The sequence below is a fragment of the Uloborus diversus genome, chromosome 4, assembly GCF_026930045.1.
Source record: "Uloborus diversus isolate 005 chromosome 4, Udiv.v.3.1, whole genome shotgun sequence".
Classification (NCBI taxonomy): domain Eukaryota; kingdom Metazoa; phylum Arthropoda; class Arachnida; order Araneae; family Uloboridae; genus Uloborus; species Uloborus diversus.
In genome coordinates, this window is record NC_072734.1 from 95158583 (window position 1) to 95302761 (window position 144179).

The 144179-nt window shown below is 33.5% G+C and overlaps 1 protein-coding gene and 1 non-coding gene across 2 annotated transcripts; both read right to left on the reverse strand.

Annotated features, from left to right (window-relative positions):
• Positions 1-58442: 58442 nt before the first annotated feature.
• Positions 58443-116195, reverse strand: LOC129220716 (jerky protein homolog-like). The gene is made up of 2 exons (XM_054855146.1): positions 115474-116195; positions 58443-58488 (listed from the first exon to the last, which is right to left on the reverse strand). The coding sequence occupies exons 1-2, from the start codon at positions 116193-116195 to the stop codon at positions 58443-58445; spliced, it is 768 nt and encodes a 255-aa protein (XP_054711121.1).
• Positions 116196-119565: 3370 nt separating this feature from the next.
• Trnar-ucg (transfer RNA arginine (anticodon UCG)) lies at positions 119566-119638 on the reverse strand. Its single transcript has one exon. It is a non-coding gene; the product is annotated as a tRNA-Arg (tRNA).
• Between the last annotated feature and the right edge of the window lie 24541 nt (positions 119639-144179).

The following is a 144179-nucleotide window of genomic DNA, read 5'->3' on the forward strand; positions in this document are numbered from 1 at the left end:
TAGCAAATGTTCTCTATAAGAGACACTGGGTACAAGGGTCTCTAATATTAAATACCTAGTTCACATTTTTACTGCAAACTTATACATTAATAGAGTTCTTCTTGTGAAAAATATCATTTTTTTTAATCAAAAAAATAAATAAATAAATAAAATAAATAAATAAATAAATAAGTAAATAAATAAATAAATAAATTTAAAAAAAAGTAACCTTATTAAGCCGTTCTCTTGCTGTACGAGTACATTACAATGTACTTGCTCGTACATTAATATTTTTACTAATCTAAATGAAGCACTTCGATAAAAACTTGAAGATGAATGCATTATTTCGAAAAATGAATCGCTTTTAATTGAGCAATAGCAAAATGTATCAATCAAAAATAAATGCAAACAAAAAAAAATAAACATGTAACTCACGGGCAACTTATTAAGCAATTTTTCTTAAATCTAGAACACTCATGTTGTCAAGAAGTAAATAAGCGACTCCGTGAAAAATGCGAACGATTCTAACATATTATTATATCAAAAAATGAGAGTAATTGCGGTGTTGCCTAAGAGATGGCAGCACCAGTACATTACGAAATCTGGCAAAAGTGAAGGGAAACCAGCGTCACACTAACATACTTTTTTAATACTTCCCCCCTCCTTTTTTAATTCATCGCTTTTGGGAACTTCGGGGTCGTTGAACGTGTGACCTGATCGTGATTTCACTTTCTCTCTCCCTTTCTCCCCTCCAAATTTCACTTTCACTTGCTGCTGCATAAAACCGGTTTCAAACGATCGGGGAGTGCATAACCAGATTATTCGAAAATGTTACTTTTTGTCAAGTCTAATAACAGGATGCTGCAGATTTGAGAAGATGACTTCGAAAAGCTGGTGAAATAAAAAATGATTATAGAAGGAAATACAGTGAATCGCCCGTTGCAGTACGTATTTGGGGGGGGGGGGGGGGTCTCTTTATTTATCACAGAACTACCTAACACATTTATTATGTAAGATTTTAAATCTCTTTCTGTGCCTCTATGGCCTTGGGGGCGGGCCCCTCGCAATTGCGACATTTGAGCTATTGTAACTCTGTTACTGATCTCTGTAAAGGTTAAATATTTTCATACATTATTTTCATTTTTTTAAAACATAAGGAATTTAAAAGGCACATTCATTAAATTTGCACGTTTATTCAGTCTTTAATAATTAGTTTGTTTTTCGTATGCTATATTTTTATGTTCAGAGGCCGACAAAAATTTTAAAATTTTGAACGCCAGGAAAAATTTTTAGGCGCCAGACAAATTGTTTTCTCAGAGAATCCAGGATAACATGACTTCTGAAAAGGTCTTGTTTTGAAGGAACTAGTCACCAATAAAAATGCTTACATATCGAACCCTGTTTATATTTTTGTTCAGAAATAATTTCATTACTTTGATAAATTTATGAAAAAATAAAAACTTGACCTGAAGATAAAGGTAATGATCTATACTACAGTTTTGTACAGCATATTTTTTCATATCCTTTGCTTCTCATACCTAACTTTTGCAAGCTATTAAGTACGAGAAAGCATGTATCGAGTAGAAAGACGATTAGACTTTCACACAGATTAATAGATTACACGGGTCCTCGTCGATTTTATCCTTACCTGGAGAAGAACTGGAATTTTGTATTCAAAAGTTTTATAATGTTTAACATGTATGGCTTTATTATGTCACTTGCGGTTCTGGTTCAGTTCTGTTTACCCCGCATTAGCTGGCATGCCGGAAAAAGCGAGGTTGACCAGCATGCTGGGAAATCCGAATTTTCCGGCATGCCGGACAATTTGAGGTTTATTTTGCAACAAAACAAAAGTAAATTTCCCCATTCAGTTCCAATCAGAAAGCAAACCATTGTAAGGAAAAAAATTAATAAAGCCCGAAAGTAACCTTCTTTCAAAAAAGTTGGGTATTTCATAAATATGTGCTTGTTATATTTTTATGGATTTAATTATACGCAAATAAAGTAATCGATTCAGAAGCAATCTTTGTTACTGCGATTTCTTCATCATTTTTTTTAAATACATTACTTTCAGTTCCTTTTTGAGAGGTAAGTTTAATTCTTATTTATTGAATAGCTATGATAAATTCCTTAGCACTAGTTTAGGGACAGTAACTTACTGATTAAATGTTTGCTTAGTTTTAATTTAATTTTTATAAAATTATTCGTTACTAAACAATATTTTACTTGCTAAAATAACAAATGACATTGTTAGTAAATATTTTTACAAAGTTAAACTGTTTATTGGTATTAATAAGATATGTATAGAACTTATATTCTTTTTAGTGGGACATATATTTTTTATAATATTTTTTTTTCCTAAACACAATTTTTCCGACATACCGGAAAGGACCAGGCAAGTGTTATTGAAAATCTGGTGAACCCCGAAATTTGAGGCACGCCAGTTAATATGGGGTTATACGGTATGTAATTAAATAGCATAAAAATCTCTGGAAATTTTCCTACTTTGATGTGATAAATTTTGTGGAATGCACGAGAAATATAATATGTGTGTGTGTGTGTGTGTGTGTGTGTGTGTGTAGTGGGGTTTACCTAACCTCTCCTCACCACTTATTTTACGAAAAAATTCCTTTCACAGTTTACAGTTAATCTAATTACCTTTAAAATATTCATCACCTTTCTTCAGTGCGAGTTTTATAAAATTTTAAAATTTAAACATGATATATAGCCCTACTTTTATAGTATTATTAGTGGTACCCGCACGGCTTCGCCCTAAGTTGAAAATTAAAAGGTCATTTGGTTTGCCTGTATATTTACAAATAATGGATGACGAATTTCTCGCCAATTGGCTATGTTCATTTGCTCGCCCATGTTACCGTTCCACGTTATGATAATTTCGTAATTTACTCTTCCACGATGTTATAATTTGCTTGGTAAAATGTTCTTAAAATTGGAATAGAAAAAGAACAAAATCGAATTTTCGAAAAATTGCTTTACACACCCTCATGCTATAAACTAACTTTGTACCAAATTTCATGAAAATCGTTCGAACGGTTCAATCGCTGTGCACGTCACAGACATCCAGACAGAGAAACTTTGAGCTTTATTATTAGTAAAGATTAAGATAATAGTTAAGTTACTCTCTCAGAAGCTAATACAAGGAACTCTTTTTCGATGCAAAATAAGTGATCTCATGGATGATGTCTTTTCGTGTTGCAACTGAGCATTTGAAAATTTTTTATAAAACATTATTTCTTTTGAAAACATTGAAATTGGCACCAAAAAGTACACACAAAGTAATGTTTAGTGAACGAACTAACGGAGAATAAAGTGGTAAAATTGAGTGGTAAAATTGTTGAACAGGTGAATTATAATTGTATGATTTGAAGTCACGCTACACGGTTTGAGAATACTGCAAAGGTGACAGAAACTTTAAATAGCAATTTAAAAAAAATGAATATGAAACTTCTAAAAACCTTAAACCTGTCTACTTTAAATTAATGTCTTGTCACATAACATCTATGTATATACTAAGCTCATCAATTGTCATGTGTTTGTTTAAATTATCAAAATTTTTATTTGCTTATCTGCTTCAGTTAGATCCAACAATAAAAATATAAAGTATAGCAATATAAATTTTAGATATTAAACCAAGAAAATTATAACTCATTGTTTTGCACCAAATTATTCATGCCGTAAATATTGGAAAATCATAAAATTGAAGGGAAAATTGAATTTCTGCATGAATAACTTATTTCTTTTAGATTGCAAATCAAAAATTAAAACTTAAATTCATAAATAAATGGTGTGCTGGATTTGATTCTTTTTTTTTTTCAAAATTGATTTTCCGGTGAAATAATGTTGGTTGGTTCTTTAAAAAACTACTTTGGATTTATGTTCGTATCATTAGGGGGAAAATGTTTATTACAGAGGATCAACTTTGTATGTGACATTTTCGTGGCAGCTTTTTCAAATTTAATTGTACTCTCAGAAAAAAACCCTCTCTGTAAAATATGTAACCTGTAACATCCAACGTAGCTCACGCCGACCATTCAAATCCGCAACTTCTTTGACATGTATTAATGTAATGTATTTATAGAGACTAGTTTTAAAAATGTGTGGAGAAACTGCAGAGCGTGTTTTAGGAAACATAACGATTGTTAAAAAGTACAGCGTAAGAATTTTGACAGTTAGAACGTGAAGGGAATGATTATAAACTCTCCAAAGTGATTTCTTCAGATTATCCAGAAAAACATTGTGCATATATTTAAGCGAAAATCGTATGCAATCTCAAAGTAGGTAGGTATCTACGTACTAAATGGAAATGTCGACATAATTTAAAGACGAAGTTTATTAATTCCGCAGTAGTCGTTGGTGTAGAAATTCTTAACCGAAGCTAAGGTAGAAAAAAAAATTGAAACTGTAGATGTTGTATCAAGCAGTTTGGTATTTGCATGCAACTCTGCCTTAACCCTGGCTCAAAAGAGCTAACTCATTTTTCTTACACTAGTCTTAGCTTCTATTGCCTGATTAACTCGTGGAAACATATAGATAAGTACAGGGAATGGTTGCAGTTTTTGTTAGAAAAATTGAGTGCTTTATTGACGAAATCTTTCAGATCATATAGTAAAGAAATGAAACAGAGAGGCCTCGCAATATACTAGGAAACTGAAGCCCGAAGTTGCATCGATGTATCCCAAGTTCCTTAGCTTCTCGCTAAATATCTTGAGACACATCTTGATTCGAAACATACATCTTAATTGGTAGTTAATGTACTGTTTGACCATCGATTACATGGAAAGGCTAATATCCGGTTTATAGGCGGAAATGGACGTATCTATTAGTTTATAGGGCTGTTAGTTGGTTTGTTTCAGATGTGCACTTTTGTTTCTCTTTTATTTAGCCTTATTTTTGTAAAAATGAAAATTTGCTCACAGCAGCAGATTTAAAATCTAAAGTATATTCGATCCATATTCTTACGGCAAAAATTAATTGATTTATTTATTCACAACGAAGTTTTGAGCTTACATTTTGCTTTTACTTTCTTGAACGAAATGAAAATATTTTATTTTATTTCTGTTGTTTCCATGGTAACTATTTTTGTTTCCCCTATTTTATTTTTGAGAATGCAATAAATGAATGAGGCACTAGTGACAATATAAAACGAGTGCATAAAAATCCCATCGTTATTTTCCCTTCTCGCCTGCTAGATTCATTCAGATGGAATCGTCTTTACTTGGCAGATTGCCGAATTACATACAATCCGTGGTCAATCAACTCAGATATTATTGTAAGTTTATAAAAGCACGTTTTTGAAATTCACATTAAAACGGGAATTAAAATGCAAACCAATAATCAATCCGTCAGCTACTTTGTTCGGTTCCTTCGCGAGATAGGTGAAAACCATTCTCGCGAAGCTACTATGTTATCATAAACCCGCGCATTATTGCACAGATGTATCCCATAATTCCGGCACCAACTTCATCCCCTTTTGACCAAAGACAAGACGGGGCCTCTCCATTTAAATTTCTTTACTCTATGCTTCAGATCTCAGTCGAAGTTTCATAAATTTTGAAGTATAGTTTAGATCTCTTGTTTATTAAGTCTACTTTTTGCCTATTTTTAATCTTATCCCAGAGTGCAATGCTATTTTATCTTATGTTAAAAGTTGACGAGATAAGAATCGTCGCTAAAAGTTATCCAAATTTCATCAATATGGCTACCAAATTTGGAATTTCAAACAACCCATTCTTTTTATCATCCAGAAATTCACTAATCTTTCTTTGCATCTCCCATTTACATGACCTGTAAACACTGCGGGGGAAGATAGAAAACGGTATCGACAAAACAGATATCTCTCTCTATATATAGCTAATATATCATGGATGAAAAAATCCGAGCTCCCCCCTTCTCGGGAGATAGCGCTCGTTCCCATGGCAACGCTGGTGACTAGGTCAACGAACTCGGAGTGTGTTTCCCTTCCTAACCCAGATCGACCGATATAGCCTCGAGGCCCTGCGTGCGCTTGAGCGTTTCAAACTGGATGTGATGAAGCAAGAATGGTGCGGACGATCCTTCTTGTGAAAATGAAAGGGGAACACAGGGAATAATTCCCTTCATTTCCCTCCGCTATGGGGAACGGATTTCGTAATTTTAAGAGAAGGATTTTTAAAAAAAAAATTTTGTACGAAGACGGTTCCTTAACATTTCACTTTTTGAAAAAAATCGTTCACAAATGTGACATTCTGGAAATTTTACTATTGAAAATAATTGTTAATAAATACAGTACAGGAATTTGTTATTTTATAAAAATACAACGGTACTACTGATCAATAGAGAAAAACGGAGTGAGCTATGGGAAGTAGAACCGCATCCAGGGCCTGATTAAGACATCCTGCCTGAGGCCCTAGGCGAAGCACTTTTTTGGTACCCTGCAGTCAAACCTTATGGACTAGTTGGTCTATTCAATAATCAAGCCCTGATCGCATCACAATCTTTTCAGTCATCAAGGCCAAAAAAAAAAAAAAAATTTTTTTTGAATTTTGACATCCATCTTGAATTTAAATTAGGTTTCTCGCAATCACGACTGTGTGTGTTTGTATGTGTGTGTGTGTATGTTTGCGTATGTGTGTGTATGTGTGTGTGTATGTTTGTGTATGTGTGTGTGTATGTTTGTGTATGTGTGTGTAGGCATGTGTGTGTAGGCATGTGTGTGTATAGCATGTGTGTGTGTCTGTATGTATGCGTGTGTGTGTAGGATATGGACGCAACCTGGAGACTGTTTTCGCTGGAGGAGCAGGATCGGGAGGGACCGATCGACAGTGGTGCTGCAGAGGAAGGCGGAGGGAAAATAAAATCATAGGACTTCAAAAGAGTCAAATGATAACAATAAGCAATGTGATTGCACAAAAACCCTCAAAAAAACTCGAACTTACAATTGTACAATTGCATGTAATGGTAAAAAAGACGAACTTCGAATTTTTAGATCAATAATTTTTTACCGCAAAATTTACAGAATTTTTTTACAGCTTTAAGTTAAGGAATTCCTAGGTGGCTTTTTAGCCATCAATGCAAATATGTTAATGCGATCAATTCGCAAGTTTCCTTATTAGAACATGGCAGCCCCTCGCTCCAGGTTTTCCTACAGCTCAGTGTTTAACAGCAATTACTTATTCAGGAAAACACAAAGTTATTTTGTTTTCATAACGAGCCTCTTCGAGAATAATCGATGGTTGTGATCACCAAGTCTGACGTCATATGTCGATATTTTTGTCAGATGATATTCAAACACATTTCAAAACATTATATTTTCTCGTTTTCATACCAAACATGGGATTGATTGAGGGAACCAGAAAAAACCAGCAATGCTAAGTAACTCGTAATATAGAGGGGAAAAATACCTCTTTTTTTAAACATATACCTTAGGAATAAATCTAGCATATCTAAGACATTCTTTTGTTTTAATACCTATTAGTACTTTAAAAGGTAAAGAGTGTAGTCCTTTTTTTTTCTTCTCCTTTTTTGCATTCCATATCCTTAACTTGAGAGGGATAATAGCAATAATAACACAATGAAACATGCAATAAATCGTCTACTGACGATTAACAGGGTAATATGGTTAAGCTCTTTATGTCAAATTTTATAACATTCTTCGAATAAAAAAGAAAAAATGCAAATTCTATATTTTGTTAAAATTCTGTTGCCAATATTTGTCACAGAAACGGAATTTGAGCATTAACTTCAGTAATTTTTTAGACTACCATTTACGGTACGAACTTGAGATTTTTGAACCCATTTTTCATCTTTTTTGATTTTGATCAAAATACATTTTCTCATATCTTTTTCTGCTCAAATTATTTTTGACTCAGTAAAGTACATTTATCTTGCTTAGCTCCTTGATGACTTTTTTTCATTTAAAAAGTTCACTTCGTAACAAAATTTAAATTTTTCACTTATATATTACTCTAATCCTAGCAACTCGTACTACAGAACATTGTGGTTACAGATGATAAATACTCCATAAAATGTACCAGAAAACTAAAAATCTAAGAAACTTTATGATGAAAACATTTTTTTTATATGATTTATTTAGTAAGGCATGGTTATGACTAACCTTTTATTTAGTATTTGGTTTTACTAACGTTTCATTTAGCTTTACTAACTTTTTATTTCCTACTTTCTTAATGTTTATTCACAAACAAAAACAATATGCTGGAAAAATTTGCTGTTCATTGTTTTAGAAGAATACATTATCAAGTTATTAATTGATCTGGAATCTAGAAGTAAAACACAAGTGAAAAAATTCCCTTATTTCTCCTTCGAAAACCTTACGGTGAGGGATAAAAGTAGGGAAGTAGGGAGGGAAAAAGGGAAGGGTTGGGAGAGAAAAGTGAAAGTGGAGGTTAGGCGGCCACGCGATTGCAGGGATGGCGTAAAGTGGAGCCCCATTTCTAGGTCGAGAGTGCAACGAACTATCGACAGAGCCCCCCTTCCGAATGATGACGTAGCTGGAAGGTTCCAAGTCGTGAAAAGGGGTGTCAGGAGAACACCAGCACATAACTCTATCAATGATAGATATTAAACAATTTTACATGCATATTTTCCTCACTGAAGACGAGGCTAAAGTTAATTTGGTAGTGTTTCGTTTTCTAAAGCGTGATGATTCAAACACGGTTAACTATTAAGCACTCTATTTGTAAATTTCTATTCCATTTTGAGTCAGGGTTACAGTTAATCAGAATGAATCTGGTATTCGTTTTTACACTTTAATGGTTCGATGAAAAAGTTTGAACATCAGTTGGAATTAAATTTGATTGAATCACAATTTGAACAAAGCAGAATTATACAATTTTCAATCATATATGCAAATTTTCTTCAACGAAGAAGACAGCGTTTTCGTTTTTTAAATCGTGATTATTAAAACACAATTAACTATTTAGCCCTCTATTTGTAAGCTTCTCTTCCTATATACGTATTTCCTAGCTAATTAGGTAAGGTAGAAGCCTGCTTTTGTTTTCTAAAACGTAATGATTCAAACACAGTTAACAATCAAGCACTTTATTTGTAAGTTTCTTTTTCTATGCAAGTCATGGTTATAGTTAATCAGGATGAATTTCTGATATTCGTTTTTATATTTGGCTTGATGAAAAAGTTGGATCTAAGTTCGATTGAATCACAACTTGAACATAGCATAATTATATAATTTATATGCATATTTCAGTCACCAAAGAAGGCAGGGTTATAGTTAATTAGGTTACGTAGAAACATGCTCTTGTTTTCTAAGTCGGGCGATTCAAATGAGGTTAACTATTAAGCATTCTATTTGAATGCCTCTTTATATAAGTCAGGGTTACAGTTAACTGTTACTCGTTTTTTCACTTTAATGGTTTGATGAAAAAGTGTGAACATCAATTGGAATTAAGTTTGATTGATAAACAATGTGAACATTGTAGAAGTATGCACTTCACACGCATATTTCCATCATCGAAGACGATAGGGTTATAGTTAATTAGGTTACTTAGAAACATGCCTTTGTTTTCTTTAGTCAGACAATTCAAACGAAGTTTTAACTACATTAAGCATTCTATTTGTATGTCTCTTTGCCTATATAAGTCAGGGTTGCAGTTCATCACGATGAACTCTGCATTCATTTATAATGGTTTGAAAGGCAAAAATTAAGCTTGTTATGTTAGGTTGTATCACCAATTATTATAGATTAATGATACAAAAACATTTACTAACATTCATATAACATTTGTTTTTAAATGAAAATCAGACGAAATAATTTGAGTCCAGCAATCGTTTTTAAATTTTAATTTAATAATCTAGGTGTAAATAGTTTTCATACGCATTTTCTTTCTTTGATTTTTAAGAAATATCAAATTCGTCTTATGAAATTCGGCACTCTATTTGAAGATTAAACGTAAAGCAATACTATAATTTTTATGAATAAAAACATGAGAAAATATGAAACACACACTTAAGTCAATTTTTCATTTTTCAAACACGAGTATCAATCGTTAATTTTGAGCTCAGAAAAGTGTGTGTGCGTGGGGGGGGGGGTACAGCAACTTTACTTTTGAAAGCAAGGGGCTAAATAATAATGCAAGTCATTTTCAAAATTCGAAGTATATATTATGCATAATATTTTGTGGTTTATCAAATAAGTATTAGTTGAGATTAGGGATTGCAATACCAGTATACCGGTACACCGGATACCGATATTTCGAGCAATTTTGCAATTTAGCAATACCGTATTTGCTGAGGAAAATACCGGTTTTTTCGGTATTAGCTAAAAACAATAAATAGTTTTAATTCAAGAATTTTCAATTTAACTTATTCGGAACTCCAGCGCTCGAATACGCTACCTTGCCAGGGGCGTAGCTAAGGGGGGGGTTTTGGGGACAAAAACCCCCCCGAAAAGTTAGTCTCAAAAAAAAAAAAGAGAAAAAGAAGAGAGAAGAGAAAGAAAAAAAAAGAAAAGGAAAAAATTCCAAGCGATTATATATATATATATATATATATATATATATATATATATATATATATATATATATATATATATATATATATATATATATATATATATATATATATATAAAAGAAGTAACCCCCCCCCGAAAGTCGGGTCTAGCTACGCCACTGTACCTTGCGGTGATTTATAAAACTGCGAAAGCAACTAAAACTTTGCCACGTTGCGTTCCATGTGTGTCTGTTGACGTAAACACAGGCAGTTTGTTCTGAGTATTTATTAACGCAATCGATGTGTCTTAGTTTGCTTTCAGCTACAGAAATTAATTCGTCCCTTAGTAGTATTCTCGAGCTCCTCAAAATAATGTTAGTTTTCATTATTTCCTTAATAATAGGTGAAAGCGAAAATTCTGGATTAACAAACTTGGATAACGTTATACAAGGTAAAAAATTTTATTGTTTTGTATGAATTTGTAAGAATATGGGAGTTTTTTTAATCTTAAATTAATTAAACTTACCATATTTTACAGCAGCATTTAGTTGGAATGGACAGTATGCAAAATATTTTCTTGAATATATTATCGTAGAACAAAATGAATAACCGAGAAAGAATTTACTTTATTCCTTTTATTCTCAGCTGAAAGGTATCGCCAAATTTGTTTAGGGTTATAATTTTGGCATTGTGCGAGCAAAGTAGCCTTGGCGAGATTTCGCGTTTTTAGTTAAACCATTTTCAAATTTTATCATGAGTGGAATAAAATGGTAGTAAGATTACAGAATTCGATAAGTAAAAAGAAATAATTGTCAATCAACTGAAAAGAAAACTACCACCATATATCCGTGAGAATTTTGTTGATGATTTGCATAACATGACACAATTAAATCGTAACTCAGAAATTAGAAAAATCGAAACAGAAAATTTTTAAATTAACCGATTTGGGAATTCAAGAGAAATAACTCAGCTACAAATGGAAAACAAGCGCTAGCCAAAGCAAAGCAAAGAATTATCATCTTCTTTCGATAATAATTTGTAATGTCATATTGAATTTTCTAGCATTAATTGTTGTTCTTGTCCGGCCACAATTATTATTTAGTTTTATCAAGAATTGATAAATATCGAATTCAACATCGTGGAAATGGCTGCTTAGAACTACGAACTACGTAGTTTGCATTAATCTTTGACGTTTAGTAATGCTTCTTGAATTCTCATTTCTTTCTACGTGGGCCAGAATATCCACAAGACTTTGAAAATTAATTTAAAAAGAATAAAGCGAAAAAATCATACGTACGAACAAAAATCACAACACTTTTAGCATTTTCTTCGTTACCATGTGCGTTTGTTTTAGTTTTCAATTCCGCCATTAGACAGTGACTTCAGTGCCCCCTATAGTTCGTTGGAGTTGCGAATTAAATATCTGCTTATATTTTAAATGTAAATTTATTTTCCCATGATATAGAACCGAAATCAATCTATTGGTGTAAAAATTAGCTTCAAAAGCATGAACTAATAGAATATCATTAAACAAAAGTATTTTGTGCACCATGTATTTATTTTTCCCATTTCCCTGATCGCTCATTTTCTCTTTTGGGAAAGTTAATTTCGAGTGCAATTATGAATGCCGCCCCCCCCCCCCTTGACCGATGAACAATTTATTCAAAACATCAATAGCAGGAATGCTTTATGATTTTTTTTCTTAAATATTTGTCTTAACTGCACTAAATTTCGAAAAAAACTGTTTCTTGTTAGCATTACAAAAGGCAATTTGTTGGCACCAGTATTGGTTTCTTGTGGCGTCTCGCTATTTGGCTTCATACTTGGCAAGATAATGTTTAGAAATTATATATTGCCTTGAAAATTTGGATAGAAAAAATTGGGAAAAGCATAAATATGTTTCACGAATTCAAAGATATTTTAATATATTTACATAATTATAATTGCAGAGAATTTTGAAAAGAAAGATAAAACGAATGAGAGAAACCAACAAGATCAAATTTAGTCAAGTTTCTCGTAAATTTCTAACCAAAGGGCTAATAAAAAGTAAACACAAACCCCTCCTGCTCAAGAGAAAATGATGTTAATATTGGAAAAGTATCGTCTCTCAGGAAAGAAATTTCAACACACACACACAAAAGGGTTTATCCAAAAATGACATGCAACAGACTGAATTTTTTAGAAGATAAAGTACTTTTAGGCAATTAAATTAGAGGAGGTATATCACGCATTGTTAACAGTACCACCGACCTACGTTAATTCAGAAAGAGTAGCTTCAACTGTAGGAAAGTTGAGCACTAAAATGAGTTCCAGGCTTAGAGACAATTCAATAGATGCATTTTGTTTTTTATTAGTATTGATTTTTTATTATAACATTTGCTCCTTCGTTTTATATTTGTTCACAATACGTTTTCATAATAATACAATTTTTGTACAAAATTATGAAATGTGGCAACGAAACAATATGTTTTCAAGCAATGTTTGAGAAATTTCAAATACCGGTATCAATAACGGTATTCCGGTATCACGTTTTAAAAATACCGAATACCGGTATTGAATTTTTGGTCCGGTATTGCAATCCCTAGTTGAGATCAACTGATGTCTAGTGAAGTACTTATTTAGTTAGTATTAGGCACGTTTGGCTTCAAATGTTCAATACAATTTGTCAAGTGCACGCGGGGCAGAGTGAAATAGCTCATTTTGTTTTCTTATGTCATTCATTTGTTGAAATCACTTATTCGTTCATTAATTCATTTACATACATTAATTCACGTAGTTGTTCATTCATTCACTTGTTTTCTTATTCATTCATTACTTTATGAAACCGTTTGCTATTCCTCATAGATTAATCAATTTATTTATCTACTTATTGTTTCATAATTTACCTTTTATTTGTTCAATCATTTGATGAAAATTATTTTTAATAACCAAATAGAAAGTATTTCATCAGAAAAATATTTAATTTTTTACTTTGCCCCAAACAAAAAAAAAAAAGTGAAAACTGAGCACTTAATTATTTATTTATTTATTTATTTGAAGATACAAATTCACTGCAAAAATGAAAAATAGCAATCGATGCAAGTATTTTTTATAAAACACCTTGTTCTTTCTCTATGTACTCTAACTTTCAAAACAACTTTCCAATTCATTCATTTTTAAAAAGGTAAGTTATATTTTTAACTTAAAAGTTAAAAATCTGGCGAACGTTTTTTACATAATGTACTTTAATGACAAAGTAAATTGTAAGCAAAGAAGTGATAAACAATGGGGGAGGTGCATCCTCAGAAATAAAAGTATACATTAATGATATATTACAAACATACTTAATTTCATTTTAAATCCTTATTATATCTGTAAATGTAACTTGAATAAATATAAATAATTTCTGAACGTTCTTTACTGATGATCTGCGATGCGATTTGTGTATGCAACGAGCGATGTTTCAAAAATTTTTACATATTTTTTTGACTACGTGAAAGAGGCTCATATTAACGAGGCCGATACTCTAATTTCACACCGAAAAATAAATAAATAATAATAATAATAATAACAATAAAACTGTAAAAAATTCCGAATACAAAAAAAAAAAAAAAAAAAAGAGATCGTTTATGATGATTTTTTAAGTATCTTAAATGGGAATACAAACGGGGAAGTCTCCCAATGTCCTACAAATGTTCGATGTTTTGAAGTTTTTACACTTCTAGCCCCTCAGAAGAATGTTCACAGTAAATAAAATGCTCTTTTCCCTTCCATTGGTGGGTGGTGGAAAACACGATGGGCATATTTGGATACAGGGGGTCATTTTTACATAAGAATCAGAAAGAATAGCGTCAGAAACCTTTTGAAAGTTTTTTTTTTTTCGTGCAGTGCATTTAGTTTAAATTAAAACTCTTAAAAAGGGAAACTAAAATAGAAGCAAAAATATAACTTTTAGAAATGCGAAGTAATCACCTGGCTGCATTCGTAGATTGCGAAATCTTTAATCTATCAGAAAAAAATCAATTATTTTTATTTTTTTTTAAACTCATTTATTAATATTTTCAATAAAACGGTGTAACCGGAGAATTGGTGCAACCGGTAATAGCTCATCAGTTTCCCTGGCGCTCTTCAACTTGCCACGGTTGAATTACTCTCTCTCTCGTTCTTCTTTTTCCGTTCAACTAATCACTCCAACTGCTTTTAATTTGTGTTTGCGATTTCCCTTTCTTCCAAAAATCGACCCTAATCGACGTCCCCGAAATAAGAGAAAGTGTGTCAGAGAATCAGTTTCCGTAACCACACTTTCTCCAGCCGGAAAGTTGGTCAGTAGAGAAATGCATTTTTGGAGGCCGCGCAGCGAGGGGCCACTGACAGGTAATGAGGACAAGAGACAGCCCATCCAGCAGTGCCGTTCCAGAACTTTCTTTGTGTTCGATTCGAACTCCTTGCCGATTAAACTTCTATCGCGCTGATTAATTGCATGTAATTTCATTTTAGCTCGCATGAAAAGAATTTTGGAAAAGCATGTAAAGTGCTTTTATGTAAATTTTGGAGCATCTCGCTCAAACACGTTCTAGTTCGATTATGCAATGTTGTGTGAATTAGGGAAATTCTTCGCATCAGCGCAGTATTCCGTTTTGCGTGTCATAACGTAGGGCCCTATTCCAGAAAAAATCTGCTGCATTCTCATCCGAAATGGCGTTATAACTCCTCCCTCAAACTGTCTCCGTTTGTAGAGTTTTCATGCGGAGTCAGTTTGAAGGAGGTGTTCCGTCTTCTTCAGGATTGAGAACCGTCCATCTTCAATCCGAAGCGGAGTGATTCCGTGCCAGAACAAACCTCATAGACTTCATAGCAGCAATTTTCATATCAATATCCGTGCTACATGGGTGAAAAAAAGGAGGGGGGAAGGGCGTCGCAGCCCAGAGTCAATGGTTTTATGCCAAATCGCCAATCCTAGCATTGTATTTTATATCTATGCAAGCATTGTTAGGACGATTCTTTTTCTTGAAGGAAAATTGTGTGTTGCTTGGTACCATGCTAGCAACGACTTTCGGATAAAAGTGGCGATATTTTGCATTTGAGTTGGAATTCTAATACCAGAGTATCATTAAATTTAAAGTATTGTTAGTGTTAAGCTACCTGATGTGCGTTTGTCGATCGGATTTGAACATGGATGAGTATGACACAAAAAATAACCAGTGCTGACACTCACATGAGTAGCTGATACTTATAGAAAAAAGGAAATTAACAAGAGAAATGCTAGATATTATAAAATGATGTTTAAAATTTTAATCGCTTGCCTTTCACGCATTTTTAGCTGATCTTTTTTGGCTCCTGTGTTTTTCTTGCTGATGTATTATTTCATTTCTTTATAAGTATCATCGATTATTGCGGGTGTCAACTACTGGTGGTTTTACCTTATATGCCACTAGTTTATAAGAGGAAACGTATCTTTACACATTTTTATAAGTCACTTAATGTTATTCATCTTATAAAGCATAAAACATGTAATAAAAATTTTTCTTGTACTAACTAACATGGAATATTCTTGAAGTAAAATTCTTTTGAGTTTTTACCGGAACGTAAAAATAATGAACAGCAAATTGAGAATGGAGATAATAAACTGTACGAATCATAAAAAAAGATATGTGCACTAAAGAGCCTGTAACACTAGGGCGATTGTGTCACAGATTAAACGTATGTGGCGTAATCATCTTTACTAACAATAAAGCTGGAAGTCTCTGTTCGGATCTCTGTCTGACAGGATGTCTGTGACGCGCATAGCGCCTAGACCGTTCAGCCAATTTTCATGAAATTTGGCACAAAGTTAGTTTGCAGCATGGGAGTGTGCACCTCAAAGCGATTTTTCGAAACTTCGATGTAGCTCTTTTTCTATTCCAATTTTAAGAACATTTTCCCGAGCAAAATTATTATAAGATGGACGGGTAAATTACGAAATTATCATAACGTGGAACCGTAATATGGGCACAAGCCAATTGGCGAGAAAATTCACCATGCATTATTTGGAAATATACTGGCGAACCAAAAGACCTTTTAATTTTCTATTACGGGCAAAGCCGTGCGGGTGCCACTAATAAAATATAAGCCTTCACTAAACATGAATAATTGATTGATGTATTTATTTGAAAAGAAAAAAAACAAAACGTAACAAAAATTTACAAGTGATAGGGTAGACCGGGGCACGTTTACGCAGTGCAACACTAAGAGAAACACTTTAGGTGTCAAAATAGATATGAGTAAACGTGCCCCGTGTCCGGAGTACGTTTACGCAACCGACTTGGCCTCAAAAATAATTTTTTTAACGGTTAAAAACCCAAACTGAGCAACAACCGAATATACCAATTTTGACTCCATTAACTGCTTCATAAAACCGCAATGTTTAAAATTTCCTAAGTTAAAACATAAAATTTAGAAAATTCATCCATAAAAATTCCCCGTAAACATGCCCCGGTTTATTCTAATGATAAAAAGATTCCAACTCGCAAATTGCCGTTTCGAGGTTTACAAAGCGAGCCTCTTATAATATTATTAAGGTCTTTGTATTGTGATGAAAAGAAAAAAAAAAGTGCTCCAATAATTTTGTAAACTTGAGCAGGACAAAGTTTTGATATCTCATTTTTTCTGCATTTGGATCAACAGGATAAATCAAGAAAACAGTCATTTTCAAACTTTCACCAAGGCATAAAAAGTTGAATGCTCCTAATCTAAAATATCGATTATGTTTCAAAGGAACGCCCGAAATATGTCGGAAAGAAAACTTTCACCACGAGAGAGGAATCTCTTCCCACATTTAAATATTCGTTCTTTCGCAAAATGAGTTCAAACCGCGTCCACTCTGGTGCCTCCAGGGTCCTCCCGAACTGCCCCCGACCCCAATCGCCCGAACGCAAACGTGATGGAGACGTCAGCGTTCGAATCTAGGTGGCGAGTGCGTTGCTCCCACTTTCACTAGCTCTCCACTGACACAAGACCACGTGACTCGTGATTGCCCAAAGAGTAAAACGATAGCCTCTGCTTGCTTTGCTTCGAACGGAAAAGCGTTTCTTTAAGCAAATAACAAATTATGTACTTTACTTGTGGCAATCACCGTCAAACATTGTGTAGAAGCAGCTGTTACGACTCTTGTACTCATTGTTTATCTTTTTTTTTTCCAAACGTATTTTTTTATTTACTCGAACTGATGCTACATGTTTCAACTGTGACCGTTTGAGGAAGAATAAAAGGATTGTCAGAATGAAAATCACTTCCTGTGTAAAAAAGTAGCATTTCAATTATTGGCCTGGGTAGTTTATATCCATCTATACCAATAACTTTTATTCCAGTAAATGTTGACGTTTGGATTATATCAATCGGGGCATTTTTTTTTAAATAAATTTTTTGCACATATGGACCATTCCACGGGAAAGCCGCCATTTTGTACCGCACGTGACAGCACATATATTTCATTAAAAATTATAATTTTAAACGGCACTGTACAAAGTTCTGTTGCTTAAGAAATTACAAACGCATGTGGGAATTCATGAGCAAACAAAATTTTGTCCACTACCGTTTTAAATTATTATTTTTAATAAAATATATGAAATGTCACGTGCGGGACAAAATGGCGGCCTTTTCGTGGAATGGTTCTTATACGAAATACAATGGGGTAGTTTCCAAAAATTTAAAAGTATTTTTTTCTGAAAGAGCATGTTTAAAAACGTAGGATCGACTATTTTTTAAATAATTTGCTTAAGTTTAATATTTTTAAAAATATACTTAAGTCGGTGCGCTTTTATTGTTTATATTTCTGCCGATGACATCTCAAATGATGAAAGCCATTCAGTGTTGCCATTCACAGTGCAAAATATTTAATTCGCATCTTTACTCTCGTGTATTGGCAACGATATGATTGATAGCAAGCGTAGAGCGCAATGTTTAATTCGCTTCTTGATTATCATGACGTGGAAACGCTGTAGAAAGATGCGCCAAAATGCATCATTTGTGACGTCATCAAGACCACGCCTTGTTTGAAAAATCGGACTTAAAAAAAAAAAAAAATTAAAAAATAACTGTTGGGAAAATGAAAGTATTTTCTGGGTCCTTGTCATTATTTTTGCTTATTCTATTAATTTCAGTGACTAAAAGTAGTACTTTTGACTGAAGGAACCAACCCCATTCCCAATTACTAACGCGTAATGATCAGGAGAAACCAGTTTAATCTATCATACTTTGTAGTTCCTGGAGTAATACTTCGAACAATATAACATCACACAAAAAACTAATTTGGTAGCGTTTTTATTTACTCATTTTTTCAATTTTTGTTACAGAAATTTCTTCTATTCAATATGGGAGCTAAACTTTGAGAGTTTAGTAACCTTGCTTCTTGCTCCAGAGAAATCGTGACTTTTAACTATTTTTTCGGAAGGGTAAAAAATTAAATTAGGCAATTGCCAGACAAAACCGAAGTCAACACATACGCACTGGTCAAAAATGCAACTAATACTTTTGCATAAGGAATCAGCGAGAGAAGTTTTGTGTTTCAATTTTCTTTTGATATACACAGGTAAATGTATCACGTTTTAAAACCAACTTCGATTAAAAACATCGTATGTATCCATTTGCATAAGCAAATTATTTCCTTGATTAGGTAAGTTTAATGTAAACTATGAAGTTTTAACTAAGGAAAAGTGAATGAATGCATGGCTTTTTTAAATATTAAGTAATGATTTTTTTTTTGCAGTTTTTTTTTCTTTCCAAACTAAAAATTTCTTAGCGACACGTTTTTAAAAACTATTACGACACTATATATTTACTTTTTTTGAGAGATCACATTTCTTATTGTTCTCATTTGACGGTTTTGATGTTCCTATGATTTTATTTCCCCCACCTCCCTCTGCAGCACCACCGTCGACCGGCCTCACGATGCTGCTCCTCTAGGGAAAACCGTCTTCAGATTGCGTCCATATCCTACACACACACACACACTCATACATACACACACCTACACACACTCATGCCTGCAAGCATATAGACACAAACACACACGCATACTTACACACACCTACACACACATATTCATGCCTGCATACATACAGACACAAACACACACGCATACATACACATACCTATACACATATACCTGTACACATACACAAACATACCCATACACTCCTGCCTGGAAACAAACACACACGCCTAAATGTACACACACACTCGTGATTGGGAAAAACATAATTTGAATTCAAAATGTCAAAATTCAAATTAATTTTTTAATTTTTTTTTGCAATCTATTAGGTGATAAGGTGAGTGGAACTTTGTTTTAAGAAATAATTTTATCGAAGTGAGAATGCATTTTGTGATTTTTTTAACATCGGGCTAAATGGGGAATTTTTTGAACATCGGGAAATGCATTCTCAAACATAAAATAAAAACATTAATAATAATAAACAATTTTTTAACAGATATAGAAAAAATAAACAAAATGCATTTTCAAACGATAAAGAAATTCCATAAAGTAGGTACACAGTAATGGACGTAACGAACACGAGGGTTTGGTGGCTACCTTTCCCACTCACCTACAACACAGATTCTATGCTTCCAATTCTAGTACGTATGTTTATATTATTTGTATGTACTTATAAAGATTGAACTGCACTGCTATACAACTAGAAAAACAATTTTATTGCCCCCTTCTCCTCCTTTTCTCTTCCACTTCAATTTAATTCTATTTTTAAAATGAACAAAACCGTTAAATGATGATAAAGTACATTGACAGGAAAAACTATTTGCCTTGACCGTCACGTAAAAGCAAAAATTTTTGATTTCTGAGTTCCAATTCACTCGCATTACCAATTTAAGTAAATGGAAACAGCCACGTGCAATACCAGGAAAAGCTCTAAAAAAAAAGTAAATCCTATCGCTAAACGAGAACACGAAGTATGGGTAGTTGCAACATCTCTTTATTTTTCAGCTTTGCTGTGTGGTTAATATATGTAGCTCTTTCTCTTTTTTTTTCTTTCTCTCTCTCTCGTGCACTTTCTTGTTTGTTTTTTTCTTTCTGACTTTCTCCTGGATAAAATCTCATTAGGGTCATCGGTGAACGACCGGAGAAGTGGCATACTTTCGCTCCTTCGAAATCGTTTTAACTTTCTCCGCCGTTATTAGTCCATCGAGAATGGCAACAAGCTCTTTTTTCTTTCTCCTTTCCTCGCCATTTTCATTACTGAGGGTAATTGTGGAGAAAAACTTGAAAAAGAGAAGGGCTGCGTGATATTTATTAAATTCGGTTGAACTGGGAGGCACAATAATCGATGTTACAAAAACTTACATTGTCAGAGAAATGGATGCATGAAAAATGATCTGTTTTGTTCGTTTGAATAGAGATGTTTGGGGCAGTAATTGGAAGTAGGTTCGAAAAAAGAAAAAAAGATTTTGTTGATTTTATTATTGTACATTTTAGATTATTATACATTTGAACTGATTTCAGGTTTTGACTTTTCATGTTAAAGCTGGTAATTTTTAATACCAGAATTTTGCTTGAGCTTCCACTGCTAAGTTGTTAAACTTTTGTAAGAATTAAAAAAAATACAGGGGTGTGATTGTGATCCGAAATTTCCGTAAATTCCAAAAATTTTTGGGCTGCTGTTTCCGAAAATTTTGGGATGACAACGCATTTTACAAATGAAATATTATTTAAAAAAAAAAGAAACTTTTTTTCAATGTTTTTTTTTTTCAATGATTTTTGTATGGATATTTGAAGAAATTTTACGGCGGGGGGGGGGGGGATGTTGAGCTTCCTCACAGTTTCCGAAAATTTCCCACTGTCTCCAGAAATTTTAATTGAGTCCACTGTCACCCCTCAAGAAATATAAAACATTCATACAAAGAAGTTCAAACTAATACTGAATTTAAAAAATTAAGAGAAAAAAACAAAAATGCTTTTTTGTGAATGTTTTAAAAGATACTGTAATGAGTTTAATATTTGAACTCTAAAAATTTAATTTCTTGTGAGGTCCGTCATTTTGAATTTTTTCAGGGTGAGGGGAAGACAAAGAGTGTACATTGAATGCAAATTTTTTCGGGAACAACAAAAACCACGCCAACTTCTGTGAAAAAACATGAACTTTTCAAAGTCGTGGGGGTGGAAGAAATTGATCCCCCTAAATGACGGGCCTGTTCTCCTTGTTCTTACTATTCAGCTTTAACCGTAGCGTCAATTATCCTAAAATGTAATAAAAATAGTATATACTTGAATTATAGCTCGCTTCTTTGATTTAATAAATTTTATCAATTTCAGTGCTGAAAGTATTCTCAAGCATATTTTGTATCTTTACATTTTAAAGCATATTACAAATGTATTACATAAATCAACTATTTTTTTTTAAAGTAAGAACTATCGTACAAATGATATTGTATAGACAATCCATTTTTGAAGAAGCGATTTCAGAAAAATATTTTTTAAGAAAGAACTTTACAAAGATTACGTTTGAAAAAAAAAAAAAAAAGAAAAAAAAATGATTAGGAAAAATTCACTTTATTGTTAACCTGTAAGGTTTATTTAGACGGGACTGCTTTACAAAAGGTTTTTATTTTCTGGTAAAAAAAAGCAATAATTATACTTATAAGGCTCAAATTATAGAATATTTTTGTTTCGTTAAGAGACGGAATTTTACTAGGAATTCAATCTAAAAGAATCAAATTTTGGGAAGGAGATGTTTTTAACCTGAACGAGCCCCCGATGAGAGATTCTCTCTCAATTTCTCTACAATACCCTGGTACGAAGCACAGCCTCTGTTCTCACGAGTTATGTTATTGAAATTTGCATACATCTTGTTTAAAGAAATGAAATTTTGTATGAAATCTTAATATTGAAATATTTTGATAGTTGCTAACTTTTGAGGTTCAGAATTTCTGTCTAATTTTAGGATTCGTATCTTCTTAGAAAGTAAAATTATAAATATTGTGGTGATCCTTATCAAAATTTCGTGAGTGTTTCAATCGGTTCAAGATGGATCAATAGAGAGGTGTTTATTTTTAGCGAGATATTTTTTTAAAGCAGTCATCTCCGTACAGTTTGATGATAGATGGACCTGTGTTTTAGAAGCAAATATTTCTGAATAGTCTATTTCCAATATATGGAGTTTTGTGAACGGTCCAATCTAAAGTTGGAATTAGTTCAATATTTTTGAAACACATATCTTTCAGAAATATAATTTGATAACAAGCCCATGTCACATGTTTGGGGTAAACAACGCGAAGGATTCATCTTCAAGAGATACAGTTTTGTGAAAAATCTATCTCTTCAGGTGTATTTTTGCACAGCTGTTAACTCTACGAAAGAGACAGACCTGTATTGAAATAAAGAAGGTGAAAAGTTTTGAAAAAGCAGCATTAAACGTTAAGCATTAAGTTTAAAAGTCATTTCTAAAGCGATGGAGTTTTGCGAAAGGTTCTTTTTCAAAATTCCAATTGTTGTAAAAATTTCCAAGAGTCGGAATTTCGTAAATGTCCATCTAACGAGCCCCGCTTATAAACTTAACATTTCTAATGAGAATAACCATTAAGAAATTTTGTTTTGAGGGAGACAGTTGAATAAACATTGAAATGTGTGCTAAAAATAAAAACGAATGTGCGATATCTTTGAAGGACGTTTGATTTAAAAATTTTCGATACAAATCTTTTAGAATTTTTGAGTTTTATGAAACGTTGAGAGAACGAGTACAAAAACTTTACCAAGCACAGGGCGGATACGAGGGGAGCGTCATGGGAACCATGACCCCTATAAACCGTCAAAAAATGGCATCTGTCCACATTGTGTTCAAACGCTTCATGAATAAAATGTAAAACGATTTCAGAAATTTTTTTATTCATTAATTACTTTTAAAAGTAATTATTTGAAACACTACTTTTTTGGAAATTAATTAGTTAAACTTATGTCCAATTACGCACCTTATTCCTGATTTGGTGCTTTTTATTGACACTCAAGCAGTTTCAAAAATTTTTCGCCCCATAACCGTAGATTCGATCATGAGGGGAGGGGGCATTCTTCAGTAAGAGCCCTCCCTAAAATGGTAGTTGATATCCACCCCTGATCACACCATGTGTTTGAATTTTTTAGCTCATCCAATTATCATTTTCCTTTTATAAACATTAGCTTTATCTTCCACTAATTTAAAGCACGCGATGTTCGACGATTTAACGCTGCAGCTCTTACCTTGAAAACAAAAGAAAGGAGGAAACGGACATTTTAGGTTCTGGAACTAGTTTTCACTTTTGGAAATTTGAACTGGGTTATGTACTCTTTTGAGATCAAGGATTCGATTAGTTCAGTCTCCGTTTTATTAGGTTTATTTTATCCTTTACGAGAATCTGTTCGACAGTTGTGCAAAAGAGTTCATTGCAACAGAGTTTTTCTCAAGAATTCCAACGACCCCAACGAGATATTTAGGTTACATCTTGGGCAGTGGCGTAACATACCCCTTGGGGTTCCAAGACAAAGTATATTAGGTTAAATTTTTTTCGGTGGCTATATTGGAACACATCAGTCCGTTGACCAGGTACATTCCTTCGCGGGGGTTCTTTTGGGTTGTTTTTGAGGAATCGGTTGCAACATGATAAAAAATAAGGATGGGAATAATGAGAAGAGGAAAAATAAAATTAAATTCTGCCTGTGGGAGGATATTGTTGAAAGGAAGATTTAAAGTCCAAATGAGGGGCTTAGTTCAAAGCTTTTAATCTTGTTTCCATTTCCTTTTATTTATCCTTCGATTATACAGTGAATATTTTTTAAGATGACAATTTCCATTTAATGACCATCTCCCAAAACGATAGTACTTGATGGAAAAAACAAAACAGATTTACAGATAAATTCTCCATATTGCAGGGATTAATTTCTAATAAAAGAAGAGTTGGGGCTTTATAGTCTTGAGAAGTTATTTTCATTCTTAAACAGTGTGAGATCAAACAATATGCACAAATTTACACAAAATTGAAAATAAGTGTAAGAGATAAACTCACATACACAATATGCCTTCCAATTGTTAACTTAACATCTTTACGTGTCTCCCTCTTACAAACAAATACATTTGAAGAAACAAATACATTTTCTTCAAGATTAAAATTTATTCTTCTTTCTTAGTTTGCAAACTATCATTATTTTTTATACCATCGGTTTAGTTATGAAAACCTGTTCTTCATTATAAATATTTTTAAATGCTCGTTAAAAAAATATAAACTTTTAGGGTTTTCATAGATTTTCTTATATTTTAATTCATAGTTTATTGCTCAGATGACGATCATTGAGTTTAATGTTCTCAATAATTGTTGCGATATGAAATTTGATAGACTCGTCGATTTATTTTCACTTTAATGAAAGTTCAATTTTTATCAGAGCTCAGCTTATGTACTAGTACTTCTCTTGTTGTTTTACATTGAGGACTGAATGAGACGGAATTAAATATACTTACGTATAAAAATCTGCAACTATAGAGCCCCCGGAGTTTTGCTAAAATTAAGCTCTGACATTAACTAATATATACTTTATCAAACGAAAGTATGCACCGTTACATATGAATCCTATGGAGCAGTTTTCCTCAACACAATTGATGCAGCGGACCAATGAAAAATATAAGGTTATACTGCAGACCAATAAAAATTTCAAGCTTATATTGCAGACCAATTAAATTTGAAACTCGTATTGCGGACAAACAAAATTTTAAATTCGTGTTGCATTTGTTTCATCAAATTATTCAACATTGAAAGATTTAACGCAGCTTTTTTGCTAATAATTAAAACATGTTATTTTTTGCTTTTCCCGCTAACGTGCAAAGCGATGGAAATCTTCCACTTCCGAACAAGTTTGATAATATAGACGAAATAAAAATCAGATAATTTATTCCATTTTCAGAACAGTTTCCTCTTTTCTCGCCAGAATGCTGGTATCACTCTTATATGTCAAGGCTCCCTCAACCCTTTACTTCTAAATCTCAGCGAAGCGTCACAAGATTTAATTTAACGCTACAGTACACTTACAAGGCTATTTTCTTTTTGTTAAAACTATCAATACATCATACTTGCAATTCTTAAATCTTACACAGCATGAAGAGCTAACAACAAGAAGTTTTTTGCTTTGTGTCTTCAAACGCGGATTAGGTAAGGACATAACATTTAACTAAGATATTTTTCTTGCGGTGAAGGAGTCCGAACAATAAGTTAAGGAGTATTTTTAAAAATAGGATTAAGAATTACGCTCTATTTTCCATTTTCGATCGATAAGTACAGAGATGTTGGATTATAAAAGCGAAAACATTATGAAAAATCTTTTTGTTTTGTACTGAAAAGAAATGCTGCTATGCAAACTTCATAAATGATACAAATTAGGATAATTTTTTCCCTCCTACTAGTTAGTTAGGATAGTTATCTGCTCAGACTATTTACGTAGGATAATTTATTTCATATTAGAAAAAATTTAGAGTAATATTTTAAGGAAATTCAATCACTTTTGTGATTACTCAATAACGGTTATAATATTAAACAAAGATAGAAATAGCGTTAGATAGCATTAGAAAGATAGAAGAAGCATTAGCTAAAACCATGTTTCAAAAGAATTGATATTAAATTGTTTTGAAAAGTATCTGTTGTGAAAGAACTGAGAACAAATGTTAGAAACATCATTTTACTGTTTTTCTCCACTTTTATTTTTTGTTTGCAAATATTTCGTTAGTTTTGATTTGCATGCTAAGACTCAATAACGATTATAATATACAACAATAAAAATAGAAGCATTAAATAAAACCATGCTTCATAAGGATTGATTTTAAATTGTTTTCAAAAGTCTTTGTTATTAAAAAGCTATCAATTGAGAGAAAAAAGTTAGGAACATTATTTTACTGTTTTTCTCCACTATTTTTTGTTTGCAAATATTTCGTTAGTTTTCATTTGTATGCTAAGACTCAATAACAATTATAATATTAAACAATGATAAAAATAGAAGCATTAAATAAAACCATGGCTTCAAAATAATTGATTCAAATTGTTTTGAAAAGTATTTGTTAGATTACAGCCAGTTAGATTACTGTAAAGAACTGTCAATTGAGAGCAAAAGTTAAAAACATCATTTTACTGTTTTTCTTCACTTTTATTTTTTGTTTGCAAACATTTCATTAGTTTTGATTTGCATGCTAAAACTCAATAACGATTATAATATTAAACAACGATAGAAATAGAAGCATTAGATAAAACCATGTTTCAAAAGAATCGATTTTAAATTGTTTTCAAAAGTCTTTGTTATTGAAAAACTATCAATTGAGAGAAAAATTAAAAACATCATTTTCCTGTTTTTCTCCACTATTTTTTGTTTGCAAACATTTCGTTAGTTTTGATTTGCATGCAAAGAATTTTGAAAAAAAAAAAAAAGTTGCTTTTGGCCAAATAAATACAGAAAAAGGATGAATTTTTCTTCCGACGACTACCACGCCACCTCGCGTCTACACCAGCGAAAGGGGAGCGCGACCTAAAAACGACACAGGAGTTCGTTCAACCCTCGGCAAAGTGAGGTCAAAATCGGAGCCTTGCGTCACTCGCTCCAGCGGAAAGAAGAACTTCGCAAAATTATGAGAAAGTGTGTGAGAGGATATGCGGCAAGAACCGCGAAACTAATTAATTTTGGCACGAGATCTGAGAGAAATTTCTCCGAATAAACTTTTTTGAGGAAGAACGATGCATAGCGTTCAGTACATGTAGAGTTCGGAATGGGAAAAAAAATGAAAATGGACTGCGAATGAGTTTTATTACAAATGCAAATAGTAGTACAAAATGCATAGGGGAGCAAAGGCGTAACCATTATTTTTTATCTGGGACGATCTGGGCCTGTTTTCCCAAAAGGCTCAGGAAGCTTGAGCTCCCCCTCAAAATTTTTAGGGGGCCCAAATGTCACTGTAAAACTGTGCTTAACAATTCTAGTTTATGCTTTTAACTGCGTTTTTAAAGAGGTTGCAAACATTTGAAACTTGCTAAACAAAAATGTTTGAAAGAATAAGATTTTTGAAAGTGAGGACCCATTTGATAAAGTGTAGCTACAAGCTAGATTTTCAAATGTAGGATTTGATTCAACTCTGTTACAATGTACTTTTATGACATTTAAATACCTTTGTGAAGTGTCAAAAAGAATTCAAACTGTTACCCTAATCTGCTGAGAATTCAAGTGCATCATATGTAATAAAACATTTTTTCGTCAGTCGGTAAAGTGGAATAAACTTAACTCTGAATTCTGCTGGGCTACTTTAGCATTAGTCAGTGTTGCATCAGTATACACAGCATGCTAAGAAAATTTTCCCCAAACAATGAGTGGGGGGGCCCCAAAATGAGGCCGAGCTTCCCTTAATTTAGAAGATTAATCGGGCCCTGGGGACCATACTTACTTGTAGAGATCTAGTTCGAGTTTTTCAAAGACGTGAAAATACTCCTTGACATTTTGAGAGGAGTAAAATATACTTCGGAAAAGTGAAATATACAAAAACAGCAGTGGCGTACCTAGCATTAGCATAGGTGACTCCCGGGGCGGCAATTTGTGGTATCACCCCCCCCCCCAAACGCAAAAAGAAAAAAAAAGTTGGAAAAATTCTACGTAAGCAAGAAATTTATAAAAATTTCAATCTAAGTTCTGACAATATGAACCTAATCTGGAGTATATTATTCGTCCCATGATGTGGAGTGGAAGAGAAAGGGGTTCCGGGTATGTTTTCCCCTGAAAAATTTTCAATTTTGTATTCTTAAAAATGCATTTTAGCTTCATATTTTTCAGAAGCCAGCAATTCCACTCTGGGTGTCACCCCCCGCAGACGAGTGATACGGACTGCCCCCGTCCCCCGTAGTGACGCCACTGACTAACAGTGAATTCTATATTCCAGGGCTGTAACCTGACTTTTCTTTTGGGGAGGACTTGTACCAAACACTTTTATCATATATGATCGATAAAATTTCATTTCATTCGTATATTCTATTGATTTTTGTTACAACAGATTGTTTAAGTGAGGGGGTGTTACATGAGCATATCTAAAAGACGTCGTACTCCCAGTTAAATATAAGATGTACTTTTAATCGCTGAAAGAAATAGATGAGTGTACAGGCGCATTCGAAGTAATAGTTTTTAATTCATATTTTTTGACACTTATAAAACATATTAAACATAGAGTTTGGCACTTCCAAATTCAAAGGAATTTGATAATTTTTTTAGCTTTAGGTGTCCAAAATATGAAGGAAACGCTGTATTGTTTTGTAAGAAATAATGCTTACAATAAGTACAACAAAAAGTTGACTCTGCAGATACCGTAGATTTTTTAGAATTTTTGAAAAAAAAAAAAACACACACACACACACACACACATATATATATATATATATATATATATATATATATATAGATAGATAGACAGATAGATAGATATTTCAAATGAATCGAAACCTAAAAAAATAAATAATAAAATTGTAATAATAGTTTTTCTGCAAAAAAACATATATATATATATATATATATATATATATATATATATATATATATATATATATATATATATATATATATATATATATATATATATATATAATGAAAAGCATTTATTTTTTTGTCATAGTTGTAGAAAAGTTCGGAGTGGGTTTGAATCTTACAAGTCCACTCCTTAAATACAGTCCTGTGCTATTCGCAATTCCAGAGCTCGAATCCGTTACCTAGCGGTGATTTAAGAAACTACCGAAAGAGATAAAACACTCCGTTCCACGTTTTTCCTTTGTGGTTAACGTAAGTTTCAGACAGTTTGCAGTGTAATAACATTTCAAAAGAAAAGAAAAGTGAAATACCCATAAACACAACGAAAAATCACTATCATTCGATAAGCTTAAAAGCAAGTTAAAAGTTACGGCATTCGTTTTTTTATTTCTTTCATTCGCCATTTGCCAGAGAGTGCTGCACCTCCTACAGTTTATTTGAATTGCGAATAATAGTGATTCAGTCCAACAAAGAAACAAAAAAAAAATAATAATAACAATAATAATAATAATAACTTTCTAAAAACGAAATAGAAGGTGGCTGGGAGAAAAGAAAACTTTTGATTTTTAAGATATAAATTAGTATGATTCTCACGTTGCACTTGAAAAATTACGAAAGGTTCACATGTAAATACTTAACTTTATAAAAATTCCAATTGACTTTCCTCTTCCATTACCTACAAGACCAAATTTTTCTTTAATGCTATAGAGAACTTGAAAATATGCTTGACTAGATTTTTAAAGTGTGTTTCAGATTTTCAATGTGAAAAATAAGCATGTAGACGTTAAAAATATTTCTGCTTACATGCTTATAAAAACGTGGTACATTTTGTATTAAAACACGAGAGTTAAAGGACAAAAACGCTTGGGTTCATGGCTTGTTTTGTTTTTGCTAGGGGGGGGGGGGGAGGCAAGATGGTGTGCTGTGGGCATGATGAAGAGAATCGCTTTGTTGACGTTGAAAATATTTGGTAATGTTAATTCTCTCTTTTTTTCTAAACCATTTTTTGTCTTTACTTTTAACTATGTTGTGTTATTTCACTCATCATTGCTTTTTGTACGTATATACTTCTAGAAAATGGGAAGTAAGTTACGAGACCAAAAGTTGGGGGATGTTTTTTTACTTATTTGCATTATATAAATTATTTCTTTAATTTTACTTATTTGCATATATTTCTAACCCAGGGACAAATATTTCCCATGGTATTTAAAGAGCTTAAACACGAAAAGCAAATAAAAATACATAAATAAATAAAGAAAGAAAGAAATTCTTTAAAATGAATAAATAAATAAATAAAAATATAAATAAGCAATAATTAAAAAACTTTAAAACTTCAGCACATTTGATTACTTTTTATACATGTACAAACAACAAAGGCGTGAAAACTTATGTTAATAAGTTTTCACGGAAACCGTTCTCTACGGAAAAAAAAATAGAGAAGATTTTTAAACAAATAGTACAAGATTTAAAAGCAAAAGGACGAAGAAAACTTTTAGAGCATTTAGATTGGCAACAACGTGTGACACAGAATTTCAAGAGGACACATTCACCGTTGATGTATGTGAGAAATAAAAAGTCTTAACATTTTAAATTCCTGCAAATTATGCAACTAAAAATATGCAAAGCAGAATAATTAATAAACAAAAAAATAACTGCACAAATCCCCCCCCCCCTGTTGCGCTTTAACTTATCAGTTGTTGGTGCTGAAAAATATTATTTTGACTTTGAGAAAGGATTCAATTCAGCACTTTCTGTTTTTTTAAATACAAATGAAAATCGAGTGGCATCCATGAATGGGCGGGACCCTTTCTGCTTGCGTCATGCCTCGTTTCCGCCAATCGCATAAGTTTCAAGCAGGGCAACGACCAGGCTCAGAGGTGACACGTTTTCCGCTCAGCGCGTGACCCCAAAAAGAATTCACGTGATATGCAAGAGCATAGGAGAGAGAGAGATACAGAGAGAGAGAGCAGAGGCTGTGTGATCGCAACGCCGCCCGCGGCGACGGCCAGAAGTGTGTTACAAGGTCGCGATGGTGAAAGTGAAGTGAAATGATCTCGTTTGCATAATGGCTTTCTCTATACTTGTTTGAGGTCTTTTCTTTATCCGTTTTCTTCCTCTTCCAGTTTCGCCCGAAGAAAATTTAAATATGAAAAGAGAAAGTAGTTATGAAACATAAATTAAATAAGTCTACTAATTTTATATTAGATAAGTCGGTGTCAATGAAAAGTTGAAAATAACGTAGGCACAAAATTACGATCAGGTGCAAATATTGATCACACATGTTACGTAATATAGTTTGACATATAACAAAGGGAGAGAATGAAGAGAAGTGTGACAATGAACTAAATTTAAATGCTTAAAAAATGTGTAAAATATTTTCATCATTTTTCTTTGGAAAAAAAAGCGCAATTAAGAAAAATATCATGATTAAGTAAATGAAGTATTAGTTTAATAGAAATCTTATTTTAATGAAGATGATTCTATCTGTTATGCCTAATTTAAAACTGACTGATATATGTTTTAAGCGTGTCGATAAAAAAATTGTAGTCATAGAGAAACAACTATGTTTTGAAAATATAATGCTAAATAATGTATTTCAGTTTGAATTATTTTTTTAAATTAAATTGGACTTTTTTTCAATAGTGATGGAAATAGTTCGTTGAACAAATTACATCAAATGTATTTTGTACAATTATTAAGAGGAAAGAAAAATAATTTTAGAGCTTTGGAGTTTGAAAATCCAGGACAATCGTCATGATTATAAAATTATTAGTCATTAATCCGTCGTTCAAACTTAAAATTATCATTTTACGTTTGAACTTAAAGCTTAAACTTAAGTTTTCATTCGAAAGAAACTTAAAATTTACTATACTTGGTTAGAGTGAAACATTTGAACCGAAGTCATGCTTAAATATTTCGCAACTCATTTTCCCCGGTTTACCCAACTACGATTCACCGCCATTTTGATCACTTTAAAACGCTTTTCACCATCACGGAAGTGTATTTGCAAAAAAGGAAACTTACAGGGGGTTTTCCTTGAAAGCGTTTTAATTTACAAATCTCTATCATTCGAGAATCCATAACATTTTTGAGTTCAATAAAATTGTCATTCATCAATTAATATACTAAACGAACGTATGTAAACATTGTCTTTTGGCCATTTAAAAACTTTTAAATAAAATCGGAACATTCACTAATTTTCATCGAGGCTCCTTATCTACGGGGATTTCGTAGTCTCTTCCTCACTTTAAAACGCTTTTCACCATCACGGAAGTGCTTGTGCGCAAAAGCAAACTTACAGGGGTACCTGACTATTTTCCCCCTCTGTTTGCGAAGCGCAAGCGCGCGATGAATTGATCTTACAATTTTTCGACTTCGAAACACAAATGCATTATTTTTGAAATTAAATATCATCAGCGTTCAAATAGATATCATTCACTGTCCAAAATTAGTTTTGAGATACAGCAAAAATAATAGTTGGATTTGTATAAAACATTGAAAAAAATATTTTGCGGACCTTTACCTTGCAGTGGATTTATTTTTAGTAATTTTATTTTCAATAACTAAAAATAAAAAAAAAAAGATAAAGAATCAAGAAAAATAAAGTAAGTACAAATAATAATTGAAACTAAATAAAAAAAATACATAAAAAATAGCGAAAATGAAATAAATAATTATAATTAATAATTGAGCTAAAAATAAAATTAATCATTAGGGTAATAAAATAAATTAATAAATAATCCGCGTGGCAAATAATCGGGAGCTCTAATACTTGGCAGTGGTCTTTGAAAAAGTTTATTTATGGATTTAATGAGCTACAACTTATGTGTGTTCGGCGGTGTTCGTCAAGTGTCAAAACTAGTTTAGAAACGTAGTCAACAATTTCATTAGTTACGAAAATAGTAAAAATTATTTCGTGGATTGTTTACTGTTATTGCAAGTTTAATTTTCTTAGATGACTAAATTGTGCCATGAAAATATTAACTAAATCTAATTAGACGTAGTAATTGGTTAAAAAGTTTATTTGCGGATTTTATTTCACCTGCCACAATTTATTTTGAATAGATAAAGTGACTTAATTGAACTCACATTGATTTTTAACGTAAACTTGATTAGCTTAATTAACAACAAAATAGCCATACGTAATATATTTAAAAAGAAAGCATTTATTTCAAAAATACCTTTGTGATGTTCAAGCAAAACCGATTTTATTTATTGAATACAGCGAGAAGCTAATGATGGTGAGATACGTCGGTGCAATTTCCGGCATCAATTTCCTAATACTATAGCTTGTCCTCTCTATCTTACTCTATGCGAAACCCACGTGACAACATGATAATGCATGAACACAACTTAATTACAAATCTAACTGCATATAGTTCACTGCCTAAATAAAATAAAACTTTTAATCAGCTTAAAAGATAACAAGAGAAATCCTTGTATAATCCTACCCATCTGAAGTGAATCTGATGAAAATCACTAAGCTGATTTGTGACTTTTACCTTGACGATGCGTATTCTAACAGGACAGTCTTGACATCTGTGTTTTGTGGAAGTGGAAAGTTAGTGAACTTAATGAGTTTTACCAGACCGTGAATCATCAATGCAAGATGACATTACAATACTTATCACCAATTCAGAAATGTTTGAACTTTGTGACATTTGCTTGAAAGCTGGCGATATTATAATTTGTCAAAAAGGACGTATTTGTTCTCTACTGTTTCCTAGTCATGAAACAAGATGTTTGACAACTTCATTTCTAGTGTTATTTTATGCAATAATTAATTTCTTGATGTTTGGTGGTGGGAAAAAGTTTTATATAAAGGGAAAGAAATAATAACAGCATTTATATAAGAGATATATTGCAATTTTAAAATTTCTTCCATATTGTGCATAAATTAGATCATGAAGCAGCCACGAAAACTTTTACAAAGTAGTTGAATTGTTTTCTTTACTGATGAAGTTTTATTAAAACACACAATTATTATACATTTTAGAATTTCTAAGAAATGTTTAACGAAGGGTTGGATAATTTTTGCCCAGGGAATCAGCTACCAATTAAGCATTTCTAAAGGTGGTTTACCTAGTAAATACTTAACATCTTTGTGATTGGGAAATGTTGCCTGGATCCCTAAGGCCTGGATTTAACCAGTATATACAAATTAAGGCATCGGAGATTTTTGTCTTTCTAACGTACATTACACATATCCAATTTATACTTCAGGAAATTGAAAAAAAAAAAAATAAATAAATAAATAAAAATCAGTTATTCAAACAGCTGTTTTTTGCAACACAATGTAGAAATAACTAAGCATAAAACCAGAAAAATACTCATTACAAATGGGGCTTGAAGTATTCATTAAAACTGCGGCGTAATTAAAATCTTCCGTTTGAAAAACGAATTTCAATGCAATTATACTCTGATTCGGGCCTCACTGTTCCATCCTTTCCCCCCTCAGAACTTCCCTTTGAGCACGCGGAAGGTGGCCCCATGCCCGGTAAAATCGGGGTGAAGGCCATACTTTCCATTATTCTGCAACAGCCGATTGGGGCGCGTTTTAAGGGTTCGGAACTGCGTCATTCCATGGGTTCAAGGTTGGTCAAACACTGAAGGACAATTTCCCTTGGAAGGGAAAAAGAGGTATTTTTAGGGAAAAATGATAATTTTCACATTTATGGTTTTGCTTATGAGGAAAAACGTACTTTGTACCGATATATTGTTGAAAGATGTTGAAGAAAGCAACGAAAAAATTCTGTTGGGGTAAAAATTCTGTTCAAAACTTAAAATTATATTGTTTTTTTTTTTTTTAAATTACTTATTACAACGGTTATCTAAAAAAAATTGTTTGAATTAATTGCAATTTATTTTACGTTTACAAATTTTACTTTTACGTCCAACAAGCAAAAGTAAGCGAATGAATAAATAAACGAATACACAAATCAATAAAACTTTTCATTACGAAATAAAAGTGCCAGAAAAAAATTATTATTTTTTTACAGTTTTACACATGATTAATAGTTTTCAATTGAAAACTTTCGCCTACGACTCAAAGATTTGCAGCACTTTTTTTTTTTCTGTTTCACATTTCTGCTAAACCCACTTAAGAGAATAACGAAGCTAAAATTCAAAGATGAACTAAAACTTACAACTAATTCAAGCCGTTTTTCCATAATATATTTTACTATTCGTCGCTTCTTAATTTTAGACGTACTAATTTCACAGGAAATCTTTTGAATTTTGTGTACTAGAATAGATAAATTTTTAATTGAAAAGTCTTTACCTCTAATTTGACTACTAAATTTATTTTACATTTGTAAGAAAATATTTATTTAGTACAAGATATAAAAATTGTAGATTATTTTATAAATGTAACTTTTATATTTTGAGTAATTATTTGCCTGGACGGAGCACTAATACATCCAGTATGATCTTTGGAGCTCAGATAACATCCGCTATACATATGCGTGTGTTGTATGCATAAACTTCTGACGAATATATTTTGACTTTGCTGTTTTAGTTCTAGTGCCGGTGGAGAAAATACATATATGTATTTTTTTTACAGATACATTTTCAAACATTAGTTATGAAAATTATTTAAATATAACTATCTCATACCAACTTAAATTTAATTTCTAATTTAAATATAAATTGGTGCATCAGACTGATTTTTCGCAAAGTTGAGTGTATGTGCTAACTCATGTACTTTTTTAAACCAGCATTATACATAGTTTTTTCATATGAGACAGAGAGAAGCAAAGGGATGTAAGTGGATGTTTTAAAGTTTCGAGCAAAACGCGTTAAAATTTCAGATCCAAGGTAGGTTTTCATTAACATTTTGTTTTTCTAAATTATACTGTACAGCAGCACCCACCACAAATAATAGTACCATCTCTTGCCAAAAAACAGAGGGGAGGTTATCCTACCCTATGTACTGATTATCTCCAAATTTTTAATTTCGGTACTTACATTCCTTTTCCTCTCACTGCCTCACATGAGCTCTATTTTTTTTTCTCCAAAATTTCTAACATTTTTAATAAAGCCTCACCGTTTCAAAAAAAAAAAAAAAAAAGCCTAAAAATTATTTTAGTATACTAAACTGTTAGTTAACAGTTAAAATGATTCTATAAACTCAACTTATTTCAATTTCAAACCCACAAGAGCTCGGATAGGGATAAATAGGGAAGATAACTGGGAAGCAACGGCAGAAAAGAGGGAATTTCATTCAGTATGATCACGGAAGGGATAAAAAAACAGCTGCAGCAGGTACCCATATGCAGGCCCGTGGGGGTAGGGCCGCTGCGCGTTGCGTCACGAGGTTCAAGGTAGGTCAAAAATGCCCGCAGAACATAGGGACAGAGGGGTTAAACCCTTGGGAACAAATGAAAAAACAACTCCTCTTTCCCCACGGGGTGTATTTTCACCGCATTCGCATCCTGTTCCACGAAGCATGATTTTCCCCCCTCAGATTCTACAGAAAAGGAATTGAACAACTTTATGCATTGCACATTGAACAGATATACATATATTGTATCTGTAGATTATCCCTCTTTCTCTCTCTCTCTCTCTATATATATATATATATATGTGTGTGTGTGTGTGTGTGTGTGTGTGTGTGTGTGTGTGTGTGTATATACACATACATGCACACATAAAAATCGACTATGCCACCACCAAATCCTTTTTTTAAAAGAATGGATGATTTTATAGTTAACGATGAAGTTAATGGGCTGAATTAAGTATTTTTAATAGTTACAGTGAAACCTGTGAAAGTTGACCACTTGCGGTGCACTATTTGAGCGGTCAACTTAAACAGGTGGTCAACTTATAGAGGTTGAATTACATGATATGGATTTAATTCTGTGCCTGAAAATGACGGTCAACTTAGACAGGTGGTTAACTTAGAATGGTGGTCAACTTTACAGGTTTTACTGTATTACAATTTCTAGTGTTTAAAATTTGAGATATATGAATAACAAATACATAAATAAATTAATCAATTTGGAAGTTAAAGCAACAGGCAAGTTATTTCTTATTTTTCAAGAGATTTTTTTTCGCCTGCATGGGTTTAAAACCTTAAAACATAATTGTTTTAACTATATTTAAAAAAAGAGAAAAAAGAAAGAAAAATGGTTAAAACGTCAAGCCAAGAAAATTTTAGATTGTACGTCAAAACAGTCAAAACTAATTCTTCATCATTTATTGGATGACGTAAGCAAATATTGTCAAGAAAACACTATTTTCATTTACTTCAAGAACACGAAAAGAATTATTTTAGTGTGCATGGCTCTTTCTTGAGCTTACATTTGTAAGAGAAAATGTAAACAACTTATAAGTGAAACAGAGAACTCGAGTTATAGCAAAACTTGAGATAGCCAATTTAATAACATTAAGAGGAAAATTTGCAAAATATATTTGAAAACTGATGGGAACAACCATTGTTTGTTAAAATAAATATACACAAGAGCGAAGATAAATTATTCTCTTTTGTAAAAACTCTTTAACAAAGCATTTAATCAAACAAAATAATGATCACGTGTGAAGAAAAAAAAAGCATGCGTGCGTACATTTTTCTTAATACAGTGAAACCTGTGTAAGTTGACCACTTGTGGTGCACTACTTTTGTGGTCAACTTACTAAGGTTGATTTATATGATAAGGGCTAATTCCGTACCTGAAAAAAGCGGTTAACTTACAAGGGTGGTCAACTTCACAAATTTTGCTGTTTATTACAAATCATTTTAAAAAAAAAATCAATTTTAAGAAGTGAAGGTATTAACTCTCCCTTCAAATTTTAAGCTTTTTCGGGAGGCTGTTCTATCTTTAGTAGAAACTAAGTAAGGTAATACGTTGTTATCTACTTAAAAAAAAAAAAGAATCCGCAAAGATTTTTTAGAATTTTTTCAGACTTAATAAGTCAAAATCTGTTGAAGAAATACTCACTCCCTCCGAAAAAAAAATAAATACTATAAATACATATGAAATATCGTCCAAAGTTTGAGTAATTATTAATCCTCATATATATATAATAGCGAATTCACAGATCGAGTAATGCTCTGACGTCATCAACGATGAAACTCGCGCCATAGCGTTATAATTCAATAACATTTTTCGATAATGTTTGACATGCAAGGAAATGTTTTTACTATGACAAGGCTGAAGTGGATCTGGTAGCTTAACTGACTGAAATTTTAGGAGAATGAAGAAACGAAAAGATGGTCAACAATGAACGCTATCTACTGGAGTTTAGGTTTAATCCACTGGAGTTAGGGTCAAAATTTCAACTATCAAAATATCATCAAACAGGCCATTGCTTCATTTTTCACTCACAATTTTCCCCCCGTCATACATTGACGGGTGGTTTTCTAGTTTATCTATAATATCGACAGATATAAGACTTAATTTCTCTAAAAGAGGCATTAAAATAAACATAATTGTCTAATTTTGATATCTTTAATTATTTCAAAACGTTAAATTGTTTGTAAAAAATACAAAAACATCTTTGCTATTCGAACATTTGTGGACAGTAGTGGTCGTTAAATAGAATGAAGATTTATAAAATGTTTCAATAGTCAAATTAGTTCAATCCCAGGCATCCGTAACAAATTTTAAAGCCTTATGCTTTATTAGGTATGGGCAACTAGTTGTTTCAGGAATAAAGTAACGATTACATCTTGTTTAAGTCTTAAAATTTGTTAGGTTGAAATTTTCTCGCAAGAGCTGTGGGATTAAATTTCAAGCACGAATTTGAAGAATTCAGTCAGCATTTTCAGCCTCATGCTTTATTCGGACGGCTGTTAATTGTTTCAGAAATAAAACAGCAGTTGGATCGATTATGGGTCAAATTTGACAAAGCGTTAATTTTTTGCAATAGGGAAAGCTTCTCGCACAAATTGTGGAGTAAAGTTTCAAACACGAATTGGATTTATTCAATCAGCATTTTCAACCAATTAGTTTCAGAAATTAAGGTTACATCTATCACAAGTCAACTCATTGAATTTTTCAGGAGTGAAATCTTATCGTACGAATTGTGGCGTTAAATTTCAAGCACGAATTAGGATGAATTCAATCAGCATTTACAACCACTTTGTTTCTAAAAAAAAGATAACATCTATTATACGTCAACTCATTAAATTTTTTAGGAGTGAAAACTTCTCGTACAAATTGTGGCGCTCAATACAAGTACGAATTAAAAGAATTCGATCAGCATTTCCAACCAACTAGTTTCAGAAATAAAAGGTTGGTTGTAGTGAAAGATTCTCAGACGAATTGCGGAACTAAATATCGCACACAAATTGGATGAATTTAATTAGCATTTACAAACAATTTGTTTCTTAAGTAGAGTTTACATCTATTATCAGTCAATTCAATAAAATTTATTGCATTGAAAGTTTCTAGTACGAATATTGGCGCTAAATTTCAAGCACGAATTGGATGAATTCAATCAGCAGTTCCAACCAACTAGTTTCAAAAATAATGGTTTGTCGTAGTGAAAGCTTCTTGTACGAATTGTGGAACTAAATTTCGAGTACAAATTAGATAAATTTAATAAGCATTTCCCGCCAATTTGTTTCAGAAATAAAGGTTATATCTTTTGCAAGTTAACTCCTTAAAATTTGTTGCACTGAAAGTTTCTCGTATGAATATTGAGGCTTAATTTCAAGCACTAAATTTCAAGTACGAATTGGAAGAATTCAATCAGCATTTCCAACCAATTTGTTTCAGAAATAAAGGTTTGTTGTAGTGAAAGATTCTCGTACGAATTGTGAAAATAAATTTCGAGCACAAATTGGATGAATTTAATTATCATTTCTAGACATTTTGTTTCAGAAATAAAGGGGACATCTTTTATAAGTCAGCTCATTAAAATTTGTTGTAGCGAAAGTCTCTCGTACGAATATTGCCGCTAAATTTCAAGCACTTATAATGCGCTAAATTTCAAGCACAAAAGTGAGCTTGATTTCAAGCACGGATTGGAAGAATTCGATCAGCATTTCCAACCAACGATTTTCGGTCGTAGGGGGTCTGAAGCAAGAAGCAGCTAGGACAGATGGACCGACGGTCCGGTCTCTCTCCAAATTAAGGCCACCGAAGGTAGGCCAACAAACTCTATGTAGGTCACGCGTCGGCACCCATAACCTAAATACGAGGCGCATTCTACAGTGAAACTCGCTTTTTTACCCCTTGAATCCGGAAAGAGATGCAGTTTTCACTTGCGCCTCTGGCCGTCGCTCGCTCTCGCATTGTGTCTGCCTGCCGCATTTGCATTTGCGAAAGTGGCGGAAGATGCGGTGCTAATTGGTTTTTCGATTTCGGGACTAGGCACGGAACACGACACTAAGATTTGGAGCGTTTTAAAATTCGATTTTTTAGCAACGTGAAAAAATAAAAAGAAAGAAAGAAAGAAAACTAAAAGTCATGCAGAAAAAATTTTGAAGATTGTTTTTTGAAGAAATATTTCGGTTTGTGATGACTTATTAGAAACCATTTTTTAAGTTTAAATATTCGTTGTTGAAAATATACGTAAAATTTATGCGACAAATTAAAAAAAAAAATGTATAAAATTTTCTTTCTTGGAAATAACTACAACTGTGCAGATGAAATACATTTTTTGTGTGCAAAAAACGGGGAAAGGGGGGAAAAAACAGAAAAGTAAACAAAAGCTGAATTTTCATAAAACAATCATTATGGATTTTTTAAATCAAAGTTTAGGGAGGTACGAACCAATCTGGATATACATAATGAGTATACCAACTTTCAACGACGTATGTTACTTACAACGAGCTCTACGAGGGTTTTTCATGGGTGAGGGGGGGAGAGGTCATATGAATGTTTCGAAATGAAAGGTCGAAAAGCGCAATTTTAGGCTTTGCATGTGTATTCATACAGAAAATTTTGAGCCATTAAGGGGGGGGGGCTTATGACCCATATCCCTCTTCTTGGATACGGCACTGCGCTGCGCCACTGGTTTGTGACGTACCATCAAAACAGAACTAATTTCTGAAAAGACTTTTAAATGCTGAAAAAAATACTATTATCATGTAAAATTTTACCCCTTCGTATTCGTAAATTACTAGCAGCTGCGTTTTGTTTGTTTTTTTCTTTTGAATAGATTCGATAAAATATTAAAAATATTTTTCCTTCCATAGTTTTCGAGTCCATTTCTCTATAGACAATATAACTTTATAGACATCGGGAGAATCATGCACACATGAGATATAAGCAAAAATTACTGAAATCAAGGAAGCGCACCCCCACCCTTTAAAGGAAAAGCACACACATACACACAGGGGTGCATACAAGGGGAGGGTCATGACTCCTTCCTAAATCATTCATAATATTATCACCCCACAATGTGTCCACATACTTAATAAACAAAATGTAAAAATGTAAATGATTAGAGCAATATTTTCAATTAATTAATTAATTATTAGGAGTAAATGTTTGAAATACTGCTTCTTTTCATTGCTTACGAAATGAATTAGTACCGTTTATGCCATACCTGGTGTCTTATTCCTGGCCGATTTGGTGCTTTTATTAACACCTAAGCAATTTTAGAATTTTCTCGAACATAAAGCCCTATATTATTCAGTGTGACCCCCTTTTCCCTCATAAAACGGCAGGCTGTCTCCGCCCCTGCACACACACACACACATATAATTTTATAGACACTAATCTCATTTCAATTAGTTCAAAGATTTGTTTCTGGTCTTGTAGGTAAACTAGCGATACAGATATTGAAATCACTCTTTTTTTCCCCTACATAGACTAAATAATTATAAGTTGCCAGAATGTAAACTTATGACATAATGATCGATATTTTTCGATTGAGCCAGATATCCATTCATAGTTTGTATTTACATAAGAGCCAATGGCAAAAAAGTAATTTGACTTTTTCATGAAGTTTTTACAGAAGTTTTTACTAAATTTTTCATTTAAAAAAATGATTGCGTAAGAATTTTCAAAGAATTTCCAACAGTTGGCACACTCACATACTTTTTGTAGATAAATCTATACTTAAAAGTTATTTTATGCTAAAAATGAAACATTTTTTGAGTTGCAGATTGTTATAATAAATTGAAACAATTTCAGAAACCTTATTTGCGTTACATAACTCTTCTTTAAAAAAAAAAAAGCCTAAGGGACTGTCCACAAATGCTGTCACGCTTTGAAGATGGAGGGGCGGGGGGCGTGAAATTATGACATCTTTTGACAAGGGGAAAGAACAATAACAAGAGGTGTGTCATCAAGTATTTCTTTTTAAAGAATAAGTTCATGAAAAATAGCGTGATAGGTAGCAACGGAGGTGAGGAGGTATAGTGAAGTGTGGTATTTTGTGACAGGGGGGGGGGGGCGGTGTAAATAGTGAAAAATGTGTGACATCATTTATGGACAGCCTCTAACAATTATGTTGCAATGCTTTTTTTTTTTTTTTTGTCGACTATTTTTAACGTGAAAAGTTATGACAGTACCCTCAAGCCTACTTGTGTAATTTTTAATGACAGTCTCTGTCTGTCGCATTGATGCAAATAATGTAATTTATGACTATAATTTATTCTTATGCAGTTTCAGAAAAAGAAAAGCAGGTGTATATGCAATTACTATAAGGTCATTTTATATTAATTGAAGCATTTTCTTTTTCTCGGCTGTTAGGAAGTTTTGTTTAATTGTTGTACCCATAAAGAAGACATGACCTCCAAAAGCATAATTTCTGGAAGCTCGGTTACTATTTACCGATAAAGCAAAAATTGCTGAAATTTAATTATACTTAAATACCTGTTTAAGCAACTATAAATCAACAACTTTTCAGCAAGATTTGGCACACAGAGACCACCTGCTGTCATTCGCAAAAACGAAAGACTTGGCATATTTATAGTTCTGTTCTTGCAAATGCAATTTAAAGTTATTATTTAAGTAAATATATTTTTTTTACTCTACAATTTTCAACCGGATAAACCGGAGATCCGGATGAACGTGGGCCGGAAAAACGAGGTTCTAATGCATAGACAAACCAAAGGGGGAAAATAATCTTCGTTTATGTGCGCAGAAGAAAAGAAACTGATTCGAAAATCAGGAAATATACTGTGCCATCAAAATAAATATGTATTAAAAACTCCTCCCAAACTTAAACTAATATGGCATTAAAAATAAATTCGCTAGAAGTAATTTTCAACATGTTAATGATATAATAGTTAAAAAATGATCTTGTTTAATTTGTTTCCCACTTTATTTGAAGTTAAAAAAGATTGTTAAGGAAACCGTTGGCCTTCCTTTCCCTTATTTGTTGTCTTTCAATTTTTTTAAAAATTATTTGCTCTTGATAATTGTTTTCATATGGATGAAAAATTTCGAGAAAAAATCAGATTTCTTTTCGATAAAACTCCCTTATCGATTTCACTTAAAGTAAAATTTTAAGTCATTTTTTAAAACCATATATTTTTAGTCGAAAAAACAGTTCATCATTATAAAGGGTCTAAATAACAAAATTACAGCGGAGTATAGCGATACAAAGTTAATTTCAGAAACGATGTCCTCTAATGGTAAATATTCGCTCATGGTAATTTGTCACTGATTAATTTTAACAAAACTATGCATTTTCAAATTTTGAGAAAGGTTGAAGACATTTTTGATCAAAATGAAAAATGCAGTTATATGATAATGAATATAAATGAAGTACTTTAAGCCGATTAAAATGTCATTTACAAATCAAAATAAAATGCTTTTTATTTTTAAAATTTTTAAAAAATACTTTCATATACAGGGTTCCAATGGTACATGTATATCATATTATCAGTTGACTGATGATTTCTAGACTGATAATATAACATACATATCAGCTAAATTATTTCGAATACAAAAAAAAAAAAAGTTTTATTCCAAAAAATCTCTAGATTCCGGAAATTAATTACTGCATTTAAAAAGGGCGGTGTTAAGTGTCATGTAGTTCTTCAATTTCAATGCCTGTTTACTTTTTATAGAAATAACTAATTATCTAAAGTAAGCCATAAACGTAATTTTCTGAGTTACTTGTAGGTTATTGCAAATTATACCTGAAAAAGAAAATGAGTACTGCCTAGAATAACAATGTGTATGCTTGGAGCATTATTTCTTCAGGCAAGGATGAATATGAAACGGTTTCAGAAAATAAAAATCGGAAATAGTGTAGCGAAAAAAAGTCTACTAAATATAATGTTGTTTGTATTTAAAAAAATTCATACGAACTTATCATTTGGATCGATGGTCAGTTCCATTAGGTTAAAAATTATTCGGTCTTCTTTAAGTAAATTTCACTCACCATGCATTTAATTTCATTTTTGTATTTATTTCTTAAGATGTTCATAATAAAATCTGTAGTTTAAAAAAACAGGTTTTTACGAGAATAATAATTATTATTGTTATGAAAAACGTAAACAAATAAATAAATGGGAGAAACTAAAAGCGAAAATAAAATATAAATAAATGTAGACATGCGTAAATTTAAAGAAGCACTAGTTTAAAAATGAAATGCAAAAATAACTCTTACGCTGTTGAAGAAGAATCCAGAAAAATACAGCACGCTTTAAAAGTATATAATAAAATTTGTGCAATGAATTTCCGTAAGTTAGAAAAACAAATTAGTGCCCTTATAATTTAACAAAAGTTTAATCCATTTTTTAGTATTGCTATGAACTCAAAAATAAACGAGATGGAAATTTTATTTGTTTATTTTGTCTTTTTCCACAGGAGAGAAAAAAAGATGACAACCACAGAAGATGCTCAAGTGTCCTATCATTGCGCATGCGCGTGATGTTCCTTTGTTTTAGAGTCCACGCTGACTTCTTCCTTATCACTTTTAAAAATAGCCGAATTGCGATGCAGTTTTTTAGGTCTTAAGCTCACATTAAACTTACTTTTCTGGAAGGTACAGCAAAGGTTTGTTGCAAAGCACAATCTTTCTTGAAAATGAATTCCCTTAATTATTTATATTCTTTAGCGTACTGATGTTCAATGAATGATTTTACAATTTTTTAGTAAGTTTATTATAGTCAATTAAAGTGCATGCATACTACATATATGTAGTAAAACCTTAGAAAAGAATGTAATGACAAATATAACATCTAAACTTAGCATTAAAACTCAAAATCTATGCAAAATTTCAATTCCAAAACATTGTAAAAGAAGGTTTTTCCTGAAATTCTACCATTCAAACTACACACTAGTTAAGTTCATACTATTTATTTATTCATAATATTTTTTTTCTTATTTATTGTTCTTGATCGTATCACAACATTAAACTTATTTAAAACACTGGAATAGAGTTGAAAGTTTTTGTGAACTATCTAAAAAGTAAATTTACAGACACTTCAAATTGATAAAGGTTTTTTTTCCTCAGTTTTTTTTATCTTTTTTGTTTTAATGATGACTCTTTTATGATAGTGTAAATATTGACTGATAAATAATGTTTTTTACTCCAGAAACTATAGAAGCAGCAATATATATCTCTCTCTCTATATATATAGACCACACATATACCCCACAGTATATTTAAAATATATTTATTATAAAGAATACAATGTTCGTGAATCATTGTTAATGTCTCTCGTCCCAAACAGATACTTATACAATATATATATAAAATAGTGTGACAGGTTTCTTTAATAATTATAAATCAATGTTCTGAAATATTTTAAATATTTTCTTCGTATTATTCATCATTTTCCCCGTGTTTGTTCAATCACTATCTTAGATGCATATTTAAGCTAAAAGCTATAAAATAATTGACAGAGAATATAAATCATCTCTCTACTGTATAGGAAGGGTTAATTAATGTATCATTTTTCTTGTGTTGGTGAACATAATGTTAGCTTTAGAATTCAGAGTGTAGTTTTAAGGGTAATTAGTCTTTCTAATTGTTTTTGAACACATTGAAAGAAAGTGAAAAAAAATTATTTTTGCGTACTATTAAAAAATACATAACAGTATGCAAAAAAAAAAAAAAAAAAAAAAAAACCCTCACGAAATAAAATCTGTAAAATAAACTTTCTGCTTATTATTATTATTTTTTTAGTACCGTAACTGACCGTCAATGGTGTGTGTGGGGAGAGGGGTAGGGGTATTACAACAACAATAAATTGTTTAATCTACTTCTGGATATCTTTTCTCATACTCTTTTTGCCTCTCTCGAAAATCAAGTATTGCACATTTATTTAGTGTTCTAAGACTAATCTCAAAAAAGAAATAGCATTCATATTTTCCACACGATCTTAAAGAAAGTACACTTAAAACATTTTGTACATTTCATGCACAAAATGTTTGAAATGTCAAATTGATCATTACAATATGGTACGACCTCATAAAAAAGTATGAAAAAACACTGTACAATGAGAGATCATGACATCAAAAGGGCTTTTAGGGATATAAAAGGAGAAAGGAGACTAGTACAAAGGTCAACACATGTTTGTGTGCGTGAGTGTGTGTGTGGGGGGGGGGGGGGCATAAAAATTTATTCATTATTTCCCCCAGTAATTTTTCAAACAGGACACGTTCATCATGGGTAGAAAAACGCGTTTATGTTTTGTAGATAAGATAAATTGTACTTTATTTCAATGAAGTATTTACAAACCTTTCCACCATCATGTCTAAATTTAAAAATAATTTAAAGATTTGTTTCATATTAACTAGTCAAGAAAATTACTGGTATTCTTTTCCTCAAAGAGTGTGGGGATGGGTTTATTGATCAAAACTTTATCTGTATAGAAGAAAGGGGGAGGGGTATAGTAAGAAATTGCAGGGCTTAATTTGAAGTGGAAGAAGCGGAGGAGCCCTATTAGCCCTTGAAACTCACAAACTCACTTGCATGGATAAACAGTCTGAATTTCGTTTAATATGAAATAACTAACATAAAATTGAACAGAAGTGCATGAGCTGAGATCCTTTGGAAATCAGACCCTGGATTTATTGTCGTAATAATCAGTGCTTAGGGTTGTACATTTGTTTTGGATATTTTTCTACATTACGATAATTCCTGTTTGTCTTTTCATTAAAGTTCCCTTTAATTTTATATCGAAAACATTTACGTTCTTGTAATTCTCTTCAGTTGGATTATGCAAAAAAGAATGATGCTTAGTGAGAAAAATTACTCAATAAATAAATAATGCATGTTCTTACCGATTTGTTCTGTTGGCACTGGAATATTGCAATCTGTACTGGGTTGGTCTTCGGAAGTACATTCAGGATGCTCCTCTTCTTCGACCATGCTGTCTATTAGTTCAAATCACAGATGTAAACACAAATAAAATCCGTACACATACACACTGTAAACAAACAACAACACAGACACAAAATTCCTTAGTTCTTCCACTTGTTCCGCAAGAAGACGGCGAAAATCCTTTTTAAGAATCCTCCCGGTGCCATGGTGGTCCCCTAACACGCACTGTTAACAAGGCACATGGCATGAGCAATATTAAAATGCACACAAACACGCCGCCTTCCGTAGGCAAGGTGCAGAATCTAACTGTAACTGTAACCTACTGCCGCCACTTTCGCTCCAAACGGGAGTTTCGGCTCCCCCCGCACCGCGATTATTGGTGGAAGGAACTTCAACCCTGGCCGGGTGCGTTGAACTCCAAGAGCGGAGGGGAGGAGGTGGCGTTACGTCATGACCCATTGACATAATTCTGTGTCGGCTGCTAGCGCGGCTCTCATTGGCTAGCGATGGGAGAGAAAGGATTTTTCCATTATTGTGTGTTTTTTTAAAGGGTTTTTAATCCACTTTTCTCTTAACTGGATGCTGCTTTTGTGTACCACGAGGAAGAGCATCAATGCGAAGGGGTTTGGTTTGGGCTGATTCGCTTTTGTCTCAGTCGCTCTCATTTTTCGCTTTTCAATTATTTTATTTCTTTTCGAAAAAAAAGGAAAAAAAAAAGAAGCTGCCCTTGAAAAGTTATTCTTAGTGTGTGAAAAGGTATTTTAGTAGTAGAAAATGAAACATTTGCTTTCGCTTCTCATTTGCTGGTGTATTCAGCAACTAGGAGAAGTAGGAAAATCATAGAATGATGATAGTCAGGAAGAGAATGGATGTGGGATGCGATGAGAAAAAAGAGGAGGGGGACGCAAAGCCTCTTTAGTTACATATTTTATATCTATCTACTATTTGAAGACCTGCCTGTCATTTTAGACTTTTCTAGGGAGGAGAGGAAAGGTATATACCTTAATAATTATATTTAAACAATATCTACAGTTATAGATAAACACCCGAGGCAGTGAGAAGCGAAGGGATGTAAGTAGACATTTTCAAGTTTTGAGTAAACCGCTCTTAAAGATAACTTCCTAGGTAGGTTTTCATTGATATATATATATATATTTTAAATCATGCTGTAACATAGCACTTACCGGGGCAACTAGTACTATCTTTTACCCCAAGACAAAGGATAGGTTCACCTACCATTTGTACTCGGTATCTCCAAATTTTTAATTTTGTCACTTGCATCCCTTTGCTTCTCACTGCCTCATATGAACTGGCTAAAATGACAGTGACATAAATAAATAAAAAATAAATTCACGAATCGAATTAAGCATGGATTTGGATTACTATTTAGTAAAGGGTGCCTACAAGAGGGGTGGGAAGAAGGTGATAGCACAGACTGTACCATTGAAATTTTTAGGGGGGGGGGGTAATTTTATAAGGTTTTTGATCACATTTGAGAGGGGACTCTCGTTTGGGGGGAGGATACTTTGTAGCATTTGAGAGGGGTGCGCCGTTGCTCTTAGGGGGGATGGGAACCTCTGCTTTGGTTCCTCTATTAAGTGTACCAATTTCGAAAAAAAACCCCCTAACATTTTGTCTTTCCTAGGGGCACACGAAAATTGTCCTCCAGCCATAAGTGATGTTCACATGAGAATGAGGGGAACGTAAGTTTTCTGTTTCCGTGCAGCTGATTGGACCAGCAGCCAGACTTTTCTGTTAGGTGAAGCATCACTCACTCCATAACGATCCTTTCATTGACTTTCTTTGAGCTTCAATTACTTGAAACTATTTTCGGATGACTTAAGCCCCTCTAATTCTAACCACGACATCAACATGTATACTATTTCTCAAAGCTAGTGGGAGGGAGGGGGTGGTGATGATCCCCCCCTTCCAGGGCTTCTATAAATGATTATACTGTTCGGAAGATATAGGTCCATTTTCTGCCCTTCTCTTTTAACTCTCGAACATTTCCCCAATCACCTTTTGTTAGAGAAGAGAGAAAAAGTGACAGTTAATTTTTCATTTAGTCATACATTTTTTTGTCTTTGCCGTGCCGTATATTATTGGAATTTAACGAATAGCACAGATGGTTATTATTGTTATTCATTAACTTCAAAAGTTCTTTAACTTTCACAAGTATTTTCTCAGCATTTAGCAGTTTCATTTTACTTTTATTTTGTTTTTCATATATCAGTATCGTTTTTTTCTTGTTACACGCTTCCTCTGATTTTAAATGTCCCACCCTTCCCATTAGAAAATATTTCACAAGTAGGGGAATGTATGTGTTAAATAGCAGGGCAAAGTGAAATGGTGAAATATTTACTCTGTTTTTAGCATCACCTATCAGGTAATATTTTAACTGTCCTCATATATATAATGGGCAATTCACTGATCGAGCAACGCTGAAGTCACCAACATGAAACTCGCGCCACTGCATGATAATTTGATAAGATTTTTTTTCAAATGTTTGACATGCAGGGAAACGCTTTATTGTAACAAGGCTAAACTGGATTCGGTAACTTAACTGTTTTACTATTAATACTGTCATTTTAGGAGAATGAAGAAACGAAAAAGTAGTCAACAATGGACGCTGTCTACTAGAGTTTAGGGTTAATAACCTGGAGCTAGGGTTAAAATTTCAGCTATCAAAATATCCCAAAAGAGGCAATTGCTTCGTTCAAATGTAGAAACAACTTTCACCCGTCATACCTAGACGAGCGATTTTCTAGTGTAGTAATAATACATGTAGCCTATTGGAGTCAGAAATAAGTTACCCGCGTGAATTGTTAAGGCATTTGATAATACATACAAGCAAATTTCAAAAGATGACACAAATATTGAAAAATTTGTAGTAAGTCAAAAATTATTTTGGACACAAATATTATAATATTTGTAGCAAGTCAAAAATCATTTTTGTTATTATTTTGTGATAAAATCCTTGTTATTAACATTTTAATTATTAATTGAGACCTCGTAATAGTCGATGAAGTATTTATTTATTTAACATCAAGCTTATTTTTGTTTCAAATGTTTTGTAAAATTAGTCAAGAGCATGTGGGGCAAAGTGGATGGAGCAAAATGAAATTGTTAATTTCATCTACTTATTCAGTCATCTGAATCACCTACATATTCATTTATTAATCAATTAAGTTACATTCCTTACATTCCTTCGTTTTATAATTCATTTATTTATTTATTCATTCACTTATTTTCCTATTCATTATCTCATTAATTTTTTCTCATATATTAATTAGTTCATCAATATATGCATTTGTTTATTGTTTTATTATCTATTCATTTATTCATTCTTACTTTTATTGACTCATTCAACTTATCAAAAATGTTTTTAATAATAACATAGAAAATTTTTATTGAAGACATTTTTTTTTTCACTTTGCCCCATGAAAAAAAAGTGAAAAATTTCCACTATTTTTTAAGGTGCTTTGATGCCAAAATTAAAAAATAATGTTTCAATGTAAGTATAATTTTAAGATACATTGTTCTTTCTTTGTGTGCTGAAACTTTCAAAACAAATTTCCCATTTGTTCATTTCGACAAAGGAAAGTTTTCTTAACTATTTCACTTTGCCTCAAATTCCTCTGCTTTTTTTGTTTTCAGTCCATTTTGATCGTATGGTGTGCATCTGAGAACGCGTAACCATCTGCGTAAATTTGTATGTGAGAAACGTGTTATGAAAATGATGAATATGACAGAAAAATCAATATTTTCAAAGCCAAAAAAGACCGATTCACATCTGAAAATGTGTTTTGACAAAATTGTGCTTAATCATCAGAGAAAGGGAGCAGCAATTAAGAAGTTATTAAATCTTATAGGTATTCTAAGATGCGATACCGGTATGCAAGGGACATTATTACATGCGACTAAATATTAGATAGAGAATAATTTTTAAAAAACTGTAAAGTAACTTTCAAAACCATATTTCAAATTATAAGTTTCAAAATCAACAAAACTAGTGTGGGTTGAAATTAAAATGTGTACATATAAAGAAAATTTAGGTCTAGTTCACAAATGAGGTAACGCATTGAGGGGGAGGAGGGTTCTTGAAAATTGAGTACTAGGGGGAGGGAAGGGGCACAAGAACTGTGTTCATTTTTTAAATAAAAATATGTGAATGAAAAACATTGTGGCATGTGACATGGGAAGCGGACAAGGTGAAGTGTGACACTTTGAGACAAAAGTGGGGAGGGGAGGCGGGTCAGATTTTTCATTAAAAATGCTACATCATTTATAGACAGCCCCTTATCATCATCTTCAAAAGCCACAGGATGCATAAAAGTCAAATCCGTAACTAAACATTTGTTTCGGGTAGGGTTTTGCAAAACAAATTTCTCGTCAAATCATATGATCAATAAAATTGAATTTTATTCTTATAGTCTATTGATTTCTGTTACAATTGATTATTTTAATGATAGCATTCAAATTGAAAGATTTTTATGTTTTTATTACCGTCAGGTATTTGAAATTCGAAGAAAAACGCTGTACTATTTTGTAAGAAATGATGTTTGCAATAACTGAAATAAAAATAAATACAGTACATAATGCACTGAGTTTGTACAATTCTTCAATAATAATAGTTTCATTTAGCAAATAAAATTGAAAATAAATAAATAAAAAATAAAATAGTAATGATTTTTTCAGCAAAAAAAAAAAAAACACACATATATATATCATATATAAAGCATTTTTTGGAATAGTTTTGAAAAATTTCGGAGAGGGTTTTCACCCTAAAAAACCTATGTCTCAAATATGGCCGTGAAAAAGTCTTTAACTTTTTTCTTTTCACACCATGTTTCAGATTTTAACCCCGATGTTTGAAAAATTCCTCAATTCTTCAAATCACCTTGACTGCTGACGTTTCATGGGCTCTCTATTGCGACGAGGACACAATTCAAAGATTACAGAGGTCCACTTGCTGTCGTTTCCTGCAGCTAAAATGGCTTTTCCAAGGTTATATCAATGTAAAAATACACAAAGAGTAATTACTGCGGTGGATTCTATGCCCTCTACAAACTACTAAAGTATATTTTTCACATCAAGGTTTTTTACATCAACGTTCAATTGTTTTGAGTCATCATTTCCGCCTTTCTCACTAGATCAGAACTATACTTGTTCATTGTCTATGTTACATTCTCACGAAAATCCGAGCAAATAATGACCGTCACTTTTGAATTTTGCTTCTAAATTTTAATAATTTCCACCAAATAGTCATGTTTAGCATTAAAAAATAAATAAATAAATAAAAAAAAGAAGATTCACCGTATCACTGTTAGTGAAGTATTAAAGTTTTGTAACGGGAAAGAATTACCAGGAGCTCATCGAACTTAAATGGGGGGGGGGGGGGGAGGGGGAAATTCTCAATTCACCGAATGAACTTCAATTTTTGCCGAATTATGAAATACACTGGTGTGCAAAAATTAAGGACGAGACGGTTTTTTCAATGTAACTTCGTACAAAAGCTTTCCAAATCAACACATTTAATACCGTAAGATCCCCAATGCATAAGGACATGTGTAATGTAAGCAACACTTACTAAAAGAGAAATCAGAGGGATAAAAAGAAGCTTTATTGAGAAAGTAGCATGGAGCTCAATGCGACTGAAGGCCGAAACATCCCTGTGATGGGTGTCCAGCAAGAAGCATCCGGTCTTTAGTAGGCTGCTAGGCAGGTTTCACAGCGTTTGCCCATGCTGAGAATGAGGGTGTAAATGAGTTGTTGAGGCATTGCTGCCCATTCGTCTTGCAGCGCCAATCGAAGCTCCCGAATCGTTACTGGTGGTAAGGTACGAGCTGTCAAGCGTCTGCCTAGAAAATCCCATAAATGCACGATGGGATTGAGATCCAGAGATCGCGCCGGCCAATCCATACGTTCAATATCCTCACTCTCTAAGAGCTGTTCGGCAGCTACTGTGCGATGACATGGGGCATTGTCGTCCATGAAAAGGAACTGCGGACCCATAGCGCCTCTAAAAAGACGCACATATGGAAGAAGAATCTCGTTACAATAGCGGGTCAAGTTGACTGAACCTGCGTCGAAGATGTGAAGGTCTGTACGACTACCAAGCATGATGCCTCCCCAAACGAGAACGCCGCGACCTCCATACCTGTCCCTTTCAATGATGTTCGAGGGATGATTGCGGCTTCTCCGCTCTCTCCAGATGAGTATGCGATGAGAATCGCTATTCAGACTGAATCTGCTCTCATCTATAAAGAGTACTCGTCCCCATTCATTGTCTCTCCAATTCCGGTGTTCCCGGCTCCACAGAGAACGCTTTCTCCGATCTGCAGGCGTTAGAGGTACACACCGTATAGGGCGTCGTGCAAACAGACCACCACCGTGCAGTCTTCTGGCCACGGTAAAACGCGATATCGGTCGTCCAGTCACCTGTGTCGTGTGTCTAGCGATTTCTCCCGCTGTCTGCCGCCTGTTTCTTCTGGCCTGTTAGACAATATACCGGTCATCTGCGGGTGTGGTTCCTCGTGGACGACCACTACTGAACCCCCGGATAGCTGTTCCTGTAGTTTGAAAGTCTCCAAAGTTGTGAAACGATGCTGTGAGCAATTCCGAACTCTGCAGCCACACTTGTCCCACTGCGGCCTTCCTCCAACTTCCCAATGATTCGACCTCGGGTAAAAGCATCCAGATGTCGTCTAACTGATTGATTATTCGCCATTTCTCGCTGAAGCAGCAACTCGGTGTGATTTTAACTGCTATACGACGTGCAATCTCTTTGCCAGGAATACTGATCTTACACCGACAACATGCTTTATATTACTCAGACACTCCCCCATTACGTCTGCCTGCATATCTGCGCATGTGCTACCGTACATCACCTTACTTAATCTCCTGATTGGTCTTTCTGTCCGCTCTGCCTCTTCGTTCAGCTGATATGCTAATTTTTCGACTTCGTCCTTAATTTTTGCACACCAGTGTACGGTACATACATAGGTAGATCTAATGAAAAGCGACATTCGGGAATTCAAAAATTGCAACATTGCATTTCTGTCTTCCAAATTTAAGGACAGGCAAAGTTTGCCGGATGAAGATTTTTTGGAATGCCTCAGTGACCTCCCATCGAGGCGCCCCTGAGTGTATATTATATATTACCTTTTCAAATTATTATTTTTAGTAAAATATATATGAGTCGGCATGTGCAGGACAAAACGTGCGTTTTCCGTGGAATGGCTTTTGTGTTTGTGTGAAGTTTGAACATCTAGAGCTTATGGCAGCTATGTGTGTTGAAGTTAATGAAAACTACAGTCCTTGTTAGCTAGTTTTCGGTACGTACAGTAAACTCCCGATTATCAGCGAGCGGATTATCCACGGGGTGAATTATCCCTTAGTCAATCAACAACAGGAACCTGTATTTTTTCAGCAAAAGCAAATTCCAATGACTTTTTTTTTTTGTCGAAAAATTGCAAATTTAAACTCAGTTTTTTTTGTTTTATGTATTTGTTTATTTTTTTCTGCTTTCTTCATCGTACATACACTTGTTCTACATTAATGCTAAGTTGTGTTGTGCAAAAGTACAAAACATTTTTATTGTACTGTATATGTATTCATTGTTTGTAGAAAGTATTATGCATCAATACAGCAAAGTTTTTGAGGAAAGATAATTTTTACCTTATTTGTCCTTCATTTTAGTCCTTTCGTGGTTCATCCTCTATTTTTAGTATCCGCGGCAATTGTTCCACCCAATTCCGCGGATAATAGGGAGATTACTGTATAGTATAGGGTAGAATCTTTTAATATCGGGAAGTAAGGCGACTGAACATTTTTTCGCTTAAATAGCGGTGTCTTTCTTCGGAGGTATATGATTTGATATATATATTAACTCAGTATAAGTTCACAGTAAGCGTAAACTATTAACATTTAAGATTAAATATTGAAAATGTTTCATACAAACCAAATAAAACAGGAAAAAGTTATTGATTTAAAAATTAAAATTGAATTAAAAAAATGATAATTCCAAAGTGTTTCATTTACAGAAAATTAAAGTAATTCATTACGTGGAAATGAATTTGCTTGATGCAATGCAATTTACAGTGCAATTCAATGTAAATTACCATTGATGTTCACATATCGTTTTTTATACAAAACTTGCCACGATATCTTGGAATGTTGAAGAAACTGAGGAGGCTATAACGAAGCTAAAGCGACTAATTAAGTGTAAATTTCTAGTCGAATTTCGCGACTTTTTTTTAAAAAAAGGCTGCTTGATTTGAAGACATAATACTTCTATAATGGTTCAACGAGGGCAAATGATTTATTGCTTCTTCTTAAAATGTTTTTCATTATTACGCAAACGTATGGATTTTTGGTTTGAAAAACCGACAAATTACTATGCATTATTTTCCCGTAAATCACACTTTTTTTCCCTTTTACTTGAGAATTTCTTTTTTATTAGCTTACAAACAATAATACAGTGAAACCCCGTCACAACCAATTTCAAAGGACCGCAACTCGTTGCCATAGACTTCAAGCAATATAATGGTAATTAGACCGAGACTGCAAATTTATTTCGCTGAAACGAATATTCCATTGTATTGGTATTCGTTGTAACTGGATTTCACTGTATGAGTGAATTAGATAGCATTCTAGTATACAAAAGACGAAAACTGTGGAGGCATTTAGATTATTTAATCTGATCCTCTTAATCGCGTTAAGTCCCATCTTCTCTTGTTCCTCCACCCATCAAACAAACCTTCTTATCCTTTTCTTTTTATTGCCTTTCGAGTCAAGTAAATAAGGTCATTGCAAATACAACTGACTTTCACGCTCTACTTGCTTTTCTTTTTTAATAGAAATATTCTTCCCCAAAAGGGAAGAGATAGTGACGATTTTATGCTTCGAAATCGTAAGTCTTATTTCTTTTTCGGCGTTTTCCTTTCTTTTTTAACGTTTGTTTATTTTTATAGCTGAAGGCTGACAAGGTGGTGGTATTTTTGACACTTATGTATGTCGAGGAGATATATTAGAAGAGTTTCGTTTTTTTTAGAAAGTGAAAATTTTCTATTGAGCTCTTTAACCTGAAAAAAAGGGAATGTTACTGAACTCCAATAAAGATTTATTTGAAAATTAAAAAAAAAAAACGATAAGTCAGTGAAATAAAATAAATGCTACACTTAATTAAAAAATTGAAAAAAAAATCTACATTGAAAATAAAGCAGAACTTATCAATTACAGTCGAGCTCGTTTATAACGATTCCTGATTTAACGAGAACCCGGATTTAACGAAAAAGTTAGAAACATTTGGTTGGTACAATGTTAAATCTATTGGAGCAAAACTCGCTTTTAATGAGCAGACCTCGCTTAAAGCGAGCAATGTTTTTGTGATTCCTAAATAATCTATTAACTTCCTGCTCAGATTATCCTTTTTTGGAAAAAAATATTTTCCCATTTCGACGCTAACCTAAAATTATAGATCAGTCATAAATCCTAAAAACAAGTGATGACAGCCCATTTTTCAAAATTTATAGCAGACAGAAGATTTTGAAAATTATAGATACTGTAACTCAAATTCAAGCAAGTGTAGATGAAAAAAAAAGAAAGAAAGAAAGTGACGATGATGACGAATGTTAAGAATTTGAAACTGACTACCCTGTATGAACATGATGGCTTTTGATGTGCAAAGAAAATTGTAACTTTTTTCAAAGTCATAGGTGCAAATGACGATGTTGCATTCTATGAGTCATTGTTGCCATGAGTGTTCCTCTAAAAGCAATAACACAAGACAGTGACAATAAAGTAGCTCAAAGTAAATTCTATAACGCGAATTTTTCACGAGTAACGAATTTTAGAGTCAACGCGAATTTTTAGTTCACAACACGAATTTTTTCGAAGGAAGTATCGGCTTCGTTACTGGCTACTAAATATTGATTTCGTGAATGTTATTATGTATCCCTTTGATAATCACTGACAGCGTGACAGCAAAAGTTCGCACACCAAATTAGTCTAAAAGTTGAAATGTAATGCATCTTAGTGGTACCTTCATCTAAAGTTAGCGACTCCCTCAAGTCCTATAGCCTCATAGTGTGCACTAGCAGCCTCGTGCTGTAGTTGCCGGCGTGGGAGTGTTCCTGGGCGGAGTGGGTGAAGAACGTCGGGAGAGTATTCTCCTGGTAGGGCCACCCAAGGCGTGAAGGCCACTCCAATATGCTCAGCTAAAGCCTGGGGCATCCGAGCTAAGTCAGTCCTCCACCTGTTTTTTGGTGCTCAAGTTCTTGCAACTAACGGAGGCTGCTTTCTTTCCCCACCCATGAGTGATCACCTGGACCTAACAACATTCATGGTCAAATGTTAGATCATCTTAGTGAATTTGGAAGGCAAAGGTTCCTAGATATTATTAATTGTTCCTGGAATAAGGGACATCTTCCTAGGGACTGGAGGAGAGCGAGAGTCATACCTATTAAGAAACCTGGCAAAACCGACAGCTCCCCGGAGAGCTATCGACCTATAGCCCTAACCAGTATTGCATGCAAAATCATGGAGAAAATGGTACTGAGAAGACTCACTTTTCACCTACATTCGCACAATCTTTTCCCAGAGGAGCAGTACGGCTTCAGAGAGGGACATTGCACTACTGACCAATTACTTTACTTCTGTCAGGGGATTGGAGATGCCCAAAACAGGAAACCGACTAATCATACAATCGCAGTCTTCCTGGACTTGTCAAAAGCTTTTGACAGAGTCTGGAATAATTTACTAATTATAAAACTTTCTAAAAAATTTGGAATTGGTGGTAAAGCTCTGCCCTGGATATACGATTTCTTGAGAAATAGATTTATCAAAGTGAAGTATAACAATTCCCTCTCCAGGAGTTTAAGAATCTCTCAAGGGGTACCTCAAGGGTCAGTGCTGAGCCCAACTCTGTTCTCACTTTACTTATCAGGCATTGAAAGAATTATTAAGGAAAAATGTGAAGTTGGCGCTTTCGCGGACGACATTGTCCTCTGGAAGTCCGATTCTGACGTGAAGAGCTTGGAGAGTGTCATTAAACAAGTCTTAGAAGACATTTGGAATTTCTCTGATGACCACAAACTATGTTTTAATCCAACTAAATCTGTGGTTGCCTTCTTTACTACTAGCAGAAGGATCTATAATTACCATCCCAATATTTTACTGAATGGTCAATTGCTGAATGTGGATAAACATCCAAAATATTTGGGATTTGTGTTGGACCCTGAAATACTGGGAAACAGTCATATTGATCATCTTGTGCTTAAGGCTGGAAAGAGACTAAACATCTTGAGGTACATCTCTGGGCGTGATTGGGGGTCTGATGCTGGAACAATCAGAAACACGTATATCTCACTAATCAGACCAATCTTAGAGTATGGCATCCCAATTTATTGCTCTGCCTCTGCTACAAATCTGAAAAAACTCGAAAAAGTCCAGCTCAGTGCTGCCCGGATTATTACCGGGCTGAGAAACACTTATCCTAGTGATATTGTGCTTTACGGGGCAAACCTTCAGCCGCTAAGTCTTAGGAGACGAGCATACTTAACAAAATATTACAACAAGCTCAGAGCTCTTGGTACACAAAATCGTACCTCTATTTACTTCGAAAATTGGCGTAATAATCAAAGGCTCAGAAGGAACAATCCCTTTAGCCAATTAGCCTCTCTTAATATAATCGGTAATACCGTGGAATCACATCATCTGATACAATGTCTAGACCCAGCGGATGATCTTGACGGCGTCTTTTTCCATCCTGACTTACCGGTTCAAGTGAATAAACAAACAGATCTTCCAGCCTATTTAAGACAAGTAGCTCTAGAGAGGATTGGAGAGATTCCAATAGACGCTATCCGAGTCTACACGGATGGCAGTAGAGACGATAATAACCACTCTGGTAGTGGAATTTACATCAAATCGCAAACTCTTGACTTGAGGATTCAAAGGAGAAACCCTAATTACTGCTCTGTGTTCCGTAGTGAGCTTATAGCCATTGATGAAGCCCTAGACTCTCTGGAGCTTCTCCCCCACGGAACCGAAATTTGGATTCTATCCGATAGCAAAAGTGCAATACAGCACCCCACCAGATGGCAAAGTGTGAGAGATAGTGTAGGAGTTTCAATACTCAACAAACTAAAACAACTTTCCGTCTTTCATCAAATTCACATGCAGTGGATCCCTTCCCATGTAGAAATAGAAGGTAATGAGATCGCGGATACCTTGGCGAAAGCTGGTGCTGCTGAGGGCTCAGAGCCAACGGCATCACTCACCTTTCAGGAGATCCACTCAAAAATTAAACACAGGGATAATATCACTTGGATTAATAAGCCAGAGCACCATTGGTACAGATGTTCACGACCTGGTGGCTCCCTGACCCCTAGGTTTAACAGACAGGAACAAACAACTCTTGCCCGTTTTCGTAGTGGACATCTTAAAACTTTAAAATTTTCGGAGGGGTCGAAGACCTTTCAGACTTGTTCCAAGTGTTCGGTTGAGCAGGTCTCGCCTGACCATATATTGTCGTGCCTGGGGGCTCTCCAGGAGGGATTTGACTGAATACTCAGTGACGGTGCTGGATTTCTTGAGAGTAAAAAACTCATGGACCTGGTCTAGCTCTGCTGACCATGGGGGCATGCAACAACAACAACAAAGTTAGCGAATATGGGAAGAAAAAAAAGTTTCTAATAAACAAAAAAAGAAAAAAAGGGTTAAGTTTCTCGATATGCTACAACTACAAATTGAAAAAAAAAAAAAAAAAAAAAATCGACGGTAGGGGTAGCGTGGCAATAAGTATGAGTGAATCTTCCATAAGTACAATTATAAAAGTCAAAACTAAAAGATATCTTTAAAATTTCAGAACTTAGTTTCAATACTGAAGCTTGCACAGCAGTCCAGCAAAGTAAATATTAAAATGGAAGCAGCTCTTGTATTGTGGATTAAATAGATAAGGAGGAGGGGTTGTTGCCACAAATTGAAACGTTATAGAAGCAACCGTATTTAAAAATGTATTTGATAAGAATAACGATCTTATCATAGAGCACAAATCATCATTATCTTCATTTTTTAACTCATAAATATTGTTACTGTATTTACTGTACTGCACTATTATAGTGCAGCATTTTTCCCTTCATACTGTGCATGCCGTGTTGTTTTATTTTATGTCTTTTCCTTCCATTGATCATTCATTTTATGCACCTTGTATTTCATGTTGAACAGTTTTTATTTTTTAAATACAGTAAAAGTTCATTTCTTTGTGTAGGAAACTGTTGTGTATAGTTGAAGAATGCTTGAAAGCAGTTTGGGGGTGTCTAAAATTATAAGTGTCTAAAAAAATTTGGCGTGCTTCTAAAAAAATTCAAAGCATATGTTTTTCCACAACGCGAAATTTCAACTTACGCGAGGAGTCTTGAAACGCATCCCTCGCGTAACTCGGGATTCGATTGTATACAGAAAAAAAAAAGCAAACAAAGGAAATATGTATGACTTTTCAGGATTTTTTTCGCAAACTCGTTTTTTACGAGCATCTGGTTATAACAAACACATTTCGCGGTCCCTTCGTGCTCGTTATAAGAGAGTTTGACTGTATTGGGAACATAAAAAGTAAATTTAAATTGCCCCATGTATTTCATCCTGAATAAACTGTTACTGCGACCAACCTTTATGAATACTCTTTCAACACGGTGCTAATTTTACATTTCTTGTTGAGCTGCCATTCCCAAGTTATGTTATAATTCAGACTATTTTGGTGGCGTCACTTGGTTTGAATGAAGTATAAGTATTTCATAGGATATTTTGTTTCCTGACATCTTTTCTACTTTTTGTTTTACAAAATAAATTGGTACCACCGTACGCAGTATATTGTCTTATTCCATTATTCAGAATAATTGTTTGGAAGCTGATCTTGAAATGATGATTCGGAATCGTCAAAACACCTTCGCCCTGCATTGCTTTCTTAAATTGCCTTCTTCAGAACCCTGGAATTCCATTGAGATCGCTCTAGAATTCCGCGAAACTTATATATATATATATATATATATATATATATATATATATATATATATATATATATACGTTTCTTTTTTACGCGTTTTTATCAATTATACGCTTTTAAAATTGGTCCCTGCAAAGTTGCAAAGTCTAATACACATTAACCTATACCTATTATACGTTTTTTCGTTTGCACGCTTTTTTCATATAGTCCATTCAAAAGCGTATAAACGGTGCTTCACTGTATATATATATATATAACTTAAAAATTACTTAAAAATAAGATTTGCTTGAAGCTTTTTTTATTAGTGTTTCTTGATTATTGTGAGAGCACTTTTGCCGAAGTCGAACATGTTTTGCAGTTTAAAAGTATTCTTGATTATGATTTTTTTCCTTATTAAAAACATTAATATTTCGATATTATTGAAATATGTCTGTCTGTTTGAGAGAAGGAATTTAATTAAGTTTAAACAAAAGGTAATGATTTCATTTTTGTTAAAAATAAATTCGATGTTGGCACATAGGAAAGCTCGTTAAGTTCTGAACGAACTTCTTGTTATTTTCTCAATTTACTTGGAATTGTCTAGTAAAGTCGAACTCACTTATAACAAACCCTGATTTAATGAGAATCGAATTTAACAAGGAAATCAGAAATATTTGGTTGGTACAATGCTTAGTCTATAGGAGTATAACTCGCTTTTAACACGCAAACCCCGTTTAAAGCGAGCAATATTTTTTAATTCGTAAAATTTCTCTCGACTTTCAGCTCATCTTATCCTTTTTTCAAATAAATCCTTTGGCATTCTGAAGGGAACTGAAAGTTAGCGATCAGCCATAAACCCTGAGAACAAAGATATTGTAACGCAATTATAATGATTTCTGATTTGTGTGCTGTATCAGTCGATGATCTTTTCGTACAGTATCATTCCTGAATGTTGTTTCTGTGGAAGAACGTAGTATATAATACAGAAAACATATGTACAAGGATTAAAATAAAAAAATTGTTTATTTATTAATATTTTTATCAATAAATAACCTCTTTTTTACTTTTTTTGAAGAATTGCTCCATGTTAAATAAATACAAATAGAGCTTCCGAGGACATTGTAACTCAAATCCAAGCTAATTCTGACGAAAAGAAAAGATAGAAAGCGACGAAGATAACGACAAATGGGAAGAACTTCCAGCGGAAGAATCCTTATTTAATTTATTAGTAAGTTTTAATTTATCATGTATTTAATTTATTAGTAATTATTTACGAGCACTCGGTTATAAAGAGCAAATAACGCGGTCCATTCGCACTCGTTCTAATCGAACTCGACTGTATACTGAGCAATAAAAAGGTCTACCTAAATATTCCAACATTGGGCTGCATAATTGAGTTAGTTTTTTTAAAACAAACGTTTTCAAGTTGTATTGTTTTTATAAGGCAGTTTTCAATCTATTAATGCCTTTAATTTATTTCTCGAAAATATTTGTAAAAAATAAAAGGTTCTGTGAAAGCTATGGAAGTTGAAAGCTTGCGGTGCAGTACTTTAGTAATCAACTTAGACAGGTGGTCAAATTATAAAGGTTGATATGATGCCGGACTAGTTATGTACCTGACAAAAGCGATCAACTTAGACAGGTATCAATTTATTAAAATGGTCAACTAAATGGGTTTTACTCTATATTGAAATTATCACGACTGCAGAGGGCCATGGCGGGTCTTTCGTCAGTTGTTTCAACCCCACCCCTTAAAAAAAGAAAGAAAAAAAAAAAAAAAAGGAGAAAAAAAAAGAGGGAAAAAATTAAAACTGCTTACTAGAAAATAATTAACTCTCTTTTAAGTGCCACAACAGAAAAAAAAACCAAGAGTAAATTTTACCTTATATTTATATTCTCGCGTATTTAGAGTCCACCCCTTCCCTTTTTTTCCTTTCTTCCTTTTATTTTTTTCCTTCCTTTCTTTTTTTTCCTTCCTTTCTTTTTTTCTTTTCTTTATTATTCTTTCTTTTTTTTTGCGTCAGTGTCACCGGGAAATTACGGACCCAAGGTCCAGGCCCCTAATTTCCGACTAGGCTGACATGACCTCTGTCAGACCTGGAAATTACTGATCATAATAAAAAGGACTCCATAAAAACGAAAAGTTTGGAAACGATGGTTTATATATCTGTTCCTATCGCATGTGTTGAAACAATCGTTTGAGGATTAATATTTTGTTTTTTGTCCTCCCACTTTCAACCTCTTGTGAAACATAAGATCAACTCTCTGCAATGATTTGCACCACATCCACATTTCCTAACATGGAATATAAACCTCGATCTGCAGATCTTATCAGTCGTCGCTGGTGCAGGATCTTGAGCAGAGCCGACAAAGAGGGGTGCAGGACCTTGGGAAGAGGGCTCCTTTGAGGTGCAACCTTCAAGTCTCAAACAGGTTGAAGGTGCAGTTACCTTTCTTTATTGCGTGTAAGTCCATCTGTCCCTGAGAAGTGAGGGAAAAAAAGGGATAAAGTAGATGTATTTTTTCAACATAGGAAGGAAAAAATATTTTCTGTTGGTAAGTGGGATAGCAGGAAAAATGGGTTTAACAGCACTTTCGTATATTACTTAGGAACACATTGCTAATTCCATGCTTGTGTTAAGTTTTTTTTCTCTCATTCCATTATAATTGGGAAAAGTTGGAAACAGAAAGTTTTTTCTTTTGTTTTTGGACAAATATGTTATAAAATCAATCGCTGCACGAGTTTAAAATTCAACTTTAGGATCCCTCCTGACACAAATGCAATTTTTTTGTCACCCTCTCTGGTGCCTCTTATAGAAATGTGTTCAAGTTTTTTTTTTTTAATTACAGATTGCGGAATAATTTTAGAATGAATATATGAAAATCAAAAGAAAATAAATAAGTAAATAAATAAAAATGCATGTACACAAAAACATGAAAAATTGTATAATAATGCGCAATTTATGGGAGCTGCACTTAGTCTTTTCAATTTATACATTTTTTATTGCTTTTCAGACAATATACTCAAGTCACGACACCAGGCGAAAGCGATTCATTTGCAACAAAATTTCTAGTAGTATCATAGTGAGAGTTTCTATTGGCTGGTACAGTAAGGGACCCAACTGGAACACCCCCAATTTCGGAGTTCCGAAATCTGAACAACTCTAAATCCGAAACTTTTCACTTGAAATTTTTATTTAAAACACCATCATAAATCTTTGAAAAAAAACCCCCCTTTTTTTTGTCCGTTTTTTAAGTTAAAAATTGTTAACGTTTAGTTTTTTTCTTGTTAAAAACACAGTAATTTCAGTTCAGCTTCTTTATTTAAACGCTTTTTCGATGCCACGTGCTGTATTTCTGCTGTAATCTTCTAACATCCACTTTTGGTTAATGATAATTATTTTTTTCTTCTCATAAGTATGCAATAAAAAACCTATTGTACAAAAGTACAAAATTAGTTTTGGTAAAAATATTATTTATTTATTGTATCGCAATATTTTTTGGTTCGTAAAATTTCTATTAACTTTCAAGCTCAGCTTATCTTTTTTTTCTTTTAAAAAAAAAAAAAAAATGTTTAGTATACTGAAAGTTAGTGATCAGCCTTCTTTCAGTTAGTGATCAGCCTGAGAACAAAGATAGTGTAACGCAAGGATAGTGATATCTGATTTGTGTGCTGTATCAGTCGATGATCTTTTCGCAGAGTATCATTCCTGAATGTTGTTTCTGTGGAAGAACCTAGCATATAATACAGAAAACATATGTACAGGGATTAAAATTAAAAATTGTTTATTTACTGATATTTTTACCAATGAATAACCTCTTTTTCTTTTCTTTTCTCTCTTTCTTTTCTTTTCTTTTTGTTTTTTTTGAAGAATTGCTTCATGTTAAATAAATACAATAAAGGATTTAATAGAACTTCCGAGGATATTGTAACTCAAATTCAAGCTGATTCTAACGAAAAAAAAAAAAAAAGATGGAAAGCGACGAAAGTAACGACAAATGGGAAGAACTTCCAGAGGAAGAAACCTTAATATGCACTATAGCTTTTGATTTGTAGAAATCATTTTCAAAACCAGGCGTGCAAATGACCATGATTTTCGGGCGATGAGCACTCTTCGAACACAATAACACAAGAAAGACAAAGACAGTTCAAAGCAAAATATCCAACTTTTTTTGGTACTGAACTGAAATTAGAAAAGCAAAGCAAGTATGTCTTAGTTCTTAGAAGTTTTGGGCGAACCCGTTTTTTACAAACATCCGGTTATAACGAGTAAATATCGCGGTTCTTTTGCACTCGTTATAACTGAGTTCGACAGTAGCAAATTTTGCTCTTCAATTAAAGTAAAAAAGTATGGTTTCAAATTTTTTTTCTTGGATGAATTGGCAGTAATAAACTTCCTTTTATGCATTCCAAAACGAAAAAAACTACCAAATGCTGTGTTTATCCGCTGGTTGATCATTTTTTCTCTGTGTTACACAAATAAGACATATGGCAGAGAAATATACAAAGAAAAGCCAAATGCCTGTATTCTTTAAAAAATATGTAGAAATATTTTCAGAATAAGTATTCATAAAACGGAACGGATGACGATTTATTTTTCCCCCATAAGTATTTTCTCAAGAATAGTGATTATAGTGTTTCATAATTGATCTGTCCATTACAATTCTTTCGAATTGATAAATTTCTGTGTTGCACAGAACAGACTTACGGCATTACGCTAGGAAAATATAAAACGAGAAAGCGATTACTATATCACTATTGGTCAGTTGCCATCCGATCTGACAAAATCTCAGTTCGACAAATCAGACAAAAAATATAGTCATTGCAATATTCCACAAAAGCAATTCATTTAGTACGATGTGTAACAATATGCTTCATATTGGTCAATGGCGCAGCCAGGATAGAGCTTTTGGAGCAAAAATCCATCCGAGAACTCTTGATTTAACACATATTGCCAGTTCTAATATGGTAGTTTATACTTATATAAGGGCGGTTATTAGCAAAAACCCCACGCAGAAGGTTATTTCTTACTGCTCTAACTGATTCTGACTTCCTTGTCAACTAAGAATACAATGGAACATAAATCTCAGAAAATAGGACGCAGTAAGGCATTGGCCCACCTTGGGTTGTGTAGCCATATGATGATGCCTAGCAGGCCGGGCGGTACGAGAAAAACCCGCCTGTGGCGGTTTGGAATACGCCGCTTTCGTCGGTGTGGTTTGGGGGGTTTCGTCCCCTTCTTGCTGTCTGTTTTCCTTTGGGGGATTCGCCTCTTCTGCCGCCTGTGGCGGTACATTAGTTAATGAGCAGTACATTAATATTCAGCGCAAAGCAGTACCACAGCAATTCCAAGTTACGCTGCGCGCCGTTAACATAACCATTAAATCATATCATTCTAAGATCGACTTTTCAGCCGTCTACCGGGACGCTTCCGTTTTAAGCAGAGAGAGAAATTATTGTAAACTTGTATGTTGGAAGTAGAGAACAACTGAGGGAAAAAAATTGACGCAAATGAAATGTCTTTGCGAATTGATGTTTTAACTAATATCTCCGATAATTAAAGCCGTAGAGTAAAGTAACCTGTCCAAACATGATACCTGAAAAATTACGAAGTTATCGAAACCTGGTTTGATTGTCAATTATCTGGCGTTCCAGAGGAGTTACGACGACACACAGACACAGATAGATGCACTCGGATTTTAATATTTAAGATGATAAATGCTACAAAATAGGAAGTTTGATATCAAAAGAAAAAAAAAGTATAAAAGCATCATACACTTTTCTTGTGTAGCCTTTATATTATAACTAAGTTCTGAAGTAAAACAAGTTATTAATGTTCCATGAAAATCAGCATGTGCATGATTTTTATAATTCGCCGATATCAGTAAGAAGTACTACCATTACAGTTGTTTTCACAGCAAAATCGTTTAGCCATCATGTCTATCTAAATACATCCACTTAACAACAAACAATCCTGCTTTAGAAATATTTGATTTTAAAAACAATGATATGTTGCTAAATTGCTAGAAATTGCATTGAGAGAGAGAGAGAGAGAGAGAGAGAGAGAGAGAGAAAGCATGAAAAATAGTTAATTGTCATCTATTTCCTTTCCATAGCATAAATCGAAATCTCTTGCAGAATTACAACTAGGAGCCAAAGTACAATGTTCTGAAAGCTTTTCCATGTTTCCTCCCCCCTTTGCTTTTTTTCCGGTTTGGTTCAGGTTTTTTTTCCCTTGTGCACCCCTTCCCAATCCAACGAAGCGAGGGGCTCCAGGGAGGGTAGGTTTGTAGGTTCATCGCACTGGGCCAAGGTCTCCTGGTTCCGACCTTGGTTCTGCTTCCCTACTGCTGAAAAGCGCCCTCTCGCGAATTTTATTTCAAGCTCACATAACGGATTCCAGGATGAAAAATCTGCCTGCAGCTGAAATTGCTGCTTAAATAAAGTAATGAGGGATATATAGTTAATTTAAACTGTGGATGTGAATAGAAGACATGACGTAATGTAAAAACAAAAACTTTAAAAAAATAAAAATAATAAAGTATAAGAAGGTGTCAATTTGTTTATGCATAACTAGTGGTACCTGCACGGCTTTGCCAGTAGTTGAAAATTAAAACTCATTCGGTTCGCCTGTGTATTTACAAACAATGGATGACGAATTTCTCCCCAATCGGCTATGTTCATTCGCTCTCCCCATTCCACGTCATGATAATTTCGTAATTTACTCGTCCATCTTATGATAATTTTGATCCGGAAGATGTTCTTAAAATTGAAATAGAAAAATAATAAAATCGAATTTTCGAAAAATCGCTTCGAGGTACACACTCCCATGCTACAAACTAACTTTGTGCCAAATTTCATAAAAATCGGCCGAACGGTCTATGCGCTATGCGCGTCGGACATCCTACAAACATCCAGACATCCAGACAGAGAGACTCTCCGCTTTATTATTAGTAAAGATAAAGATGAGCAAAGATGAGGAAGAAGGACGGGAGGCAATAGGGCCGTTTCCGAAATTTTAAAAGTAATTTTTTTCTCAAAGAGCGTGCTTAAAAACATAGGATTTAACCATTTTTTAAATAATTTGACAAAGTTTAATATTTTTTAACAATTATTTTAAACGGTGCAATTTTATTGTTTACGCTTCTGCACATGACATCACAAATGATGAAATAGGGTAGACCGGAGCACATTTTCGAGGATTTTTTTCAATGAAATTTCTAATTTTTATGCTTGAACATAGGAAATTTTTAGACATTGTGGTTTTCTAAAGCAGTTAATGAAGTCAAAACTTGTGTATTCAGTTGCTGCTCAGCTTGTGCTTTTAACCGTAAAAAAAAAAAAAAAAAATGTTTTTTGAGTCCAAGTCGGTTACGTAAACTTTCCCCGAACACGAGGCAAATTTACGCATCGAGTGGGGCACGTTCACGCATATTAAAAATGATACCAAATAGTAAGTGAAATAGATATTTAACCAAATTTAAATATTTTATTTCTCTTAAAACACTTTAAAAACAAGAAATCACAAATAATTAATTAAAGATCATTTTATAGGCTAAACTAAAATCACAAAACATATTGCTAATTAAAAACATAAACTATTTAGTCATCTTCTTCATTACTGTTAGATTTTACCAACAAAATTAAAAGTATTTCTTTTCGCATAGGACTGCGTTTTGACATCTAAGACGCTGAACCATGTATTGTCCTTTTTTCTATTGGTTGTGTGCTTTCAAACAATAGATGCAAGGGCAATTCTCTACTCCGTAAACAGAGTCTTTCACTAATTTTCTTTTTACAGAGTGTACTAACTTTTCCCTGTCACAGGTTTCGGTTTCATACTTTTTTTCTTTGATATCTTCTATTTCTGCTTCAATAGAAACTTGTTAATTTTAAAGTAATTTCTCCTTTTTGTTTTGTTCTGCCCATTTTGTTTCTTTTCTTTGTAGCTTCTAACTGCTCTTGTCTGAGAGCTTCTTTAATCGCAGTATCAGTTAGGATTGTGAGCATCCTCTTTTTTCCTTTTCCTGGTTCCTAAGCTTTAGGTCCTATTTTTTCAAATAGTTTCAGTTCAAGTAGTCCATATGTGATGATGTGGAAGGCTTACTGGGAAAAATACTTGGATTATTGATAAAACTTTTCATTATTTTGACATCTAACGTGGTTCTGTTTGAACGTAGTGTCTTACCATCTTTAAAATACAGATAATGTATCAGAGGCTGAATAGTGTATAAAGTTAAAGCTCAACAAGCATGAAGATATCACTCTATGATTGTAAGCTATAAGCTACGAATCTTTTACTTAATTTAGAATGAATGGTTATTTTTAAAACTAAATAACCTGAAATTCCTGAAAATACTAAAGGTTTGAAACAGTACAGAGCGAAAAAAGCGTCCGAGGCCCATTTAGAAGTAAGACAGAGTAAGAACGTGCGTAAATTTGCCCCGATGAAAATGCGTAAACGTGCCCCGTTGGCAAGTTTGGATTTATTTTCACCGTGAATTTTTTTTTTTACTTTTCTGTCCATGCAAATACAATTCTCAAAAAAAGGGTAATGTTCTGCTATTTTTAGCAAAGTATTATTCATTCACAATTAGCTTCAAAACGTTGAACACAAAATTTACTCGGCTTGGTAGAAAACAGATTTTTCTATCCGCATATTAAACCGAAGCTCGACTGATGCTCAAAAATTTGCGAGAATATTTGCTAGGGAGCAGCATCAATCTGCTATGACTGTTGGCTCTTCAGTTATAACTCGTTTTTGAAAAAGGGCTCTGCGTAAACGTACCCAATGTGTGAACGTGCCCCGGTCCACCCTACTATTCATTGATACCATTAGCAGAGCGAAATATTTAGTTCGTATCTTTACTCACGTGTACTGGCTACGATATGGTTGATAGCAAGTGTAGAGCGCAATATTTAATTCGCTTCTTGATTATTTTAACGTGGAAATGTGGTAGAGAGATGCGTCAAAGTACATCATTTGTGACGTTATAAAGATAACACCTTATTTTCAAAGTCGACAGTAAAAAAAAATAATTAAATAAAAATTAAGCGTTGGGAAAATTAAAGTATTTTTTGGGTCCAAGTCTTTTTTTTTCTTTCTCTATCAATTTCAATGACTAAAAGTTATACTTTTCCTAAAGGAAACAACCCCATTCGTCTACATCAAATTTCTTTGCAAAAAGTTCTTTTTGGTCAAATATGATTTTCGAACCTTTTCATCTCCAACTTTTTAGGCCTAAATACTGTCTGTTTAAGATATATTGATATCTGCGAAAGCTACCTTCGAAAAATGATCGTAAAAAGTTTCGGAGTTACCAAATAAGAAGAACTAGATCTAAGTAACCAAATCCGACGCTCGTTACATTGCTACAATAATAGTACCGATGATAACAATACGGTTCGTGATCATGAGAACTCAGGCTTGTTTTTAAGAGGAGTCAAGAAAAAATTTCATTCTAGCTGAAAAAAAAAAAAAAAAAAAAACCTGTGACCCTCTTCCTCCAATCAACTCTAATTTGAATTCTGAAACTTTGAATTCAAATTATGTTTTCCGCAATCACGAGTTGCGACAAGAACCTACTCATTAGAGTTATTGTTTCTAGAAATGGCTCCCCCCCCAAGCATGTCTGTCCCTCCTCCTGGGTGGTTATGTGTGTATAGTTGTGTGTGTGCAGGCTTACGTGTGTGCACGTAGGCCTGTGTATGTGTGTAAAGGCGCTCACGCGTTGGCGAGGGTGTATGAGCATGCATGTGTAGGACATGGACGCCACCACCCAGCAGAAGTGGATTCCGGGGGACAGTGCTAAGGACCAGAGCAGCCGTGCCGCCACCGGTGGGCGGTGGTGCTGCTGGTCCAAGCTGAAAAAGGAACCACAACGTCAAGGACTGTCAAATGAGAACAATAAGCAATCTTGATTGCTCAAAAAAAAAGTTAAAAATTAATATTACATTTATCTTTTTAACAAACTTATTGCATTTGCTTGGGAACAATTAAAACAATTCTCTTTTTATAAAATAATCTATATATAGCTATGTTACATTTATACATACATATGTTATACATAAAATACATTAAATACATTACATATAGGGGAAAAGGGGGCACATGTAAACATTTTTTTCATTTCTTTATCTTTCAAAGAATATTATTAATTTCTGAACGCAAAAGTGTCCCCATGATTGAATACACTTTTCTCTGTACCATAGACTTTTTTAGGGGGGGGGGGATTTTTAAAAAATTATTTCTTTACTTTATGATATTATTAAAAAACGTCTGCAGTTGCAGGCTTGGAGCACATATGAACACGGGTAAAAAATGCAGGAAAGGCATCATATTTTAAAGCAAAATTCTTCAGTATGAAACATATACCTAAATAACAAATCCGTTGAAGGGTATGTAACCTATACTGCGTCAGTTTCAATTGTACAGTTATTGTTTCACTAAGAAAATATTTTCCTCGAATTATATAACTGCGTACTGTCCAATTCTGATGTCTCGTAGCATGTTCTAATCACTGAATAGACTAGACAAAAATTTATATAACTACATAACACAAATAATTTTTTTTAATGCAAGGGTTACTATAGATACATTTTGCTTTTAAGCTTCCTACATTGTGTGATAATGTATTTTAAAGTGATTTTTAATTTCATTTTTCAATTACATGAAAATATTTTGTGTCTTTTTATTATCTGTAAGTATTATATAGCACTAAATTATGGATCAAAAATACTTAGTAACAAAAAAAATTTTTAAAATAAAAATATTAAATATTTATTTATTTATATTTTATTAATATTAATAACAATTGACAATAAATTTACAAACTGATTATAGCAAAATTATACTATAAATATTTACACATTTTTTTAACACTTTCAAAATCTTACACTAATAATAATATTAAGGAGAGCGGCTATGGGAACTGTTCACTTGTGCTCCTAGATGTTATGCTCACAAGCGCCCCATCGTCTACTTTAATTAAATAAAAATATTTAAACATTGTCATAAATTTACTTGAATGCTTATGCAATGGTTCGTAATAGTTAGATTTAGATTAGCAGTTAGTTTTTAAAATGTTATAACATGAAGAAGACAGTGATAAAAAAAATTTCACACCTGCGAAAACAAAGAAGTTGCCACCACAGAAACATAAAATGGCTCACTGCTCTAAATGTTTGTCCAAAAGTAGTAAAAAATACCATGTTCACATGTGCCCCGTGTTCACATGAGCCCCCCTTTCCCCTATAGGGGAGACCGGGAATAGTTGGCGAACTTTTTAAACTTAATTTTTTAAAGGTTGTAAATGTACCAGAAAAATTTTACTTTATTGCTTGGACAATCTGTATGGTATGAAAAAAGTCGTATTTTTGTTTTGACAGTATTATTCTTTGTCTATTCTTTACATATTTTTTTTGTGAACCTTCGAAGAGTTCGCACACTTGCCCCGTCACGGGGTAAGCTGGCGAGCCATATGGGGTAAGTTCGCGAATTGAGAAAAACTTATATAAGACACAGAAAATTTCCCATAAAACCTGAATGATGCTTTAAATAAGCAAGTAAAATTTACCAATGAATGAAAAAAAGCGAAACTAGTATTATAATTGCTTTAAAATTATGTATGTTACACCATATGAACAGTTTAACTGATTTTAGAAGTAAATGCTGAAAAATGCAAACATTATTTGAAATGAAATATTTTATTTGTCTCCGTTCTTCTTTTTTATGTTTCTTTTGGGTTTACATTCTTTTTTTCTTGGATTCAGCGATTTCTTGTATGTTTTGGAGCCTATTTGTGATGATTTGCGTTTTTCTGCTAAGATTCCTTCTTTCTGAAGAACCTTTTTGACTGGAGTATTAAAGAGTATTGCTGTAGACCTCTTTCGTTTCTATCCTTTTTTGATTTGACCCTCTCCAGCTTTAGGATAAGGTCGTATATAATCTGGAGTAATGCTCAAAGACGCATGTGGGTTTGGCTGAGACATAGCGGTATCCTCAGTAAGAAACTCTAAATCTGAATTATTGAATAAAGTAGCAACTGAATCTACTCTAGGACACTTACATCCAGTTTTATTACTTTCTTCCAACATGTTTGCTGCTCGGACAAACAGATTCACTCATAAATTCAGTAGATTGAGAGTGTGAGTGAGTACAGTGATATAACTTGGCATGAAGTCACAGTCCTGAAAAATGTTTGAATTGCAGGGAAATACACCAGTTTCTTTGAAACCATTCATAATAATTTGGGGGCTTGCTTCCTGTGGAAAAGCAACTGTTACCACCGTTGGTACGTCGTAAATCGTCATTGGCATTCTTGGATTATTCACCATCCAAGAATCACAGGTGGAATTAACGTAATTTTTCAATGGTCATGTAGACTCTTATCAAGAGGCAGCAATTTACGACTATAATGTGGTGGGAAAGAGAGTGATGTTATTATTTTTTGTAGTGTAGTAGTTTCCTTACAAAAAATATCAAGCCCTTCTAGTGACGTGGGAGTCGTAAATGTGTAGTAAGAGAATCAGAGGTTTTTTTTTTTTTTTTTTTGAACATCAAGTTAGTGTTTTCAGTAAAATCCTTTAAGAAATCTGGAAACCTTTCAGCTGTCATCCACCCACTAGGGAATGTACCATACATGCAGCATTACATCTGGTGCGGTTTTTCCGTTGTTGTTTTTTCTCTTGTATTTTCTCATTTCCGGAAAGAACAGCACGTATGTTGACAATTATGTAAGCATGTCTATAAGAAACGTCTATAAGCCGAGGCCTTCGAGATAGGAAGGCCATCCAACTAGCAAATGACTTCATCGTTCGTCGATCCACAATGATATTGGGAAGTGAGCACTTCGATTAGTATTTTGGTTTAATTAAACTATTTCGTTTATTTATTATTGTCTTCTATTATTTTAGTAGAATTAAAAGTTCTACTTTTTCATTTGAAAACATAAAAAGGAACCGATAATCATACATTAAAAAATACACTGAGCTTAATTCATAGTATTTCACATAAAAACATTTATAAGTCTTACAAAGTTTTCAAATAACTAAACACGATTTTATTTTACAATCATGTTAAAACGAAGTGATAAATAAACACAGTTTTATTTTTCAAACTAATCGCATTTTAACTACTTGTATATTGTATTGAAACATTAACTCTTAAGAAATATTCAAATAAATAAATGAACTTTCATTTTACAATTACATCAAAACAAAAAATAATTTTACCATTGTATTTAAAGAAGAATTAAATGAAATTTTTAAAAAATAAATAAACATTTTTACTTAAGTAAATGGGAAACATGACTGCAATACGTTTCAAAGACATAACATCAAAGTAAAGAACATAATACCAGATTATTAATGTTAACTTAGCTGAGCAAATTTATGCTTTTAAAAAGACATGAATGCTTGGGTGCTATCCCCCAAAGTAAACGCTGCCCCACCCCTTTCAATTATGAAAACTTCAAGAAAAATACCCCAAAAAACATCTCCCCCATCTCCCTTAAAATTTCAAGGGCACAGTCATTTAACTATAGCCATTGAAAAACTATCATTACTATGAATACTATGATTCCGACCCCCCTTCCCCCCTTCGGTGGACTCTCTCGAAAAATTACACAGGAATTCAACTTGAAACACGTTAATTAAAGAATGAATAATACAGCATCATGAATACGGTATGTTGTACATCAAAAAAATGTATTCAATATCTAAGCAGCCTTTTTTTTTTGGAATTTGGCTACTTTTCCATTTTCAGCTTTTTCTGCTGCTAATGATTCTTGTGTGTGTGTGTGTGGGGGCTTCAATAGTTCATCATTTTAGGCTTTTGAAAAATTATTTTAAAAAGCATTAATTGATGACAAAGTAATTTTTTTCAAAAAACTTTTCATAGAATGACCATTTTAGCAACTTTCTTCAATATTTAAAATCTCATATATGTTAAATTTTAGATCAACATTTTGCTGAGTATGCTCTTTTAGGAATTCAGTGTGACAGTTTTGTGACAGGGGGAAGGGAGGGTATAACAAGAAGTGTGACATCACGTGTTGTTTATAACAATATGCTCATGTTGAACAGCGTTACATGTAACAAGGAGGGTGGGGGGATTTGTTCGTAATTTTCCAACATACTTTATGGACAGCCCCTTAATTCAATTTATGTTACAGTTTCAGAGTTCCTGAAAGCTTATTAACAGAAAATCCAAGGAGTTCAAAAAATATGTAGTTCAAGACATTTTGCCCTTTTTAAGCATAAACAAACAAGCATGGAGAATTTGGCAAAAACACGTTGCGTATCCACTGCTCAAAAATAATCTTTCGTAAGCCCAGAAACTATGAATACCTCTAACTCAACCACAATTTGTGCATATCATAAAACTTAAAGACAATAGTGGAAAAAAACATATATATTTTTTTAATTTACGCACAGAACCAGCTTGTTTGAATAACATTGCAGGGGCGTAGTTGGAGGGAAATGTTTGAGTATCGAACCCACGACCTCTGGCGTTCAAAGCTAATCTTCTACCTCAGAACTATGGAAGCCCATCAAGGAATGTTTTTTGATCAAAATAACACATGCTAGCGTATGGAACAATTTAATCGAAATCGAAAATATAAGATTAGTTCAGTTAAAAGCCTGTTTCAATCAACTTGTTTACATACATATTAACTGAATATCAACACCAAGTTACGTTGCTTCTGATAGCAACAAGTATATTTGCAGAAAATTTTGACATATGTATATTGTCAGCTTGGAAAATCCATTTCGAATAAATGCGTGTACAAGGTTGAAAAAATAAAGAAATAAAAAGTTGCAAGTTAACCATTCCAAATATTAAAGCAGTACGCTGAAATTACAAATTGCAGACAAAGATATCAGAAAGGAAACTGACAATTGTTTGTGTAATGGAGGAAAAATTAAGTAACTTTAACTGCATGAACTCGAAAGCATAAAATGTAAATTTGTTTTTCCGAGAAAAGTACTTACCTCCGAACTTGAAAATTTATTCCATGAGGAGCCCAATTCTTTTCTTCGCATGCAGGTTGTTCGGAAGCAGAAATCGCTGACTCACTTTCCCTCAGCAGACATTTACAAAACTTATATTATATATATATATTTCAATTGCTTCTTCATTCCGGTACGTGGAAAGGATGAGATAAATCCAACAGTATTGTATTCAAAAATTTGCATCCGAAGTTACATATTTCCTATTTCATCTATTACAGCCAGAGCAATTAGCACTACTGTTTACTGGTAAAACGCACTGCTTTCAAAGTTTCGCGCCAAGTTCATAGATCGACGACTGGTGGCGTAACGAAGCGGGGGGAAAAGGAGTTGTCTGGCCCCGTGGGTCTCGTATAAGCTCAAGAATAGTGTAACTAATGCAATTATTTCATTAAATTGGCAATTTACAGAAATTAAATTTCAATCGTTTAATGTTTTGGGGCGATTCTCGAAAAAATGTCCCGTGCGTAACGCTAAGCTTTTTATTTTTTCCAGCTAACCAAAGCCTTCAAAAAATAATACTGTTGAGGAATAATACATTCTTAAATATACTATCAAAACATAACGGTTAATCCCATAATTAATCAATAGCTGCTTGAATAAAATGAAAAACTTAGCTTTACGCACGGGACATTTTTTTGAGAATTGCCCTTTGACTCTAAAAACTTAACTTGGGGCAAATATGCGAATTCGCACACTTACCCCGAAAAAAGTTCGCCTACAAGCCCCAACTCGACGTATTGAAATCAAGTTACACTCGTTCAAAAATGGTTTCATAAAATAATCCGAATAAGACGCCATTTGTTGCGTAGAAGCATGGGCTATTCAATATTAATAAGTTTTGGTAAATTACTCTACTATTTTATGTTTTATAAGAAAATAACTAAGGTTGAAAAAAAAAAACTTAACATTGTGAAAATACACTGACAGTAGCGAGGCATTCTCGTGGTTACATGATAGCTCACTCAGAGCTGTCAAGTCAAAAACGAGAAAAATATTTAACATTCGCACACTTACCCCTTCGCATACTATCCCCGGTCTCCCCTATATTAAAAAGATAAATGTAACATATGTTATTTTTATCTTTTTAATTCACTTATTTCATTTGCTTGGGAACAATTAAAACGTAAAACAATTCTTTTTTTATGAAATAAACTATGTATTGCAACATATTCGCCCAACATTTTGGAATGAATGTACAAGATTGCTCTTTTTAACACCCTTTTTTCATTACTTTTTAACTTATTTAGTTTCAAAACTCTGTTTTTGATTCGGCTCGGCTTTTTTTTTTTTTTTTTTTGCACATGTTCTGGCTTAATTTTTATTCTAACGAATCGAAAAAGAAATGTGCTAGAAAAGTTTTACAATTTAAAAGCATAAATAGTAGTTGAACTTACTAAAACATAACATTTTAAGAGATTGAATCTGGTACTCCATGAATAGCTTACAATTTTCTTTTTACATGCGAGTGAGATACCTAATCGGCGAAATAATCTGTGAAATTCCAGCGAAAATATCAGTGAAATATTTTAAGCTACAAAACGATAAAACAAAGAACAATATATTAAGATATGAACTAAGAGAAAATATAAATAGAAATCCAAGCATTCTAGTTTAATAAATGAATTGCCCATGGTTTTGTATCAAATGAGATTATAGCACTAAAATTTAAAAAATAAGAAAACAAATTAAAAAAAGAAACTTAACGGCTGCAGTCGATTTGTTGCTTCGTGGATTGAAATTTTAAACGTGCAGTGCTGCATTTTGAACCAATTAATAAAAATTGCTAGGACTTAAAAATTTACGAAAAAAAAAAAATAAAAAATTCTCGTTTAATAAGACTTGTCACGCAGTTTTTTCCTCCAAATTCGAGAAATTATCCTCTTTTCTGAATTTTTAAAAATTGCACTCGTGAAAGTATAGGATTATAATTCTTTCGTCATTAGCTGCATTATCATTTAAAAAACATCTACCCTGAACATAAAATCAAACACAATATTTTTGTTTGTTACTGATCTCAACTTACACATTTTAAAGAAAACGCTTCTTCAATATAATTTTCTCATTTATTCCGCAATGTTTGCGGCTGATCGAGGCAAATTCAAGTTATGGAAATAAACATGCTAATTTAACTCTCTAAAATTTCACAGCGAATAAGCAGCAATGTTTCAAATTGGTTCATAAAGCAGAAAGATCTTTTAAAAATTAAAGGAACAAAATGTTTGATAGCTTATCGTGTTTTCCTATTATTATTATACAAATAATCATAAAAGTAACTACCAGTAAAAACAGCCTACGGGCTCAGAATAAGCTAAGTCAGGAAAGTTTTTATCGGAATTTCCTATTCCGGGAAACAAACCTTGACAACATCGAATCTTTTTAAATTTTCTCAACATCAGTCAGTTTTTTTTTCATAATCATCATCATCATCCCTTTTTATCCCCCATTCGTCCTCGAACGTGACAGAAGGGTGCTCGGATGGGGGGTAGAGATTCCTGGTGTCAACGTTCCAGCCGAAGGTTTTCGAGGCCTGTTCAGCCTTGATGCTCGAAAAGGGGGGAGGGGGGAGTCTAACCGGACGCTCTCTTGCAAAAGCCTTCACAACGAATTTTAGCAACGCTGAGCGTAATAGCCCTCACTTTGACCTACTCGGCAATTGTCTGCACAAATACGTGAGGGGGATACTGCTGAAGAATTGCGAGAGTTGAAAATTAGGGTTTTTAACAGTAAATGATGGCGCAATGTCACATCAACTGTAGTTCAAGATGAGTGATTTTAATGGCATAAGCAGATTTTACCTTTTTACACCTGCAAGGAGAAATATAGACTAGCAGCGAAAGAGTACTTTGATTTTAATCAAGTCTGAAGTCCAGCGGAAACATAGTGAAATGGGGACCATTAATGATAGTGGCAGAAAATGGCTGCTTTGAGAGGATTTTTTTTTTAATGAAATGATGGTACATCAGCCAGTTTTTGAAGTAAACATAATGCTCTTAAAAATACAATTGCATAAACTGAATTCGGATCGGGCTAATAAAGGAGCTACTCATTCTAAAAATTAAATGTTTTCCACATTCAAATTTTTGAGCTATCACAATTGCTTATTGTTCTCATTTGACTGTTTTGAAGTCTTATGATTTTATCCCCCCCCCCCGACTCCCTCTGCAGCACCACCGTCGGCCGGCCGCCTCACGATGCTGCTTCTCTAACTAAAACCGTCTCCTGGTTGCGTCACTTACTTGCCTACCTTTACACCTACACCTACACACACACACATAAACTTACACACACAAATATATACACACACAAATACATACACACACAAATACATACACACACGCATACATACAGACACCTACACATACACAAGCACATACACACACAAGCACATACCTACACATACACACAACTACCCACACATACACATACCCCTACACAAACACGCATACACACAACTACCTACACAAACACACACACACACACATGCCTGCACACAAACACAAACACACACGCCTACATACACACACACTCGTGATTGCGAAAAACATAATTTGAATTCCTAACATCAAAATTCAAATTAATTTTTTTTCCTTTCTTTTCTTTTGTCGTTAAGGCAAATGTGGAATTTGTATTTCCAAAAACCTTCCCAAAATCTCATCCCCCCTTCCCCCTATATTAACTGGGTTTTATTATTGTAGGGGAATGTGAGACAAAGTGAAATGGTGGAATATTTACTATGTTTTTAGTGCCACCAGTCTGTAATATTTTAACTATTTAGTAACACGTGTAGTCTGTTCCAGTCAGGAAACAGTTACTTTGATCACAAAACAAAAAAAAAAAAAAAAAAAAATTGTAGCATTTTGTTGCAAGTCAAAAATTATTTTTCTTGTTATAAAATGATAAAGCTCTTGTTATTAAACATTAAAGCTCTTGGTAAACACTAATTTTCGCTGCGGTATTTATTTATTTAATATTAAGCGTAATTGTATTTTAAAGGTTTTGTACAATGAATCGAGTGCATGCGGGCCAAATGGATGGGCAAAGTGAAATAATTAATTTCGTTTACTAGTTTAATCCATTATCTAATCACTTACGCATTTATTTATCAATTGATTCATTTACAGTCCTTCATTTAACACTTTTCTGATTTACTTATTTTCTTATTTATTCACTAATTATTTTTTTCTAATATATTAATTTATCCATTTATTTATTTATTTATTGTTTCATTATCATTTCATTTATTATTTTTTTTCTTTAACTTATTCATTCGATCAAAAATACTTTTAATAATCATTTATTTGGAGTGTGAGCTATTCAGTGTGAATAATATGGAAAAACCTATATAAAGGGACTAGGACTCGAAGAGATGTTCGCTATTTAGAAGTGTCCATTGAGGGCGGTTTTACGTAGATTTTGTTTTGTCATTTAATAACCATTCTTTTTGATTTGGGTTACGGTTATTTCGTTATTACTATAGTTAAGTTTTTGATAACCTTTGATGAAACTCATTTTGTCACACTCCCGGTGCTACTTGTGTATGAAAATTTCAACCCCTAATTTGAGGGATGCAGCATAATTAAAGTGAGTTCCCTCTATTTTTCTCTTATTAAGTTCCTAATAAAGAGTAAGTACAATTTTTTTCAGATTTTTTTAAAGCATGTTTATTTTTGAAAAATTAGTGATTGGCGAAGTCAGGTTTTTGGACACTCACCCTAACCATTCTCGTGAGTTGACTACGAGGTAAAAAATTTAAAATTTTTTTTTATTTCTCGCTTCAGAGTGAGTGGCAAATGTTTTGCGAGAGAGAAAGAGAGAGGAAAAAAAAACAGCGCTGAATAATTTCAGAGGTAAAAAAATTCTTCTAAACAGCTACTGAAAAACAGCTATAAAGTTTACTATTTAAAGAAAGTTGTATCATTTTTGAAAGGATATGTTAAGATATTAGAAAAACTACTATATACAGGTAGTTATAAAAATAATGGAACCACCTGTGAATAAAAGTGGCATTTTTGAATGTGCTTCGTACGTAATAAAGAATAAAACTAGATTTCTGTTTTTTTTTTTGTTTTTTTTTTGTTTTCTTTTTTTTTTTTTTTACAAATAGCAATCTACATATTCTGGTAGCATATGGTGGATTAACTTAAGTTCTGGACGTCTTTGATTTTTTTTTCAAGCGCGTGAAATATCGGACCTTTCAAATTTTAAAAGAGGCCAAATTGTTGGAGCGCGTCTAGTGCAACTGAAACATCTCAACTTTTTGGTGTTTTTAGAGGTACAGTATCTAAAGTCATGACAGCATACACGCAGCGCGGTAAAACAAGCTCAGCAAAGCAAAATAGTGGACGAAAAGAGAAGCTTAGTAAAAGAAACCGACGGTATTGAATAGGATTGTAATGTCTATAAAAAGGGAACAATATCAGCAAAAATGACCAGAGAACTCAATCACCATCTGGATTCACCAGTGTGAGTGATTAGAGTCAGAACGCACCTTTATCAACAGAACATTTATGGCAGAGTAGCGATTCCCAACACACTTGTCACAGAGTGTTTCCATTATTTTGATAACTACTTGTACATGTATTGAATAAGACGGAGCTCTTTCATTAAGTCCATTAGTTAAAACTAGGGCTGCGAAGTCGGACGGAGAGTGGAACTGTGGAGCCTTCGATTTAATCTCCGACTTCTTTACCTCTAAATCAGTCAGACTCTGACTCTGACTTCAAAGCCCTGGCAGAATTATGGACTTTGAAAATGACCGACTCCGACTTTTCGAATTGTAAAGCATTCGACTCCCGACTCAGACTCTTTTACCCCAAAATCAGTCCGACTCTGCGACTCCGACACCACAGCCCTGGTTAAAACAAAAGCTATTCAATTTCATTGCCCTTTTTAACTTCTCTTAGATCTTAAAACTACAAGGCTCAGCTCTAAAGGCATTGATCATGTTTAAGGCTTAAAGAAATGTTTTCAAAAGTGAAGCACTTGGGGTAATTTTAAGCCTTCTCGGTTAACTTTACGCCACTTGATTTTTTAAAATTATATTTAACTTTTAAAATATCTAGAAGGCCTAGTGCTGCACTCTCCTGCAGAGTTTATGAAATTTGTTTTCTCCTCTTCAAAACAAGTTTTTTACTTCCTCCAAAAAATATGGCAATGTTGTTCTGAGTTGATTGCGCCATCCAAAAATTCTAAATTTACTGTTTGGAAGCTATTTTTGAAGCTGTTGAAAGCATTCTTTCTACATTGTAATACAAATGATAGAACTCTCGCGAGTTTGTGAAGTGCAAAAGGGAGCTTTTTAAAGATTTTGAAAATTCCTTTAGTTTCATAAAAATTGCACTACTTTTATTTAAATAATTCAAATAAAGTTGGTTTTCTCGAATAAAATCTAACGTTCGATTTTGTATTATTTTCAATATTTTGAACCGATTTTTAAAAACTGAACAAATGTGAAAAAATAAATTAATAAATTCAAAAAAAAAAAAAAAAAAAAAAAGAAATAGAAAGAACGAAAGAAAACATAGTTTTAAAAATTAACTCGCTATCATCCCATAGAGTCGTTTCCAGATTTATCCACTGATAAAATTAAACAATCAACAACTCATGCATTTTTCTCATTTTCATATCTACCATGCAATGACCGATAAAGATTTTATGACTTTTCTGCAAAATTATCTCTTTTTCCTTCAACAGCTGACCACTTTTAGATTACCACACCATTTTTAAAATTATACCTTTCCTACCCAAATTAGAAATGTTGTATCAAATACTATTTTACTAATGAAGTGCTGGAGCACAAAATTTAATTTTTTTCTAGTTATTATGGAACGGTGTTTTAAAAAAAGAAAAACAGCAATTGATATTAGTGTTGAATAATTAGATTAATACGTGAACACCAAAAACTGTCTCTTCTTTTTCCAATACTAATTATTAAATGAATGAACCTAAACCTAAATGTCATTCGATTCCGTACATTGTAAACAAAATGCCGAAACATCACTGATTATTTCTGTGGAACATTTCGGGATTTCATAGGTTTTCTCAATTTCCTGTGACAATCAAGTATATTTGTCAAAAAGTTTCCGAAATTGCTACAAGTTGCAGGAATGCAGACTGTTGCGAAAAATGTTTTCAAGTACCAGGTTTAAGACTAACTGAGCGTATTTATTAAGTGTATCGGCTTCAGATTGACTAAGCTACTGGACTGGAACTAAGTACAGGGTCTAGACTAGTCAATCTGTGCAGGGACTAAGCCCGTACTGATTGACTAAGCTCCCACTGAGCTCGATTAACTGTCTGGATTGCGTAGCTTTGCAGAAATTGCAGGCGAGTGAGATGCTTGGTACCTATTAGCATTTCTGACTTAGTTTTGACCACGAATGCAACAAGGTTTTTCTAGCTTTCTTCGTAAACCAAGGAGGTGCCAAGCAATCATTTTAAACTTACCTAAGTTTTCTCTGAAGGTTCAACAGACATGACTGTTTTAACCAGGCAGATTTCTGAATTCTTCAGAAAGATATTCCAGGATAATTTCAAGAAGGTTACTGAATTTTAGAAAGTTGTTTGTTTTTACAAAATATATTACTGGCACAAATTCGGCATATTAGCTGCCCATCCTTTTTAAGGAACGTTTCTGAGTTGTTTTTAATGTGTAAATGTGTCTAAAAAACAATTTTTCAAAAATTCAATTTGTTCCTTCTTTATTTTAATTTCAAATGAAATTTTCACATAACCTTCCCAATTTTGGATTAAGAAGCATTTGTAACTGCTAAAACTGCTGGTTGCAGGCATCATTTAGAATGAAAATATAACGTTTCTCTCTAGAAGGTGACATATGCAAATTTGATGGAAAATTTCTTATTCCGATATAAAGTGTGCACCTCACTGATATTTTTTTAATTCGATTTTCCCTCTTTTTGTTTTGTTCATTCGTTTTGAGAAGGAAAGATTTCCAATATTATTTTTTTTCCTCTATGCTATTTAGCTTCCCTCGCAGCTACAATATTTAGCAAAAAATCATTTATATTGTATCTCCTTTAGATTGGCAACGCTTGAAAAGTTTTTCTGTAAAATGTTTTCAATCTGTGGTTACAATTGCTAATTTTGTTTTCAAAGTGTAAATTCACATAATCATCCAAATGTAAACCGAAAATATATTTGTGCTGTGCCTCCAAGAAGAATAAACGGGTCGTATTGAAAGTCAAGAAGATAAAAGACACTAAATACAATTGCTCGACCTCTGCTAGATTTTCTTTTTAACAAGAATAAAATGTAGACAGAATGAAACTAGGGACAATGTCTAGTTCTTGGAAACTCTGGAATAATGTTAAATTTTAATTTACGCACATAAAAACAAATATTTTACAGGGATGAAAAACAGAAAAGAATAGAAAATAGTTTTAGTGAATTTAAAACCATTGTATTCACTATTTCGATTGAACTATATTTGTCTCTCATCAGGATTTTTTGAGCAATCACGATTGCTTATTGTTTTCACTTGACTATTTTGAATTCCTATGATTTTATTTTCCCCCCACCACCCTCTGCAACACCACCGTCGACCGGCCTCACGATGCTGCTCCTCTAGCAAAAACCGTCCCCAGGTAGCATCCATATCCTACACACACACGCATACATACACAATTACACACACATGCATACATTCAGACACATACACACAAACACATACACACAACTACCCACACACTCATACCTGCACACAGACACAAACAAACATGCCTACCCATACATACAAATACCCCCCCCCCACACACACAAGCACACACGCCTACATACACACACTCGTGACGCATAATTTGAATTCAAGATGTCAAAATTCAATTTTTTTTTTAATATTCTTTTTCTTTCTTTCTTTCTTTCTTTTTTTTTTGCATGAGAGCTCCAATATAACTTCGTTCTGGTGCATGCACTTAGTATGTAACTCTGTGCAATGGTGCCCGTCACCAATGAACGCATCCCCTCAATTTACTACGGAGTATCCCGCCCCCAAAGCCTCTAAAATCAACCTCTCCCCCCAAAAATTTCAATGGTTCAGTCTGCGCCATGATCCTTCCCTCTTCGTGAGCTACGGATGCGTCGCAAAACTATACAATCGTTTTTAAAGTACTATTACCAGAAGAACTCAATTTTATGTCTGTTATACAGAGTGAAAAAAATTTCACCACAAAAGAAATGAATAACTGAATGAATTCGAACATGATACTTATGAAACTGCAGAACAAATGCCTTATAAATTGCCAATCAAAAATATGTATCACTCGGAACAAAACTGAACTCAATTTGAGGATTAACATTTATCATGTGGTAGTCGTGATACAAGAAGGAAAAAATTCTGTTCAAAGTGATCTCGCCCAACAACCATGGCGATTATTAACTCTCCACGATGGATATCCTTGACACAAATGGCAGAGTTCGAGCGGACAGCGACCCCTGTCGGCCTACGCAATTCCTAATCTCGATTCCTGATGAAGCCTTAGTGCATTTTGTTACTGTGCTCACGCCTAAAAGGGAGAGTTATGCAAGAGACCTGCCTTTTATCTGCTCAACGTTTTAATGTGCTCTTTTTTTTCTCTCTCTCTCTCCCCGCGTTTCAACGCAGCATTTGGTAACCTCTTTTTGATGGGATCACGTGCACGAATGGTGTGAAAGTGTTATTTTTATTTCTGCTGTAATGAGTCCTCAAAGAAAGTTGTTAAAAACTGAGCAAAATTTGTATTATGTACTGCTCAAACTGTGCTGTAATTGTATTGTAAAGCATTGCCTGCCCCACCTAGATGAGGTACTTAGTGGAGTGGCCAGAGATTTTTCATGGAGGTGGTTCTCTTAAATTTTTATACAAGCGGCATCAATTGGCAAACAGAGAAAGAAAAAGAATGCTAGATGAGAATATAGATTTCAATTGATTTTCATTAATTAATTTTGTTTGGCACAAGAAAAAATCGTTATAAAACGCGCCGATAGGCAGCGCTGTTATGGTAATCTAAGGAGAAAAGCCTCTACAGGGAATTGCTAGTACGGGAATGTTGTTTGTCGAAAGGAAACAAAAAAAAAAAAAAGAAAGAAAGAAAGAAATCAAAAGGTTGAAGAAATTTTTTTTTATTTAATCGACAAAATTTCGTTTCTCGAGGAAAACAATGGTTTTGGCAAAAGTATAAGAGGAGCTTTTGGAAATAAACACTTTACCGATGATTTATGCATAAATTGTTCAATACATTCTCCTTGTTCCGCTACTAGTCGTAAGCATAAATCAGTATGTTTTTGGAGCAGACAATGTTTTTATCAGAGCCGTGTCCAAGGGGAGAGTTTTAGGGGTTAAACCCCTCCCATTGGAGAAAAAATAAAAAAATAAATGAAGAATTATGCATATTTGACTTAGATTTAGCTTTAATGTTCAAATTTGTGTACAGAACTTTTTTTTAAAAAGCATTCTCTTTGAAGTTGCCTGGTAACTTACGACACTGTCTTCTCTTAATCAACTAAAATCATATTTTGAAAAAAACAGAGATGGAGGAACAGTTGAATGAGCTGTCAATGTGTCAATACTTTGTTTAATATTGCTTCTCATAAGGGGTTTTGATCTGGGCGTTTCACAAAGAGCGATAACAGTTGCCGCTCTGTAGATTCATAATAATTGCGTTTGTTAATGTAATTTACATCTGCATCAAAACTCTTCCTATTTAGTTTGCTAAGCATTATCTTACAATATTAAAACCTGAAAACGTATGTTATAAAAGACTTTGTGAAATTTTCTCAGTACTTGTTGCAATATATTGCACTGTAAACAGATAATAGGTTTGAATCTAAACAAGCAGTAAAATGGATAAATACTGAGGTTTTCTTGCCCAACCAGAAATTTCCTTCTGGGAGGTGGGGTTCATAACGATCCTTACATGTACAATACAACCTCATTTATCCGGACTAGATAGGACCAAAGGCAATCCTAATAAACGAAAATCCTGATAATAATCAATAATATTCTTAAATATGCAGACTTATCTTTTATTGCACCAATAAACAATGCTTTCTAACAAAACTACATCATACCATTTTTTCTCAATTACTTCATCAGTTATAATTCAGCTGCAATAGTATTGGGCTGACATCCAAAGTATATCATATTGTTTGCTAAATTAGTACTATACTTTATTGTACGTCCTTTGCAGGAGTAGTATACTTAATTGAAATGAAACCGAGTATTTGGCGCATTTAAACTTCTGTTCTTGAAATCATAATTTTAAATGATTATTAACGTAAATATATTTTTTCTACAAATTCGATCCGGATAAACAGACGCTGGCTAAACGAGGTTCTGCTGTGTGTAAAATACATTAATAGAATATAGGTAGTATATTACTTAAAACCTAATCTTCGGTGAATTTGAACCATCCCCCCTCCCCTCCAAACTGCTAAGCCCCTCATTGTGACCTTAAACAGTGAAGAATTATTTGCACACTGAAGTGTGTTTTCCTGACAATGCAACTAAGAATGAAAATAATTGAAGCCAAAAGCAGGCCCGTCATTTGGGAGATCAGGGGGATCAATTGCTAACTCTCTCCCTGGATTTTACAAACACAGGGATGTGCCGTCCTAAACTCGCTTTTAGAGCAATCTTGGGAGCAGGAAAATGGTGAGTTTAGAGAAGTAAAACGGTGAATTTGGAGCAGCTTGCAGCTGCGAAAAGTTAAATTTTGCATCAATTTGTAGCAACTATGTATATTTCACGCACAGAAACATGTGTGACATGATAAAATGATAAAAAAGGATATTAAGGATGCAAAAACCGTAACTCCAACACTCCATACTAATTGAAGCTCTCTTAATTACATTTATTTATTTGTTTATTTTTATTTTATTTTATATTTATTTATTTTCTTTTTTGTCTAATATTTTTCACAAAAAACAAGCCATGTCCTGCTCTACTTTTTTCTTACACTGATTTAAATTTAGTTCACATATTTACTTTGTTTAATACATCACTGCTTTTGTTCACATTTAAGTTTTGGTGTTTGATATCTATTTTTAAATTTTGTTTGCTTTTATGTAGTTCATACATATATGTAAAAGACACAAGATATATATACATAAAACTCAAAAACATATTCAAAAAGGCTAAAAAAAAAGGAAAAAAGAATAGTTAAATTTAAAAACTTTACCTCAACAAATTACAAGCGAGTTTTAAAGAGCTATTTATTAATCTTTTTTTTTTGCACCTGTAAGTTATTTATCAACATTTGACCTTATACACATATTCATATATGTTACATACTGAGCTACTTGATTAACAAATCTGAAGATCAAGCAAAGGAAACCATTAAAACCTTTAATTTTTAACTATTTGATATTTAATCACAAAATTAATAATGAAATTACAATGAAAAAAATGCTTTTGAGAAATGATGTCATAAGAAAAGGAATTTTAAAATACATGTGAAAAAATAAAAATTTTGAGGCAAGCTCAGAATATGGAAAGTAATGCTTAAGTCTCAGAAACTTGAAATGTCTGCATTTTCATCGCCAGAGCATTAGAATTCCCCGATTTTTGCTATCTTATGTGTCTCCAACCAAAATTAGGGATCGATTTTCTGTCCTAAAATCTTAAGAAACCCAAGATTAAAAACTGGTGAACAATATTAATTTTTACACATGGCATTTGCTTAGACCAATTCGGATGCAACTAGATTTGACATTTTTGAGTGGGCGTGGCAAGAAGACGAACTTACAAGTCCTCTTCTTCTGAAAACAAAAGATAAGAATGGTTGAAAATAATGGTCATGCAAAATTTTTCAACTCAAAGGAAACGATCACATAATATATTAAAACGATTGAATTTTTCAAAAGCGGATGCAATCGGATTTTGAAATACGCAAAAAATCGGGGCTATATAAAAAAATCGTAAAAACAAGCTCCAAATGCCAAAACTTGATGATAATCTGAAAAAACTGCCAAATATGCTGAAGGAACTGCAACATTAAATGCAAAATCGCACTTTTGGCGCAAGTTTGTCCGATTTTGGAGCAGAAAAGTTCATTTAGCAGTCTTTTGGAGCAGTTTGTCGCAACTGGCGCATCCCTGCAAACATGATGAATTTAAGCATTTTCGTACATACTTTGTTGTTTTTTCAGATAAAATGTATCGATCAAACGCTTTGCCCCTCCCCTTCAAAACAAAATATTTTAAAGTGACAGGCCTGCGAAAACCCCTCCTTTTATGAAATCCTGGACACGGGCCTGGTTTTTATCACAGCTGCGTCTGTAGTTCGTATGTCGTATCTCAGCAATTAGCATATCTACGCAACAACCAGGACTCTGCCAGCTTCATCTATCGGAAAATTTTGGAACTTTTTTTTTTTTTTTTTCATCTTCACCAAACAAATTCCCATGACTTCACAACTGTTCTAATATCAAGTTATTCTTACCCGTATTTTACAATTTGAGAGTTATGAAATCGTAACTTTAATTATAACTACCCATATATAAATGGATAAATCTATATAAATAGAGACAGAAAGATGCATAGAAAGATTTAGATAGAGATATATATAGACAAATAGATAAGACAAATAGACATTTGCCAAAACCATTGTTTCCTATATAGACAAATAGATAAGATAAATATAAAAAAAAACAGCATTTACTGGAGGTCTTTACATCCAAAAACTCACTATTTTGCACTGAGCAGAAGTTTCGCGAAACCCTGAAACACGCGTATGCAATAATTTTGCTATTTTGTGCGGTAAAACGTTGTTTATTTCCTTTTACTTCTCCGCACAAAATTATTTAATTATTTCCGATTTAAGTCTTACATAGATAAATACACACACACACACACACAAGTGATATTAAATTGCAAATTGAAGGGGGGGGGGGGGAATTGATTTTAAGCAAGAATACAAAAGAATTGACTTTTTTCGTGGAATGGTCCTGTTGAATTTTCTTTTCCATACCTTCGGTTTTCTTAGATGCAGGCAAATACTAACAGTGTTGCAAATTTGAAGTCAAATGTACAGAAATCGGTTTCTGAAAACCAATTGCTGTCTTCTTATAAAAAGCATGAAGTAGTGATAAGAACAATTTTAGTTTGTAATCTTTCCTTTTACATGTTTTCTGGTGTTATCAGGAAAATTTTAACGATATTTAAATTATACATGTATTCTGGCCCGCGAGATTCATCTTAATATAAGGTGCGGTCCTCTGATGAAAGAAGGTTGGGCACCACTGGTCTTCAGGAAATGAAAATGCAGAAGTTGGAACTCTTTTCTACTTCATAGAAAAACGAAACTTCAAAACATTAAAAAAAAAAAAAAAAAAAAAAAAAGAAGCATTAATATTAGTAATTACACTTACAACCTGAAAAACAGCCAGCGTTAGACTTCATAGACAAGAAGTTCTGTCTAGAACTTAACGAGCCTACTTTCCCATATACCCATACTACTTTCTAGTACCTGATCAATATTCTCAAAAATAGCTAAAATCGCAAATTGTTTCAAAAATATTTTTTAAATATTTTAACCTGATTTCTAGGAATAAAATATTCCTCACTCATCTAATACACTTTTTTCCTTTAAAATTTTTTTAACAGCTTTCAAAAAGAATGAATAATATTAAAATTAATAAACTTTTTAAAATAAATACATCATATCAAAAAAAAAAAAAAATCGTGTCTTTTTCCCCTGCTGCCAAAAATAACTTTTTAAATGAGGCATTGCACTTACCAAAATAAATAAAAACAATAAACTGTCAACTTAAAAAATAATTTTCATTGTCAAAAAAAAAAAAAAAAAAAAAAAAATGGTCTGCGTATATCTTTATATAAAAACATGAATAACTTCGAGTTTATTCGCCGAAAACTGAACGCCTAAATTAAAACTTTAGCGTGAAAATAAAAACAAGTCATATCAACAATAATTATTTCACAGTTAAAACCATAGCTGCAGAGTCGGAGTCGGAGTCAATCTCATTTTGGGATAAAGGAGTCGGAGTCGAATATCCAAAAATCAGAATCAGTCATCTGTCCTCCGTGTACAAATTTTTGCCAAAGCTACGAAGTCAGAGTCGAAGTCGGGGAGTCGAAGTCCGATTAATTATCGGGCACAGGAGTCAAGTCGGAGTCAGGTGCCCCTAAATTCTCGAAGTCGGAGTCTGGAGTTTGGTGTCAAGAGCTGTTTCCAACAAAATTTGTTTGAAGTAAATCCGCCTTCCAAGTACGGAATCTACATTGACTTTCAGTTTCCCCGTAGGCACTTATGTTAAGGGATTTGAACTGTTCAAAATTGAACGGAAAATTGTTCAAATCAAAAAGATATTTTATATACAAATTTTCCATCGAAAGTTTATTCCTACAAAGTTTGTTTGAAGCAAATTCACCTCACAGTTCGGAATTTCCTTGAATTTCCCCGTAGGCGCAAATGTTAAGTTTTCTTGAACTGTTCAAAATTGAACAAAAAATAGTTCAAATCAAAAAGTGAAATATTTGAATGAGGTGTACTCGCTGAGATCTTTCGAACAAAAAAAAGTTTGTTCGAATCGGACTATTCATTCAAAAGTTATTAGGGGGGGACAGACAGACAGACCGACAGACAGACCGACAGACATTTTTCCCCATCTCAATACCCTACTTTCTAATTTTTAATTTTTCAATATTTATTTAATTATTTTACTTATTTTTGATTTTTTTTTTTTTGTTTTTTTGTTTTTCGGGATATTTTTAAGATGCAATTAAGCCTTCTTTCATGCTTTTTTCTTCTTTTTCTGACTTTTACTGGGAAAGTAGGCTAAAAAAGCTCGCAAAACAGTATTGAATGAACTGATTATTATTACTAATATGAATTTAAACCTTTGAAGTTTAACCTAACAAATTGCACATTAGCGCCTCTAGTCTTTGGTGTCAAAAAACATGGCAACAGTTCAGCGGCGTATCCAGGAGTTTTCCAAGGGGAGGGTTTGATCGTACGATGATTTTTAATTTATATATATATATATATATATATATATATATATATATATATATATATATATATATATATATATATATATATATATATATATATATATATATATATATATTATTAAAAATCATCATAAAAAATTCACACAAGTTCACAATTCAACCTAATTTTTTGTCAGGGGGGGGGGCTAACCCCCTCTTGTATACAATACCGCAACAATTTAAAAAATGGCAATAATCTCAGGTATAGAAATTTTTCTGAACTTATTTTACTTCGTCAAAAGACACTATAAGGAGACAAAAATGCATATAACTCAGGTATTTCTCTTAAACGAAAAATCGTCCTTTCAAAATATAAAACGGAAGCAACAATAATAATAATAACCTGTATAACAATCAGCTTTTGACATTTTGAACAAACATGCAAAATAATATGTTTTATGAACTAAAATGAATTTAAACCTTTACAATTTAACCAAAGAAAATGCATATTAGCATTGCTCAAAAAATCCAGTACCAGTAGAAAAAAACTGCCAACAATCTGAGTTATCGAAATTTCACCGAACTTATTTTAATTTGTCAAAAGACAATCTCGGGAGGCAAAAATGCAGATAACACAAACTAATTTCTTTCTAATAAAACATTGTCTCTTCAAAATATAAAACAGAAGCAACAACAATAATAATAACAATCACAAAATGCATAACAATCAGCTTTTGACGTGTTGCAAAAAACATGCATAACTTACATTGCAAAAAGCATGTATACTTTATGTACTGTAAAATGAATTTAGAATTTCAAAAAGTAGTTTCAAAGCATAACAATGCTTGGATTTAACAAATATTTGCTTAACAAAACAAATATTCAAATATTTATAAAGCCTAAAACAAAATGCTTCGTTGTTTGAAAAATCAAAATTGTGTTCATGAGCTGAATCTGCGTGCATTTTTAAATTTCAAGAGTATTTTTAGTTTCGACTTTTTTAGGTAACATCGTATTAAAGTATTTAACATGGTACATGTAAAGCAATCGAAAACTTAGTACAATGAAATGAATAAAAATATGACAGAGTGTATGCATGTACAAATGAAAGCATTTAAAAATAGTACGAAACTGCAGTCCTCGGCTGGAATGACTGAGTTGGCGGTGTATTTTTTGTATTTCTGCCTTAGCCCTGGCTATAGGGCGATAACTTACTGAAAATACCAATCTTGCCTTCAATCTTCGAGTTGAACCGAACCATTGCTTCGGTCACTCGTCTGGTCAGTGCTAATTCTATATCAACTACCAGTTTATTTGCCACTCTTGGCTTCCTTAAGAGGTTTTCCACCTCCAGCTCAGTCACTTCCAAAGCCGGGCTGATGAGTGTTAATAAGCACGAAACTGCAGTCCTTGGCTGGAATGACTGAGTTGGCGGTGTATTTCATGTATTTAAAAAGAGTTTTAAAACTTTTGCAGAGTTTTTTAACTCTTTTTAAATGCTTTTATTTTTACATGTATACACGTTGTCATAGTTTTACTCATATAACATGGTGTCAGTAGCGTAACTAGGAGTTGGCAGGAGTGGCTCCCGCCAGGGGCGCAGCAGCTAGGTGGGCGGTCCTTCAACTGATTAAAAAAAATTAAAAGTTTTTTTTTCTTGATCATATAGTTTGAAAAAGGCTTAAAAAAATGAAAAGAAAAAAAAAAAAACTCGCTAGAAAACGAGGTAGTGACACATACAGAACATCTGCTGAGAAGGAACATTGGTCATCTTTGAATACAATTTTAAAAAAGAAAATAAGAAAAAAAATTACAATGATGTCTCCTATTTGTCGAATCAACTAATCAAAATGGTGAAAAAAAATGTTTTTTTTTGGCGGTCACAATGACCTTCGGTGACTTCCCATGTGGGCGATCATGGGGGGGGGGGGGCGCAATTTCTTTAGTTCGCCAGGGGCGCTAGACCCCATAGTTATGCTACTGCATGGTGTTCATATTTATGATAGAAAATAAGCTAAGTGTTTGAAATGAACTGATTAATTCTCTTTACCACTTTGTATTGTGGACAATTTCGTTGTGATTTATTGTTAATTGTATTCAATGTTGTTATGAATCGTTAATTGGTGCTTCTTTTTCTTCCATGGGCGTTGCTTTGTCCCTTCGAGAGCCCTACATGATTTCATATTCGCCTAAAATATTTTAATGTGTCGAATTCAAGAATACAATATACAAGCAAAATAACCGTATAGGTTGGAAAAAAATAAGAAATAGTTATACTCTTAACAGAAAGTATTGGAGCAAAACATAATTTCTTTCTTTTCTCTCTTTTTGAACACTGTTAAAAAAAACCTGAAAGTTCAGGTAGTTTTCTGACTGATTTTAACAGAATATTTCCGTAATGCTTCAAAACTTATTTTTTCCTTCCAAAAACAGAAATATCACGAAAGGAAGTAACGAAAACAGAATTTTTCCATTTCTAGGGTTGCCGCTGTGCTGTACTTTGTTAGTATCCTGATTAGCCTTCAAGTTATGATAAACATCGCTTTTTGATAGTGCTTATTAAATCGCACTGTTACATTTTTTAATTAAAAGCTTATTTAGAATAACAACTCAGATGTCGAAGACAAAATAGATAGCTTGCTATTTCATGCCTGGAAAGTAATATACTCGTATGTCGAAATTGTTTTTACGCCTTTGGACTTTGTAAGTTTGGAAAAATGTTTGCGCCATTTTCAGACAGGCAGCTGTGTTTTGATCGCCCTGGTGATTTGATGTGAGTTTTACTGAGTCAGTATTAGAATATTATTGCGGTGTATTATTTTGCTCAATACTTCGAACAATTCTGTTCGTTAGTCATATTGTGTGTTCTAGCGGTGAGAATAGTTTTAGAATCTCGTGTTATCCATTTAAAATAAAGGCTATTGGATTACTTGTGTACAGACGCAATGGAGACACTTAAACTTAGCACCGCTGGTCACATGTAAGTATTGTAGAATATCTTTGAACATGTTAATATACAAATGTATTTTTCTTGTTAATATGCATTTGATAGAATTCCGATGATAGCTGATTTAGAATTTATAGAACTATTATAAAGTTACTGTTTTTGCTCTAACGCGGAAATCACCGGGGGGGGGGGGGGGGTATACATCATCTGAGCAAAAAATTTTTCACGTGTATGTCAATGATTCTGTTTTTAAACACAGTAAATTGGTATGCGGTACCCTCCATCAGGTATATTATTCCAAGATAAAGTCAACCGGTTTTTAATGGTATTTTATTTGACTCATTCTGCAAAAAAAAATTCTATTTTTCATGTATGCTTTTCCATGCCATGCCAGAATATGTACGAGGAGATGTGGAAGAAAATATCGAGCAGTATCAGCATCAAAAATTGGTGTTATATTCAAATCCACTAATTTCCTTGCTGGTACTTTTCGATTATTTTTATTCATCTGAAGGTGCAAATTTCAAGATAGATGCTTGAAAGGTAAGTTATCAAGCAAAAATTTCACTTAAAATATATTGAAGTAATAAATACAAATTAAAAAAATAATAGTTTTTGAATGGTTAACTATTTTTATAATATATATTATTTTAAACATAGGATAGAAAAACGAGAGTGAAATTTCAGTAAAATATGTAAAAATGAGAAACGAAAAAATAGCGCAACGAAAAATCAAGAACCGAAAGTTCTGTGAAGATACAGAAAATTTAAAAACGGAAAAATAGATGAACGAAAAATTTAAAAACGGAAAAATAGATCAACGGAAAGAAGAGAAATGGAATTTTCGTTAAATCACGGAAAATTTATAAATGGAAGAACAGAACTAAACGGAGAAATGAGAAATGGAACTTCTGCTAATTCACGGAAAATAATTTAACGGAAACGTAATATTTACGGCAACTTTGCTGCCGGTACTTTATCCGTTATTTTCAGGAAATTTTTTTAACAGTGAAGCTATGCTTTCTGTTTTAAATCAAATGCGTTGTATAATTTAATTTCATGTTGTGTTCAGTTTTTTAAAGGTTTGAGTTCTTATATCTTTCTCAGAAATATTCAGTTTGACTCTTTAATAGCATTTTCTACGCAAGATACTCACAAGCAGTAATAAAAAGATTTGTAAACTAAACATTATAATTTAATTATTTAAACAATGAAAGTTGAAGATGAAAATGTCATTACTGTTTCCAATAGACATGTCTTGACTCCACCGCAAATTTACTACATCATAAAAGTGAAATATAGCCCAGTGAATTTACAGCATACTATAGTATACCAGTCTATTTTAATAATTACTCGTATAATAAATATTTTACTAATATTTTTATACATTGTTTTATCCATGTTTTTGTTTGTGTCCCTAGTTCTGTCTTTGATATAAGAACTGTCAATCAAAAATTATAAACGGCGCAGCTAACGGTCATAAAATAGAGTCTAGGGAATAAATAACACTTCCTTTCTCTCTCTTTCTATTGCATAGCAAGGTTTATCTGCTGAATGATTCCTCAAAATGTTCTGTGAATATTATATATATTTAAACTATATTTATGCTAATAAAGCGTAGGTGACAGTCGCTGTCTCTCGTCCCAAACATACGAGTACATAATGTCAACTTCACAGCAAATTGATTTTAAAATCTTTGAGTACGTGACTATATTAAACATAATTACTGCCTCCCACTATTCCAAGAGATTCCAGGTTAATGAGAGCTTTTTGATGTTTTTGATTTTTTTTTTAACCTTGCTTTTTCTTTTTTGTGATTATTTCTTCCTGTATTTTTCCAAAGTTCTTAATGCAATATTTTTTCCTGAAAACTATCATATTTAACTTTTATGTTAAACATATTTTCCTATGTTTTCCTTTGTTTCTTCTTCGTTTTTGACGAGGAGGAAAAATAATTCTTAAATAACTGCATGGCTTTCAAAAGCATTTTTAGTGAGAGGACAATAATTAAGTTTTTTCACATAAATTAAAAGCAAAATTAAACAAAAATATTTTATTAAATATTTTTCGACGTTGATCATTAATTTTAATAATTAAATACGTTGTATAGATGCAACCCTTAAGAAGGCTGGGAGGGGAACTTTTGATAAATCGAACTACCAAATACTCGAAGGTTTTAGCCGGAACCTTTTGACTTTCAAGTTATAGAGGGTTGACTGTATTTTAAAAACTATTTTATGAAATTTTGAAATGTTAGAGATATTTTACCAGAAGAATAATCGTAATGGAAAACCGTTCAGTTATTTAAACAAGCTCCAAAATATTACATACCAGTTTGTTGAACATCCTAGTAAATAATTTAACTCAAGATGCCACCTTTTTACTTCCTTTTACAAAAAAAGGAAGCATTGCATTTGCGAAAAAATTTTCACTCAAAAATCGAACTTAATTTCCATTTTACTCACCCCCGAATGGATAATGAGGTATTTTTTCGACTCGACCACACGTGGATAAGTGCTTAAGAACGTATAGACGCGGGAAAAATTCATAATGATGATTCCCGAGTTAATTACAACGAATTTTCTCGTGACGTCTATATGTACGTATGTATGTATGTGCATATGTGCGTATGTATGTCGCATAACTTAAGGACGGTAACTCCTGGAGAGTTGAAATTTGGTACGTAGACTCCTAGTGGAGTCTAGTTGTGCACCTCCTCTTTTGGTTGCATTCGGGTGTTTCTAAAGGGTTTTTTTGCCCCTTTTTGGGGAGAAATCATTGTTATTTTCGATGTAAATTCAAGTAGTGTTATAATTTGGCAGACACTTGGCGATGTACCGCCAGTCTTTTGGTCGTCAAGTTTTGTCACCAGCTTGGCGATTTTTTTAAAAAAATCTGGTTTCAGTTTGGCTACTGTTGGTGATATAAACCATTGAATCACATTAAAATTGCCAGTAATGGGGAAATGACATTAAATTGGAGTAAAAGGAAGTCATCTGATGCACACATAAGCTCGTTTTTAGAGATTTTAGCCATGATTTATTCACTTTCGTTGTGCAAAAAGAAAAAAAAAATACTTCATGAAATTTTGAAAGGCTTAGAGATATTTACCATAAGAACAATCATGTTGGAAATCCCTTCATGTATACAAACATGCTCCAAAATATTATGTACCAGTTTATTGAACATCCTGGTAAATAATTTAATTCAAGATGCTATCTTTTTTAGCCATCCCAAGATCCTCCTTCTTGCTCTTCCTTTTATCCTCACAGCCATATAATCATAATCAGCGATCATTTATATCATAAAAGAGAAAGGTTCATTACATCCTATCTATTTTTTTCCTATGCTGTCGTGATTACTTTTTATAATCGTGGGAAAGTGCTTTAAGCAATAAGTCCTCTGAGAATTCTACGTGTTTGCCATTGGAAATCCGTAGTTGAAACAATATCATCTCGTTTAATCAAAATGTATTTATTGGCTGGGAATGTTATAAAATAGTTTAGATTATGGCTATATACTAGCTTATATAGCGGTTCTAGCTTGGATTACAAGTTTTGAATTTATGATTTATATTTTATTGTAATAACTATATATAAGGATAAGTAATTTAATGCATCATTTATTGCACGTGTTTCGGGGAGGAAAAAAAAGTTCAGAAGTGTTTTCATTTATTGTGTCTAGCTTCGTTTGGTGTGATAAGTTTCTGCAATAAAACAAATGATTATTGCGTTCTCAACAAATATTATTAAAGCCAAAAAGGCAAAGCTCTTGACTAAAAATTTTGAATAATAGCCACTGGTAATCAACGTCACAAAAAATTGTAGTCACTTTTTCATTTTTGGCAGCCATTTTTAAAAAGTTATAGATTCAAAGCGAAAATTAAATTACCTACTCTTTATCAAAAATGAAGGTATATTTGTTTGTATGTGTGTGTTCCTTATACAAGCGGCAGTTTGCGTCAGATTTTTTCCAAATTTGTGACAGAAGTCCTTTGCTGCTCAGAAATTTACATACGGTAGTTTTTGTCCGGTTTGGGTCTCAAAAACCCCTATAAGGGGGTTAAGACACAATTTTCACATACATTCATTAGTATGGGTGTGAAAAATTACTTGCACATATTCACATTATATTTCCATCGAAAGCGACGGTTTTTCAGCTGAAGATGACACCTGTTCGAAGTTTTTAAGTTAAATAGAAACGAGCTGATGTGTGTGCCTTCCTTTCACTCCAATTTAATGTCATTTCCCCTTATTGGCAATTTTAATGTGATTCAATTGTTTACTCTCTAAATATCACCAACAGTGGCCAAATTGAAACCAAATTTCAAAAAAAAAAACAAAAAAAGTCAAATTTGTCGCGAAGTTGGCGACAAAACTTGGCGACCAAAAGATTGGCGATATATCGCCAAGTGTCCGACAAATTATAACACAACTTGAGTTTACATCGAAATTAACAATGATTTCTCCCCAAAAAGGGGCAAAAGATGCCCCTTTCGATACCCTTTTCTTCAAAGATACCCTAAAAAGTCGGGTCGAAAAAAAAAATTCATCATTCATTCGAGAGGGAGTAAAATGGAAATTAAGGCCAATTTTTGAGTGAATTTTTTTTCGTGAATACAATGCTTCCTTTTTTGTAAAAGGAAGTAAAAAGGAGTTGTAAGCTTTTTAGCTCCATGTATGAAGGGTTTCATCAATCCAATTCAATATTTAGTGTATCATCTCAACTCCCTGTCGATAGCTCGAACTGAGTTTATAATTTCTGCTTTCCATCCGACTCTTCAAGGTATTTCTCAAGTTTTATGTTAAAGTTACGTTTTTGCTTACATATCCTTTTGACCAGGAATCTCACCAAACTTTTTGCAGAAAGATTCCAATGGCTGAGCTGAGACTCGTGGTAATTTTTTCAACTGTCACTGTTTTTGAAACTAAAGATTACGTAATATTATTTCTTGGCTTTCACCATGTAACCGAAATATTGCCGAATCTTTGTAACTTTTGTTAACATGTGAAATAATCCGACACCTAAATGAGACAAATCCTTAAACAGCACAAAAACTTCCATTAATTTGTCTTTTTGCACAATTTCAAACAATCGCCAAATTTTGCGCTTATTTTGGAAAAATTTGAGATGAAAAGTTTTAGCGTCATTTTATGGTCACCAAAAGCATCCCAGCATTTGGCGACAATATCTCTTACTACAATTAGTGACAGATCGTTTTTTAAAAGTAGGGAGGGGGTGGACCGGGGCACGTTTACGCAGTGCCCCTTTTCCAAAACGAGTTATAACTGGAGACTGGAGAGCCAACAGTCATACCAAATTGATGCTGCTCCCTAGCAAATATTCTCACAAGTTTTTGAGCATCAGTTGAGCTTCGGTTTAGCATGCGGATAGGAAAATCTGTTTTCTACTTAGTTGAGTATATTCTGTCTTGAACGTTTCGAAGATTATTGTGAATAAATAATACTTAATTGAGAACAAACAAATATATAAAAATTAGCAGGATTTTATCCTGTTTTGAGAACTGTATTTGTATGGACAAAAAAGTTATAAAATTTTGCGGCACGTTAAAAATAAATCCAAACTTGCCGACGGGGCACGTTTACGCAGTTTGATCGGGGCACATTTACGCACGTTCTTACTGTGTCTTACTACTCTGTCTTACTTCTATACGGGCCCCGGACACTTTTTTCGCTTTGTACTATTTTAAACCTTTAGTATTTTCAAGTTATTTAGTTTTGAAAAGCAATATTCATTTTCAAATTAAGTAACAGATTTGTATCTTATAGCTTACAATCATACAGTGTTGTCTTCATGCCTGTTCAGTTTTAACTTTATACACTATTCAGCCTGTAATACATTTTCTTATATTTTTATTTCTTTTAAAGATGGTAAGACATTACGTTCAAAACACTAGCAGAACCACGTTAGATGTCAAAATAATGAAAAGGCTTATCGATAATTTAGTATTTCTTCCAGTAAGCCTTCTACATCGTCACATATGGACTACCCAAACTAAGCCCATTTGAAAAAGTTGGACCAAAGCTTAGGAACCAGGAAAGAACAAAAAAGCAGGATGCTCACAATCCTAAGACTCCGATTAAAGAATCCATAAGATAAGAGCAATTAGAGAGAAGCTACAAAAAAAGAGAGAGAGAGAGAGAGAGAGAGAGAAATTACTTTAAAATTTTCAATTTTCTCTTGAAGCAGAAATAGAAGACATCAAAGAAAAAAGTATGAAACCAAAACCTACGACAGGGAAAAGGTTAGTACGAATTAGCTTCTGTTTACGAAGTAGAAAATTGTGCTTGCATCTACTGTTTGAAAGCACACAACCAATCGAAAAATGGACAAGACAGGGTTCAATTGTCTAAGATGTCAAAACGCAGTCCCATGACAAGCATGCGAAAATAAATACGTTATTTTTGTTAGTAAAATCTAATAGTTATGAAAAAGATGATTAAATAGTTTCTGTTTTTAATTAGCAGTAAGCGCTATAATTTTAGTTTAGCCTATAAAATGTTCTTTAATTAATTATTTGTGATTTTTTTTTATTTTTAAAGTGTTTTAAGAGATATAACACATTTAAATTTTGTTAAATATCTATTTCAGTTACTCCTTGTTATCATTTTTAATATGCGCAAACGTGCCAAACTCGATGCGGAAACTTGCCGCAAACTTGCTTAAAACGCAACCGACTTGGACTTGGAAAACTTTTTTTTACGGTTAAAAACACATGCTGAGCAACAACTGAATACACAAATTTTGGCTTCATTAACTGCTTCATAAAACCACAATGTTTAAAATTTCCTAGGTTAAAACATAGAAATTAGAAAATTCATTGAAAAAAATCCTCGTAAACGTGCGCCGGTCTACCCTATCCTAAAACGATTACTGCAAATTTGGTAACATTTTAAATTGCACGAAGAAGCCACAATAGTTGAAGTTTCCCAAAATAAATAAGACAAGTGTAGGGAAATTAACGAGCGGTTACTTTTTTTTTTAACAGAGTACTTCAATAGCCATACATAGAGGGTTTTATACGCTATATGTTCAAGAAAAAAAATGAACAAATAAATTTTTTTAAGCAGGTGGAAAAAAAATTCTTATTTTTGAAATTCTTCAAATTACCATCGATTTTAAACAAATATTATTTCGTTCTTTATTTTTATTGCTATTTTAGTTTTATAGGTAAGGATGGAGCTCGGTTTTTAATCACGTCAAAGTGGTGTGTTTTGAATTCTCTCAGTTAAAAAAGAAAACAAATGAAAGTAGCTACTGTTTCTCATAATTTTTACTGACCCAGGCAGCGCCAGGTGTTTTAGTCTGATTTTTCGGTGATATTTAAGTTCTTTTGAGAATTTGTACCTAGAAAGCGGGAAGCCCATGTAGATAGAATTCATCCATTCAATTATGTAAAAAATATGAGCAACACCGGGTACTAAGCTAGTTAATAATATTAACAACAAATTAGAGGAGGTTTATTTATTAGTCAGAAATTTCTGTTACCTGATACGGTTATATTTCATGGAATTAGGAACATCATCATAATAAAAATCAACCATTTTTAAATACGGAAAGACATAAAACCATAAAAACGTCAGAAATCGTTGATTTTTTTGCTTTAACCGCTTCCCAGTTTTACTCGGATTATACTCGGGCTAAGTTTTCCTCACAATTTGATTTGCCCGTTTACCGTTTTTGGGCAACTTTTCTTCTCCGTTTGCTTTAACTAATTTGCAGAAGATTTTAATATAATTAATTTCACATTTTCCCGATAGATGTTGATATTGTCCAGAAAGCTAATACTAAAGCTTAGTCTTTACTTTACGAGTTGAATCGCACCATGTCTGCGTTCTCTCGCTGGTGAGATAAATTTATCTACCAGTTTGTTTGCAGCTTCAATGAGATGGCATCTGCCTCCAGCTCGATTATTCCCTATTACTGACTGATGAGTCCAAACAAGGACGAAACTGCAGTCTCTGGATGGGATAACTGGGCTGTCGGTGCATTGCTTTGTATTCATGCTTTATATCTGAACCTAAATCAAACATTTTTTTATTACATTTTGATTGGCATATTTTCTCAGTTTCAGGTAGTTAAAGGTGCTTTAACTTAGAAAAAAAAAAAATAATACTGATCCAATGAAACATCTTCAATGTACGTGGTAACTCTTGTGGTAGATCACCTACAACATGTTTAAATGAACAAAGCCCTGGAACGAAGCAACAAAAATAACGACTACCTTTTAAAACGAATAACTTCAGACCCTCCCCGACCGCTAACGACTGCTATTTCCGCAAATTGCGGTTGATTGGGTGCGCGGTTTTTATGCGTCAGACGTTTTTTGAAATAATGAAAAGTTTCCTCGTGTAACGGATAAAAGAAAGGAGGAAGATTTGTGTCTACGGCTGTAAAATACTTTTTGTATAAAATCTTCTTTCGCTTTTAAAACCGAAAAAATTTGCTAATTTTGAGGCAAAAGTAAAAGTACTATGATTTTTTTTTTAAATCTACGCAAATTGTGCGACATGCATCATTAGCCTCTGCTTGGAATTCTCACATCGGAATTCAACAACATTAATATTACATTAAGTGATTGGCAGCAATAAACGGGCATACATTTAAGATACGGGTCCGTCACTGAGGAGGGTAAAGGGGACAAATTGCCCCCCCTGGCTTTGAAAAGTTACATAGGGTAACGACCCCAGTAATTGGCAGGTCACCAGTGATTGCCACTTCCAACAAAAACGTTCTAAAATAAGATTCATATTCAATCTTCTAAAAGTAGAAGGCTACATACCAACTAAATGTACATTTACCTTAAATATTATAACTTCAATTCATATTACTAAATAGTAGCAGTGCATAGGAAAAAGAAAAAATTGTGGCTTGTGTCAAATCAGCCATTTTTGTTGCAAAAGATTCTTCACTGGCTTAAGGGAAGCATGCACATCAATCCTTTAAAATCTGACTTGAAATATATCTTAAATTTTGGTTATCAAAAGTTTTGTTAAGTTGAAAGATGTTACTTTGAGTAGGTAGAAGTAAATTTTTGTCCCTTTTTGGGTTTTCGAAGAAATGATGGATGCCATTCAGTGGTGCTTCATTTTTGCTAGTCCCCAGTAATTGGCACATGTGTTTATAGTCCTCAATGAGTTGCGCAATGTGTCACAAGTTTGATTTGATACTTTTGCAGCGATAATATTATATGGGTTCGACAACTGATTTAAATTCTCCAGAATCCACTATTAAATTAAAAAAAAAAAAAAAATATGTTTGGCCATCACAATCAGATATTGCGACTGTAGAGAACTGTTCCATTTTTATGGTCCCTTTGAATCATCGGGTTAATGTTCCTTTTAACGTGAAAACAGCTATAGTTCGTAAAATCAAAACTACATGCCGACTGATGAAACAGCAATAATCTTAATATTTTTTTCCATGTAACATTCAAAATTTTTATTTTCTAAAATTCGTTTTTAACGTCAAAATGTGTGACTTAACATTAATTTATGTAAAATTACCTACTTTAAATGAGCATTAATTATGTCTTAATCTTATGATGATGAAATTTGTATGTAACCTAAAATTGAAAAATAAAATGATTTTCCAGTCCTCTTAAAATGTGCCAATCACTGGATCACAAGGTGTCACACACTGGGGTATCAGGTGCCAATTACTGGTGATTTTGAAAATTTTAATACATATATTTTTATAAAAATATCTATTCAAAGATTTTTGCTTTTAGTGAACTAAATAGATGCACAGATGTGCATTCTTTGATACAAAAATAAATAAAAGTAAATATGTCTTTTCTAAGAAATGAAAACAGAGGTAAGTTTAAGGTCAAATTATTGAAGTGCCAATTACTGGGGTTGTTACCCTATAGGACGTGGTTTATTTGTTTTTCGATAGAATTGGCATGGAGTATTAACCCCCCCCCCCGGGGAAATTCGAATAAACGAGCCTGTTAAGTCACATAAAAATTTGAAGAAATTTGAATTTAAGGAAAAAATAAAGGAGAGGAAACATTGAAAACTCAGCTTACGTTTGTAATAAGTAATGTTTGAAAAAATTTAGTCATGTTAAAGAAAATTAAGATTTCGTAAAAAAGTTTATTTTAATGGTTTGTTAAAAAAAAAAAAAAAAAACTCTTGTTTTTGCATTGCTTTTGAACTATCTCGAAGCGAATTTGGTTGGGGGAGTAATAAAACACTAAATGAAGTTTAACCCAAATTTGTCCTCAGTGTCCTCAAAAGTCATTGCCAGGTCCGAGATTTTTCATAATTATTTTTTCATCCAATTAGTTTTCATAGAACGAACTGCAGTCGATTGATTTAGGTTGAAAAAATATTTTTATAAATTTACTTCGGATTGTACTTCTTTATGAACCAGTTGATTCAAGATTCAACTAATAGTTCAAATGAGTGATTTAGAAAAACCTGTCAATATACTTTTGCATTTTGCACTTCAAAATTACTAACTTCGTAAAAACAAAAAAAAAAAAAAAAAAAGTTTAAAGTTTTCAAGATGAAGGATTGTGCAAGGACTGAATGGAAAATATAGAATAATCCTTTTATACTTTCTCATTTGACCATATTATAGGGAGGTTTTTATCAATTTCCAAAACCCATCCACTATCTATTTTAATGATTGGAATGAGTACAATCGTTAAATTGGGAATTTTAATCGCGAATGGATTCAAAATTTGACGGATCTCAAAATGTCCCGAAACAATTTAAAATACTCGAAAATGCTGCCATCTGTTTAACAAAAAGAGAACTATTTTCGAAACTCATAAATGAAAAAGAAGCTATAATATCCAGGCAGGGGCGTGTCGAGCCTCTTACTCTCACCTCACTCGAGGGGGGGGGGGGGGAGTGCAAATATAGAAAATATAGACACAAATGCAAGCACATAAGGTTTCACAACAAAATTATGTAGATGAAACCAGAATCAATAACTAAAGTCCACACGTGGGGGTTTCCCAAAGTTAAATCCAAATCACAAGAATGAACAGTTAAACGGTTACAATGAAGCAAAATGTTGATTAAAGCATGGCCTCACTGAATACTTACGTAAGCGTATATAGTGGGGCCATGATTAAAGGCTATGGTAGCAAAAATGTTTTTTTTATGAGATTATCTGGGAAATTGTTTTCAAGTAGTTTATTTGAAACAAAGTATAGATTAATTTCTTGGTTAAATGCTGTGATTGTGTCATGAATTCTTTTGATTCTAATAGCTTGCGAAACAATGATGGCAATAAAAAACTTTTTTTACTGAGGCAAGAAGAAAATTTTTGAAGACAGTTAACTTTGAATTGAAATTCGCGTCTTTTATCGTCAATTGTGGTTTTACAGTTGGAGTCAATATTAATTTTTATGTCAAGAAAATTAAAAACTTTACAAGTAGAACTAGCCTTTTTTAATGTAGGGGAGTTATGATACATTTTTTTGCTGAGTTTAGAAAAATTGGAGCAATGGATACATAATAAATGTATCTACAATATTTATCCACAAAAAGGTGTTGTACCACGATTATCAATCGAAAATTTTGTTTCATAAAATAATGGCAGGGCCGATCCTAGCAGGTGTGCAGAGTGTGCGCCGCACAAGGGCGGCCAAAGCAAGGGGCGGCCGCAGACCGCATCATGTAATTCTTATAATCAAGCAAAATTCCTCAATTTCTCACAAGATAACTTATAAGAATAAATATGCTGATTTTTAAATGTTCAATTGTCAAAGTATGTCGATTTCCCCGACAGCATAGCATAGTTTAAAAAAAATAGAATGTTAGGAAACATTGTGTTGGTTCATTGTCCATCAATATTTACTCTTAACACACATGCTTTATTTGGTTGCAAAGTTTGTGACAGAACCGGTAATCAGGCATAAATACAGGGGAGGGGAAAGGCCCCCCCCTTCTGAAGCATGAAAATGGTGCCGTCTAAAAAGAGCACCGAGGGGCGGGCGCTAATGTTTACCCCCCAAGTTTTCGTAGACCTAAACAATGAAGACATATTTTAATTATTAAAAAAAAAAAGCTATACTGCTTAGGTGCTTTCGCAAGCATTTCAAATAACAAACTATGTAAAAAAACTCTGTTTAACAATCGTGGATGCGTGGAGAGAAAGTGGAAAATTGCAACTCCCTTGAGAGTAACATACATGAATGACGAACTAAAATGTTGTACTTTTCCCCCCTTTACAACAATTTTTCTGATTAAAATCTTGAATAAACTGCCTCGGTTTCAGATCAGGTAGAAGGACAGAACCCTTGCCCCGGGAAGCAAATTTAAATGTAGCTCCAAAACAAAGATCCAAAAGGATGCCATGACCTCCTTGACGAAACTAAAGAAGGCTTAAAATTGCGTTTCTAGGACTTTACTTTCGGAAAATTTCGCTGGTTGAACCATCGATCTTAACGACCCAATTAAGTCTCTGATTCACCTCTTCCACCTTAACTTAATCAAACATAGCCTAAAAATGTTGGCTCCAAAATCCAAAACGTGTTTTCAGACGACAGCCCTTCCTATCATCAAACCTCATAAAATTGCTTTGGCATTTTTCGAAATTTTTGCAGTAGAGGACCCCGAAATCCATTCGCAAACATTACTACCAAAGAAAGTCTCAATTAGCGTCTTTAGAGAGGCCCCCTAATTCCACCCCCTCTCACTTACCGTATTGAAAAACAAACTAAAATTGCGTTTTTCAAACATCAGTTTCAAGAACTTTTGGGGGAAAGGTCCCCGGATCCCCCTTTCCTTCAACGCAATTACTATACCTGAAAATTTCGTTTTTAGACGGTTCCGTAGAGCCACAGCTTCCTGCCTAAACTAGCCTGAAGACTTCAGTTTCAAAAACACTTTTCGTGAAGGCACACTGAAACCCCCGCCCGCTCTTAGTCCCATCGTTATCAAACAATGCTTAAAGTACGATTTTGGGACTTACATTTCTAAAGAATTCAGGAAGAGAACTGCCATGCTTATGTAACTTTTTACGGCGCTGGAGCATATCCATCCATCAGTCGTCGAGGTGAGGTGGACAAAAGTCTATAGTTATATTTTTCAGATATTAATGTTGAAAAATATCCGAAAATTCCATAGAAGCAACCCAGTTTTGTTAACGTCACCAAAGATAATATAAAATTGCGATTTTAGAAATATCTGCTTAAGAGCTCCAAAATCCTTCCTTCCCAAAAATAGCCTATAATGGATTTCAGTTCCGAAAAATATTTTGGTTCGGGATTATTTTCACGTTTCCCCTACTGATTTCAAGTCTAGCCAAAAACGGGTTTTTGAAAAAATAGTGCCGAGAAATTACCTGAGGATAGCCGCCAGATCCCCTACCGTCACCAAAGACGGCCTAAATTTGCGTTTTAAACTTCGAAATCTTTCGGTGGGAGACGATTGAATCTCCTTTCCTCTTGCAACGTCAACAAAGGTAACCCAAAATTCCGGTTTTAAAATTTCAGTTTCGGAGATTTTTCGAGAAACGCCGATCCTTTCTAAAGCTACGGTCTTAAGAAATAGCTTCAAATTGATTAATTTTGAAAGAATTTTAGGAAAGACTGCAACATTACTTTCACCTAAAGTCTCGAAAACGTTCCTAAAATTGCGATATTTGACATCAAAATTTCTCCATGCACCTTGAATATACTTGACTCTTTTGTCCTTGCAACCAAACACAACTAAAGATTAACTAAAAATATTTTTCATACGCCAATTTCGATAATTTTCTTGGAACAATCCTCTTCCCCTGACGCCTCCCCCCACTTTTCCCCTTCCTCCGTCCCTTCTCTGTCACCGAAGAAAGACCATAAAATGCGAAAAGCAACAACGTATAAAAAGCACAAATTCTGCGAATTTGCTTTTTATACGTTGTTACTTTTCGTTTCTTTACAACAGCACAAAGGTACTTATTTATCTTAATATAAAAGGAGTTTTTACGACTAGAAAAATTTGGTATCTATTACTTTCTTCAAAAATAAAAATTGTACCTAAGGAGTTTTTTAATATAAAAATTTCTTCCTTTTTATAAGGTCATTTTTCTGCCCCCCCCTTTTATTTAAATTCGAACTTGGCATAGAAATTTAAAGAAAGATTTATATAGACGTTAAAGAGAAGTCAAAACATGCAAATTACTCTTGAGGGGCGGCACATTAGGTCTTTGCACACGGGCGGCCGACACCCTAGGATCGGCCCTGAATAATGGAAAAAGTTTGCTAGGGTAGAACTACATTTGGCACCCATTGCAATACCATTAATTTGTTGAAGACACGGATTAAAATTTTTAAAAAAGTTGAAAGCTGCAAAATTTTAAAAGTTTGAGAAAAAAATTCCTCCCTAATTGACTTAAAAAGCATTGACTGTTTTGAACAATTCAGTAACTGTGAATAGAAGCTCATTGAGTGGAATGTTGATAAACAGATTTTCAAAATCAAATGCTTCTAGATGAAAGATGTCGAGTTAATTTAATCACTTCATTGCTGTTATCGATTATCCAAGACCATTTCTCTTGGCAGAGTTTAAGTTGCTATAAACTTTTCTTAAGAAAAATTCAAGTTTAACACTGAGATTTTTCCCAGTTGTGTTGATGGCAGAAGAGATAAAACGAAAAGAAGCAGGTGCTTTGTGAAATTTAAGGAATTTCATTAAAGTAAGGTAAATGGATTGAAGTGGTTCGAAAAACTAGTTTTTTTGTAGCGAACTACTACTAGAACTACTTTGTTACAAATGTTTGTTACAACTTTGTTACAACTGCAACTATTTTGTTACAAATGTAAGAAAAATGTTTTCAAGAATTTTCAAAGACTAATTAAATTATTTTCAAGGAGAGAACACATAAAATTGTACAAAATACTTCATTTGCACTTTTCAGTCTCTGAAACTTTAATATTTGATTGTACAGTTTAACGGAATTGTTTGAGCTTTGTAGGAAACACCTATTTTAAGTTTAATGTAGACAAGAGATTTCTCTTTGAACATTTCTTTTCAATTGCATGTAAGGCAGAAAAGGAAAAAAAAAAAAAGGGCAAAGCAACATTTTTTACTCGTGCTAATCAGATCGACAGTATGCATCAGACGTAAAATAAAAGCAAGCAACAGAACAACTGTCTAAACATTCTGTTCGTGGGCCGGATGTGTCCCGTCGGCCGTAGGTTAGAGATCTGTTTTGTCACTGTCTGTCTGACAATGATCGGACGACACCCCCTCCCCTCAAAAGCCTTTTTTCGTTTCTCATTAAGAGTATATAAAACAAAAACAGTAGTTGGTTCAGTGCTGCTCTATGTACATTACTGCATTAATTTTTAGAAAAAAAAATGGTGGCATCCATGTACATTACTGCGTTAATTTTTAGAAAAAAAAAAGAGTGGCATCGTTTATGGACAGCCCCTTAGAGAAAGAACCAAGTAGAACACATAAACTTAACGTTGGGACCATTCCACAGAAAACAGTCATTTTGTCCCGCACAAGGTGCGTCACATATTTCATTGAAAATAATATTTCAAAATATTAATGAACAAATTTTTTCTACTTAACAAATTAAAAACTAATGTGTGATTTCTTAAGAGAAAGACGTTTCGTCATTACCCTTCAAAATTATAACTTTTTAATGAAGTATATGAACCGTCAAGTGCGGGACAAAGGGTTGACTTTTTTGTGGAATGGCCCATTGATGGGTTGCGGTGCTTCCAGATTTTCTAAAAATATAATTTTAAAATTTTCATTTCATGAACATGATTTCGGACGCGATGCGTACACGAGAGATGCCGATACTTTGATCTTTACAGTAAAAGAACTGATGTGTGCATCACATGACTTCCTTTTACTCCAATTTTAATGTCATTTTCCCATTACTGGTAAATTTTAATGTGATTTAATAGTTTACCCTCTAAATATCACACCAGTGGCCAAATTGAAACATGATTAAAAAAAAAAAAAAAAGACTGGCGATATATCGCCAAGTGTCCGCCAAATTATAACACCACTTGAGCATACCAACAATTGAGAAATTAACAATAATTTCCCCCAAAAAAGGGGCAAAAGACCCATTTAGAAACCCCCGAATGCAAACAAAAAGGGAGGTGAACAACTAGACCCCACTAGGAGTCTACGTACCAAATTTCAACTTTCTAGGACTTACTGTTCTTGAATTACGCGACATACATACGCACATACGTACATACGGACGTCACGAGAAAAGTCGTTGTAATTAACTCGGGGAATGTCAAAAAGGATATTTCGAGTGTTTATAAAGGGTGTCCCAAAATTAACGCAAGATTTGAATTTGCCGCCATTTTTGCAATAAATGGTTGGCAACCCTGAAAAAAGAACAATTTAACAGCTGAGAGTTTAGGGTAATCAAAAATGGAGCGTTATACGATACAATAACGCGCTTTCATTATTGAACAATTGTTTCAAAAATAATGAAAGTTGAGGCTGGTCAAGCAGTTACTGTTATTGGCGCTCGGTATCGCAACACGGTAATGCACAGGTGGTTGTGGGCTTGTTGACATAGATCTTTGAATTCAAATAACCTCATAAGAAGAAATTTAAAAATGTTAAATCACACGATCTAAGGTGCCAATTCTGATCACCGAAATGAGAGAGTACGCGACTAGGAAATGCCTTATGCAGTAATTGAAATGTTTCACTCTCTCTAGCTGTATGGTACAATAACACCCCATTTTTACTAACCCTAAACTCTCAAATTGTTCTTTTTTCATGGCTGCCAACAATTTATGGAAAAAATGGTGGCAAATTCAAATCTTGCGTTAATTTTGGGACACCCTTTACGTTCTTAGGCACTTATCCGCGTGTGGTCGGGTTGAAAAAAATCCCCAACATTAGGAGGTGAGCGAAATGGAATTTAAGGCCGAATTTTGAGTGAAAAGTTTTTCGCGAATACAATACTTCCTTTTTTGTAAAAAGAAGTAAAAATGAATGAACAAATTAAGGGGTAAGGGAGGCAGTAAAAAAGATGATTTTAAACATAAAAAAAAGTACTTTTAAAGGAGAAAATCACTCCTCCTCCCAAGTCTTCTTCCTTGCAATGAATGTTTAAATTTTTGAGCTTTCACTTTTTTGTCCCTTCAGAAGACGTTTATCGATTAAAAATGATACTCCGTTCCCCTCCTAACGAAAATCATGACCATATAATAATCGAAAATTCGGTTAAAATAACCGATGTAATGAAAGATTGTTTTTAATGATTAAAAAATAGTTTTAGGGAGAAGATCCATCCGCCCTCTAAGTCTTCCCCTTGCAAGAAATGTTTATATTTTTGAACTTTTCACTTCTCCAGCCTTTCAGAAGATATTTATCGGTAGAAAACTCCGTCCCCTTCAAGTTAAAACCTAGGCCATACAATTATCGGAAAGTGGAAAACATAAGGCGTAAACGTCTCTGGAAAACGGTGGATGATTTTGAAAACAGGGGTCATGTTCGGATTCAGAATGTCATTTGCCCTTGGATTTGACAAGAATGGTGTGTGGCCTAATTTCAGGCCACGCAGTACAATTTAAAATTCAAAAAAAATATTAATATATATATATATATATGTGTGTGTGTGTATATATATATCTAATTTGAATTCTGACATTTTGAATTCGAATACAATGGCCAATATTTTTAACAATATTTTTTAAATCCGGGAAGGGAGAGCGATTGATCTCCCCCCTGACCGATTTAAATCAGTGGCAGATTTATAGTCCATTCAAGGGGGTTGCGATTTGAAATCATAAGAGCGGGGTGGGGGGGGGCAGAGAGTTAATCCTCCCCCAAGGCTTTGAAAAATTAATATTTTTACATATTACAGAGCATGGTTTTTGCTCGGAATTTATTTCTTTTTACAACGTGAATATTTTTTCGAACATGGGGCTCATACGAGTGAGTACTATACTGTTTTCGCTTATCATCCCGAAAATAAGTGAAAACATTGTAAAACGAGCCCCTAAGGAAAAAATGATCGGTTTTGAAGATTTTTTAAAGATTTTAGTGGGAAATACACCCCCATGAGCAGTTTTCGATTCATGATACATCCGATATTTTGATACATATCCTATATTTTCAATCAGCACAAACTAAAGTCTTCAATGCATCCTCAAATCACTCTTTATTTTCTTATGTTATTATTACAATACTAGAAAGTCGCCCGTCAAGGTATGACTGGTAGGAAGAAAATTACTTCTACTCTTCTACATTTGAACGGAGCGATTGCCTGTTTGGTGATATTTTGATATTTGAAATTTTAATTCTAACTGCAGTTGATTAACCCTAAACTCCAGTGGATAGTGTTAATTTTTAACCACTTTTTTTGTTCTTCATTCCCCTGAAATGACACAGCCTTACCAGTAAAACAGTTAAGTTACTGGATTGATTCAGTAAATTACCGCCCTTTAGCCAGGGCTAAAGCAGAAATACTTGAAATACACCGCCAACTCAGTCATTTCCAGCCCAGGACTGCAGTTTCGTGCTTATTAGCACTCATCAGCCCGGCATAGGAAAGTGACTGAGCTGGAGATGGAAAACCTCTTAAGGAAGCCAAGAGTGCCAAACAAACTGGTAGCTAATATAGAATTAGCAGACCAGACGAGTGACCGAAGCAATGGTTCGGTTCAACTCGAAGATTGAACGCGAGGCAGGTATATTCAGTAAATTACCGCCCGTTAGCCAGGGCTAAAGCAGAAATACATGAAATACACCGCCAACTCAGTCATTCCAGCCGAGGACTGCAGTTTCGTGCTTATTAGCACTCATCAGCCCGGCATAGAATTTTCCTATGCCGGGCGCGAGTTTCAATGTTGAAACGAACCGGTTACTCGATCATCGGCTGTTATATATATGAAGATGTAGGCTTAAAATTAAGGTTCTTTCATTACTTATATCTATTATTTAATTTTATATTTTAACCACTTTTAATGGAGTTAATTTAGCATCAGCTGTTTTACTCATTTTTCTTCTGATATGATTCAGAAATAAAAAATATGCATAAGTCGATGCACAGTCATAAAACATTTTCTTTTTTCTGAACAACGTTTAATGTATTTATAGGCACTTTTAATATGAATTAAAATTAATACATTACTAATAATTTTAAGAATATAAAACAAAAATAAATGTTGCATTACTTTGTTGCATTAATGATGTATTAACACAACATAAGAATGTAATACATAGCTGTTTGGTTATTTTTAATAATAAACAATATTACTATGATTAATAATTTCTATATTGAAAATACTACAGTTGAAAAAATAAATATCGAAAATATCAAAATATCATGATCTTTTCAAAATAAATATCGGATACGTATCGACTGAAAAAAAATCGGCGAACCCTGCCCATGAGTCTTCCAACTTGCTCCAAATGTTCATGCTTTTTAACTTTGCACCTCTGCAGCCTCTCAGAAGAGTGTTAATGGCTAATCTAACGCTCCCTTTTCCTCCAAATAAAAATAATGGCTATGAAACTGTCGAAAACTGAAAAAAAGGAAGGGGGGGGGGATTTCCAAAAAGTAACGCGCATAGAGGGAAAACGGCAGTCGTATTTGGATTCAGGGGATCATTTTAAGAATTAGCAAGAATTATGGCGGAACAAATCTAAAGTTTTTTTTGCCGTGCAGTTATTAAAGTTTAAAAAAAAAGGGAGGGGGGGGGGGCAAACTTGGATTAAAATTAAAAAGTGGGAAACGACGTCTATTCTCGACTACACTACTGTCTAAAACTAATCTGAAGCAAATTTATTGAATTTACTGGATAAAAATAGTAGCAATTACTCTAGTTTTTTCAATTTCATATTATTGTTTTCAGAAAAAGAAGGTTACAGAGAAGGCGATTATCCCCTCCGTCCCCCTAGTACATCCGTCACTGCTTTAAATGACGGGCATGCTTAGTGTGTACAGCAAATATTGTTTTTGGAGTGTTTTCTTTAATCATCTAAGGTTGAAGACAAAAATAATTTTATTGACACTAAACTTTCTACTAGATGGCGCCACTACAAGAGGTCTCTCTCTCTCTCTTTCGCATAATTTTATTATACAGTAGAGCGCCGATTATCCGAACACGTCGGGACCGACCCTAGTTCGGATAAGCAAAAGTTCGGATAATTGGACAGACAATTTAAAGGATATCCCTATCTATACAAAAACCTTCACACTTTATCCAGGCTTAGGACTGGCAACACTGTTAGTGCTGGCGTGTTTAAAAATGTTTTTTTTTTTTGTCTTTTTTTCATTTTTTAAACTTTTTTTTGTCTTTTTTTCATTTTTTAAACTTTTTTTTGTCTTTTTTTTCATTTTTTAAACTTTTTTTTGTCTTTTTTTCATTTTTTAAACTTTTTTTTGTCTTTTTTTCATTTTTTAAACTTTTTTTTGTCTTTTTTTAAAAAAGATTATAATTTAAGTAAAAAAGCTTTTGATTTTTTCTTGCTTCAAAGAAGACATTCTTTTCAATGCTGCCATATCTCTAATGCTTCTTAAATGCATTGCTTGAATAGGATCAGCGTCTTTCTGCCTTTCGAGCCATTTCATAGCTTTTTCCAAGCATTCAAAGGCTTCGCTATGTGATGGACCTGGGTCATTTTCAGAGCATTCATTTTCAATTTCATTTTTATTTTCTTCATTTTCGCCTTCAATCTCAGCCACAATCTCATTGTCATTTAAAATCTGATATCCAGGGTCTTGCATGTCACAATTTAGCCACTCATTAATTTCTTTTTCCTCATAATTTAGGATTCTTCCCATCTCTTTTATAGTTTTACACTCCTCATTTTCCTTATCAGATGCTTCTGCTCCAGTATCAATTTTTTCCCTGTTTAAAATTTTATTCCAGGCATTTTTTAACGTTGATGATTTTACAAGCTTCCAGGAATCGGCAGCCATAATGCAACAATCTTTTAAATTAATGTTTTTGGCATTCTGGGAATCAGGCTCTTCAGTGTCTTCTGATAGAAGCATCTTTCTCAACATTTGCTTTCTATAAAAGCGCTTAAATGTCTCTATTACACTCTGATCCATGGGTTGCATCAGTGATGTAACATTAGGTGGCAAAAACTTTACTCGGAACTTCCCATTTTCCCGTTCAAGGGTATCTGCACACGGATGTGAAGGTGCATTATCAAGAAGTAGGAGAACTCTGCCCTCTTTCTTCATATCTTCTTGATGTGTCTTAACTTTAGGAATGAATGTGTGATCATACCAATCAATGAAACCTTCTGATGTCATCCAAGCCTTCCTTTGAGAAGTGTAAATTACTGGCAGATTTTTCCAATTATTAAAACATCGAGGCTTCTTTGAATGTCCTATCACGAACAATGGTATTCGATGGTTACCGGTTGCCTTTGCGCAATTAAGAACTGTGATTCTTTCTTTGTTTAATTTAGTTCCAGAAGCACTTTTTTCGAACCCAGATGCTAATGTTTTTCGGGGTAAAGATCTCCAAAACAGGCCGGTCTCATCTGCATTGTAAATAAATTCTTCTTCGTATTTTTCTGAGTTTACAAATTCAATAAATTCTTTTACGAATTTCGTAGCAGACTCTGTAGATGCAGATAATTTTTCCCCATGCAATCCGATTTCGCGTATACCATGCCGTAGCTTAAAAATTCTAAGCCACCCAGAGCTTGCTTGAAATGTATTAGTATTTTCTCCATTCAACTTTTCGTTGAAAAATAGTGCCTTCTCACATAATAAGGGTCCAGAAATGGGATGACCAGATGAGCGTTTCTGCAAAAACCACATGTGCAAAGCTTTATCTACTTTATCATCAAAGGATTTTTTCATCGATTTTCTATCTAAGCTTCCTTGCTCACTTTCAAGTCCCGTTAAATACTTCATAATTGATTCTTCATTCTTTTTTATATCTGATATTGTAGACTTTCCTACACCAAACTCCGCTGCTAATTTTGAAGCGGCTTCATTATTTTTCAGCCTCTTCAATATCTTTCCTTTGTCTCCTAGCGAAAGAACAACTCTTTTTCGCTTTCCAGACATCTTTTCACCTTCGTTGCAGAAAAAGAAATGAGCTAGATCGCTGGTGCAATCAACAACCGCTATCAAGAAACCTTTAGTAACAACCACTAACAACTCTATTAACAACAAGAATTAACAGTGGCTAGCAACCGATATCGAGGATAACAAACTCTAAAAAAAGCAGAGCACATGATTCTGAGCAACTCACTTTGTCAACGTAGATACGTCACACAAACCAGTTTTTCCCCACGTGTCCACAGCGAGGGTGGGGGGAGAAGAATGCAAACAGGAATTTTGTGCTTTGACCTTGGTTTCTCAACCCCTTTCTTCAAACCTTTTGTGTTCTCTCTTCCCACTAACAAAACTCCCCAAAAATACCTTGCAGTTTCCGGATTAAAATTTGTATGCCAAGAAAGAAAAGAAAAAAGATAGATAACAGGGTGAAAAAAAGGGTACGTACGTAATTGAAAGCTTGGTTGGAAGGGACAGAAAAAAAAAATAGGTTTTGGATGAAAAATATGCCGTTCGCATAAAGTTCGGAAAAAAATTTTAAAAGGCGAAAAACACGGTTCGGATAATTGGAAGTTCGGTTAATTGGAGTTCGGATAATCGGCGCTCTACTGTAGTATATATAACAGTTCATTACAATTCGTTCTTCGATTTTGGCGAAAAAGGCATAAAAGTAAAGTTTTGCATCATTTTTTGGTTTATTCCAAATGCAATGCGAATGTGATAAGGAGATTAAAAAAGATTTTTACAGAAGTGGTCACGGATCTGTAAATTTAGGGCCCCTTTTCAAAAACTAAGGCACCTCCCCCCCCCCTTAAACATGAGAATGTTTGTTTTTTTTAACCTTTTTTAAAATATGTTGATTTGTATATATTTTTTTTCTCCTTACCATTTTTTGACAAATTTGTTTAACACTTTCAAAAAAGTTTGTGATTTTTTAAAAAATTTAATTCTGCTTTTCCTAGAAATTCTTTTATTTCCCCTATTTGACTCGAACGTTTTGTTTTTTAAAGATTCATTTTATTGCTAATTTTGCTGAAAAGTTATACATAAAAACATCAAGTAAAAGCGGCTCAGATCGTATAGCACGAAAAATTTTCGAAAACAAATCTCCCCTTTAGAAATTGGTTTTGGAAGTTTTCCACCATTCTATAAAAAAACAAGCTTGATTTGGTTTATGATTTAGCTTCCATTTCATATTTGTTTTGAGTCCGGTACGTATTTTTTGCATATTTTGGTCTGCTACTTCAAGCTTTTCTTGGTTTTTAACTGTTTGAATTTTCTACATGTTCACCTTGCCTATTAATTTGTTTGTATTTTATTTGTTTTAATAATGTATTCGTTTCAGATTTTCATCTGATTTTTAGGATATTTTAAGCAGCTTTCGATGTCAATAGAAATTATTTTTAAATCGAGTCCTACCCTCCGAAAAATATCACGGAGATCCGATTATTTTGAAATTGTGCTTTTAACTAGCTGTATTTGCATGGTGTTGCACGGTATGCCTCAAAAATAAATGTCGTGTCAAGTGGTGCATATTCAGCAATCAGACAAAAAAAAAAAAAAAAAAAAAAAAGAAAAGAAAATTAACTTGAATTCTGAAATTTTGAATTCAAATTATGTTTTTCGCAATCACGAGTTGCGACAGGACCCTGCTCATTTGGGGCTATTGTTCCTAGAAACGGCTCCTGTCCCCCCAAGCCTGCCCCAACTCCTGGGCGGTTACGTGTGTATAGTGTGTGTGTGTGTGTGTGCAGGCGGTGGTGCTGCAGAGTCCCATGGTTCAAGGTGAAAAAGGCACGGACATCAAAAACGGTTAAATGAGCACAGTAAGCAATCGTGATTGCTCAAAAAAAAAAAAAAAAAAAAAAAAAAAAAAAAAAAATTCGTATCAATGTGCAGAAATGAGCAATTTTATGACAATAATATATCTATGTGTCTATTTCAAACCATCGAACATACTCTCTGATGTATTATTGCGATTTGAGCTGCAAGAAAATAAACTAAGGAACAAATTGAGTTCTTAATTTTTTCTTTTTTTCCCTCTATACTTTTTGCCATCATGAAATTTTCCGCCCCTAAAATCTGCTGCCCTAAGGCGGGTGGGCAGGTCGCCTACTCAGTGGCGTACATAGACTTCGGTGCGCCCACCTGCAAGATTTATATGTGCGGCCCCCGCCCCCCCCCCCCCCAATTAAAAAAAATCTTTTAAATTAGTGTTATTTTTCAGAGCGTGCGCCCTCATACCTCTTGTTCTTCCCCGGGGTGTAGCTCTGTTCGCCACTGCGCCTACCTGAGGAGCCGTGCCTGCATACTGCAAAAATCGAAAAAAAAAAAGACTTTTTTTTTTTAAAATGAAACCCTCAAATTTATGATTTCTTTTAAAAATCTGATAAAATTCCTGAAATACTTTTTTTTTTGAATCACGAACTAACTGACTCTCGAATTTAAAAACGTTAGTCCGGATCGTGTCTCGAATATTCCCATCAGAAATATTTGCAATATTCAGCAAAAACACTAGAAAAAGTTTGTTATCAACTTACGTCCGTGACAGGACTCGAACCTGCAATCTTCTGATTCGAAGTCAGACGCCTTATCCATTAGGCCACACGGACACACACTGTTATAGACAGAGTAAAATTAAATTCGTAAAATATTTCATTTCGATTTTTATAAGGCTGCTTAAAATGCAACAGTTCGAATACTCTACGGAAAATCTGCAGCTTGGAGGCATTATATCCGTTCTGCGAACTTTTTGAACTCTAAAACACAAGAAATATCCCTTTGGGGACTTTCACTCAAATCTTCTTTCACTGTTATTGAAATTTGTTTTAGCTTTCTACAGGTTCATAATTAACCACGCCACTCTTTCTTCAGTATTGTTTCTTTTGATATATTTATTTATCATGTAGAAAATAGGTCGTGAGAGATGTTTTCGTTCCCTTTTTTTTTTTTTTTTTTGTTCTATCATTTGGGCAGAAATGCATTACAACTCAAAGTTATTGTGGTTTTTGGATAGAAAAAAAAGTCCTGAAGTAGAGTAATTCTTTTTTCTTTTGACCCTAAGTTTAAAAATTTTGATTGCTCTTGATATAGTGGTCAAAATGTTTTACTAATTATTAAATTGTTAAGAATTATTTTCATAAAAAAATAATTTTGCTACAGCGCCATCTATTGTGTATGGTGAAAACCATTTTCTAACTGTAGTTAATTGGCGCTCTTTCGAAAACATTTTAATACTTCGCGCCTTTAACTTAATTTATTTCGATTTACTGCTGCAAGTAAATATCTCTAAATTAATACCTATGTATTAATGTGCTTTTAAAAGTATTTTTTCGGTCTTATTCCTTTTAAAAAGTTGGCTAATGATTTTTTTTTATTTTACCATGTTTTTATTAACTTGGTTTCGTTGGTGTCTGTTCGGGTGTTATCTTGCAACTCAATTTTCACTCACTTCCTGTGATCAGGTTCGTATGAAATTTTGTATGTAACCTCAGACCCGATGACATTGTATTAATAAATATTATACAATTTTCTGTAATCAAATTATTTATTTCACCATTAATTATTAGTTTATACCAATTGTAATCTACATTTTTGCATAAATCCTCTAATATGAGGTCGAAAAAATGTTCTCACAAATTAAAATTAAATATCCATTGAAACTCCTGATTTTTCTATATCAGATAAATTTTTTTCCAACAAACTAAAGTAATCAGAAATAAATTATAATTGCTTTTAACTAATTTCATGCAAAAATGTAGGCGAGCTTTCGATTAAATATTCATTGTTTTGTTCAGCATCATTGTTGAAAATGCTTGTATAAAAATTGGCCTAAAATGTTAAAGAAATTTACATAATCATAGCAATTTGTTATGTAAGGGATATTTCAAAATTGTGGCGAACTTTCAATGTAAATAAAATGTTAGGTTGAACTGCAACTGTTTAGTGGATACGTGTTTTTATTTCTGCTTAGATCTTCTCTGGTATGTTTTTGTAATCTTCTATGTTTCCAGTTCATTCTCAGAGAAACAAATGTATGATATTTTTTTACAATTCCTCATAAAAATATTCTACTACCATTGAACTTATGTTATATAGAAATTTAAATAAAGTTAAATATTTTTAAGGGTTACAATGTTATTTATGGTGCAGTTTATTGTTTAAGTTATTTACCAACTGAATAAAATTACCAAACTTCGTCATCTTCAAAGTAACTCACTCAGCCATTCGTAATTCCAGGGCTCGAATACGCTACCATGTGGTGATTAACAATACTGAAGAAAAAGGTAAAACATTCCATTCCACGTGTTTTCTTTGAGGAAAATTACAGGCTGCAGACAGTTTGTGGTGTACTGTAATTTTAGAGGAATAGAAAAGAAAGTTTCCCACAAACACGATGAAAAGTTATTGTCATTCATTAAGCTTCAAAGCAAGTTAAAAGTTACGGCATTTGTTTGTTTTAACTTTTTCATCCGCAATTTGAAAATGGCTGCAGTGCCCTCTATAGTTTAATGGAGTTGCGAATTGTCTGATCGAAGAATGTAAAAAAAAAAAAACATTTCAAACACACAATATTAAATTACGGAAAATAATTAATGAAATAAAAAAGTTTTAAAGTACCATGTTTTTAAAATGAACTAAAAAGTATAAAATAATTTCTGTAAGCTTTAAAGCCCTATACAATTTCAGAATTTCTTACAGATTGTGATTATGTGGTTGTGTCAAATTTGTGATTTTGAGTTTTAATAGCTATCAAAATACTTGTCAGCTTTAAAAGGAAGAGCATGGGGTGCATATGGGCAGTTCTCAAAAGGTGGGAACAAAAAAGTTAACTTTGAGCAATTTCAAAAATTTTCGAATTTGACATCAATTTTGATTTTATTCTATAGTATGCATACCTAGAACACAATATATGAACATGAAACGACAGCAGGTATTTGTAAAAATTGTTAATTAGCAAATTAAATCAGCAGTCTGTAGGTAACAGATTTTGGACATTGTTGTCCTGTAGGTAACGGATTTTGGACATCATCATAACGTAAGTTTCACCATTTTTGACAATTGTTAATCTGATTTTTAACTTTTCCAATGAAAATTTTATTTACTATTTTTTAAATTTTGCAATTTAATAATAAAGAGGATAATTAATGAAATACTTGAATGGCTATACATGCTGCTCCTTACATATAATAAAGTTTTGGAATGATTTTGAAGAAATTGAGCAAGGTTAAAAAAAAGCTTCAAATTAAAAATAATACAATTGTAAAAAGTGACATCAGTTTTAATAATGTATATTTTTTCTAATGTCATAAGGATTAAAATGATGTCTAAAAAAATTATTGAAGAAAGAAATTCGTATTTCTATTTGGAGATCGTTAAATTATGTTTCCAAAAAAGAAAGAAGAGAAAAAGAATTCTAAAATAATAAAAGCGGGGGGGGGGGGGGGGAGAATGCTAGCGCAGGTGATAAAGTCGCCAAAACTGGTACAGCTGATGATAAACTACATTTGTCAAGTTGGAATTCCCCTCTGGTAATCTTTAGCTTATCGTATACCGTGCTGTCGCCAGCGGAGGTTTGCTTGGCGATTTTAGCGCAAAATGGCTTTCGGTTCGATCATAAGCAGCCATGTTTCTACTGTAATTTATGCATTGTTCAATGTGTAACATATTAATTATGCAAAACACCAATGGATTAAAGAAGATAACATTATAATAACGTTTTCTATTGAGGTTAGAAGACAGTAGATCATCAAAAATTTTGAATAAATGGACAGAATTATCGGAGTCAAGATCGTAACGCCATTTGGACATCTCACATGTACGTTTAAAAAAAATTATTTTTCTTCTAAGATACTGCATAAAAGCTTATGAAAACACTTTTAAACAATTAAAAATTGATTCTGAGGCTCGATAAACACCTTTAAAATGAAAACATCATATACTTAGTTCTCAAAAAATAGCATTGTAAAGATCGTAAATTTTGGACATGCATCAAATTTCAAACTTACTATTTTCTAAAATCGTTTACAAAGTGAATAATCTGTCTTTACTTTTGTTATTTGTGTAAAATATTAACAAAAAATTATTCAGGGTAAGATTCATACCTTTAAATTTTTTTTGAAACGTATGGAAATAATTTAAAAAATTTTTTCTTTAATGGTACATTTGCTCAGTTAACGTTTTGGTATGTCCAAAATTGCGCCTTTTAGCAAAGAAAATATTTTTTAAGGGCATTTAAAGAGCATTTTTTCCATAATTTATGTCAATTCTTGTCTCTATACAGTATTATAATTTAACTCAAAAATTTTTGAGTTAATTAAAATAAAAGTTATTTGGTGTTGAAGCTTCAATGTTGAGGTCTGTGTTTGCTCCCACCTTTTGAGAACTGCCCATATACAGTACAATATATAACAATTAGTATAAATAACGGTTATCAATGAAAAAACTTAAACCTCAGTTTAGACTATTTGCAGAAAATGCAATTATCATCTGTTAAGTGCGCCCGATTTTTTTTTCCTTCACAAGTATTTTGTTAGCTATTAAAACTCATAATCACAAATTTTCCAGACAATCTGTAAGAAATCCTGATAGGATTTTAAATCTACATGACGCTTAGAGAAATTGTTTAACAATTTTTTGATCATTTTAAAAACATGGTACTTTAAAGCATTATATCATAAATTATTATATTATTTAGTAACAACTTCAACACGTGAACATTATAAAAGTCCACAAAACGTGATTTTTTTTCGAAAACATTTGGGCTTTCATATATGTTTCTTCAAATAACTATGTTCTAAAAAATAGGCAAATTAAAAATGTATTTAAAAACAAAAACGTACTTTAACAGCAAAGAAGCTCAAATTTTTTTTTACTTTCATTAATTGATTTTTACCCAAAATTATAATATTTAAAAATTATTTTATAATTATTTATGTAATTATAAAATTTATAATTATAATATATCAAGAGGAATGAACAGAAATTATAACGCTTATTAGCTTTGCAACGAGATAAGTTTTGAAAAATATTCGGTCCTACTTTTGGACATTAGCTGAAAAAATATGTTTTAGCTTAGAGACTGGAGCAAAAAATAATAAAATAAAAGTGTTTTTTCACATCAAAATGAAGATACTTTTTGTTCCACTAAATATAGCGAGCTATCGGAAAGGTGATTTAAATTTAAAAGTGGTTTTAAGTTTCTTAAAATTTATTGGTATTTTGCTTTTCATTAATTTACAGCAACACAAAGTTTTAAAACCTGTTTATATATAATTCTAGCTTTATTTGTTGCACTTTTAAGAGAGGATTGCTTTGAAAATTTGATAGTTTCATTAGAAAGCTAAACTTTATTGGCAGAATGGATCCCCAACCCCGCAATGTCTGAAATATGACTGAGATTTCTAATAACGTTCTAAGGATAATTAATGAAATTTTTTTTGAAAGTTTATTTTAAGTAAAACAACCATCCTTTGCAAATTTTAGTATTCTATAAAAAAAAAAGGATAAAATAATGCATACGACAAGGTCTTCTGAGAAATCTTTTGGGTATCAGAAATTAAAAAATATTCTTACATGCAATAAATTCAATCAAAAAGTATTTTGAAGTTTTAAATTGTTTCGAAATTGTCGCAGTTCTTTCAAAATTTTCATTTTGGCGCCATCTATTGGAAAGCATCGGGAATAAATTGACGAAAGAGAAACAACGTTCGGAAAATAAGTGAAAAATATTTAGAGTGAAATATATTTAGATTAGATTTTTGATAGAAAACTATATAGAGAATATTTACGAGCAAACAAGTACAGAGGTGGACTTTGGGTTTTTTGGTGGCCCATTGGTCCAGCGGGTCGGAGCGCCCTCCCACCTCTGTACGCTTGCAACCTCGATTATGAGCGCCTTCGTTTTTTATTGCGCCCAATAGCGTAACTTCAAATTTTCGGCATCACCGCAAAATCTGATTTTGGGCCCCCTACTAAAAATAGTATTAATGTATATTTGTTGTTCAATTTTTCGATTTTGTCAGCCCCACAATTTTTTTCCAACACACACACACACACTTAAATATATGTAACTTAAATATATATATATATATATATATATATATATATATATATATATATATATATATATATATATATATATATATACATTCAGCTTTTAGTTTAGAAAGGGATCATTAGCCACAGAAATCCGGAGAATTCGTCACAATGAGGTGTCAAAGAATTAGCAATATGAATTAAATTGTAACTTAATATTTGTACATAAAGAGAGATTCGGGTAGAGTTTCTAAAAGTCTTCTGAAATTCTAGTTTAAAAAATTGAATTTCAGACTGCATGTGGAAGAATGAAGGTTCAGTGCCCTTCGTCGTAAAATTTTTGAAATTAAAGTTTTAAAAACGCGATTGCAAGCCATTTTTGTAACGTAATGGAAAGGGATCAGTGACTCTCTTCCACAAATATTTTGGTACTGGAAGTTCGAAAACCGCAATTTTAAAAGATGATCTTAAACAACGGAAATTATCGGGGTTATTGAAAGAATGAGGTTCAGAACTCTCCTCCGGAGTTTTTCGAATTTCCAAAATAGTGATTTTAAACGTTCTTCAGTGATGTTAGGAGGATGGAAGAATTAGAGGCTTTACCCATAAATTTTTCGAAAGTTTTAACACGTGATCGTAAGTCACCTTTGGGGGAAGAAGTCAGGGGCCCACACTAAAATCTCCCGATATTAAAGTTCTATAAACGTAATTTTAGACAATCTTCGTTGATGTTTCTGAAAGGGGGAGGAGGGGTTCGGGGACTCTCCCCCGGCAATTTTTTGAAATTGAACTCCTGAAAACGCAACTGTAGGCCTCCTTTAATGACGTTGCAATAAGGGATTGAATTGGGGACTCTGCCCCAGACTTTTCGAAATTGAAGTTCCAGAAACGCAATTTTAGGCGAATTTAGGTGATATTAAGATGGCATGTTTTGAGGACTTTCTTCGTAAATTTTTGGAAATTAAAGTTTTAAAAACGCTATTGTAAGCCTTTTTGGAATTTCGATTTCCAAAAATTAATTAGCAAAGTTTCAAACCCCTTATTCCTTCTCCTAACTTTATCGAAAGTGGCCCTCCAATGCGTTTTTAGGATGTTATGTTAGGGGAAGCTGTTCAAAGATTAAACTTCCGGGAAAAAAATTGATATTGAAGTTCCCAAAACGCAATTTTAGATGATGTTTGGTAATTTTAAAAGGAACGATGATTCGGAGGTTCTCCCCCCGGAATTTTTTCAAAATTGAACTCTTGAAACGTAGTTTACCTTTGATGACCTGAAGAGAAGGGATGGTTTTTCGGGGCTTCCCAGCATTTTCTTAAAATCAAAGCTTCAAAATCACAAATTTGAGAAGAGATAAGGTTCGGAGCTTCGCCTCGGAATTTTTCGAAATCGAAGTTCCAAGAAAGCAATTTTAAGCGCGTTTTGGACGCATTAAGGAGAAGGAGGTTTTCCGTACTCCCTTTCAGAATGTTTCCGAAATTGAAGTTTAAAAACACAATAGGCTGTGTTTGGTGAAGTAAAAGGAAATTATTTAGCCTTAGGATCTCCTTTCCCACCTTCTTACCTAAGTCCCTATCTTTTATTTGTTTGGAAAAAGAAAAGTAAGAAAACTTGGTAGGTGATATATTTTAGCAATTGCTCCCAAAAGAAGTTAACTTAAAACAAAGTAGCAATTGCATTTCTTTTTTTAACTTGGGAGATCAGGAGTTGGAGGTTATTCCTCCACCTAATGTACGGCCTGTTCTGTTTACTCAATAGGCCAACTGGACCGAGACCTAGAGCTCCTGATATTTGGGGGCCTCCATATAGCGAAATCTGTTTTAGCAAATGGCAAAAATTGTAATGTTTGGCTACAAGAGAGCACCGAAAAAGTGTTTGGCATACGACCTCTGATGTTTTAATCAGGGGCCCAAGGCCAGTAGGTTCTGATGCCCAGAACTAATATAAAACTAAATTTGATTTACGGAAAAATGTAATAAAATTAAATAAAAGTAAAGCTGAAAAAATTTCGGGCCCCTTCCCATTTCGCCCCCTCCCACCCTCAATCCAAATCCTACCCAAACACTTCTATTGATTGTCTTTTTCCGGGCTACGGTATGGTCATTATTATTATTTATTTTTCTTTTTATTTACTTTCAGGACGTTTCCCTTCTGTTCATGGCTGGCGTCTAAGGGAGAGCAATATAATACTTTTTGCACCGAGCCAAGGTTTGTTTTTCGCTCAGGGAAATTGGGCCGCGGGCTCTCTCCTTAGGGCCTGTTTACTGAATAGGACAACTGTACACGACCTAGAGCCCCTGCTATTTGGGGACCCCAAATGGCTAAAATTGTTTTAGCAAATAGCAAAAATTGTAACGTTTGGGTTCATAAGCGCCCCGAAAAAGAGGCCTAGGGCCCCGATATCTTAATCGGGGTCCCTAGATCAATAGGTTCTGTGGTTGTAGGGGGCCCCAGCACCAATAGAAGCTTTTAGAACTAAGATTGAATTTCGGGAAAATTTAACAAAATTGAATGAAAACAAAGCCAAAAAATTTTCGGGCCCCTTTGGACTGCGGGCTCCCCGCCTTGCGGGGTCTTGCGGTACGTACACTGGTGTCCAAAAGTTAAGCATAATTGTTATTTATGTGAGTAATGTGAGAAATATACATCGAAATAGGGGGAAACGTGATATGCGAGTGCAACACGGTTACAAAATAAGGAAACTACTCAAAAAACGGTAATATTTACTTTTATCATCCCCAAAAATGGTTTAAATGAAAATTAGGCATATGAGGAGTTTACTCTTTGTGCAAAAATTTTTCTTTAAAAGATGATGCTGAAGTTCAATAGTGTGTATGGCCATCTCTGACTGCCAGGCACGCTGCACACCGATTACTCATACTTTCTATGAGATGGTGGATGAGTTGTGGGCTTAAACAGTTCCAAGCATGCTGGAGAGCTCTTTTTAGCTCCGAAGCGGAGCTTGGCGGGGGTCGAACGGGCTGCAAGTTGTCTCCCGAGCATATCCCAGACATGCTCGATAGGGTTCAGATCAGGTGAGTTCGCAGGCCACGTCATTCGCTGGATATTTTCTGATTCGAGGAAGTCATCGACCACAGCTGTTCGGTGACATGGCGCGTTATCGTCCATGAATATGAACTCAAGACCAACAGCACCTCGAAACAAGCGAACATAAGGCTCAAGAATATCGTCTCTGTATCTTTGACCAGTGACTGAGCCTGTTTCAAAAATATGGAGGTCGATGCGGCCATCCAACATAATGCCCGCCCACACCATTACTCCTGCTGACGCAAAGTGATGTCTTTCTCTTATGTTTTGCGATTGAAAACGAGTCTCCTTTTCTCTCCAGATTGTTACCTGACGAGAACCACACTGTAGAGTAAAGCGGGACTCATCACTGAGCATCACTTTAGCCCACTGTCCCAGACTCCAATGCCGATGTTTCAAGCTCCAGTTTAAACGAGCGCGTTTATGCGCTGATGTGAGAGGAATGCAAACTGCTGGTCTTCTGCCATACAGACCGAGATGATTGAGTCTCCTATAAACAGTTTGCCTCGAAATTGTTATTCCTGTGACAGCACTGAGCGCCGAACCCAGTTCTCTGGTACAGCTGTCCCTATGACGTTGTGCAGAAATTGCCAGAAAACGATCTTGGCTTGCGGTTGTGACTCTTGGTCGACCTGGTACTGGTCGGCGGGTAACATCTCCCGTATTTGAAAACCTCTGCCACAGTCTCGAGATTACACACTGAGGCACATTAAGAATACGAGACACTTCAGTTTGTGATCGTCCAGATTCTAGCATTCCAACGATTTTTCCTTTCGCAAACATGTCCAATTGGCGTCTTTGTGCCATTATTAGTTCTGTTTCACCAGATCCAATGTTTCTTGGTACAGCAATTGCATGAAACGCTCCTGAACTCTCTAAAGCGTGCGAGCTGTTTTATCCACATTCCGAAACGCGCACCTAATTCGCGCATGACACCATCGACTATACTATTTTGCATAAACATATTGTTTCTTTTTCAACCAATGAATCTCCATAAGTAACTTTATATAACTTTACGAAAATTTACAGATTTTTCTCGCATTTTATGAATTATGCTTAACTTTTGGACACCAGGGTAGTTACGCCACTGATTGCGCCCAAAAACGTATGTTCCTTCAAGGTTTTTTTTTGAGCAATCACGATTGCTTATTGCTTTCATTTGACTGTTTTGATGTGCTATGATTTTATTTTCCCGCCAGCACCCTATGCAGCATCACCGTCGACCGGCTCCTCACGATGCTGCTCCTATAGCAAAAGCCATCTCCAGGTTGCGTCAATATCCTACACTTACACGCATACATACTCGCACGTACAAACAAACACATAAACACACATACATACACCTGCACACGTACACAAACACACGCACCGCATACATACAGACACCTACACAAACACACACACCTACACACAACTACCCACACACTCATGCCTGCACACAGATACATATGCCTACACACATACACATTCCCCCCCTCCACACACACAAACACTCATACACATAACTACCCACACACTCATACCTGCACACAGACACAAACATACACGCCTACATACACACACACACTCGTAATTGCGAAAAATATAATTTGAATTCCAGATCTCAAAATTAAAATTAATTTTTTTGAGCAATTACGATTGCTTATTGTTCTCATTTGACTGTTTTTGGCGTGCTATGATTTTATTTTCCCCCCGCCTCCCTCTGCAGCACCACCGTCGACCTGCATCACGATGCTGCTCCTGTAGCGAAATCCATCTCCAGGTTGCGTCGATATCCTTCACGCATACATACACACACGCATGCCTACACACTCACATACACACACATACACAGACACACATACCCACACACTCATGCCTGTACACAGACACAAACACACGCCTACGCACACACACACGCCTGCACACAGACACTTTCACACACTTACACACACACACACACACGCCTGCACACAGACACAAACATACACCTACACACACACTAACACACATACCCACACTAGGGTGGAACGAAAAAAACAAAGTTTTTATTTTCGAATTGTAATAGTGCAGAAAAGTTGCGATTGGTGATGACTTAAACAACAAAACAAAAATTTTTAAAATCGGAGAATATCTTCCGATCCCGCAACGAGCCTAAAAATTTGAAAAAATGGAAAATTTCATGTGTTTTTAGCGATTTCTTAAAAACTTTGCTTCAACATTTCTTTTTAATACTCTAAGACGAAAAAGTTACCATCGCTGAAGCCGTCATAAATTTAAAAAAACATATTGAAATCAAATAATACCTTCTGATCCAGGAATAAGCATGAAAAGTAAAAAAAAGAAGAATTTCATTTTTTCTTAGTGATTAAAAATAAAATTGTTCTTCTTGTTTTTTTCCCCCGGTGTTACAGGGAAAAGTCTTTTTAAAAAATCCCTATATTACACATAAACATTAATTTATTTTTTGACTTTTAAAGTATCTTCTAAACATGCAAAACTACCATTCTTTACAACAATGAAACATTTTCAAATAATAGAAAGTTATAAAATATTTACCAAATTTACAATCCAGTATACAAGTCTTATTATTTTACGTGTTGCTTCTTAAAGCTAATTTATAATCAGATTTTTTGGAAAATTCGGGCATAATTGATCTAGATTTCAATGTTGCTCTTATGTAGCCATCTCTTGATTCAAATCCACACACTCTGTGTGAAGCCTCCGTCACTAGCTTCACACATCTTTCGACAGCTTGCGTATGGCAGGGGAATAGTTTTATATCCCAGTCGGGTATAGTGCCTGTTACAATAAGATTTTCAATGTCTTTGTTAGGAATTTTTCGAAGAAAAGGTGGAGAAAATAGCTTTGTCGTGTTCCAATTAATAATCTCTGTGTAATCTTCTGCTTCGAAATTTAGAGATGGAATGACGAAGTTTCTAATGCTTTTACCTTTAGAAACAGACTCCCTGGCTTTTAAGACGTTTTTAAACGCTAGTTCTCTTATGTGCCTCCTTTCATCAAACACCATTGTCATTAATAAGTTTTCGGGATGCGCAAAGAAAGAGTTTCTTTCAATGACAGGGTAAACAACTTGTTTTAGATTGTCAGGTAAGTATCGACAGGTAAACATGAATGGCACCGTCTGTGAAATTTTTGCGGTTCTTTATTTCAAACCAGACCGGCATGTAACATCTCAAAATAAAAATCACTATGTCTTTTAACTCACCTGATGGGATCGATACACTTACGTACAGTCTAAGGACTATTTGCAAAAGTGAGCAAGAGAGTGGGCCGGTGTCACGATTTGACAAATCATTTGGGCAATTGCCACCCTTTATTGCCTGAGATATATCTAAAAGATATCTTTGACCTTTGCTCAAGCACTTTCTGTTTACATCTGGAATTGTACAGTCAATTGCTTGAAAATCTCTTACTGGCAGTTTTTCGCAACCTCTGAGTTGTTCTCCTATTGGTCCAGAAAACGAATTTGGGCCAGTTGTTCCACCATCCAAATACCGAAAAAGATGGCGAAAAGGCAACTCAGTGAAATGTAATAAACAAATAGCCCATTGCATTGGTCGTCCAATATAAATTTCAAATTGAAGAATCGCGCCACTTTTCCACCCAGTATTGATTTTAGTACCATCGCAACCTACGATGGCTAAATCATCCAGTGAAATTCTTTGTTCATTTAGATATGAAACAATGCTATTTACTATGTCTTTGGCTGATCCAGAGTTTGGAGACACATGGCCAATATAAACGGAATTAGGTTCTTTGATAATAGAATAATGCTCTTCTTTCACTGTTCGCCGAAATTGCTTTGATTCAATCTTATCTATATATAAAGTATCATCTTTTCTTCCGTCAAAATAAATACCCCGAACTCTTGTTTAATGCCACTTTGCAGATCTTTTGTATTTTGGTTCTTTTCTCTACTAATTTTTTGTCTATCAACAACTTTGGAAGTATCTGTTTCAGTCACTAAGCCAACGTCTTGAAGCACACTGGATGCTATGGCAGCAGTTGCACGATCAGATACGCCCGATCGCTACTTAGTGCCGTAGTTTTCAGCTTAATCCTCATTTGCCACCGGGTTTTCTTCTCTGAGTCGGTTGACTTGTAATCATTATCAGTTTCTCTCTTGACTGAACAACTTGGTTGTTCTTCATTTGAAAGATTACATTTAATTTTTTGCGCCACTATGTCCTTAACAATGGAAAAACTCACTTTCGTGTTATTGACTTTTCTAGCTAACTCAAATCTCTCTTGAAAGCAACTTTGAAGTACATTTTCATAAGTAGGGAGCTTATTTGTTGGCAAATCTCTCGGGTGGTCAAATAAAGGGCACTCAAAGGACTTTCTCGTAATTCTTTTCTGCAAAGATGGTTTAATGTTTGAAGCACGTTTAGCAGAGCAAATCGACTTCACACGCACATTAGAAACATGGAGAAATACTGATGCCAGCACTACTTGATTCATTTAAGTAAGATACCTATAGACACAAGGCAACTAAAAAGCTCATAAATTCAAGATCATGAGGCGCTAATGGGGCGTATTAGATGCATACACTGTACTGAGCGGCATAAACAAATATGAGTCTCGCGGGATTAAAGGGCCATGTGGACAATTTCACAGGCAGGCTAATACTAAAATATCACATTTGTTTTATAACCAAACGTTCTTCCATTAGTATTTCATACCGAACTTATGAGGATCGTTAAACTATAATTAAAAAGAAGCTGAAAAAGGGCTTAAAGTTTACATTTTTTCAAACATGTAGGTTCGTTGCGCGATCGGGAGATATTGTTTTATTTCAAAAAGATTATATATATATATATATATATTTTGCTTTGAAGTCTTCACTAAACGTAACTTCTCCGTTCTGTACTGTAGCCTGAAAAAGTACATTGAACCAAAAATGTTAAAAATCGTGTTTTAACATTTAAAAATTCGGAAAAAACCTGAAATTCTCAACTTTTTCGATTTTTTACTCTTGTTTCCGGATCAGAAGGTATTATTCGATTTCAATTTTTTTTTCTGAAGGCTTTACCAATCGTAACTTTTCCATCTTAGAGCCTTAAAAAGAAACATTAAAACAAAATTTTTGAAAAAACACTAAGAAAACACGAAATTTTCCATTTTTTCAAATATTCAGGCTTGTTGCGGGATCGGAAGATATTATCCGATTTTTAAAATTTTTGTTTTGTTTTGTAAGTCTTTACCAATCGCAACTTTTCCGCACTATTACGATTCGAAAATAAAAACTTTGTTTTTTTCGTTCCACCCTAACCCACACACACGCCTGCACACAGACACAAACACACACCTACACACACACACACACATACCCACACACACATGCCTGTACACACGCAAAAAAACATGTGATTGCGAAAAACATAATTTGAATTCAAGATGTCGAAATTCAATTTTTTTTTTTTTTTTTGCGTCTTTGAAACTGCGATTGCGCTTTTTCGCAATTTTTCTTTTTTTGTACCCCTTGAACCTGTACGTATTTCTCTCTTTCTGTGTGTGTGTGTTTTTGCTTATCGTATCTGGTCGACTTGGCTTTTTTTTCTGAGAAATCACGAATTGCTTATGGACAGTTCCATGATAAGGTCAACCAGATGATCAAATTTTCAAAATTAAAATTTGTAAACAAATGAGGTGTCATTTTAAAGGTAAAGAGTCGTATATTTTGAAATGTCTGTCTAACATTTAATCACTTCAGTTATAAATAAGTTACAGCAGGTGAAACCAAGGTCAACATCTTGAGTATTTTCAGACCATATTTGGGGACTCTCGAAGAAATTCTGTTTTTTCCAAAAAAATACATATTAATATTATGAATTGAGATGCATAACCATTTAAAGATACAATGTGTTGCTGGTGATGTTGCAAAAATGTGTGAAAATATAATTCATTTTGATTTGTAAAAGAATTCTTCTGGGGTACCTACATTAAGTGTTTTACGTCCGACACCAAAATTTGTAGTTAATTATGCTGAGCCAATAATTTTAAAGCTACATACATGTATTTTTGGGTACAAAGTAAGAATTTCAATCTCTTTGATGTAACCTATTTTCATTTTGTAACAAGTGAATATTTTTTACTAAAATTTAGGTGTCGGACGTAAAAATTTTTTTACGTCTGACACCACTTACGTCCGACACCTTACATTCCTTTAAATAACATATGTTTTCAACTATGTTTCTCCTTTTTTTGCCTTTAATTTCAAAGTTAAAGTGAAATATGCATAAAAAACAACTTAGTGAATTTATTGTATATACATTTAGGGTTGATAGGGGTAAGTAGAACCCCTTTTGAGAAAAGGTGTGTTGAATGAACGTAATACAGTTGATTAAGATATAGTTTTGGCAAATTTGCCAAAATTGATAAGTGTAAAAAGAAATTAGAAACACTAAATGACTGCGTCTATGCAAAGTTGGCTAAGGAAAAACCATTATCAACATTCGACCCATATAAATCTTGATGGTTTTCTTTCATGTAAGTTTCACAAATAACTAATCACCAGCTTTTGTAGCTGAAATATCAATTCCTACTAAGTCATCACAGTTGTCTTGTATTTCACTGATACAAATATTTCATCAAAGTTGCTTTTGATTTTCAAATCCTCACTATTAGGGGGGGGGGGCACTACTTACCCCATAGTGTGGGGACGTCTTATAGCAAAATTTTATGGGGTAAGTGGGGCCCCTCCTCTAAAACAGTTTGTAATAATATTTTACTCAAAAATTCTGACTGCAGTATGCACTTTAAGTTAAACTGTACATGAATTATTAATGATCATAAAAAAATAAATGCAAACCGGGAAACACTTTTTTGAAAAATGCTGCTTAAACTCGCCAAAAAATATTGTTCAGATTTTTTTTATATTTTTGATTAAGATCTCTGACCTAGAAAAAAATTCCACTTAACCCAAATATATGCAAAACTAATCACTATGATGAACCATGACATGATCAATGTAAAAAAGTATAAGCACCATATGGATATTTCAGTTTTTGGGGGGTGACCCACTTACCCCAGTGTCCCACTTCCCCCAATCAACCCTACTTTTGAATTTACTTGGTAAATTTTGTTTCAGTATATGTAACATATAATTTACATATTTATAACTCTAATCATTGTTATGTATTTACATTTAAGAGCAATTTACATCCAATATGAACAATTTACGTCCGACACCAAGCTAAAAATATTTTTTTAAATAATTTTATTCCTTATAATATCATTTGAAAACTGTGATATATGCTTCCATCATAAGTGCACTTTAGAATTATGCTGTTTTTAAAACTAAAATGTAAGCCAATTCACAGACTTTTAATAATTTTTAAGTGAACCATCAATTTTACTATTTGTGTGCTTACGTCCGACACCAACTCTTTAAATTTTTTAAATTTATACTTTAGGGATCTATTTTGAAAAACTAACATGATTTTTTATTCAGTGGGATGTAGTAAGTATCTTGTAAATAAATTTGATCATTGTGGAACAGTTTATATTTGGTAAATGGAATTAAAACTGAGAAATTTTTCTTCATTTTTTACGTCCAACACCATGGAATTGCCCTTATTATTCTCACTTGATTGTTTTAAGCGTCCTTCCGTCCATACGTCCATCATTCTTTGATTTTATTTTTACCTCCGCCTCCTTCTGCAGTACCGCCGTCAACCGGCTCCATTATGCCGCTCCTTCAGCGAGCACCGTCCACCGAAATCTGTTCCTGCTGAACACACACACACACACTCGTGGTTGCAAAAGGCATAATCTGAATTCAAGCTGTCAAAAATTTAAATTTTCTTTTTAAAAAATAATTTTTAAAATATTTGCCCATTGAACCTGTACACTCCTAGGGAGTCAAGCTCGAGGCCCTCTTAGAAAACCCAATCCGTCCCTGGAAAAGTATCTTTAGTTTCGAAATTAATGGTAAGCAGTTATTAAAATTAGTGAACTAAAAAAAAACCCTATGTGCTGAAAAAAAAAAATGTATGAAACAAAGTTTTTTTTTTTAAAGCAAAATTTTTTTTAAAAATCAAAACATGTGCTTTGGTTTATAGTACTGGGTAATGCCGTGTTAGTTTGTTTATGATGAAAATAAAATGGCGGACACAAAAGTGAAATTGCTGTCTGAAAATAGCTCCTAAGATATGTTGTTCACATGGTTACAACTATACAATTTTACTAGTATATTGTTACAAATCCTGTAAATAGTAACTATTGTAGTAACGTAACCTGTAAATAGTTTCCCGTAATGAATATACAACCCCTTTTCATATGGCTAAAGTATACGACCCCCCTATTTCCTTTTTGTTCATTGATAAAATTTGATAACGGTCTACTCTTTTCCAGAAGCGTGTGGAATATTTGAGAGATTTCGTTTCGGTGTGTATATAAGCCGTTAGTGATGGATAAAAAAGGAGTTTCGATTGAGATTTGGTACTGAGAGTGTGTATTAGCTCTGTTTATAGCGAGGCATTTCGCTGTGTTGTTTTCGTATTTGGAAGTAAATATGAGTGTAACCGTTGAGTTTACGGTGTTGAGTAATATTTGCTTAATTGCTGGTGATTATTTTAGCAGTTGTTAACGATTTCTCCTGTACATAGTGTAAATAAAGCTCCTGTGTTTTTATCAAGAACTGTGTCTTCATTTCAAGAAAGTGGAAGTCGCGCCGAATCCGCTACAATATATATCCACCCTGCTCTCTCCTTCTTTCCTCTTCTTTTTTTTTTTTCCATTTCCGACATTCGATTTCTAAATAAATGTTTACTGAATGTGCTTGAGCGAATTGCATACTTGCGGTCTGAAAAGTTCAGATTTTTTTTTTTTTTTTTGATTTCAATTTCTAGAACGAATTGTGTGGAATGCTCTAGGTAATATAGTGAGATGGTCGTAGCCGTGTGTAATATTCGTAAAGAACGTCATTGCAGGCGAATAATTATGTTACTCTACGCTGCCTTTTTTATCAGTCTACATCTATCCCAAATGCAATGTTATTTCTTAATATTAATAAATCCGATTACATTCTGAGCGTTCGATTTCAATGAAGTAAAATGTACATTGTATTTACTTTTCATTGCGTTATTCCTCTAATTTCTCTAAACGGAATTACTGAACACTGGATCCATTAGTTCTAACGCAAGTAAGCGAGGAAAGGGATCTATTGTAGCCTTCAAATAGGTATTGTATTTTCTTGACAATTTGTGCTTTATTTATTATTATTATTTTTTTTTTTCATTTCTCACTTTTACAAAATATACCAAAAATTGTTCATTTCGGCCAGTTTTTAAAATTTAGCTCTGAATTTGGCAACGAAAATGCAAAGTTCTTAGAAATATTAGAGTTATTTTCGTAATGTTTTCAAAAACAAAGTTCAAATTGCACACATTTTTTTTGCGGCAATATTAAGAATGTTTAAATGATTATATTTCTAGTGAAAAGGTAATTAAATGAATGCACTTTTTTGAGCAGTTATGTTTCCCATATTGGATATGTAGTTGCTCGAAAGCTATTTCATACACGTGCTCAAGATCTGCAAAGGGGTTGTTTCCTTCTGTCAAAAATACTACTTTTGGTCACTAAAATTGATAGAATAAGCAAAAAAAAAAAAAAAAAAAGCGCCAGAAAAAAAGCCTTTATTTTAACAACAGTTAATTTTTATTTAATTTTTTAAGTGTCCGATTTTTGAATTACGGTGTGGTCTTTATGACGTCACAAGTGATGTACTTTGGCGCGCTACTTCATTACCGCGCTAAATGTTTACGTTTTGCTGTCAACCGCATTGTCAGGCTATGATAATTTGCGTTGTGCGCAAATGGCATCAGTATGGCATTTCATCACTTGTGATGTCATGTGCAGAAGCGTAAAAAATGAATTTCAATCTGCGCACCGATTAAAATACTTGTAAAAGAATATTAAACTTTGTCAGATAATTTAAAAAAATGGCTAAATCCTATGTTTTTAAGCACCCGTGCGGAACTCCGCACTGTACTTCGAATCGTTTCATAAGGCATTTCGCTCTTTAAAAATTTCAAGGAAAGAATATTATGAAGAAAAACCGAAAAAAGTAAACGGAAAAAAGTATTCGCACAAGAGAAGGCATGTAATTTGAAGACATCAGTAACAAAACCTCGTTAAATACAACGTTGTGATAATTTGATCATCGCTCCCCTTTTGGTTGTACGTATTTTCAATGCAAATATAAATATCATTAAAAGTGTGGCTGAGTGACACGTGAAAAATCAGTAATTTTGCATGTGAAAAAACAGGTTGTGGCAAATACAATCCTGCCCATGTGAGCATCTGACGGAAAAAAAAGAAACATTAAAGAGATATTTAGTGGCACGGATTCGAACTGGCGCCATTCTGATTAACAGTACGACGCTCCAACAAACCTAGCAAATGTGCCTTCCTTTTTGAATGCTATTCATTGAAGGAATGCGTAATAAAACACAGTAAAAAAATTTTTTTGCCGAAAAAAATATAATAAGATCATGCGTCTATGTTTTGTCATTAGCCAGCATGATACGATTTAAAATTATTCGTAAAACATGGAATTTGATTATAGAATGAGGAAGATCTCACGTAGCGATTGAAACAAACCCACCTAGAGAAGTAATAAATTCGGTTGAAAAAAAAAGTGTTTTTATTTTTGAATATTCAACAATTTCCCATAGCAGGCTTCTTTAACCTGTACGACTTAAAAGCCCGCACTTGTTTTTCTTTTAATCGAACACTTAAAATTCAAAACCAAAACCAGTTGAACTGAGTCCGTTTTTTAAGTGTAATTTTTCGAATGTAGACAAAATGTTTTTTTTTTTTTCAGCCGAAAGCAGAGGAGTAGAAAATGATTTCTTACTAATGAAGTTGATGATAATTTTAATGTTTTATATCGTATTCGAATAAAAAAATTAAAGATTTACTGGTTTAAACTCTTAGTTTTAATTTGGCGTAGTATTTTTTCATTTGTACAAAAGTTCGAACACTGCTATTAGAAAAATCTACATTTCAGCATACAATGAAAATGCTTTTCTGCACAAAAAGGATTCCCTTGAGGTATATCTAATACTTTTTTTATGCTTACATTATGCTCAGTGGTCTGAACGGAGTCAAAGCTTATAAAAAAGGGAAGAACATCCTTCGATTAGCAGTCAACTTATCTGAATAACTGTAGCCTGCATAAAGGAGTCGAAACACCAAATAGCATTCCCACTGCATTTATTTTATTACGTGAGTTATCTATTGTATGTTATGAGTACATGTAATGCGTAATATTTCTGTAAATTTGCTATTATGTCGGACAGTCCGAACTGGCCCGAAGTTCAGACAGTTCATAGCCGAACGCTATACCGAAAAAAAAAAAAAAAAAAAAAAAAAAAAAAAAAAAAAAAAACCCACAGGTAATTTTAAATTTTTTTTCTTGCCGAGAAGTGTTTATATATATTTTTTTTTTACAATTTGTTATCGCAGGCTGTTTGAACCGTTATAACTTAGATGGCAGCACGTGTTCATCATTTAACAGCACGGTTAAAATACAAAATAATTTGAACTAAGTTCTTTTTTAAGCTTAGTTTTCAAATGTAGTAAAAATATGATACGCTATTAGTTTTTTTTTTTTTTGCAAAAAGAAGAAAAATATATATATTACCCTTTAAATTGAGGTAGTATTTTTTTTATTTGTTCAAAGAGTCAAAAACTCATTAGAAGAATCTATATTTCAACATACGATTTATTATATTTTACTGATCAAAAAACAATTCCAATGTAGTCTGAAATCTTAAACCTGATACTTATATTTTCGCTTACATTCTGCTTTAATTTTCTTCCCGGAGCCAAAGCTTAAAAAAAAAAAACCTTACTATTGAGTATCAATTTAGCTCTGTGTTGCATCAAGTTTTTATGACAGCCAGGAGCGTTTCTACCTCATGTATTCCCTCATATTTGTTATTCATACTCCATGTAATGCGCGATATTTTTCTAATTTTTTTGATGCAGATTGTCCGGACGTGGGCTCGAACACGCATTCTCCTGGTTACCAGTCGAACGCTCTGCCGATCAAGCTCCGTCGGTAACAGTGCAAGTTAAAGTTATAATTTTAACCGAAAACCTCATTCTGGTTCTTTAAAACAGGTTTTTTGCCCGAAAAAACAATTTTTAGACCGTGGGTCTATTTTTCGTCAGTAGCCTGCACGATAAGCTTTAAAATGAGGTGTAAATCAAAGAAATCGATCAAGAATTGAGGAAAATCTCGCGTAGAAACCAAAAACAGGCTACAGAAATAATATATAAGGATGCTCTTTCAGAAAAAAAAAAAAAAAAAAAAAAACTTGTAAAATTTCGGAAACAACCACATTTAATTTTTAAAAACTAAGTTGAAACGGAATTAGCTAAATGAATACATAAATTAAAAATCTCACTTTATGACGACTTTATGCCTAGTACGCTTACTTCGTCTGTATAGCTTTGTAAGAAGGGTACATGACAAGGGAATATTTTTTAACTGAGGCATAAACATTTACGAGAACGAAACATAATAAGTTTGCCAAATTTTGATGACATTCAGAGAAAGTGCCCCTTTTTGTCATTGCATTATTTGCAGTAGTTGTTCGGATTATGTCCAAATAAAAGTTAAGTGCTTTTGCTGTTAAGAAATGAGACGTTTAAGTGAATATTTGTAAGCTTTCTGAGGTTTAGACGCACTGTAGTTTTATTGAATTTGCTTTCTTTACATTTTGTAATCATGCTGATCAAGCATGACGTCAATGGACAATCGGAAGGAGTGCGTATTTTGCATTTTATTACCACTTTAGTGTGTTATCTTGAAACTTCTATTTTAATTTTCTCGGTATTTGTAGCATTCATCAGTAAACAACGCTTTATCGGCGTTGCGTCGGGAAGAAGAGTTTAAAAATACCATAGTATTCACACAATGTCATCTTTATCTTTACTAATAATAAAGCTGAAAGTCTCTCTGTCCGGATCTCTCTCTCTCTCTGTCTGTCAGGATCTCTGTGACGCGCATAGCGACTAGACCGTTCGGCCGATTTTCATAGAATTTGGCACAAAGTTAGCTTGTAGCATGGGGGTGTGCACCTAGAAGCGATTTTTCGAAAATTCGATTTTGTTCTTTTTCTATTCCAATTTTAAGAACATTTTCCCGAGAAAAATGATCATAACGTGGAACTGTAACATGGGCAAGTTAACTGGCGAGAAATTCACCATACATTATTTGTAAATATACAGGCGAACCAATAGACCTTTTAATTTTCTACTACGGGCAAAGCCGTGCGGGTACCACTAGTACAAAATAAAAAAAAAAAAATTTTATCTGAATGTGAACTCATGTAAAAAAATAAATAATAATAATAAAAATTAAAAAAAAAAGCGATGCATCCTTGTGCAGTTGAGATTTTAAAAAAAGGCAGAGCGCTTGTTTCCAAAAAAAAAAAAAAAAAGAAGGCCAATTTCAGTTTTGGATGGCATTTAAGCGCATAAACAGGAGGTTAGCCATACGAAAAGAGTAATAAGGAGCTGCTCCCTGCTAAAAAAAAAGCTAGAGAAACACAAAACAATATATTTACAATAATATTTCGCTGGTTTCTGAACTAATTTATTTTTCTTGAAGTTGGGATAGAAAGGAATTGAAATGTATTTATTTCCATAGATCTGAAAGTTTTACTATGAGTAATATTGTGACAGCGTTTACCCTATGCTCTGTCCCACTGTGCCCCACGTACCGGACAGTGAGACAACTTGACAGCCTTTCGAAATTTTTTTTAAATGAAATATAATGGAATATAATGAGGAAAAAGTATGAAAAATAAATTGTGTGCCGTAAAGACATGCCACAGAAGGAAAACTTTTACGTTTTCATTTCATTTCTTTTTTTTTTTTTTTACATTTTGAATTGTCACTTCACCCGCGCGCATTTCACCACGCTCTTGTTCTTTCTGCGCCTAACAAAGGCGTAGTCACAATAAAATTGTATAATTTAATGAAGAAAATTGATTATAAACAACGAGAAAACTGAAAAACACTCGAAATCAGCATTTTAGTTGTTTCCAAAAACAATGAAAAATATTAGTAAACATAAAGTTAATTTTGTTAATAATCTAATTTCAAGGCTGAAATTAAGTAATTGAAATACCCGCTTGAACTGACTCGACTTGAATCAAAGAAATCTTAGATTATCTGAAAGATTAAAAATTCACAAATATATGCTTGTTTAAGTTCAGTCTTGAAATCAATTTGTTAAACTTATTCAAAAAAGAAAATAACTTAAAAGGTGAGCGTATGTACCTATGTATGTATGTATGTCCGAGTTACTTCTTCCGAACGCCAGTAAACTGACCATCGAACCAGGTATCGATGGATTCGTAATTTTCCCGTCTTCATGTTTGGCTATTTAACATAATCCTCCGATAAAAATTAGCGAAGATATCAATAAAAAAACTGTTAATTATGAAAGGGGATGGCTCAACTTAAGTCCCATTATTTTGTTTGACCGTATTTGTTCTTTAAAAAAAAGTTATGGTCAAAAAACAGTAAATTTCATGCAATTACCCTATTAAATGATTAAATATAAAACGCATTGTTACAAAAGTTTGGTGCCATACAACAGCAACATTAATAGTAATTGTAGATATAATTTTGAATGAATGCTTCTCTAAAGTTCAGATAGTGCATCAAGTTTCTTCAGTGTCATTGCTCTATTTGCAACTCCAGCAAACTATAGGGGTCACTGCAGCCCTTGTCTAATGGCGGATGGAAAAGGTAAAACAAACGTACGCCGTAACGTTTGTTCAGTATAAACTGCTTCTAAGCTTAGTAAATGACAGAAATTTTGTTTGTATGTATGATTTTTTTTTGTTCTTCAGGCTCTTGAAAAGATTTTTTAAAGTCTTTTGGTAATTCTGACCCACGTAGAAATAGATGAAAAATATAAAAGTATTACGAAAGTAAGAAACTAATGCAAAGCACACAGTAAGTTATTCTGAAGCAGCCATTTTCACGATGTTGAATTCGATATTCATAAATGTTAGGTTCACTTCGAAAAACATTTTCATTTTGTACTGTTGTTTTCTATACATTGGTCCTTTTGTGTCCAGTTTCGTGAGATTTCCGGCCTTTGATGGCATTTTTGTCACACAGTGCACATACGTGAACGTAAGACTGTCAATAGTAACATTTAATACTCTATGACTACTATATGATTTAATATCAAAAGAAGGAAGATGATATTTTTTTGTTTTATTTAACTGGCGCAATTTTTTTATTTATGTAATTGGGTTATTTCTTCGAATCGGTTTATTTTAATTCTCGCTGTTTCATATGTTTCTATTTCTCAACTAAATGATAAAATTCTGTCATGCTATGCTGTGTAAATCATCTACTACAAAATGTTAGGGCTCGACCGATGGCATTTTTTGGCCGATGGGCCGATGCCGATTGTTGGCCGATTGTTCAAAGATGGCCGATGGCCGATTGCCGATTGTTTTCCTCCAAATGGCCGATTGCCGATGGCCGATGCCATAGCCGATGGCAAAAAAAAAAGAAAAAAGAAAAAAAGAAAATCTAACAGAAATAAATTAATAAGATTGTCAGGGATTTAAAGGATCATTAATTCTTTTCACTTTGCCTCCTTGGTCCGAATAAGAAATTGTAATCACAAAAAAAAAAAAAAAATCAGATTTCGACCTAAATTTCTACTTTACGATTACCCAATTTAAACTTCACAAGTTTTTTTGGCACATGTGTACATGCATATGTACCTAAGAAAATATAGATGACGAAAATATACATTTTGAACACCTCCTTAGTTAATTATCGCAAATTCTTTTGTGATGTCTTAATGCGCGAAAACGTGCGTCACTCAAAAACGTTATGAAATAGTAAGTTGAAAACTCATACGCACGTAGTATGATCTAAGAGTTCAAAGACAAGTTGTATAAAACCTTACCCTGAATAGTTCACATTACCGAAGTACACATATCTACAAAATAGTCACCTTGAACGACTATGCACTTATGCCAACGTTCGTATAGCTTTTAGAAGGACTCCTGGAAC

Coding starts and splice junctions, on each gene's coding strand:
- LOC129220716 (XM_054855146.1), bottom strand. CDS start 116,195: ATGAAGAAAGAGGGCAGAGTTCTCCTACTTCTTGATAATGCACCTTCA. Junction 58,489..115,473: donor AAAAGAATGTCTTCTTTGAA/GCAAGAAAAAAT, acceptor TGATTGTTCCAG/CATCAGACCCCCAATCACGC.